Here is a 122,038-nt window from a genome sequence, read left to right on the forward strand (position 1 = left end):
GGCGGGGCTCCCCATTCTGGGCCTCGGTTTCAGAGCCTGGTTGGTCCCCAGGTTCTGGGTACCCTTCACTACTGAACGGCAGCTTCTATGGCTCCGTGATTGGCATTTAGGGGGCAGGGGCTGAGGGAGGAACGAGGGACACCGCTGAAATGAGTCCCTTTCCCCGAGGGCTTTTGGGGCCCCCAAGTCGCCAACTTTGCTTTGAGCAAGTCTGGAGCAGGCAGGGCGAGGGCCAACGCGCCTCCAACTTGGCGCTCTGGGCAGTGCCACGTCCGCCGCCCGGCTGGGGGTGGGGGCTGCGGAGGGGGCGCGGGGCTCCGGACCCCACCCTGACGCGCGGGGCCCGCGCCCCTGGGAACGCGTCCAGCCCGGAGGGAGGGCGGAGGGCGGGGCCGGGACGTGGCGCCTGCCGAGGCGTGGCCGGGGCTGGGCGGGGGCCGCTGCCCGCTGGACGCCGGGTCCCGCCGCCGCCTGGGCGACCGCCGGCTCGCAGAGCGGGAGACCTCGGGGAGCGAGCGCGGCAGGCGCCGGGGCCCCGCGTGGGCGCAGCGCGCGGGAAGGGTCGCCCTGGCAACGGGACGCCGCGCGTGCCACACCGCCGGGCCCGCCGCGCCGCCCCCGCGGCCCCACCGCGCGGCTGTCTGGCGGCGGATCCCCGGAGTCGGGGCCGCCGATTGTTCAGTCCCGAGACTGGCTGGCTCTGCTCAACTTCCAGACGCCTCTGTGGTCCTGGGGGAGGTGGAGAGGAAAAGCCCAGCACAGAACCTCGCCTCCCGGTGCCAGCAGGCAGCGGCCAGGCCCCATCTCACAGGTGGCGAAGCTGAGGGCCAGAGCAGGCGGGAGTTTGGGTACTGCCACCGGCCAGGGAATTCAGACCTTTGGGGGTGGCTAACTGGAGATTGTCCTGTCCTAGCTGCCTTCCAACTGCAATCCTCAGATCTCAGCGTCTTGAGTAGCTAAGATTACAGGCACGAGGAATCCTGATTCTTCTCTTGACTCTGGAGAAACCACCTTGACACCTGGCCCAGGGCTGGGGGGACCCTCCTTGCCTTACTCATTGCATTGGCACCTAAGTAGGGCTGGGCGCAGGCCTTAGACACAAGGATGATGGAGACACAGATCTGACAGTCTGCCTTGGAGGAATTGTCACTCCAGGAGAAGAGGCCTTGGAATATCCCCTCTAGGCATGTCTGAGAGGTGGATGGCCCATGTTGGGAGAACTCCTGCCCTGCGGGTATACTGGGCTGGTGTTTATTTCATTTGAACACCACCATCGTTGCTACTCCCTTAAAGGAAACTGACAGCTAGGGACCTGTTCTCCCTTCCCCAGCTTGGGTGCCACATCTGAGAGGTTGATTGGGCAACTCCTAAGCTACCTCTTTCGTGGGTCTCAGGATGATCTTGTGTGGCTTGGGCTAGGTGGCAGTGGATGCACTTCCCACAGGAGGCACAGCAGGTAGACTTGGGGGTGGGGTTAACCTTCCTTGAATAAGGCCTTGAACATTTCCCTCCCTCACTTTCTTCCTACCCCTCCACCCTCAGTTCCTTCTTTCCTTCCTTCCTTTCTTTTTTTCTTCCTTCCTTTCTTTTTTTCTTCCTTCCTTCCTCCCTTCTTCCTTGAGACAGGATCCACCCACTATGTAGCCCAGGCTAGTCTCCTGCCTATGCCTGTTCTTAGTGCTGGGACTACAGGTATAAACCACTACTACATATCACATTCAGCTGACTTAATGGGATGGGCTGGTATGGGGTTTAAACTCAGAGCTTCATGCTTGCTAGGCAGGTTCTTTATCATTTGAGCCATGTGTCCGCCCCTTAAATTTACTTTTGAAATTAATTCACATTTATACATTCATGTAGGCATGTGATACAAAATTCCAAAGATACACAGAATGAATGCAGTGAAACGTAAATCTTCCTCCTTCCCTCGCCCCCAGCCTCCCAAGTTCCCTCCCCAAACATAGCCACTTTTACTCATTTCTTATAAGTCTATCCAAAATCAAATATTCTCTTTCAGAGATTTTGTAATTGTTTATCAAGATGTCTATAGGGCTGAGAATGTGGCTTAGCAGTAGAGTGCTTGCCTTGCATGCATGAAGCCCTGGGTTCAATTCTGCAGCACCACAAAAACAGAAAAAGCTGGAAGTGGTGCTGTGGCTCAAGTGGTAGAGTATTGGCCTTGAGCAAAAAGAAGCCAGGGGACAGTGCTCAGGCCCTGAGTCCAAGACCCAGGACTGGCCAAAAAAGAAAAGCTGTCTATAGACCATTTCAGTCAGGACCCAGATCACAAACATTAAAGATGGAGAAACTGTTTTGAAGAATTTTCTATAGCCATGTAAGAGGGAAAGCTATTTCCAGGTGCCCTATTTCTTTTACCTTTTCTCCCCCCCCCCCACCTTTTCCTTTTTTTTTTTCGTTCCTTATTTTTTTCTTTCTTTCTTTCTTTTTTTTTTTTTTTTTTTTTTGTAAACTCAGGGTCTAGGACTTGTTCATGGCTGGCACTCTACTTTTGAGCCACATCTCCAATATGCCTTTTTGCTGCTTAATTGGACATAGCATCTTTATAGACTTTTCTACCTGGAATGGATTTAAACCATGATTGTCCAGATCTCAGCCTCCCGAAGAGCAAAGCTTACAGTGAACTACCAACGCCTGGTATCAGACATCCCCACATCCACAGGAGAAGATAGAGGCTGAACCTAGAGTGATTTGTGCTAGCTCTAGAAACCAGGGTTTCTAGAGGGTTTCTAGCATATACCAGACAGAAAGATCGAAAGTTCAAGCCAGCCTAGGCAAAAGTTAATGAATGCTGTCTCAAAAAAAAGGGCTAGGGGCATGGCTCGAGCAGTACAGTGCTTGCCTGGTATGCAAGGCCCTGGGTTCAATCTGGATTTGCAGTCTAGTCCATCTGTACAGGGTATGGTTGTCTCACCTCTGGAATGACACCAGAGCAAGCTGGCCCAGCCTCAGTCCTGAAGTAACCCAGCCATCTGACTGTGATTACACCACTGACCCAGGAGAGGCCTGGCCACAAGCTTCCTTACTCACTCCCCTGAGCAAGCTGCTCACCCAGGAATTTCCAGCCTTCTCCCCGGGCAGGGCTGTGTTGATGAGAGCAGGAAGCTGCCAGAACAGGTGTGTCTATAAACAATCCAGTGTTTAACTCCAAAAGAAGAGTTCCCCCAAAGGAAGAGTTCTTTGTATTAAAAAACACTCTGCAACTCAGATCTTCCAGATGAAGAAATGCGGCTGAGAGAGGTCCTACAGTTCAGAAGGAGATAAGCAAAGATGGAGTGCGGGTGGTCTGACAGCAGCCGATGATCTGGAGTTATGCAAGGGAGAATGTGCCAGCTAGCAAAGGTACTAAGAGTGGCATTTTTTTTTGTCTTTTCTTTTTTTGGTACTGGGGATCGAACCCAAGATATTGTATTTGCTAGGCAAGTGCTTTGCCACTGAACTATATCCCAGCCCTGGCATTTTTTTTTTTTTGGTAGTTGTTTGCTTCTTTTTTTTTTTTTCTTCTCCCATGCTAATACCAGGGCTTGAACTCAGGGTCTTGCACACTTGTTCAGCTTCCTTGCTCTGACTAGCACTCAGTCACTTGAGCCACACCTTCAGTCCAGGATGTTGCTGGTTCATTGGAAAGGGCAGCCCAAAGATTTTCCTGCCCACATGATTCTCCAGATCTCAGTCTCCTGAACAATGAGGGTTACAGGCACGAGCCACCACGCTAAGCATCAGATGTTCCTATTTCTACATGAGGAGATGCATGCAGAACCCAGTGCAATTCATGCAAGCTCTAGAACCAGGCTCTCTAACACTTTGGGCAACACTAGTATTGTGCACACCTGTGTATGTGTGTGTGTGTAAACACACGTATGCATCTGTGGATTCTAAGTCATTTTTTCCCCCCAAATGAAGCAAGACCTGGAAACATGTGAAATCAACAAAGGTATAGTGTCTATGATTGCACTGGGTTGGGGGAGGGTCCTCACGAGCCTCCTTTCTACTCCACCTATCACAATCCCTGTCATTTCCTTGGAAGCCCACCAAGGATGGGGAGACTATACTGTCATCTTAGGCCATGTCTTGGAGATGATGGGATACAATATTTGAAAGTCAAATGCAAGGCCAGAAATGAGGAATGGGAAGCTCTGGCTGGACTTGAACCCTGTGTGGCTGTCATTTGCAAGCCCAGAAATGACTCTCCTGTATGCAAGGCTGGAGCATCCACACTCCAGGTTATGGAGCCCTTAGTGTGCCCCACTGCTTGCTCCGCTCTGGCCACAAACTGGGTCCTGACTGTTCTTGGGGCACACGGGGGCGGGGGGGGGGGCGAGGAGATCATTCACAGCTGTTCCAGCAGCTGGAGGTCTCTCCCAGGTATCTGCAGGGCAGCCTCCCTCAGTTCTTCCCTCCCTGTGTCCCACACCTGACCAGTGAGGCCTTCTCCCATTGGTTCTTAATAGATAAGTAACACCCAATGCCCTTGCAGGCTTTGTGTTCTCCAAGCACTTGTGCACTTCCTGGTTTCTGGCCTCTCCCATTGGATGGGAGCTTCCTGGCACCCAGAGCATCACCAGACACCAGCGGCTTACATCAAAGTATTCACGGGACTCCTCTCTGGGAGGCAGGCAAGCCAGTTAGCCATGGTCCTGGTACAATTTTACCAAGCTGCTAGTAGTATTTGGGGTTTGTTTTGGGTGCTGGTACTAGGTACATGAAGTCAGAGACTCATGGTCTCGCTATTTGAGACACACAGCTCCACTTCCATCTTTTTGGGTGGTTAATTGGAGATAAGAATCTCAGGGACTTTGGTCCCTGGGGTGGCTCTGAAATGTGAGCCTCAGATCTCAGTCTTCTGAGTAGCTAGGATTACAGGCGTGAGCCACCGCACCTGACTGCTGCAAGCAGGTGCCAGTTTGAAACAGTTTGTCACAGTGGCTAAGGAGAAAAGTAGGGGTGGGGGTGCTACCATAGAGCTTGGGTAGTGCAGGTGGAAGGTGCGGTTCTCTGCTCCCTATGTGATGTTTAGTCACCCAGACAGGAGAGAGAAAAGAAAGAAGCCAGTATGAGTGAGGCAACCAGCCAGGTGTCCCCTCCCACCCCTGGGCTTGGTGCCCTTAACCTGTCCTTGGCTTCCCAGATGAATCAGCAAGTTCCAGTCCCAGGGGTTCATTGCAGCACGTTCCCCTGGGGAAGATTAGAGGATCAGGCATGACATTAAGTAATACACGAGGGAGGACAGGAGGCTTGGAAACCAGCAGCAGCCTGGGGTAGGAGTCACCCAGGGTCACAGCCAGTGTCTGTGTCGAGAGTGAGTAGATGCTGGCAACCCAGATGGGTCAGCACCTCCAGCCTCAGTGACCATCAGCAGCCTAGGCTCCAAGATGCTGCAAAAAGAAAAGAAAAAAGACAGAAAAGGTCGAAAATCCTCCAAGGAGTGAATGCAGATGTGCCTTGCCTAAAGCCATCCACTTAGGATAATCAAATAGCTGCCAAAAGTCAAAGGAGGATTCTTCCTGTCATTTATTTCTGTCTGCTTGTTTTGTGTTGGTACTGGGGCTTCTACACTTGGCCTTGAGTTCTCCCTTAGCTTTTTTGTTCCAGGCTGGTGTTCTACTTCTTGAGCCATACCTCTACTTCTGGCTTCTTGCTGGTTAAGTGGAGAGAAGAGTCTTGGATTTTTTACCTGGGCTGGCTGTAAGTTTTTAACCCTCAGATCTCAGCTTCTTAAGTAGCTAGAATTACAGGCTTGAACTACTCAGTCTGGGAGATTTTTCATTTTAAAGACGGCATTCTTGTTAGGCACTAGTGGCTCATACCTGAAATCCTGCCTACTCAGGAGGCTGAGATCTGAGGATCACAGTTCAAAGCCATCCCAGGGAGGAAAATCTATTAGGAAAGACTCTTATCTCCAACCAACTATTAAAAAAAAAAAAAGCTGGAAGTGGAGCTGTGGTTTAAAGTGGTAGAGTGCTAGACTTGAACAAAAGGAGCTCAGGGACAGTACCCAGGCCCTGAGTCCAGACCCCAGTCACACACCAAAGTGAGAATAAAATAAATACTAAAGGATGTTCCTTAGGACCATGAAAGCTCCCTGCAGTGAACTGGAAATGATTTCATGCATCTATCTATCTATCTATCTATCTATCTATCTATCTATCTATCTATCTATTTGCCAGTCTTGGGGCTTGAACTCAGGGCCTGGGCACTGTCCTTGAGTTCCTTTTTTGCTCAAGGCTAACACTCTACGACTTGAGCCACAGCACCACTTCTGGCTTTTCTGTTTATGTGGTACTGAGGAGATTCATGTACTGAGGGCTTCACGCATGCTAGGCAAGCACTACCACTAAGTCACATTCCCAGCCTATGATTGCCTTTATACCAAGGCAGCCTTTCTGGTACGTAAACTACCTCTGAACACACAAGTCCTGCACATGCGCAGAATCTTTTCAGACTCTGAGGGCCCACAGTGACCTCCGCTTGATCTACCAGGGGACCAGCTTGACTTGAGGAAGTCATGGAAGTTTGCCTGACCTGTAGACTCCATGATCTTCCCTTCACACCCCACAGTCCTCTGTGACTGTGACTTCAGAAGGCCAGGCTGGGGGCAAGTGACTTTGATCTCCTGTCACAGGTGGGAGACTGAAGGGAGGTGATGGGCTCCAAACACAGCCCAGGATCTGCAGTCCAGCAAAGCCAGGTTCTGGCCCTAGGCCACCATGCCCTTGCTCTACTCAGCTGGCTCCTGACCTTTGGGGCCTTAGTTTCTAAGTCAGTAAAGCAAGGATGACACCATTGTCCTGTGAGGTATGGGGGTGACTGATGGGCTGGGGGTATGAGCTTAGAGCAGCCCGGTATATGGGTGATATTAGTCTGCCCTGTCATTCTTAGAGTATCTCACACTTTCACACGCAATCTGCACAGGGATGTGAGGTGGACAGACTCTTCTTTTCTTGGCCAGTCATGGGGCTTACACTCAGCGCCTGGGCACTATCCCTGAGCTTTATTTGTTCAAGGCTAGCACTCTACCCTTTTGATCCACAGCTCCCCTTCTGGTTTTCTGGTGGCTAGTTGGAGATAAGGGTCTTATGGTCACCTGTAATACTACTGAGGAAGCTGAGATGTGAGGATCACAGTTCAAAGCCAGCCTGGGCAGGAAAGACTGTGAGACACTTATCTCCAAGTAACCACAAGAAAACCAGATTTGGCACCTTGAGCAAGAACACTCAGGAACAGCAACCAGGCTCTGAGTTCAAGTCCCACAACCAGCCAGAAAAAAAAAAATAAGTCTCATGGCCTTTTCTGCCTGACCTGGCTTCAAATCATGGTCCTCTGATCTCAGCCTCCTGAGTAGCTAGGATTACAGGTGAGTCACCAGTGCCCAGTGGACATCTCTAGGTGTAGGCCAGATATGATCTTGCCCTCACCCCCTAGCCCTTCTCTTTCCTATCATCCTCACTCCTTCTAGAAGGTCTCACTGGGCTGCTCTCTCCCTGGCCCCAGGAGACTCACTGTCACTGCCTAGCCCCACCTGGAAGCAGCCTGGCTGCCTGGCAGAGGGTGAGTGCAATCCTGCAGCTGCGCCTGTCATGTGGTCACCCTGCCTCTGCCTGTGGCAAGGCCCAGAGCCCTGACTGACGTGCCAGGCAAGCTGCCAGGGCTCCTTGGGTAGGATGCCCCGCCACACCCTGTGGGGCCCCTCTATTCTGGGAGCTGTAATTCAGATGGCTGTCCCCACCCCAGTTGCTATCTGTGACAGCAGTTACGGCTCCCAAAGGCCCCGCCACCCCACTCGGCAGCCTTTCATAAACAGACTGCCCTGTTATCTTGGGCACCGCAGCTCTGGGAGGAGGCCCTGCCACCCTGGAGATACAAATGGCCTATGCATCCCACAGAGAAGCCTGCTCGCTGTGGACAGGAGTGGGATGGAGCCCTTGCCCACAACAGTCCTGTTATAGCAGCCTCAGAACGCACCCTGAGGCCTGCTGGACTAAGTGGGGTGCAGAGAAGTGGTGTTGCCCTCAACACCTTGGCACCGAGGTCAGTTTGACTGTGTTCTTCTCAGGGGCCTGATAGGCTTACCCTCAGCCCATGAAATGTGTGTGTGTGTGTGTGTGTGTGTGTGTGTGTGTGTGTGTGTTGGAATGTTTCTAAAATGCAAATGTGACTGTCCTTCCCAACCTTCAGTGGTTCCCCATAACCCTTAAAGACGGAGTTCCAACAGACCCTCTCCTTTCTGTCTTTTCTACTTCAGGACCTTCTCTTCATCTAACTCCTAGTTCTCCTGCTGTCTCAGCTTAGAAGATGTTTCTTATGGAACCCTTTCCTGATACAGCAACATATACACCACCTCTCTGGTCCTCCTGGGGATGGGGAAGGCATCCTGCTGGGTAGCAGCGTCCAGTGCCTACTGTCTATTGCCAGCGTGGCATCTTGCTCACTACTATGTCCCTTGCACCTAGCCCAGTCCTGGATCACAATAGGTCTTCAAGAAATGTTGAAAAATTCAGGCACTGGTGGAATTACAGGCACGCTTGTAATTCTAGCTACTCAGGAGTCTGAGATCTGAAGATGGTGGTTTAAAGCCAACCCAGGCAGGAAAGCCTGTAAGACTCTCATCTACAATGTGGAGCTCAAGTGATAGAGTGCCACACAAAAAAAAAAGAGCTAAGGGACAGCACTCGGGCCTTGAGTTCAAGCCCTCGTACTGGCATATACATGTGTACACACAAAATAAATGTTGAAAGTGTACAAATGAAGACACAATGGCTCCTCAGCCCTCTAGGACTTTGGGGCCTGGGGGAGCATTTGGTGACTTTGTGCCCTCATTTTTCCAGGAAAGTCCAAGCTGCAATGTTCTGTCCCTTTGTCCTCTAAGAGCAACCACAGGCTCACAGCTTTGTCTATTCTAAGCTAGGAAAAGAGCTGGCCTGCCCCCGGCCTGCAGTGTGGGGGTGTGGAGGGGGAGCCCAGGGGCTCTGAGGACGTGCTATGGCACAAGCAGACATCTTTGGGCTGAGAGGGAGGAGGAAGGAGGGGTGACTTCTCTCAGGCTGAGTCACAGCTGTAAACCTGTTACTGGAAGGTTAGACTGAACGTGTGCCAAGCAGATAAGACAGGGTCCCATTTTGCCTCTTCTGCCATGGTAAGGAAACACACTTTGTACATTGCTTGCCTCCATAGGCCATGTGCCTGTGGGTCACTCCTATAATCCTAGCTGAGATTGGAGGATTGTGGTTCAAAGCCAGCCCAGGCAGGAAAGTCCCATGAGATTCTTATCTCCAATTAGCCAGCAAAAAAGTGAGAAGTGGGCTGGGGCTATGGCCTAGTGGCAAGAGTGCTTGCCTCGTATACATGAGGCCCTGGGTTCAATTTCCCAGCACCACATATACAGAAAATGTCCAGAAGTGGCGCTGTGGCTCAAGTGGCAGAGTGCTAGCCTTGAGCAAAAAGAAGCCAGGGACAGTGCTCAGACCCTGAGTCCAAACCCCAGGACTGGCCCAAAAAAAAAAAAAGTGAGAAGTGAAGCTCTAGCCAAAACAAAAAACAACTCAGGGAGAGTGCCTAGGTTCTGAGATGAAGCCCCCAAATGGTTACAAATTTAAAAGGGGAAATAGCAATGAACGAGGACAGGCACTAGGCCAGTGTGATTATCCTACCTGCGGTCCCCAGGGATCGTGAGAGACCCTGTGAAATTCAGTACTTCTGCTCCCAAAGTGCCTGGCCTCCAGCACTCCATTCTGCATCCTGTGGGTGCACTGACCTACTCCAGTGGTGTGCTGGGACAATGTGACCAACATACCTGCCTCCACCTCCACAGAGCTCGAGACCCACTCTCAGGAATGGAGCCCCAACACCAAGGCCTAGAGCTCAGGCCCGCTAAGGAGAAAGCACAAGAGCAGTCTAGGACTGGGGCTGGGATCACAAGTCAGCCAGGGCTACACAACCCGACCTTATCCCAGAAAATGGTGGTGCCATGCACTAGTGGCTCACGCCTATAATTCTCAAGAGGCTAAGATCTGAGGATCAAGGTTCAGAACCAGTCCAGACAGAAAATCCAGGAGACTTTTATCTCCAATTAATCAAGCAGGCGCTTTTGAGCAAAAAAGCTAATGGAGTACATGAGTTCCTGAGTTCAAGCCCCAATACCAGTGTGTGCATGTGCATGCACGCACACACACAAGAATAACATAATGAAGGCATGAGTGATTACACATAACATGTAGCCTGCTTATGTTCTCATAAGGATTTTTTTTTTTTTTTTTTTTTTTTTTTGGCCAGTCCTGGGCCTTGGACTCAGGGCCTGAGTACTGTCTCTGGCTTCTTCCCGCTCAAGGCTAGCATTCTGCCTCCTGCGCCCCTTCTGGCCATTTTCCATACATGTGGTGCTGGGGAATCGAACCGAGAGCTTCATGTGTAGGAGGCAAGCACTCTTGCCACTAGGCCATATTCCCAGCCTCTCATAAGGATTTAACAGCCATCCTCACAGCCCCTTTCCTGAAGGTTCTTAAAGCATCTAGCTCTCTTCCAGCCACTCCCACCTGCTCCAGCACAGATCCCCTACCTCTTCCCAGTTATGTGACTGCAGGTCTGTGTGAAATGTGCAGTCCTCCTGTGTGTGAAGCCAACACAGACAATGAAGCCTTCCTAATGTATCCCCTTGATCAGCACAAAACATGCTTCCGCTTCTAGATTTTCATTCATTAGTTGTTCAGGGGAGTTACACCATTGGAATCCTCCCTTGAGTATACCATACTTCAGCCCATTTGTGTCACTATATATGTATATGATGACCCAGTATACGATTTCATATATGTTTATACTTTTTAACTCCCACATATGAAGAGAAAACATGTGTCATTTGTCTAAGCAGAGAAACCTATTGGAATTTGCAGAAACTCTACTGAAAACTCAGACAGATGTCACAAGTTAGTCAGGGCCACATAGCCTCTGAGCCAGCACTGGACCAGCCTGCAGGGTCAGCTCACAGCCAAGGGGGAGAAAACAAAAATACAGCTGCAAGCTGATGGCTCACGCCTGTAGTCCTAGCTACTCAGAAGGCTGAGATATCTGAAGGAGATTGGAAGATTATGGTCTGAAGCCAGCCTGGGCAGGAAAGTCCGTGAGACTCTTATCTCCCATTAACTACCAAAAAGCCAGAAATGGAGCTGTGGCTCAAAGTGGACAAGCACTAGCCTTGAACACAAAAGCTTAGGGACAGTGCCCAGGCCTGGAGTTCAAGTCCCAGGGAAAGGAGGAGAGAAAGGAAAGAAAGAAAGAAGAAAGAGAGTAGGGGGGAGGGAAGGGAGGGAGGGAGGGAGGGAGGAAAGGAGGAAGGAAGTGAAGGAAGGAAGGAAGGAAGGAAGGAAGGAAGGAAGGAAGGAAGGCAGGAAATGAAAATATAGAAACCCCACACAAATGGGGCAGGGTAGGAGACAGACTTGAGGACCATCTCATACACAGTGGGGAAAGCTGACAGGCTTGTGCATGTTTGGGTGAGCCTAAGGATTCAGGCCAGAATATTTAAAATATGCTCTTTTTTGCTGTGCCCTCCCGGGACTGTGGACCCAGATGCCGGACAGGCTGGGGCCTGTGCAGAGGAAGCAATGGAGAGGATTCTTCGCTGGCCTCTCCTGGGCTAGCCAAGAGCCTCCAGCCCAGTCCCTGCTCTGGCTCCTGCCTTAGGACTTCCACTGCTGGAGATGTGGTTTGGGAAATGAGAGTTTTGGAGGTGCTGTGTGGCTTCTAGGAAGTTGGGAAAGAAACCCTTAAAACTCCCTCTTTGGTCTCTGTTAAATGAAAATCCTGTTAAATGAAGATCTTGGCAATTTTCTGCTCAAGTAGAAAAATGAGGCCTGAAGTCATCATGCTCAAAAATACAAGTGGTCTCATTCAGACTGTTCTAGAAACCAGAACCCCAAAGACACTGCAGGCCCCAAACTGTGATCAGTTAGGAACACAAGTCTCCTGCTACCCTCTTCCCCTCCCAGAGCGAGGGAAACCTTTTCCTCTTGCCAGAATGACACTTGCTTTTGGCTAAGAATGCCAAATGTAGTGGTCACTCCTGCAATCCCCACTCTCAAGTAGTAGAGGGAGGAAGATTAGGATCTTCAAAAAGGAGAGAGAAAGAAGGAGACAGACAGAGACAGAGATTCACTTTTGCAGACAACCAAAATTGCCTGCTTGGGTTCAAGGCTGAGTTTTTTTCCCTTCTTAGCCCTGCAACCTGGGTAAGTTACACACCATTCCGTGTGTAAATTGAGGAGCTGGTAGGGCACAGGGCTGATGTAAGGAGGAAGACTGGAGCCTTTTCAGAACAATGTTGGCCATATCGAATGTACTCTGTCAAAGCTAGCCATTGTGGTCTAGGAAGGAGAGTGGAAGAGGGGTTTGTGCAGCCTTGGCTCCAACTGTCCAGCAAATGATTTGCACCAGGTCTTGCAGAAGTGCCTGAATGAGGACACTCTTGGTGGACTCTTCCCAATAAAGGCCACTCTCATATATCTGTAGCTCACCCAGGGCCTCAGATTGGCCTTTTTAGGTCATGCCAAGAAGAGCAGACCAGCACCTGACCACCAGTTGGGACACAGCGTCCTTGGATGAAAGATTCAAGGATGCTTGCTTGCTTGCTGTGCCAGCACTGGGACTTGAACTCAAGGCTAATACTCTACGACTGGAGCCACAGCTCCACTTCTGGGTTTTTGCTGGTTAATTGGAGAAATGGCTCATGAACTTTCCTGCCTGACCTGGTTTCAAACCGTGATCCTCAGATCTCAGCCTCTTGAGTAGCTAGGATTACAGGTGTGAGCCACCAGCGCCTAACTCAGGACCCTCTTTTTTTTTTTTTTTCCTGCCAGTCCTGAGGCTTGAACTCTGGGCCTGGGCATTGTCCCTAGCTCAAGACTAGCATTCACAGCGCCACTTGTGGCTTTTTCTGAAAACTTTATTGGCCATAAGAGTCTCATGGACTTTCCTGCCCTGAGTGGCTTACTGCTATCCTTAGATCTCAGCCTCCTGATTAGCTAGGCTTACAGGAGTGAACCACTGACACCTGGCAAGGGCCCTTTCTTAACGTCCCTGGATTTCTGCCTTTTTGTTGGTAAAAATGAAAATTCTAAACTCCTCAGCCAGATAAGGCAGGGAAGTCTCCTACAGTCAGCCCCACCCACTCCCTGGGCAGGTGGAGCCTTACCACGCCCCCTCCCCTGACTCCTCCCCCGCATGCCTCCTACAGAGCTGGCAGCCACCCTTCTCAGATTGCTGGCCTCTTGGGCTCTAATGCTGGGACCTTGGAAAAGTGAGTGACTCACTCTCTTCGTGAAGATCAGTAGGAGCTGGTCGCTGGCCACCTGAGCCAGGGTTCACAGGGACTTGAGCAAGCAGAGTCACCTCAGATGACCGCCTTTCCCACAAGTCTCTGCCAGGTCAAGTGATCGGTGTCCTAACACAAAACTCACCCAGACGAGCAAGATCTGCCCCCTCTGCACAGTATGGTCTCCAGAGGCTGGAGGGGCTAGGGAGCTTCCCACTCTATTTTGGAATCCATTTTTAGGCACACGGCTGATCTTCCAACTCGCTTACCCTCTGACCAGAAGAGGGAAAAGTAAAGACAGCTGAGAGTGGCAGGACTGAGTCCTGGAATTTTCAGTCCAAGGAAAATCAGGAATTTCTATACTTATTTCACAAAGGTACTTTGCAGATGATACCTTTGAAGAAATCATCTGTGCTACACAGGAGGCTGAGATCTGAGGATGGCAGTTCAAAGCAAACTTGGACTGGAAAGTCTATGAGATTCTTTTCTCCAACTAACCACCAAAACACTGGAAGTGGAGCTATGGCTCAAGTAGTAGAGTGCCAGCCCTGAGTGAAAAAGCTGAGAGACAGCACCCAGGCCCTGAGTTCAAGCCTCAGTACCAGAACAACAAATCACCACCATCACCATCATCATCGTCATCGTCGTCATCATCTATCTGTTGCTCCCAGGCTCTGTGAATTTGGAGGCCAGGCTGAAATTGCATCAGGGACTGAGTGTTTGAATGCAGTGCCTCCTAACACTTATGTGGCCCTGGGAAAGTGGCTGTATCTTGACAATTATTTTTTGGTCAGTTGTGGGGCTTGAACTCTGGGCCTGGACGCTGTCCCTGAGCTCCTCAGCTCACAAGGCTAGTGCTCTACCACTTGAGCCACAACGCCATTTCCCTCTTTGCATCTCTATTACCTTATTGTAAGATGGAGTGAACCATAATCCTGGGGTAAACCAGCTATTGTAAAGATCAAATGAGGTATAGCAACAAAGCATTACTGTATCAGCAAACACAGCCGAGACCTGCGTTCCATTTAACAAACATCTAAGGCCTATTATGTATCATGGTCCATATACTAGGGGCTGAGGGCTATGCTACAAAATAAGCCAAATCTGACCTCTGCTCTCATGTTACCTATGAGAGAGGAAGGGAGACCCAAATGAATGGGGGCTATAATTATGGCTACCAGATTGGAATCCCAGCCCTATCACTCACCAACTGGGTGACACTGAGCAAGCTTAACTCTCTGTGCCTTGATTTCCCTTCCATAAATGAGGCTGGACAATACCAGCTTAAAGTATGGTGAAGATCACAACATATGCACAGCAATTTCCACTACCTACTAAGTGCTCAGGCAGCACACATGGGACCCATATGATGAAAGCAGCAGCAGGATGTGAGCCCAGCAGACAGCAGACATGAGGACACTGGAGGTTGATGATGCTGAGCTGCTCCCGGAGGAGGAAGGCCCCAGGAGAGGAAGAGCAGATGTGTTGGGAGCTGGATGAAGGAGTGAGGGGTGGAGGCAGGGTGCAAGCAATGAAGGAGACTGGAGACAATTTATGGAGCTATTCAGCCTCTACTCAGCTTCTTAACCTCTGGGGTTAAGTAGGGAGCCATGATCAAGCTAACTGTCTCTTCCATTCTGTACACATAGAAACATGGACCAGGAGTGTGTGTGTGTGTGTGTGTGTGTGTGTGTGTGTGTGTGTATACTGGAACTTGAACTCAGCATTTTTGCTCAAGACTGGCCCTCTCTTGCTTGAGCCACAGATCCATTTCCAGCACTTTGCTTGTTCATCAGAGATAAATTTTGTCTGACTTAAAATCTCAAACCTCAGCTCTCAGCCTCCAGAGTAGATGGGATTACAGACTTGAACCACTGGTACCAGGCTGTCCAGGTTTTGTTCAGTAATGAGCCCTCAGCACTAAAAAGAGATTTCAGCAATTCCTTTTTGACTCTCACCTTTGACTTGCAGACCCACCTGCCATCATTACATCTGGCTGTCTTCCACTAGTGACAGGATTTAGGGCTAAAGTTAGAGCCAGGCCTGGGGGCATCTATGTTCACACAACTGCTTTTTTTTTTTTTTTTTTTTTTTTATTGCCAGTCCTGAGGCATGGACTCAGGGCCTGAGCACTGTCCCTGGCTTATTTTTGCTCAAGTCACAGCTCCACTTCCGGCTTTTTTCTATATATGTGGTACTGAGGAATCGAACCCAGAGCTTCATGCATACGAGGGGAGCACTTTACCACTAGGCCATATTCCCAGCCCACCACACAACTGCTTTATGACCCAAATGGGTCAGATGGGGGTCCTGTGTTTGAACTCCTGAGCAAACTATTTCTCCTGGCATTGTGAACATTCAACCAGTAATGGAGTCATCTAGCTGAGTGCTTGGTTCATAGTATGTTCTCAGAAAACACAAATCATGGGCTGGGGATATGGCCTAGTGGCAAGAGTGCTTGCCTCGTATACATGAGGCCCTGGGTTCCATTCCCCAGCACCACATATACAGAAAATGGCCAGAAGTGGCGCTGTGGCTCAAGTGGCAGAGTGCTAGCTTTGAGCAAAAAGAAGCCAGGGACAGTGCTCAGGCCCTGAGTCCAAGCCCCAGGACTGGCCAAAAAAAGAAAAGAAAGAAAACACAAATCACCTCTTTCCTCTTTAGCTATCATCTCCCCTCCTGCAGGCGAGAAAGCTCTGCCAAGAGGGGAGCAAGTCTGTGGCTCAGCACTGACTCTCTAAGGACAAAGAGGAAAGTGCTTTCCCTTGACCTATCCCGGCTGGTATACTGGGTGGAACTAGGGGCCTTGCGTAGCTGGGTAGCGCTCTGCCACTTGAGCCCTTCCTCCCGTTGGGCTTTTTGCGGGTTAGCGGGTTAACTGGCGATGGAGTCTCCATCCAGAGACTCCGTCAGCCTCCAGAGCGTGCGGCTCTCTTGCGGGAGTTTTCTACTGACTGGCTTCAAACCTCATCCTCCAAGATCTCAGCTGGGATTACAAGTATGAGCCACCAGCGAAAGGCTAGAAAGGTTGTCGTTGTGTGTGCGCGCGCGCGCGTTGTTTTTTGTTGTTGTTGGTTTTTTTTTTGGTTTTTTTTTTTTTTAATGTACCCCATCATTTGCAAAGGGGCAAACTGTTCGGTCCCCCGGTGGGAGCGTCCCTCCCCCTCCACCCCGCCGATCCCCAGTACCCCGTAACCAGGGACCTGGGGCCGGGCTGGACGCGGTGACTCCGCCTGGAGGGCAGAGGGCACCGAGCTCGACGCACGTGGAAGCGCATTGCTTTTCCTAGCGGGTCAACTGGTGCGTCCCACCCGGCTGAGGGGACGGGACGGGCGGCCGAACGGGCGGGCCCTGGTACGGGTAAGAGTGTCAGCCAGACTTAAGTAGATAGATGTCCGCGGCCACGCCGATGACTGTGCCGCCCCCTCTCCCCAGCTCCGCGGATGGGCACCGCGTCGCTCCCCCGCCCCTACCCCACCCCATCCCCCCGGCGCCCAGTCGGTCCCACCTAGGCTCCGGCTCGCGGAGCCGCCGAGGCAATATGGAGGCGTGGCCCGCGGGAGGCCCGCCCCTTTGATGTGCACCGGCACCTCTGTGATTGGTCAGTCTCTTGTGACGTACGGAGACTGCGGTGGACCCCAGTGCTGCGGCAGCCGCAGCGCCGGCCGCGGCTCGGGCTCGGGCTCCGGCTCCCGGGCATTTAAAGGGGACGCGGCGGCGGCGGCGGCGGCGGCCCGGGGGAATGGGGGGCAGGTGGGGGAAGCCATCCAGACGCACGTCATCCACGGTCCTTCGGGACTGGAGGGACTCGTGAGCCGGAGCCCAGGAATCCGGGGGTGGATAAAACACCGCGCTCCCCCCCCCCCCAATTCCGTAAGCACCCCGTGCTCTATCTTGCGCCCTAATATAGCCAGACCCCCTTCTCCCCACTCTTTACACTCAAACTCAGCCGGGACAGACCTCTGCCACCGCCGCCCCCACGTGAGTCCTGGGTTCTGGGAAGCGGGGAAAGCTGGGGTCCCGGTGTTGGGATGGGGGGCCGTGAGGAGTTTGAGGACGCTTCTTCATGAGGGTGGCAGGCGGGGTGGGGGAGTCCCTGGAGCAGAGGTATGAACCCCCTCTTCCTCCTACCCCAGAAATGTGGTTCCCAGGTACCCTTCCATCCCTGACTGGCAAAGTCCCCCTTGATCCCGGCCACCCACAAGTCCTCCCCTCTCCCAAGCTGCGCCCCCCCCCCGCCCGCATTAGGGCGAAGCACCCGCCAGCTGGGGGTGTGCCAGTGTGCCTGCTTTCCAGTCACCTCTAAAAATATCTCCCCCCCACCCCACCCCCACCCCACCGGCAGCTGCCACCTCTCTGCCCCTACTCAGTGAGGATCCCGGTTCAACATCCACCCAGGCAAGGAAAGCCCAGAGGTGACTCCTGGTCCCAGATCCCTTGTTGGCACCAACACACAGATTCTTAACCACTCAAGACAGAGAGCTCACATCCCAAGGAATCCTCCAGGGCAACAGGGGAACTCCGGCTGGCTTTCCCCCCAGAAGTGCCAGAGACCCCAGAGTTTTAATACTGACTGATGCTGTGGGACTCTCGTGTTAACTTCACCTCTCTGAGCTGATTTTTCTGATCTGCTATTTCTTATTTGCATGGAAGGGGATGAATCCGGGGTGGGGGTTGTTATCTGCAGACTGAGAGGAAATTTGGCTTAATTGTGGGGTCTGGTTTCTAATGATTTATAGGAGACTTGTTCTCAGGCAGACAGTGCTTGTTATTGTGAAGTTCCTGAGTCCTTCCCACTCATCATTCTCATCCTCCTTGTTTCCTGTGGAAAATTGTCCCAAAACCTCTCTGGGGCCTCCATCTACCCATTCAGGGAGGATTTTCAAGCTTAGGGCCTATGCCAGAGAGGGACTTGTTTCCCTCCCCCACCCCCAGGATTTAAACTAAGAGCATTTGTGGCCAAGCTGGGAGGGATGGGCAGGAATCTGTGATTTGACCTAGGACCTGGATATAAGAACATTTGTGTCAAAGACTAGAAGGGTTTGTAGGAATCTGTGATTCCAGGTGAGACCAGGTGTAAGAACATTTGTGTCAAAGCTAGGAGGCGTGTGCAGGAATCTGTGATCCCAGGTGGCACCAAGGCCGGCAGACACTGAGGTAGATGGGACTGGAAACAGACTCCCTGCCACCTCTAGGAACTCTTTCTTCTCTCCCTGTTCTAGCCTTGAAGAGGAGATCCTGCTCCCTTTACTCAGAGGGACTGTGATCACTCAGGACAAAGCTGCTGGAGGTGAGTGACCTTCCTGTTATAGGAGCAAACTAGGGACAAGTCTCTAGTGTGCTGTGGGGGGGGGGTGTCACTGCATGGCTTTCTCAGTTGGAGGGAAGGAACCCCAGGTTGCTTGGCTTTCTGCTCTGGAAATGAAACAAGAGCAACTTGCAAACAGTAAGTGTTTAAACTGATTTCCCTAAATACCATTATGAGTTAAATGTGACTGTGTCTTTATTTTTTTGTTTTTTTTGTTTTATTGTTTGTTTGTTGTTTTTTGTTTTGTTTTGTTTTGTTTTTGCCAGTCCTGGGGCTTGGACTCAGGGCCTGAGCACTGTCCCTGGCTTCTTTTTGCTCAAGGCTAGCACTCTACCACTTGAGCCACAGCGCCACTTCTGGCCATTTTCTATATATGTGGTGCAGGGGAATCGAACCCAGGGCTTCATGCATGCTAGGCAAGCACTCTACCACTAAGCCACCTTCCCAGCCCATGTGACTGTGTCTTTTACTATGGGAAATTACAAGTTTTGAGCATAAAGACTAGTAAAATATGCAAAAAAGAAAAAATGCAAGGGGGAATCAAAGTACTGAGACCCTTTCCTATGAGATTAAAACTGGCCTCAACCTGGTCAATGCATGGTTCATGCCAGTACTCCCAGCATTTGGGCAGTGAAGGCAGGAGAAACATGAGTTCAAGACCAATCTGGGCCTTAAGAAAAGCAGGTGGTGATCCCTTTGTGTCTTTCTATCCCCTTTTGATTTCACTACCTGCTTGACACATGCCTGTCTGCATTTGCTTTTACAGTGGGAGTGGTATCTCCTGACCTTTCTCCTCTGACTGCCAGGTCCTAGAACATTCATGATATCAGCATGGATTGATTGGGATATGACCTGCCTCCTTCCCCCAATATATGTCATTCTATGGCCTCTAAATCTCCTTCATCCTTCCTTTAACCTATGTCTCCTCTCTCCGAGGCCCTCCTATTTTTTGTTCACTGCCCCCTTGAGCTTTGCCCTTCCCTCTCCCAATTCAATTCCTTGACTTAAAAGTTCTTGGGAAAAAGACTCATATCTTATCTCTAAGGAAAATTATGTGCATCCAATCATGGAAGTAGGGAGACAGGAGACATCTCTGGAGGGTTTCCAGAGCTTGTGTCCTGTTCCTAGGATGTACCACACTCTGTCCCAGCGAAACTGTCACCTTGACAAAGTCAGAGGGGTTTAAACTGTTACCCACTCTCACCACCAGAGGGCAGCAGACAACCAGACCGTTGCTCCTCCAACTCTTGCCTCTCAGTATCTCCCTGTCTTTCCCAGTGGCTTCTGATGTCTCACTCAACCCATGGATGGAGTGGTGGGAGGGTTCAGAGGGAACGAAAGCCATAGATGATGCCCTTTGTAACTGCATTGATAATGGCCCCAAGTGGTCAAACCTGATCCCCAAAGCCATATGGCAAAGTCTAGCAGATTTCAACACGAAGCTCAGTTTGGCAGGATCCTGGAAAGCGCTGGGAGGACTGGTCCTAGATCAATTGTAAACAGCATGGCTTAGGCCAAGAAGAGAGTTAACCTCGCTGAGCCCTTCTCTGCTGATCTCATAGGAGTGATGGGCAGTGAGAGAATACAAGTATAAGTAACTGGTACACAATAATGGAGCCTATACATGTCAGGATACTGATGATACTGGAGGAAAAAGCTTGGGGACTGGGCCTATCAGATCTGGTCTGAGATGACCTTTGGGAAAAAGTGTAACAGCCTGTCTCAGACTCCAGTGGTGCCATCTGTAACCTCTCCAGCATGCTTGGGGACCATATGCGAATACTTATAAGGTGCTTCCTGGTCTGTGTCAAGAACTTAATTTTGCTGAGACCCTAGTTGCAGGGTTTTTGTTGTTGTTTTGCTTTTGTGTTTGTACTGTCACTGGGGCTTGAATTCAGTGGCATGCCCTCACTTGGCTTTTTCCACTCAAGACTGGGGCTCTATCGCTTCAGTCACACCTTCACTTCTGCCTTTTTGCTGGTCATATGGAGAGAAGAGTCTCATGGATTTTTCTGCCCAGAATGGCTCAGGTCAGCCTCCTGAGTAGCTGGGATTGCCACAGACATAAGCCACCAGCCTCCAGATAACGCTGAGACCCTGTCATGGAACCTGTGGTTTAGCAGAAGAGATAAGACAAGGAGGGCCTGGATGGTGGAGGGAAAGCCACCATACTGGGCACTCTTAAATAGACTTTTATGGTTGTTAGGTGCTCTGGACAACAGCTGGAGGCCAACAGAGTCCCTAGACAAGGTGCTCAGGGTGATGTGCTGACGATGAGCGGGTGTTTTCCAGTTGCCGGCCTCCGGTGCCTGTCTAGGGTAAGTGGGTCCCTCTAGGATGAGTTCTATGCCCCCATTTTTCCAACAAGGAGTGAAAAGACCCCATCCAGACCCTTGCAGGTTTGCCCTCCCCTCCTCTGGAGCTCCATCAATCTCTGGAAGCTTCTGTCTCAGGTGGGGTCTGGATGCTTTACATCCTCAAGTCCCAGCCCCTGAGACTCCCAGCAGGATGTTGGTGAGGACACAGGATGACTCTAGAGATGAGAAGGAAGGCACAGTTCAGTTAGGGTGGCAAGCAGTCAGGTTCAAATCCCAGCAGAAAAAAATGAGGAGCTTGGACTTCCGTTTCACAGGTTGCTAGGCCTAAGAATATTAGAAAGTGTTAAGGAGGAGTCCAGGTCTAGCACCCATCTCATGAACTGGGGCATCCAGCCAGAGAAGTGGGGGGTGGGGTGGAGAAAGGCAGCAATGGATATTTCTGCATCTGCACAGATGTGTCTGCCCTCCTGTATGGCCCTTGACAAGCATAGGTGGCAGGGACATGCAGCTATGGGCTCCTGCTGTCTCCCTGTGCTTGCCTTTTTGGTCTCCTGATACTTCCCTGTTGTCCCCCATCCTCTCCCATGCTGCCACTTCCTGCGCCATTCCCTTCTGAACATGAGACCCTGACCCAGGGTCTCATTTCCTGGATACCCCCCCCTTCCTGTCTGGCAGTCTGATTCTACTCTCCCCTAGCATGGCAACTTCCCAGCATCCCCTCCTACCCCCACTCCCTGCTTCCTTCTTCCTCTGCTTTTTCAGCCACTGCTGCTGTCTCTCCTCTCCCTCACCTGTCTCCCAGGTATGCCGTGGCCTGGTGGGGGCTTCTACCTCCCCAGGCCCCACTGCTTCTCCTGCTGCCTGCTTGCTTCGGACTCTGGCAGAAACCATGGCAGAAACTCCAACTGCTGACTCGTTCCTCCCAGGGAACTGGCAAGTGATTAGTGACTAGCTGTCAGCACAGGGCTGGAAAAGTCCCTGCAGAAGTTAGCTGTGTCCTGTCCCTGGTCCTCTGCATGTACCAACCATTTTGTATGGCAACAGCTCCCCCAAAGAGGCTTCTCTGGGTTTGTGTGGTTGGCATGCCCAGAAGGCATGGCATTCACTGTCCACAAGCTTTGGATGATGCTAGGAGCCTTTAAAGGCTGGAGTCTAGCTCTGTGTTGTCCACCGCAGCCTGATAGGCCATTAGTCCAGCGAGGACCAGAAGGAGAATAAGCTAACTGGTTCCCCCGTGCTGTTAGAGGGAGTACTCAGAATGCTCCCGACACCCTTTGTGCTCACCAAGCATCCGGGCCACCCGGAGTCTCCCAATCTGTCTTAGTCCAGGAACCTCCTAGAGGCCTGGGGTCAGGCCTAGCGTGGTCCCCCATGAACATCAACCCCCAGTGTGGTTAACGGAGAGATGGCAAGAAAGGACCAGTAGGGACAGCGCGGAGTGGGAGGGGCTGGGGGGGCCAGAGACCTGCTTACTCCTCCAGCTTAACCCGCCTTGGGTCCTCCTCAGGTCTTCGACGTGCCAGCCCTCCTGGCCGCGGCCCGCTAACCAGCCTCTCCTCGGCCGGCTCCTGCCGCGCCGCCTCTCGCTTGCCCCCTCCTCCTGCTGCCTCTCTCCCCCCTGCTCCCAGGACGGCGGGATGGCGGCGCAGGGCGCGCCACGCTTCCTCCTGACCTTCGACTTCGACGAGACCATCGTGGATGAAAACAGCGACGACTCGATCGTGCGCGCTGCTCCGGGCCAGAGGCTGCCCGAGAGCCTGCGCGCCACCTACCGCGAGGGCTTCTACAACGAGTACATGCAGCGCGTGTTCAAGTACCTGGGTGAGCAGGGCGTGCGGCCCCGGGACCTGCGCGCCGTCTATGAGGCCATCCCCCTGTCGCCGGGCATGGGCGACCTGCTGCAGTTCATAGCCAAGCACGGCTCCTGCTTCGAGGTTATTCTCATCTCCGATGCCAACACCTTCGGCGTCGAGAGCGCGCTGCGCGCCGCCGGCCACCACGGCCTCTTCCGCCGCATCCTGAGCAACCCGTCGGGGCCCGACGCCAGGGGACAGCTGGTCCTGCGGCCCTTCCACACCCACAGCTGCACGCGCTGCCCGGCCAACATGTGCAAGCACAAGGTGCTCAGCGACTACCTGCGCGAGCGGGCTCGCGACGGCGTGCACTTCGAGCGCCTCTTCTACGTGGGCGACGGCGCCAACGACTTCTGCCCCATGGGGCTGCTGGCGGGCGGGGACGTGGCCTTCCCGCGCCGCGGCTACCCCATGCACCGCCTCATCCAGGAGGCGCAGAAAGCCGAGCCCAGCTCCTTCCGCGCAGGCGTGGTGCCCTGGGAAACCGCCGCCGACGTACGCCTTCATCTGCAACAGGTGCTGAAGACGTGCTAAGGACCGCCGCCGCCTGCAGGGGGCGCTCGAGGCGACGGCGCGGAGAAGGGGCCCGGGCCGCGCGCCAGGGGTGGGGGAGTGGGAAAGACAAACCTAGTTTTACCATTCCCTCTTCCCTTTCGCTTTGCTACGTCCCTCCGGGAATTTCTGGAGTTGGTTTTTTTTGTTTTGTTTTTTGGTTGTTTTTTTCCCATGGGGGGAGGGGGCTGAGAGCGGGGTTCGGGAGCCGTCCCTATCTATGCAGTTACCCCAGCTCGGCTGCCGCCTCCCCGTTTCCACTGCAATCAGTGGAGTCTGGCCCAATGGGGGTGTGGTGTGCATGCCTCTAGAAAGGTAGCAGTGTTTCCAAAATATCCTGTCTTCCCAACTGGGAAAGGACTTCCTGGAAGGTGCCAGAAGGAACATCTCCCACTGCTTTAAGTTGCCTCGGCCTGTGTAACTCCCCATCCCCAGCCTTCTCTCCAAGAGACCCAGGATCCCCCCACATTGGCAAAGCCGCACACCAGACCCCCCCCCACGGACAGATGACAGCTCCAGGCCTCCTTGATCCTGCTTCCACCACTACAGCACCACCCTCTTGCTGTACTTGTTACACCTCCTTGCCTCACCCAAGACCCCCAGCCCATCCCACCAATACCCCTGAACCAGGAGAAACCATCGCTTCCTGGTAGTGGGACGAGGGTAGCACACTGTCCACCTTGGGTTAAGGCCGACCAGGGACCTCTGAGCGTGAGATTGTGTCCGTCCCTCGCACCCCAGCCTCGTCTATGCAGCAAGAGACCAGGGACTTCACCAAAGTCGTCCTCCACGCCCCTCTCCTCCCAATATGGAACCGAAAGCCATGATGTTTTTAAGCAGAGCCAGGGAAGCCCAAGGTCCTCTTACCTCTGGTGTTTTAGACCTATAAAAGGAGGTGAAGAGGGACGAAGTGACTGAGCTCTCTCGCGCCGTATTCTGAGGGGTGAGATACTCTTTCAGACCCCCATTTAAGTGGGGGAAATATTCAGCTTAAGGAGCCAAGGCGGAATGTAAGCCAAGGGCAAAAGGAGGGTAAGGGACAGCGAGTGGCTGCTCCAGATCGGGATAGTGAAAAAGTGTGGCAATGGAGAGATTCCAACAGTCTATGGGGCTCTACTTGCTAAGAGCCTTAGAAACCATGCCATCCCTACCCTTTCGCACCTTTGAAAAGTCTTGCTGGGCAGTCACTTGAAGATTATGAGGGTTTTATTACAAGCAGACACTTGCAGGTAGAGACCCCCACTGTACATGGAGTAGAGACCTCTGGACAAGGTCACTGAAGTCCTTGGTCTCCAGTTCTTTCTCACCTGTAGCCAGGCCTCTTCTGTCTCCACCGGGAGCCCCTGCCCATGGCAATGGGAGGAGGACGTGAAGACAGCGCCAAACCCGGGAGTGGACAGGTCTAGCCCAGAGTTGACTATGGAGCTGGCTTTGGCTGGGGCTCTAGGCCCTGTGGGGAGTTCCTGAGTTCATGCTGGGAGAGCCCTGGGCGGTCAAGGCGATGAGCAGCTGGGCTCCACATAGTTCCCGGGGAAGAATCCGGCGCCCTCGGAGCTGACACCCTCACACCAGCCGTCCGAGTAGCGGCGGGTGACACAGATGGTGGTGCCAGCAGGGAAGGAGAGCTCGTTGTCCTTCTGACGGGTGTATGGGTACAGTGTCACCACTGCGGGGCAAGGGAAAAGGGTGCCTCCATGAGAGGTGCCGCCTGCCCTTCCCCAGAATCCTGAACTCGGGGAGCCCCCAGGGGTCAGACTGCAGGGAAGAACTTTCTTTCAAACCCGGGGTCTCCCCTCAGCTCAGTTCATATTCAATATTGAGTCAGCTGATCTAAGCTTAAGTCAGAACTCCATCAGAAAATGAGGGAGGGAGTCTATGTTCACCTTGGCAGAGGGAAGAGAAAACGCCTCTGGGATAGAAGAATGGGGTGGGGGCGGCAACAGAGGCTAGCAACAAGATCTGGTGCCCTTTTCGTCTCAGGGCTCCCTAGTACCTTTCTCCAAGTATTCAGCAGGGACCCAGCTGGGCTCATCGCTTCCAAAGCCGGGCGGGGGCGGGGGCAGCGGCTCCAGTTCACCGTCTCCCTCCAGGGCCGGAGGCGGCGGCAGGTCCAGCGGCGGGGGCAGCTCTGCAGGGGGGGGGGGAGGCAGGAAGGCAGCGCGTGGGCCGCTGGCCACGCCCACACGGGTCAGCACCCTGCTCTGCTTGAGGAGACCCCAGGATCTAGCGATTTCAGGCAGTGTCCCTTGGACAAGACCTCCAGCACGTGGCAGCTGCCCAGAAACCTTGGGATGACTGAACCTTGCAGGGTCGCCACACGGCTTGTTAGCTGCAAGGTCGCAGCCTCAGCTGCTTAAGTGTAAAGATCTTAAGGTTAGCCTGGCACGGGGGTGGGAGGCTCACTCCTATAATCCTAGCTACTCAGGAGGCTGAGATCTGAGGGTCACAGTTTGAAGGCAGCCCAGGGCAAGAAAGTCTAGGAGACTCTTAACCAGCAAAAAGTCAGAACTGGAGGTGAGGCTCCTGGGGTAGGAAGGAGAGCAGTAGTCTTGAGCAAGAAAGCTCAAGGGCAGAGCCCAGGCCCCGAGTTCAGGCTTCAGGACCAGAAAAAAAAAAAGGTTAGGTGTGAGATGTTTGAGAAGTTTCCAGCACGCACCCTAGTGTGGACTAAGTAGCAAGTTATTTCCTTTCTTGTAATTCGAGGGGGGGCGGGACTGGAGCCCAGCGGGAGGGGTCGAGCAGAACGAGCAGAGGGTGGGGAGGGGTGTACGGTAAGTGGGGAGGGGTGTGGCAGGTGGAAAGCCACCCGGCCTGCGCCGGGAGCCGGAGGGCGCGCCTTACCTGGCGGGGGCGCAGACTGCACTTCCAGCGGCGGAGGAGGCAGGAAGACCTCGGCAGCGACCGGCGGCGGAGGTGGGGCCGGGGGTGCTGCTGGCCCTTTGGGTTGGGGGACCCCTTCAGCGCTGCTGAAGACCAGCGCAAACCAAGGTGAGGGGCACGGCGTGTCCCCGGTGACTCCGCCCCCCCCAAATCTGGAGCCCCGCCCCCAGCGGTCTCCATGGTCGCTGGCCAGGGGGCCCCATCTCAAGCCCACCCCCCCCACCTCCGTCGCCCACCCGCTTAGACTGGCGGAGCTCACCCGGCCGAGGTCAAGGAAGAGGCGGACGAGGCGGCGGAGAGTTTGCCATCGGGCACCACGGGGAGCTGCACGGGCTCGGGGATCCGGGGTGGTCTCCTGGGGGGCGAGGGAGGAGGTGGGGGTGAGGGAGAGGATGGTTTCGGCAGGCCGAGCTCTGCGGGCGCTGGGCGGCCGGGTGGGGGGGCCAGCCCCGGGACGCGCGGCTTGGGTGACCACGAGTCCTTACCCCAGCGTGGCGGACGTAGGCGTGGCAGGCGCCTTGATGCTCTTGCGAGACAGGGTCCCAGTCCGGGACAGCTGTGTGCTCAGGTCCTGAGGGAGGGTGGGAGGGCCGGCATCTGGTATGGGGGAGGACAATCCCCCCCCTCATCCAAAGGAGGAACTGGGGGAGGGGCGAGGGAGAACTAGGAAGGAGGGCACAGCAAGTTCCCACTTCCCAGCCCGCCTTTCCGTCCTCCCCCCTCCCACCCAACCGTGTCATTGCCTGCTCGTGGGGCCTCAAGTTGCTGCGGGCAAAACCCACTCACAGTCTGGGGACCACTTCCCCTGCACGACCACAGCGTCTGGGTGAGCCCCTCCGCCCCGCCCCTCCCCCAAGCCATCTCAGAACCCCGGAGTTAGCATGGCTGGATGGGCCTCGCCCCAAGACTGAGCTGAGAGGAGTGGGGAGAAGATACGTGGCTTCCAGAAAGCCCACCTGTCATTTTCCTAGACCTCAGGGGACTGACTCCCGACCGCACCCCCGCACCCCCAGATCACGGCAGACAGAGGCAGGACCCAGGATGCTGAGGGGGGAACTGTACAAATGACAGATCCAACCCCACGTTCAAGAGGCCCTTCTGTAACTGATGTTCCACATAGGGACTTGAACTGAAGCATGAAAAATTAAGCTGGGGGCTGGGAATATGGCCTAGTGGCAAGAGTGCTCGCCTCATATACATGAAGCCCTGGGTTCGATTCCCCAGCACCACATATATAGAAAATGGCCAGAAGTGGCGCTGTGGCTCAAGTGGCAGAGTGCTAGCCTTGAGCAAAAAGAAGCCAGGGACAGTGCTCAGGTCCTGAGTCCAAGGCCCAGGACTGGCAAAAAAAAAAAAATTAAGCTGGGAGTTGTAGAGGTAGCTCAGTGGGAAACACAGCACGCTTGACAAATACAGGCTCCTCGGTTTGATCCACAACACCACACACTGGCAAAGTAAGTTGGACCAAAGAAAGAATTTACTGGTTTGGAGATCTAGTAACGAGGTAGTCTGACTGCCTGGTGGGGGGCTATGTGTTAAGAATATCAAAGAGATCGTTTAGACACTGATCTTCAAATCTGGGAGGTGCAAGTATGGAGAAGGGAACTGACATGGGTTGGGGGTGCCTATCTCCCAGGACACAGGCTGAGAAGTGCCAGAGTCACGCGCTCTACCATGTCCCTCTTGAGTGCCTGCACCCTGCCCGGCCTGCATCCTGCCCTTCCCGCCACCAGCAACTCTAGGGTAACTGCTCAGTTGTGGTGACCTCAAAACCCCAGACAGAGGAAGTTGCTGTTCTGTGGCTGGGGAACCATTCCCATACCCACCCTGACGTCCTCTCTTCCCCTTCACACATACACCCAGCACCCACAGGTGCTCAGAATCTCATTCAACACATCCTCTGAATAGAGGGTCAAGGCCAGTTATAGGGGGAGGGCCTCATAGAAGGATGAGATGGGGAAGGGTAGAGGGGAAAGAAGGGTTAAAGAGGATAGCTCTGGGAATGAGGAAGGAGGAGTTGCAGGGTAGAATGCGAATATGAAGAAGGGATCCTTTGAGTCAGGTGAGTAGGTGAATAGTGGGGAAGAGGGGCACCCCCTACCTTGATCCCATGGCCAATGTCATCCAGGCAGCCAAAGTTGAGGGGTCTCCTGTAGTAGGGTGTGAGTGGAGGGAGAGCCTCAGGGGCAATGACCTTCTGGCCAGGAGGCAGCCGCTGGACGGTGGCTAAGGTACCAATCTCCCTTCGGGCCACCTTCTCCATATGCATGTTTACCATCTGTGTGACAGGGTTTGAGATGATAGTGGGGAGGTGGTAGAGTATGTCCAACACCTTCCCTTTAAGAGAGGAAGAGGACAAAGGCTTTAGTGTGGGGATGAGGCCATAGGAGGCAAAGATGTCCTGACAGTGAGTTTTGTCCCTTTGAGTAATAGCATTTGGGAAAGGATAGCAGGGAGGATGGAACCACTTTGGAGCAACTTCCTGGTGGAAGAGAATGAAGGTTATTATTAGCTGAGCAGGAACCGGAAGAAAAAACACAATGTCCCTGGGGATGCTGGGAAAGGATTAAAGGACCTGTGGCTCAGGACCAGAGTGAGGTCACAGGGAGGTAGCACAGAATCAGAGCTGGATCAGCTCTCCCCTTCAGGGTGTAAATAAGCGAATGAACATCCTCTTGGAATGTTCGAGGGATAAGCCTACAGTGCTGTGAGGTGAGAGGGAAAAGACACCCCATACACAGGTGATGATGCATAACTAGGCCCAATGGGTAGTTGGACCTGTGTGTGTGCTTTAAGAGGCAATCCCTCGGTCAAGGATCCAGGAAGGAAGGCAGAGGGTGTGTATATGAGAAGGAAGGGACTCTTCATGGCCTGCCAAGCATGCACCCTGGGCGAAGGAAACTCATTAAGACCTTGCCTCTAGTTCTATGTAAACAGGATCCTTTTGCATCTCTTCTGTATTAGTAAGGAATAATAATTGACAGATACAGCTTTCAGATGTCCAGTGTGGCACTCAGAGAAATCAAATACACACACACACACACACACACACACACACACACACACACACACACACACACTGCCTTTAGGGACCTCTTAACAGAATGAAGAAGTAATTCCCCCATCTGAGACAGAGCTGCAGAGACAGGAAAACCCCCAAAGTTCAAGTGGAGCAGGCACTGGTGGCTCATGCTTGTAATCCTAGCTACTCAGGAGGCTGAAATCTGAGGATCACAGTTTGAAGCCAGCCCAGGCAGACAAATCTGAGGCTCTTATCTCCAATGAACCAGTAAAAAAAAAAAAAAAGCCAGAAATATTGCTCAAGTGGTACAGCACCAGCCTTGAGCAAAACTAAAAAAATCTATGAAACAGTTCTGGGTTTTGAGTTCAAGCCCCAGGGCCAGCTCACACACACACCAACACACATTCAGAGCTTAAGTGAAGTTGGGCAAGCAGGTCTGGAGAATGGCATGAAGGGGATTTTGCTGCAGAAAATTTCTGAGTGGGCCTGAAGAATTGGAGGTTCATACAGAACACCTTCCCACCACCCCTTACCTGGCCCAGAGTGCTCACGCGGGCTTCCACCTGCCTCAGGGAAGCCCCCTGCAGGTCCAACATGCGCAGAGTGTGCCCAGCCAGGTTGCCCACTTGGTAGGCCACACTGGCCAGTGCCTGGGTGGTGAAGGCCATGGTCTCCTCCAGTGCCTTCCGCTTGTCTGTGGCCTGAAATACACACGGGCCTGGATGGAGGCCAGCACATTCCACTGGGGCCTTGGCTGACCTGGGGGCAGGGGCATGGGAATGGATCTAGAAAAGGCAGGAGCTGAATTGGGAAGAAGCGGCAGCCCCTCTTGGAGGAGGTTTCTAGAAGAACAATATAGTCAGAGGACTCAGGACATTAGAAAAACAAGTTTGCGGCCTCAGAGATAAGGGTACCCCTCCTCCAATAATCCCCCTACTGCCTTCCTGAGGACTTGAGCAACGAGGATCTATTTGGGGGTTACAGAATGCATAGCAGAAAGGAAAGAGGAAGGCATTGCTGGTTGCAGACATTCTTAAGAGCTAAAAACAGGGTGACATTGTTCAAGGAGAAATGTACACATTACCTGACTTATATAACTGTAACACTGCTGTTCATCATCTTTATAATAATAAAAATTATTTTTAAGTGAAAAGGGCTGGGAATGTGGCTTAGTGGTAGAGTGCTTGCCTTGCATGCATCAAGCCCTGGGTTCGATTCCTCAGCACCACATAAACAGAAAAAGTCAGGAGTGACGCTGTGGCTCAAGTGGCAGAGTGCTAGCCTTGAGCAGAAAGAAGCCAGAGACAGTGCTCAGGCCCTGAGTTCAAGCCCCTGGACTGGCAAAAAAAAAAAAAAAGGTGAAAAAAAAAACAACCAGGTGCCAGTGGCTCACACCTGTAATCCTAGCTAATCAAGAGGCTGAGATCTGAGGGTCAAGATTAAAAGCTAGCCTGGACAGGAAAGTCTGTAAGACTCTTCAATAAACTACCAAAAAGCCAGAAATAGAGCTGTAGTGGTAGAGCACTAGACCTGAGCATAAAAGCTCAGGGACAGCGCTCAAGCCCTGAGGTCAAGCCCCTCCCCCCCACCCCCACCCCCCACGTGTTAAAAACTAATCCATCTAAGACCTTCAAATGGTGTTTCCTAGAGAAATACCAGAAATCCATTCTGGACAGTTCCCAGAAGTCTCTGTGCTTTGTTTAACCCCATCTGCAGGTTGGTGTTTGGACTCTCACCTAAGGAAACTGTGGCCCAGAATGGAGTCACTTCCCTCACTCATTCTGTCCAATTCCCAATGTGCTGAGAATAAAATCCAAACTTCTGAACATGGCAGGCTTACACACAGGCCATTCAAGTCTGCCTTCTACCTTTTCATCCTCCCCCATACTCCCCTCCCTCCCTCCTTATACCCCTTCAGCATGTTCTCTTCCTGAACAAACTAGATGGTTTCTATCTCCTAGCCTTTGCATTACAGTATTTCCCAAAATCCTTTTCCCTAGTAAGTTTCAGCTTCTCAGAGGGGTAGGTCTTCCTTTCTCTAACCTAAGCTTCCACCTGGCCTACCTCTCTATTGTTATCATATCTACCTTGCTTTCTTTTTTTAAATTTAATTTATTTATTAATTGAACACAAATGCTTTCTTTTTTCTTCACAATCTTAAGCATTATTATTTATCTATGTACTTTTTTTGGGGGGGCGGGGGAGATATTTGGGCTTGAACTTAGGGACCCATGCTAGGTTCGTATTCTAGCATTTGCCAGGCTCCTAGGCCTATTGGTTCTACTTTGTTATTTAAATAGAACTTCATACATTTGTCAAAGCTGGCCTTGGATTGGGATTTTCCTACCTCCACCTCCTGAGAAGCTAAGATTACAGATGTGAGCTACTATGTACAGCTTCTGTTTAACTTCTCTATCTCTTCTTACCCTCCAAAAAAAAAAAAAAAGGTAAATTCTATAAGAGTAGGAAGTTTGTCTGTTTCACTGCATCGAATTCCACAGTAGTGCCCCTATGTAGAAGACATCTAATAAAGAGGCGTTTGTGCATTAGTTAACAGATTGAATGGAAACTGAAATCTTTGCTGGGCACCTCGCTACCCCATTCCTGATACTGGTCAGGGTCACACTGCCAGTTAGTGAAGGAGCAGTGGGCAAGGAGCAGCTGAAGACAAAAGAGGATTTTTGTCCGTTCCAGATCAGAATGTGGGCGCTGGGGCAAAACTTCTCTGGTGTCTTTGTTCCTCAGGCCACTTCCTCCTCCCTCGTGAGCTTGCTGTACTGTAGGCTGAACCTTTCTCAGGGGCAGAGGAGAGTCAGGGCAGGCAGAGCTGGGCCAGGGTACTTACAGACAAGACTGCACCTGGACCTCCTTGCCTGCACCCTCACGTGACCCTCAGGACCTGTCAGTGGAGAGCCAACCTAAGAACCATCAGTGTCATCCTGAGTGACACGTGGAGGCCTCCACCATAGCCTGCCAGAACCTTTTAGGAAAGCCATGTTGTAGCCCTGGCTTTCCTGACTTTCTGTTTCAATAGCAAGAAAGAGATGCTCATTTGCTTGTTGGTTTATATCTCTTCTATATACCCAACCACATTTGCATATCACTAGATATGTCACCAAGAACCTTGAATGGGGGGAAAAATCAACTTAGGATGTTAAATAAGAAAAAAAAATAGGTGTTGTTCGAGTTTAAGATCTTCTTTTAGTAGTACAGTCTCATTTTCTGGACAGGAAGTGTCTACTTAGGCCCAGTCCTGGATGCCTGAATGTTCTCTGATTCTGGATTTAGTTTTGGATCAAAATTGGGGCTGGGGCTGGGAATGTGGCTTAGTGGTAGAGTGCTTGCCTAGCATGCACGAAGCCCTAGGTTCAATTCCTCAGTACCACATACACAGAAAAGGCTAGAAGGGCTCAAATGGTAGAGTGCCAGTCTTGAGCAAAAGAAGCTCAGGGACAATGCCCAGGCCTATATCAAGCAAGGACTGGCAAAACATAAAAAATGAACATTTAAATTAGGTCTGGAGGAACAAAGAATCTGGGATCCTTCATCTGGGCAGATGGCTGGTTCATCATGCAAATGACTGTCTGCAAACCCAACCAAGCCTGACTGAGAACCCTGCAGTAGACCAAGCTGCCTTCTCCTCCCTTTCCCACTCATTTCCTGACACCTGCTTGAGGTGGGAGGGAGAGGTGAGACCAGAAGACCCTCAGTCAGACCAGACTACTTAGCTGGTTATGTGGTCTGGTTGCTTCTCCTGCCTGGAAGAAGCAGAAATCCTGGATTCTGACCTGAGTGGCTTTGTCATTTGGCTAGAGTGGTGTTTTATTGCCTTTATGAGCCCTGCATCCTTCTGATGAGCAAAGTAACAATGATGCTAATTGCTGCCTTCTTAAGGACCAGGCCCCAGTCTGCTTTCTTACACTGACACATTTAACTCCTGTCTGCCCTGGAAAAAGTGTAAGAATCAGAGAGGTTGCCAGGGGCCAGTGACTCATGCCTGTAATCCTAGCTTCTCTGGAGCCTGAGATCTGAGGATTGTGGTTCTATAGATAGCCCAGGCAGGAAAGTCCATGAGACTCTAATCTCCAATTAACCAACAAAAAGCCAGAAGTGGCCAGGTGTTGGTGGCTCATATCTGCAATCCTAGCTACTCCAGAGGCTGAGATGTAAGGATGGTGGTTCAAAGCTAGCCTGGGCAGGAAAGTCCATGAGACTCTTTATTATCTCCAATTAACCACCAGAAACCAGAATTGGTGCTGTGGCTCAAAGTGGTAGAGTGTCAGCCTTGAGCAAAAAGAGTTCAGGGACAGCACCCAGGCCCCAAGTTCAAGCCCCACGACCAGCCAAAAAAAAATTGTCAGAAGTGGAGTTTTGACTCAAGTGCTAGCCTTGAGTAGAAAAGTCAAGCAAGAGAGAGAAGTCCTAAGTTCAAGCCCCAAGTACCAGCACCAAAAAATAAATAAAACAAATCCAAGGGGAAAGTTGCTTGTAGCTGGTATGTGACAGAGCTGAAAATTGAACTCAGGTCTTCATGACCACACACCTTATATAGGCCAATGAGAAGTAACCCACCCCCAAGCCCTTTGAGTCCTACAGAAACTTGAAGGAACAGAAGAGGCTGCTTCCACCCTTGTCCATAGGCGCATGCCTCTCACTGGTAAGCAAACTATGCAGGTACACCAACAGCAGGCCAGCTGCCCTACAGGCTGCTCATTCAGCATCTGCACAGACCAAAACTATACTCCATCTAGCTGCAGGTTAGGAAAGTGGGCTCTGGAGTAAGAATGTCGTGTTTGAATCGAGACTCCACCACCATGTTGGAGACCTCTGGCAAGGTGAGTTACCTTTACCAAGCATCAGCTTTATTAGGTGGTAGGAATTGCACTCACCTCCCAGGGCGGAGGCAGGGACAGAAGGAGCCATACAGGGTACAGAGCACTTTGTTGTTATTGTTGTTTTGTGGGGTTTTTTTTTTTTTGTCATTAACACTCTTTAATCTGCCATTTCTCAAAAGCACTTGCTCCTCTTTTTCTCCAATACTCTTAAGCTAGGAAGTCCCTGTGTCCCTTGAGTTTGGTTAAAATTCATTAGAAAAATGAAGTTTTAGAAAGCTGGGTGCAGTGACTCATGTCTATAATACCCACTATTTGGGAAGTAGAGGCAGAAGGATCCCACATTCAAGGCTAGCCCAGACAAAGTTAGTGAGACTTTATCTCAAAAAAAAAAAAATTAAAGTGGTTTGGCCCAAGAGTTATAGTCTCCCTCCCCCCCACCCCCCCCCCCCGTGTGTGTGTGTGCGTGCGTGTGTGTCTCTGTCTCTCTGTCTCTCTCTCTCTCTCTGGCTTTTGGAGACAGTCTAACTATGTAGCCCAATGACCTCAAATTCATTTACTTCAGCCTCCTGAGTGCTGGGATTACTAGTGTAAAGCACCCTACCCAGCATATCTTGTCACTTTTAAGAGAGCAGAGGAGAGAAAATGGAGGTGTGACTCACATGGTAGAACACACACACACACACACAAAAAAAAAAGCAAAGCAAAAGCATAAGACCCCGAGTTCAAGCTCCAGGACCAGCATGAGAGAGACAGAGGCAGAGAGAAACACAGAGAGAGAGAAAAAACAAAGAGAGAGGAAGAGGAGGAAACAAGACAAAGAGTGTCTTAAAACCACACATCTGGGACCCAGAATGGAGAGGAAAGATCTCAGGGGGTCTGAACCAGTGAGGCCAGGGCCGCTGCTTAGCTGAGTGAGCCTGGACGAGTCACTTCACCTTCTGAGCTATTGTTTTTGTATCCACAAAATAAGAACCATAATAGTTGTCCCATGAGGCAGCAGTGGGATTCATGAAAGCACAAGGGGTGTCCAGTCATTCACTTCCCTGCTCCTGGACCCTTGATTCAGGAATCTACATTCTCAGTCCTGGGACAAACACACAGCAGCAGCAGCAGCAGCAGCAGCAGCAGGAGCAGCAGCAAACTGTTCTCTTATGCCACTCTCCTTTTCTTTTCCCAGCCACCTGCTCCCAGGAATCATGTCCTAAATCCCCTGCCATTGTTCCAGGCTCTTTCTCTGTAGCCCGCCTGCAGTGACTTCCTTCTACCCATCCTCACATACCAACCAACAAACTCCTTTCCTTTGCCTGTCTTGAGTGTACAACAATGGAAAGTTCTTCTGGAATCTCCCCTAAAGTCAGCCTGAAAATGTAATGATGCCCAGGCACTTGGGGTCTCTGGAGTGAGCAGCTCTGTGAGGGATGAGCCTAGCAGAAGCTAGAGACCGGGATGGACGGAGGGCGCTGCCTGGCTGGGTCCTCTGAGGCTCCGACACACAAGGGGCTTTGCCAGCACGTGGGTAATATGGGATCTGGGCTAAGTTTGGGGGGCCAAGATGAAACCAAAGCCTAGAGTGACAGTTTTTCAGCCAAGCCCCAGATCAGCTCCTGTCAGGTGACAGGGCCCCCTAGCCCTGCCTAAGGCTCCCCTGCACAGGGGTCCTGGCCTGCACTCTCTCTACTTACCTTTGCGTAGTTGTCTTCACAGTAATCAGCCACCCTCAGCAGGGCCCTGTGGTTGCCCAGCAGAGCCTCCCGGCCCGTGGGGATCTCAAACTCTTGCAACTGCTGTAGCTCCTCCATGACCCCCCGCCTGGTCGGCTCCCAGGGGAAGCCTCTGGTTTTGAGTCTCACCCTGCCCTTGATTGGTCGCTCTGCCTCCCCTCCCTCTTACTGCTTTTGGTTTCCTCTTCGTGAGAGACCCAAACCTGCTTGCAAAGGGCAGGCATGCTCATTCCCAGACAGGAGGAAGTCAGTCCCTGCTCCGGGGGCCTGTGACTCTGTCCTCTGCCTAGAGGAAGGGGGAAGCCAGTGGCCTGTTTGGGGGCCCAGCCCCCAATCCCACCCAGCAGAGGAAGCCAAGGTCGGGGAGGCTGTGATTGCTCACTGATCCTGGAGAGGAAACTGGTTGGTGGGGGCCGGGGGTGGGGGGGAGGAGGGACTGGGGAGGAAGGGGCTGGCCTGCTATTGGGGGGGGGGTGGACTTTCCACTCATGGAAGAGGGGAGGAAAGGGCAGAGGGTGGGGGCTTCCTTGGGAAGCTCAGGGATGAGTCACCTAGAGAGGAGGGAGTGGAGGGTGGATAGGATATGGAGCTTGGTCATTCTGGTGGCACTGAGGATTAGAAAGGCAACAATGAAAACCAGCCAGCTAGTAGCAAGAGGAACCAGGGTTAGACACTAGGAAAAGTGTCCAGAGTTAGTTTCCAGAGATTCCTAGAAAGGTTCTTATCAAGCCTGTGAAGCATCAGGTGCAATGCAGGTCTCTACATAGCCTGTGTCTGGCAGAGGCAGGACAAGATGAAACTGACCCAATTAATATGAAGGACTTCAATGAGACATGAGGAAGGACTTGGCTTTGGGATGATGATACCAGGTTCATTGGCCGTTTTTAGGCAGTAGTGGGGCACAGCACACAGAACTCAGCTAAAGTGGCCTGGGCTCCAGTTCATGATTGAACAGGGTGGGTGGCATTGAGGATTTGTGGAATCTTGTCTTGATCTCCAACTCTTCAAATTCACAGCAGAGAATGGGACTTGGTCCTGAAACAAGGGATGAGCCTTAGGCTTCCTCCTGCCCCGCCACCACAGTCTTGTCAGCCCACAGGCAGAGAGCAAGAGAAGCCCACACTGGCCACAGTGGTCTCTCAGCACCGTCTCCTTGGTCATGGGGCAGGTGTCAGCCAGAGCATTTGGTTGAGAGCTTGGAGAATGAGCCAGGAGATTCTTGAAGGCAAAACTGGGATCCAGTGGCAGAGCCCAAAGACTTTCAGAAAGAGGGCAATTAGGTGCTGATCTGAAACTCCTCCTAGGAGAGGTGGGGGAAGGCAGGCGAGGGGAATGGGGGGAGGGCTACAGGGGAACCTGAGGAAATAGCAATCTGGAGGTAGGTCACTAAAGAAGAGCTGCTGGCGTGGGGTGGGGGGAGCCATTTCCTTCTTTCTGTCTGTGGGTGGAACATGGTCTGTGCTGGAGGTGGTGAGGGCTCCGAGGCTCAGGAGGTAGCTGGGCTTACAATCATGAGCCTGTGATCAGCTTAGCTTCAGAGATTGGGGTTTACAGACCATCTGCTTTATCCGAAGATTTCTAGCTGACAAGGAGCTAGGAGGCTCACACACCATCTTGCCTGGGGCCTGGGCAAGCGAGTTGGACTGCGTGCTCTTCCTTGGCAGGTGAGAGGGTTGAGGGTGTCCTGGGTGGGGATCTAGACTAGTCCTAGTATTATTGAGGTCAGCCAGGCCTTCCTGATTACCCCCCCAAAAGACAATGATAACAATATTACTCTCAGCAATAATAAGAAAAAAATGCATTGGGTTCATTATATGCTAAGGGCAGTGTTTTAAACTATTTCATAGGTATCACTTTCTTAATTCAATTAATAAGTGTGTGAGGTAGGTACTATTGTTATTCCCATGTTTCAGATGGGGAAACTAAGCCTGAAGGAGGGTGAATGACTTGCCCAATACAACACAGCCAGGAAGCAAGAGAGCTGGGGCCAGACCTAGAGTCTGGCCAGCTCCAGAGCCCCTGATCTTATACCAGATGACATTCTCCTCTGCCACACAACAAAGAAAATGTCTATCTGGGTCATTATGTGGAGTGGTCCTCCAAGAAAGAAATCCTTTCCCCTTTTTTTGTGTGTCTTCCTTCTGTTTCTTCCTTAGAGAAGTTCCTAAACCCCAGCAAAGATGGCGCCTATACCATTACACTGGGGCATTTCTTCTCCTCCTGAGCCTAGGGCAGGAGGCAGAGGAATGGAGTGAAGAAGTGTTGAATGATGAGGGGCCTGACCTGAGAGACATGGCAGGAAAGGATATAAGTGGGGACATGGCCCAGGGCTGGTGGCTCATGCTTGGAATCTGACCAACTCAGAAGGCTGAGATCTAATGATCATAGTTGAAAGCCAGCCTGGACTGAAAAATTTATGAGATTCTTATCTCCATTAACCACTAAAAAGCTGGACGCAAAGCTGTGTCTCAAGTGGCAGACTGCCAGGCTTGAGCAAAAAAGCTAAGGGACAGTGCCCAGGCCCTGTGTTAAAGCCCCAGTAGCAGCACAGAAAGAAGAAAGAGAGAGGGGAGAGGGAGAGAGTGGGGAGAGGGAGGGAGGGAGGGAGGGAATAGAGAATGGAGGAAAGAAGGAAGGGAAGGAAGGAAGGACGGGGGTGTAGAAGGAGCAAGAAGAGCTGATGGCTTGGCATCCTTCTGGGACCAGGTGTCTCCAGGGCAGAATGGCCCAGGATCTCAGCGAGAAAGAGCTACTAAAGATGGAGGTGGAGCAACTGAAGAAGGAGGTGAAGAGCCCCCGAGCTCCGGTAAGCCTCCTCTTTCTTCTGTTCTCTCCTGTCCTCCATGTCTTCCACCCTGCAAGGAGAAAGGAGGGGATGGTGGGCCCCTTCTAGAACAGCAAGCAATGCCTCTGGGAGGGGGTGGGATGGATGCAGAAGGAGGCTGTGGTCCCCTCCACTTGCCCAGAGGCAGGAGAAAGCTTTGGAGCAAGAGGGATTCCAGTGGGTTCTGCCTAGTCTCCAGGCTGGGCTGGCCAAGTATCCCACAAAGGTCAAAGTCCATGTCTGAGGGTCAGGCCCAGGGTCTCAGCTCCCATGCCCCTTTGCCTCCTGCTTCTTTAGCTTCCACCCTACCCTGCCCAGAAGCTCATTTTCCTGCATTTGGTCAAGTCATAGATTCTGAGAAATAAAGGCTGTGAACAGATTTTTGTGTTCTTACAGATTTCCAAGACAGGAAAGGAAATCAAGGATTATGTGGAGGCCCAAGCAGGGAATGACCCCCTTCTCAAAGGCGTCTCTGAGGACAAGAATCCCTTCAAGGAGAAAGGCACCTGTGGGATTAGCTGATGGCCCAGAGCCCCTCACCCTGACTACCTGTCCCTCGTCAGCCAGGATTAAATGTCCGGGGACACACAGGACCTCCTCTTATTGCAATGAGTAAAGATGCCGAATGAAAGCCTGTGTATCTATTCACAATCTCCACTTTAAGTTCTTTCCTCCATCCGTCCCCTCTATCTGCTAAATCATGGCAGATCTCACTTGGAAATACCCCAGGGGAGCTTTGAAAGTTCAGCAGGTGGATCATGGGTGGCAGGGAGTGAGGAGCCTGAAATAGGCAGAGGACAACCCTAAGAAGTATTTCCTTGGCCAGGCACTGGTGGCTCATGCCTGTAATGCTAGCTACTCAGGAGGCTGAGATCTGAGGCTCACAGTTCAACGCCAGCCCAGGCAGGAAAGTCCATGAGACTCTTATCTCCCATGAACCACCAGAAACCTGGAAGTGGTGCAGTAGCTCAAAGTGGTAGAGCACTAGTCTTCAATGAAAGAGCTTAGGGACAGCATCCAGGCTCTGAGTTCAAGCCCCATGATTGACGAAGAAGAGGAGGTGGGGGAAGAGCAGGGGGGGGGGAGGATGAGAATTCTTTTCTCCTAGACCCCCATCTTTGTTCTCCTCTCCCTTACTTGATTTTTTTTGTTTAGTTTTGCCAGTCCTGGGGCTTGAACTCAGGGCCTGAGCACTGTCCCTGGCTTCTTCCTGGCTTCTTTCTGCTCGAGGCAAGCACTCTCTAGTTGAGCCACAGTGCCCCTTCTGGCTTTTCCTATATATGTGGTGCTGAGGAATCAAACCCAGGGCTTCTTGCATGCTAGGCAAGCACTCTACCACTAGGCCATATTCCCAGCCCCTCCTCTCCCTTACTTGAAAGGAAACATTTCCAAAGCAGGGAAATTGGGCTAGAATGTTGTCTCCTCTACTTCATGTGCTAGCTCTCTTCTTCCTAGCCATTATATCACCCCAGGTGGTCTGCTGACAAAAATGAGTTTGTAAAGTCATGATTTCATATTTATTTAATATTGATGAGTGCCTATTATGTGCTTGGCACTGGAACACAAGAGTCAGCAAGACTACTTGGTGGAGAAGCTATGAGTTTATTTTCAATTAAGTCAGTAAAATGTAGCCAGGTGCTGGTGGCTCACACCTGTAGTACTAGCTATTCATGAGGCTGAGAACTGAGGATCGTAATGCTTGAAGCCAGCCTAGGCAAACAAAGCTGTGAGACTCCTATCTCCAAATGGCCAGCAAAAAGCCAGAAGTTGAGGTGTGGCTCAAATAGTAGAAGTACAACCTTGAGTTCAAACCCTGGTACAAGCACACAAAAAAAGTAGTAAGTGTTACAACAGAGACAGTCAAGGACTGTGTGTAAGCACATAGCAGACAGACGTTCATTGTGATGGACAAGGCCAAGGTGAATGGCCAATAGGGGATGAAAATAGGGAGGGGTTTGGGCTGGGGATATGGCCTAGTGGCAAGAGTGCTTGCCTCGTATACAGGAGGTCCTAGGTTCAATTCCCCAGCACCACATGTACAGAAAATGGCCAGAAGTGGCGCTGTGGCTCAAGTGGCAAGAGTGCTAGCCTTGAGCAAAAAGAAGCCAGGGACAGTGCTCAGGCCCTGAGTCCAAGGCCCAGGACTGGCCAAAAAAAGAAAAATAGGGAGGGGTAACACATGAACCTGAAGACAGACAACGGGGTCAAGTCTTGAAGCTCATTGTGGATTTGTGGGCTCAGTTAAGGCTTGACCTCATCCCTTAGGGTGGGAAGGGGAGGAAGGCTTTTGAGTAGCTCAGGGACTTCTCTACTCTATAGCAGAAGAAAGCTGATCCTCTAAGGGCTGAGATACATGGTGAGTGAGTATTGAAGGCCGTGTCAACCAGGAGTTACTGTCTGAGGAACTGCAGACAAACAGTCATAGTGTAATGTATCCCCACAATGTGAGAGGTGAGGGGCTTAGCAGGAACCCCTGGAGGAGCTTTCCCATCCAGCCTCCTGAAGGAAGGCTGAGTGCTAAAGGGTTATGTTGTAAATGGAGAGATGGCTAGCACTCCTGCTTGACAGGGCAGTATAAACTGGGCCATAGTTAGGAGAAAAAACAAAAACAGCAAAAACGTGGATGTCAAGTTTTGGAGTCAGGTGTAGAGGCGCATGCCTGGAATCCCAACACAGGCAGGATTTTCAACAGGTGTGATCAGGTGAGACCCAATCTCAAAAAACAAACCATGGCTTGACAGGGGACATCTATCAGGTTGGAGATGGGCAGGCCAGAAGGAGGCCTAGATCCTTAGGCTATGATGCCAGGAGGCAATCAGAGAAGTCATGCTTGCTATCTGAACAGCCTTACCTGTGGAGTGTGAGAAGGAAATTGCTCTTGACAAGATGGAAAGGGGAAAGACAGGTCAGGAAGAGGGGCAGGTAGAGAGGTGATGGTGCCTTCAGGGAAGAAGGGAAAAGGCTTGAATTAAGTAGCAAGTGATAGCCATGGGCTGGCCTGGTGGCTCATGCCTGTGATCTCAGCACTTTATGAGGTTAGGGTTAGAAGATGGTGGGGCCAAGGGCTGGGAATATGGCCTCGTGGTAAAGTGTTCGCCCTGTATACATGAAGCCCTGGGTTCGATTCCCCAGCACCACATATATAGAAAATGGCCAGAAGTGGCACTGTGGCTCAAGTGACAGAGTGCTAGCCTTGAGCAAAAAGAAGCCAGGGACAGTGCTCAGGCCCTGAGTCCAAGGCCCAGGACTGGCAAAAAAAAAAAGATGGTGGGCCAAGTCTAGTCTGTTGAAAAATATGAGACCCTTCTGAAAAATGCATGTGAAGGACTAGAGAATGGTAGAGCACTTGCTCAGTAACCTCAAAACTCTAGGCTCAAAATATCAGTACTACCAAGAAAAAAAAAAAGGGAAGGAAAGAGAGGGGAAGGAAAAGGAGGGAAGGGGGAGGGGAGGGAAGGGAAGGATTGGCTGGGTCAAGGAAGAAATTGATTAAAGAGCTCTTTGGGGATTAAAACATCCAAGTTGTTTTTTCTTTTTCCTCAGGGGCTTTGAACTCATAGACTCAACTTGCTTGTTTGGCTCTACGATCTTCATTTTGGAGATGAAGTCTTGTGAACTTTTATGCTTAGACTGGCTTCAAACCAGATCTTTCAGATTACTGCTTCCTTTTTTTTTTTTTGGCCAGTCCTGGGCCTTGGACTCAGGGCCTGAGCACTGTCCCTGGTCTTTTTGCTCAAGGCTAGCACTCTGCCACCTGAGCCACAGCGCCCCTTCTGGCCGTTTTCCATATATGTGGTGCTGGGGAATCGAACCGAGAGCTTCATGTGTAGGAGGCAAGCACTCTTGCCACTAGGCCATATTCCCAGCCCCAGATTACTGCTTCCTGAGTAGCTAGTATCACAGGCATGAGCTACCAGTGCCTAGCAGTGTTCAGATCTTGACATTTCACTGAGGGATGGGGAGGGAGGGTTTTCAAAGATGACATCCAAGTTTATGGTTGGAAGACTTAGTAGATGAGATTTAAGGCAAATATTTGGGGGAAAAAAAGAACCCTAACGTTTACCATCATCTTACATATAGCTACAAACTCGGCCTCCCTTTCCCACAAGGCCACAGCCCAAAGGAACATTAAGAGAAAGGTTAGGTGAGGTCATTGGTCAGAATCCAGGATCTTCAATTCCCCATCTCATCCTGGCCTCATCTCATCATTCTGTAACGTGGAGTAAATTCAGCCACAATCAATATACTACACTCAAGAGAAGGAAAAAAGGACTGAGAAGATAAAATATTCAATACAGCAGTTCTTATTTCAAAAATGAGGAACAGTAAATACACAACATGTTCCTTCAATAAGAAAGAGAAGCTGGGGTGCTGGGTATATGGCCTAGTGGTAGAGTGCTTGCCTTGTATACATGAAACCCTGAGTTTGATTCCTCAGCACCACATACATAGAAAAGGCCAGAAGTGGCACTGTGGCTCAAGTAACAGAATGCTAGCCTTGAGCAAAAAGAAGCCAGGGACAGTGCTCAGGCCCTGAGTTCAAGCCCCAGGACTGGCAAAAATAAAAAAAAAGAAGAAAAGAAAGAGAAGCTGGGCACTGCTGGCTCATCCCAGTAATCCTAACTACTCAGGAGGCTGATATCTGAGGATCGAAGTTCAAAGCCAACCCAGGCAGGAAAGCCTGTGAAACTCTTACTTCAATTAACCACCAGAAAACCAGTAGTGGAGCTATGGCACCCAAGCCCTGAATTCAAGCCCTATAACCAACAAAAACAAAGAGAAAGAGAGATGGAGCCACAGACATGAGGCTAGAGCCATGTAGCCAAGCTTCCTTCAGCCTACCTGGCCCCACCTTTGTTCTGCCTGTAGGGAGAATCTCACCACTGGGGCTCTTGATCCAGGCAGGTGACTAACCTTTCTTCCTGAGGAGGCTGAGCCTTGGCTGGGACTCTGCATAAAGGAGTGCTTTCTCCAGCTCACCTTTCCCTTTCCTGGTCACAGCCAGCTATGGGTAATTACCACAGGAGTCCCTGAGCCTCAGGGTTTGTCTGTCTGAACCCCCTTCAGAATGTTCTTCTAACACACTACTTTCACTTAAAGGAACAAGCACATTGTGTCCTGACAGCGTTCATGGTTCCTTCCCCACACATGCAAACCTCACACTAACAGTGACAAGAGGAAAGACACATTCTGATGGGGAGTCATCAACAGATCCAACCCATCCCATCACAGAGGTCCTTGAGATTTTAGCCACGAGAGAAAAGCCCAGTGTGCTGTCTCTGGTTCAATTCAGAGCACACCTGGCAGCCTTTTGAAGCCAGCTCACCTGCGCTCAGAAGTGTCTCCCAGCAGGGCTAGTGGCACCACACAAGGCCTTTACTAGGACAGGCCATCTGTCTCTCTCACACACGTACACACACACACACACACGAGTGACACAGGTGATGCCAGCGAACCCTGCCAACATTAGCCCCTACCCTTACTTCTTTTACTTCAGTAGTTATATTTTGAAATAATTTCAGATTTACTGGAACATTACAGAGTTACCAAGAAACAGAGTTCCCCTCTACCCTTCACCTAGCTTTCCTCCTTTTTTTTTTTTTTTTGCCAGTCCTGGGGCTTGAACTCAGGGCCTGAGCACTGTCCCTAGCTTCCTTTTGCTCAAGGCTAGCACTCTGCCACTTCAGCCACAGCACCACTTCTGGCCGTTTTCTATATATGTGGTGCTGGGGAATCGAACCCAGGGCTTCATGTATACAAGGCAAGCTCTCTTGCCACTAGGCCATATTCCCAGCCCTAGCTTTCCTCTTATATAACCATCACACCTTTTTTTTTTTTTTATCAGCACCAAAGCTTCAAATCAAGGCCTTGAGCTCTTGCTTGGCTTTTTCTGCTAATGGCTGACACTATGATTTGAGCCATGCCTTTACTTCCAGCTTTTTTCTGGTTAAAGATCAGAATCTCTCAGATTTGTGTGTCTAGACTGGCTTCGAATCTCCATCCTCGGATCTCAGCCTCCTGAGTAGCTGGGATTACAAGCACAAGCCACCAGCGTCTGACTAACCATCACATCTTTCTTAAAGTGGGGAGATTGGTACAATGCTATGAACTAAAGAGTAGACTTTACTTAAGATTTCCTCAGCTGTGTTCACTAATGTCATTTTTCTGTTCACAGACTCACATTCATCTAATACATTCCTTCATTTTGGGGGGTAGGGAGGAGAGGAGGAACAGCCTTTGAGTGTAGCAGGGTCTAAGGTATCATGGCTGTCTACAAATGTCTGTGAAACATTCCACAAGCCCACAGATGCCCGTGTTGACCAGGACACAACAGATTATGCCAACCAAGTTCCTGAATTAGAACTTAGTCCAGTGAGCTGCCATCAGAGACCTAGCTAGCTGGTGCCATTGGGCTGGCACTCTACAAGGGACTCCAGGCTGTTACTGGCTCACTGGGCAGTGGTGGAAGTCAGCTGGCCACGAGGAAGGGAAGTTAGTGCTGTTCCACCCAGGCATGCTCTCTATCCTGCTTCTCTAGCTCCTCAGTTTCATGAAGCTTAGTCAGCTTCAAGGTCATCCTATGTTGAGCCTCTTCCACATGTGGCCAGCTGGGAAACCCATGGCATTATTACCATCTCTGGGCTCCTTCCCAAAGGGTCCAGCCATAACAGCTTTCTCAGAGCCCACTTGGTCCACTATGTTCCAAGACCTTGACCATCTGGCCTGAACTTCTGTGGCTTCCCAACAATCAGAGAAATGGGAATTCCCCCCCACACCCCACACCCCACACCCCCATCCTGGAGCTTAAACTCAGGGCCTGGACACTGTTCCTGAGCCTCTTTGTACGCAAGGCTAGTGTTCTACCACTTGAGCCACAGCACCACTTCTAAGTTTTTCTGAGTAGTTTATTGGAGGTAAGAGTCTTACCGACCTTTCTGCCCAGGCTGGCTTCAAACTTCGATCCTCTGATCTCAGCCTCCTGGGTACCTAGGATAACAGGGGTGAGCCATTAACATCTGGCTAAGGGAATTCTTTTATCTGTTGACTTTGAACTGCCATCCTGAGATCAAGAATTCCCAGAGACTGGGTAAGTATAGGATCCAGCCACCTAGAAAAGATCGGAAGCTGGACAAGGGAGGGGGAGTGAGGATGAAGAGGAGGTAAAGAACTGGAAAGACAACAAGGTAGTAAGTTTTCTAGAGATTGGATAATTTCACAGAGAGCAAATTACCAAGGGTGTCTCCTTCTAGTTATCAATCAAGTCTCTTCCTTGGATGAGTGGGAGAATGGTGGTCATACTGTTGTATTCTGGGAGTGAGAATAATCCATCGAGGCACAGCTTAAGGTGGGAAGGGGCTTTATGTACTAAGGAATTTTATTTACAACCTGAAACCCAGAACCAAAACAGACTTAACCTCCAAATACTGGCCTGAGAGTACCTTCTCCTGGGCCAAATACCCAGAACCCAGACCAGACCTGAACTCTGAACCTCCATTCCTTAACCTTCAACCACCTCAACCTCCAAACTCCCAAACCTCCAGAGGAGCAAGCTTCCTTCCTGCAGGCCTCGCCTCTCCTCAAACTCCAAGCCGCCCCACAGGCCTTAAGCTTCAAACCTCTCCACAAGCCTCAGGCTCCATTCTCCTCACAGGCTTCAGGCTCCAGACTCCTCTGAAGGCCTCTGGATACCAAGCCCGGGGTCTCCGGCCTCTCCTGTCCGCAGGCCTGACTTTGGGCCTTTCCGCACCACAGGCCTTGGGCTCGGGCCTCTTCTAGGCTCCCTTCGGGCCTGAGGGGAACCCAGGTACTGCTCAGCTCCACGAGGCACCTCCTGGTGCCTTGCTTTCTCCTCGTCTCTCCTACTCCTTTTCCGGAAATCCCACCCTCTTAGATCCCCCCGCTGTCTACAGGGCCACTACAGTCAGGGGAATGGCAGTTCCAGCCCCCTCAACGTGGGGCGGAATCTCCTTTGACGCTCTGCAGTGGGGTGTGGCAATGATGACAACGTGGGCCCCCCCCCACCTGCTTATTACAATACCAGATGGAAAGCACCCCTCCAGGTGATTCTATGCGACTCCCCTTTGTCCGTTTCCCCTTGTGCCACATAGAGAGGTGATTGATATTACAACTGGCCAAGATTACATAAGGGGGCTGTGTGTGACTGAGAGATGGACATCAAGAACTTGAAGGAACACTGGCAGCTCAGACTGGGGCGAAGGAAGAAAGGCCTTGAAGAAGATGGAGTGCAGAGGGTCAGAGGCATGAAGGTGCAAAGCAGAAACCAAGTCAGGTGATTCTTCAATAATAAAAGAGAGGGAGAGGATGCTCTTGAATTTGATTTCCTGCTGAAGTAATAGAGAGCCAAATCCTTCTCATGTTTCACATTCAATTCATCTTATCACCTTGTTTCCATGGTCCTTCCAGAGACTCCAGGGATTGAGATCTCTAGGCCTCAGGAAGGAACGGGACAGCTGATGGGTTAACATGGCTCTCAGCTTCTGTGGATAGTAGCTCACAATCTTTCTTATTGGATGAGGTAGCTGGGAACCTCCCACCCTTTGAGCTTTCTGGATTTCCTCAGAAGCCTGAGTGTGGGAGAGAGAGGGACTCAAGATCTTGTCTCCTGGCATACTTTAGAGTTTGGGGAAGAGTATGCTCAACTTACTCCACTTCCCAATTCCTCTACCTAAGCTTGACTCCTGAGTATATGCCCCAAGGACAGGACATTCCACTCGCTCTGTCACCCAGGCCTGGCATTTAGAGGGGTTCACACTGGGTTTACTACTCTGGTATTAGTGCCATCTTGAAATCTTTCATAGTTTGGTTTTGTTTTAAAACAAAGCCTCTGTATGGTATGTGGCTGGTCCTATAAGGAGACAAATACAGCAGTCTGATGGAGGAAGTGATATGCTTACCCAAATGCAATGTGTAAGGTGGGTTCAAACTAGCACCAAAAGGATCCTGGCTCCTTTCTAGCATTTCTGATCATTAGAGACTAGGTGGAGAAAACTAGGTGGTGACACCTTGCTGGCCCATCTAATTTCTTATTGTCTAGCAGACCAAGGAAATAGGACTAGCAAATGACTCAGCACCCACAGCATCAAGCCAGGGCTGAGGAAGCAGAAACCAGAACAGAAAGTTACAGAGAAGAGTCCAGCTCCCATCTTCCCCCATCTTAGAAAAGGGTAAACCCTTCTAATCATGCTAATTCCTAAGCATGCTAATTCCTCACCTTCTAATGCTCTCCTGCATTATCTCCTGCATCTATCCCTTTATTCCTTCTGCTACACCCTTAAAGACACAACACACACACACACACACACACACACACACACACACACACACACACACACACACGCCTAGTCCTCAGCTTCCTACATAGCTTCTTGCCCAGCTCCAGGCATTCTGTACTCTGCTTGTTTTAGTGGGTTGTTTTTTGTTGTTGTTGTTACTCTAGCACTTGCTTAGAATCCTCCTTATTCTCCACTCCCTAGAAGACCCAAGTCAAGTCCTCTGGATACCAAGACACCAAAGTCTTTCCTCATGGGGACCCTGATCATCCCACCTCCTAATCCCTCACTATTAATGAGGAACTTCTTTTAATTTCTTGAGCAACTCATGTGGGGCTTGAAACCTCCTTATCCACCCCCACCCCTCTGCCAGTCCTGGGGCTTGAACTCTGGGCCTCAGCACTGTCTTTGAGCTCCTTTTGCTCAAGGCTAGCACTCTGCCACTTGAGCCACAGCACTTCCTACTTTTTCTGTGATTAATCGAAGACAATGAGTGTTACAGACTTTCCTGCCCAGGCTGGCTTCCAACCACAATCCTCAGATTCCAGCCCCCTGAGTAGCTAGGATTACAGGCATGAGCTATGGGCCCAGCTTCTTTTTCTGTTTTAAAAATTAGTCTTGCTGTGTAGCTCAGGTGCTGGGATTACAGGAGAATACCACCATGCAGGTTCTTTGTCTAGCTAATTTGTATAATAAATCATTGCTAGGTAAGTATCACCAAGTAATATTTCTCCAGCTCCAGGAGCCCCTGCAGCTTTGTGACTTAGTGAATAGATACTAAAAAATTAGGTTGTCCTAAATTCAAGAGGGGCAAAGGGAAATGTGATAAGCAGTCCTTCCTCCTCTCTTTACATCCTCATAGAAAGCAAAGTTTCCAGTTTCTGCTATAACCTTCCAAAGATACTTTATGCATGTACAAGTAAATGCATTTGTATGTACTATTTCCAGGTGTTATTCTCTCCTTTCTCCACAAATGGTCCACATCCATGTTATTCTGAGCTTTTGTCAAGAGCTCTTTCACCTAGTTGGATTTCACTCATGTTAGCATCCATACATATTCCTTTTTTTTTGGCCAGTCCTGGGGCTTGGACTCAGGGCCTGAGCACTGTCCCTGGCTTCTTTTTGCTCAAGGCTAGCACTCTGCCACTTGAGCCACAGCGCCACTTCTGGCCATTTTCTGTATATGTGGTGCTGGGGAATCGAACCCAGGGCCGCATGTATATGAGGCAGGCACTCTTGCCACTAGGCCATATCCCCAGCCCCATCCATACATATTTCTGAATCTACTACTTTCTGTCTTCATTTTATTTTTTTCGGTCACGGGGCTTGAACTCAGGGCCTGGGCACTGTCCCTGAGCTTTTTCACTCAAGGCCTAGCTGCTCTACCACTTTGAGCCCAGCACCACTTCCAGATTTCTGGTAGTTAACAGCAGAGAAGAATCTCACAGACTTTCCTACCCAGGGGCTGGCTTCAAACCACAATCTCAGATCTCAGCCTCTTGAGTATTGAGTAGCTAGGATTATACGAGTGAGCCACTGGCACCCAGCTGTCTTTATTTAGCCTTTAATTTTTTTTCAGTCAAGATTACAAACTCAGGCTGGGAATGTGGCCTAGTGGTAGATTGCTTGCCTAGCATGCATGAAGCCCTGGGTTTGATTCCTCAGCACCACATACACAGAAAAAGCCAGAAGTGGCACTGTGGCTCAAGTGGAAGAGTGCTAGCCTTGAGCAAAAAGAAGCCAGGGACAGTGCTCAGTCTCTGAGTTTCAAGCTCCAGGACTGGCAAATAAATAAATAAATAAATATTACAAGCTCATTGAGGGCAAGGTTCAAGGCTTGCTTTTATTTTGTACTTCTGGTACCTTAACCATGGTGGATGTCAGGCCAACAGGTATCAGTTGAGCATGTTTTGTAATTTGTGGGCTTACTATATGCTAGACAATATTGTGCATATATTATCTCATGTACAAATGAAAAGCCAAAATAATCAACAGCCCGCGTTGGGAAGGGAAAGCACAAATGGGGCTGCATTGGTGTCAGTATGCTGCCCTCTGCTGGTGACTGTTCAGAGACACTATGCTTCAAAATGTAGCATTTTGGTTCTGCCTTCCAGGAAAAGCCACCCTCCTCCTTCCCTGGTCTGTTCCAGAGAATGAAACCACTGGAAGAGAATCCTCAGACTATTATGAACACAGAGAGGTTTTCCTCAAGCTGCTGGGAATAGGGAGAGAAGCGAAGGTCAGAGAAGCTAGAGCCAAGAGTTTGGTATTTACAGGTTATAAAATCAAGTTGGGCTAGGTGCCGGTGCCTCAGTCCTATAATCCTAGCTACTCAAGAGATTGAGATCTGAGGATCGTGGTGGTTCGAAATCTCTGATCTCCAATTAACCACTAAAAAGCTGGAATTAGAGATGTGGCTCAAGTGGTAGAGCACTAACTTTGAGCCAAAAAGCTCAGGGACAGTGCCCAGGACCTGAGTTCAATCCCCAGGATTGGCACAAAAACATAATTATATCAATAATAATATAATTACAACCAGTTCTTGTTCTAAAACGATGTATAGAGTGTTGAACCAGATGAGGTTCAGAGTGCTGTGTGTGTGTGTGTGTGTGTGTGTGTGTGTGTGTGTGTGTCAGTATAGAGCTCAAACTCAGGGCCTGGATGATGTCCTTTAGCATTTTCAGTCAAAGCTAGCCCTCTACTACTTGAATCCACAGTTCTACTTCCTTTTTCTTGGGGGGGAGGGTGACATTCCTAGGGCTTGACATCAGAGTTTTGGCACTGTCCCAAGCATTTTTGCTCAAAGTTAGTGCTCAAGTCCATTTTCAGCTTTTTAGTGATTAACTGAAGATAGAAGTCTCACAGGCTTTCCTGATCCTTCTGCTCTTTGAACTTCAATCCTCAGGTCTCAGCTTCCTGAGTAGCTACAATTACAGGCATGAGCCATGGGCACCCAGCCCCTTTGTATTTTCTTACTAGGGTATTTTGATTTAAAAACAAAAACAATGTGGTGTAGCCAGGTGCTGGTGTCTCACACCTGTAATCCTAGCTACTTGGGAGGCTGAGAACTGAGGCTCACAATTCAAAGCCATCTGGGGCAGGAAAGTGAGTGAGACTCTCTTCTCCAATTAAGCACCAGAAAACTGGAAGTGGCTCAAAGTGGTAGATTGATAGACTTGAGCTAAAGAACTCAGAGATAGCACTCAAGCTGTAAGTTCAAGCCCCATGACTGACAAGAAGAAAAAAGCATAGTGCCATGCTAATATGGTAAAGCCTATTAAGCTTTCAGAACCTTGGATTTTTTCTCCTAAAACTTTTCTCTGATCATGGGGCTTGAACTCAGGGCCTGGGCACTGTCTCTTAGCTCTTTTGCTCGAGGCCAGTACTCTACCACTTTGAGCCACAGCTCCACTTATAGCTTTTGTGTGGTTAATTGAAGAGAGTCTCACAGGGACTTTTCTGCCTGGGTTGGCTTCCAACCATTATCCTCAGGTGGTGGAATGTGGCTTCATGGTAGAGTGCTTGCCTAACATGCACGAAGCCCTTGGTTGGCTTCCTCAGTACCACATAAACAGAAAAAGCTGGAAGTGGCACTGTGGTACAAGTGGTAGCATGCTAGCCTTGAGCAAAAAAAGGTCAAGGACAGTGCTCAAGCCCTAAGTTCATGCCTCAGGACTGGAGAAAAAAAAAATCTCAGCCTCCCAAGTAGCTAGAATTACAGGCAATGAGCCTCCCATGCCTGGCTTCTCCTAAAACTTTCTTTATTCTGAGATTATGAAGATTTTCTCCTATATTAATTTTCCAGCAGCTTTATGGCTTTTCCTTCACCTTGAGGTCTATATGTCACGTGGAATTTATTGCTGCTTAATATAAGTTAGGGTGGAATCCAATTCCATTTGTTTCCATGGGACACGCTCAATTTGTTATCAATCAACTGGCCCAAGGGATCGCTTTTCCATTCGGCTCCACTGGTTTGTCTTTGAACCCATACCCGCACTATCTTAATTCCTGCAGTGTGCAAAGGATGAGACGCCTTGGCCCCTCCCACCCTCACTCCCCTTCACGCCTGGATATATTTAAGGCTGGGATGGTTCACACAGGCCGATCCATTCAAACATTTACGGAGGATGGCTGGAAGAAGATCCTGTTTCCATGGCAACACCCCCCCCCGGGGGGGGGAAACACAGAACCACTGTGCCAATCACCCCGTTGGGAGAAAACAAATGCGTCACAGAACTCCCTCGTCATTTACCTCACAGGGGTGGATGGACACTTGGAATCCAACTCTCCCTGCACGTCAGTCCCATCCGATCTTGGAGGTACGCCTGCCCCCCGCAAATTGTGCGCGGCTGGTCAGCACCCCGAACTCGGATCCTCCGCGGGTCACCCAAGAGACGAGCCGGGCATTACAGGGGAACACCTGAGAGATTGTGAAAACAGCCCGCGGAGGCAACCCTGACCAGGGCGATGTCTGAGGAGGGGGGGGGGGGGTTGGGGGGGAAGAGGAGGCGTTTTGTTTTTGTTGTTTGAATTCCGAGATCCAGACTGGAACACGTGATCGGACGCTTTCTCTCATTGGCTGTCGCTCTACGGATGGGTGTTTTCTAACTGAAAGATACAAGCATCCTCTCCGGCTGGACCCCGGCCAACCAACACCCTGAAACTGAGGTCTCGGACCCGCAAACGCACCTTGACGGAACCCCAGCCGGTATTGCTTGTGACCAATTGGAGGCCCGCAGGTGTAGTTTCCCCGCCCTTTGGCTCAATCTCGGCACCTTATTCGCCGCTGCACAGAGCAATCACGTAGCAAATTCCAAACAGTACCCAATAGAACAAAGAATCCCGCAGCCATCGGGGAAGAAGTGGGCGGGCCTTCCTCAGCGCCCCACCCGGAGCACCCGCCTCGGAATACTTCGGGTTATTTCGGCTGCTTCCCCGCAGGGTAAAGTCACGTTCAGTCTCGCAGCAACACATTTATTTTTCCGCCCTGCTCTAGCGCGTGCGCACTGCGGTCCCCTAGATGTCCCTGAAATGTGAGCTTGTTGAGGGAGAGGAAGGGACCCTAAGCCGTGGTCAGTCAGGTCAGTGGTAACCCGGCAGAGCCTGAAATGATTGTCGCCTCCAGCGGGTCCCCAAAACAGGAATTGCAAGACCAAAACGTTCATTGAGGTCCCACCGAGATTTGAACTCGGATCGCTGGATTCAAAGTCCAGAGTGCTAACCATTACACCATGGGACCTGCTGGCTGCTTTAGGCGACCGGGAGGCTTCTCAAGCCACATAGCGCGCTAGGCTCCACAGGGCGCACCGGGCAGCTTTGCAAAAGCTCGGAAGCATTCCCGGTTCACCTGGCTGGCCGGAGACCTGGGCCGAGAACCGCCTGGGTGCGCGGAAGCCCCGCAGCAAAGACTCCCGCGTGCCGCGCCTTCGAGACGCTCTTGGCCTCTTGGGTGTCGTCTCTTCCCGCTTCTCTTCCTGTGCGTCTCCAGGGGTCGATGCCCGCGCCCCAGAAGTCTGGAGGGTGTGGGGTTGGCGGGGTGCCGGCGGTGCCGGCGGTGCGAAGCCGGGCAGGGGTTCGGAGAAAGCCCGCTGCAGCTCGGGACCCGGGGCTTGGCACACGCAGCCCGGGCTTCCTCCTTGTTTATTTATTTGCATTGCCCCGCCCCGTGTGCTAGAGGCGCTTTGGCCAAGCGGGGAGGGAAGCGGACCGACACGTGTTGGGACAGCGGTTCAAGCCCCCGGAGTCTTCCGGGATGCGTGAACGGAGATTTGAAGGTGCGCCACGCCTGGCTGCCTCGGCCATTTCCATGTTAGATTTGTTAGATTGTTACAAGTTAGGTTTGTTCACTTCCTTTGGAGCTGCTGAACTGGGCTGAACCACAGACTCTGCCTGTGAGACCGTCCAAACTGAAGAACTATACACCTGTGTAACAAACGCTGTGTGACATCATGCATTGACATCTGACATTGGTCTGGGGGACAGGCTGGGCTATCAAGATCAAGTCCAGCACAGGCAAAATTCAAAGTACAAATAAAAGGGCTAATTAGGTAACTGCCTGCAGTCCTTTGGTATGTGGAAACCACCACACACACACACACACACACACACACACACACACACACACACACACCCCTTGATCCTGCCTTGGTAAAAGAGGAGAAGGTGACTGCATTGTGGTGCTCGCCTCTACAAAAGATGACCCATCCTCTCCTTTTCCTGTCCGTTTCCAGCAGTGTGCACACGCATGTGTGCATGCTTGCACACCAGTCCTAGTGCTTGAACTCTGGCCCTGGGCACTCTCTGTGAGCTTTCGTGCCCAAGATTAGAGCCCACTACTCTGAGCCACAGCGCCCTATTCCACATTTTGGTGGTTAATTGGAGATAAGGTTCTCGTGGTCTTTCTTGCCCTGCCTGGCTTCAAGCCTTGATCCTCAGATCTCAGCCTCCTGAGTAGCTAGGATTCCAGGCATGAAGCACCCAGCATCCAGTTTCTCCCAGCTTGTTTTTGTTGCTGAGATGGAGTCCTATGTAGCACAGTCTGTCCATCCTTCTGCCTTAGCCTACTGAGGGCTGGTATTACAGGTGTGTATCACAACACCTGGCTTTCATGAAAACATTCTTAATGAAGGGAGATGGATAGCTAGATAGATAAGCATCCAGATATGCTTCTCATGATCAGTACTGAGCAGTAACTGTCTAAAGAAGTACAATGTGCTGAATGCTGGTGATTCACACCTGTAATCCTAGCTACACAGTAGGCTGAAATCTGAGGACTATGGTTCAAAGCCAGCCCAGGCAAGATAATCCATGGAGACTCTTATCTCCAATTAACCACTGGCAAACTGGAAATGGAGCTGTGGCTCAAAGTGGGAGAATGCTAGCTTTGAGCAAAAGAGCCCAGGGACAGTGCCCCAAGTTCAAGCCCCCTGACCAACAATAACAAAAAAGTAAAATGTAACTGTACTCAAAAGTGTCCAGGGGTTAATTACAGCAATTATTTTTAGAAGTTATTTTTCTTCTTAAATATTTTAGTTATCTTTTAAAATTAAAAGACAAAATTATAATGAACAAATAACACATTGTAAAGTCCATTTTTAAAAACATAAAAGCAGGGGTTGGGGATATGGCCTAGTGGCAAGAGAGCTTGCCTCGTATACAGGAGGCCCTGGGTTCGATTCCCCAGCACCACATATACAGAAAATGGCCAGAAGTGGCGCTGTGGCTCAAGTGGCAGAGTGCTAGCCTTGAGCAAAAAGAAGCCAGGGACAGTGCTCAGGCCCTGAGTCCAAGGCCCAGGACTGGCAAAAAAAAAAAAATATATATATATATATATATATATATATACATGCAAAGATTATGTGGCCAAAACACTGAAAATCTATAAAAAAAAAGTCAGAAACAATTTTTATAAAAGACAACAGCAGTCTTAGCATAGTGAAAGAACACTATGATGCACAATAAAAAAAAATTTTAAAGTTTATTTCAGGAAGGAGCAATTCCCATAATGTAATGGCTTCTTACAATTAGATGAGATTCTTTATAACAGAAGAATTAAACAAAAGTGATCCAAGGTAAATTTTGTTTGTAATGGAAGCAAGATTATGGTTATCTTTAAGACCTTTGTTTTATTTGTTGAGAAATATTTCAGGCTCAGTATCCATTTTAATTATGACTCAATAGCATCCAACATCTGACAATGGTCAGACTAAAGAGCTGCTCCCATGGTTCCTTCACCATGTACTCAGGGCCTCTCTCGCCGGTTGCCTTGTCTGTGTTCATTTTATTAAGGGGCCAAGTTTTGCAGCAAGACCACACAATTCCATGCAGTCTGAAGCAGGCACATCTCAAGGCAAACACCTGGACATTCATTGTTGGTTGAGCCCAAGAGATAGAACCAAATAAAACACAAATGGCTTGGGCTCTACTGGGTAAGGCCAATAATCTCAGGAGGCTGATCTGAGGTTCACAGTTCAAAGCCAGCCCAAACAGAAAAGTCCATCAGACTTATCTCCAATTTACCAGCAAAAAGCCAGAAGTGAAGGGAATGGCTCATGCAGTAGTACACCAGCCTTGGGCTGGGGATATGGCCTAGTGGCAAGAGTGCTTGCCTTGCACACCAGCCTTGAGTGACAGAGCTAAGGGAAAACACACAGTCCCTGAGTTCAAGCTCCCATACAAGCACAAGAACAAACCACAGGGTGGATGATGGAGATGCTGAGAACAATGCAGCAAATTATATCCACCAATACTCTTCATGCACACAGCATCCTTTCTTTTGTCTGAGGATACAACCAGTTTATTCATCTCCAGGAGGTCAGATCAGATGAGGCCAGATATCCATGTGCACATGCTTCACAAATAAGTAGGAATTTGTTATTGATATGTTCTCCACCACCCTGATGAATGATTGGTCCATTTCTAATGTTCCTAAACATTTGATTGGTCCTTCCATTGGCAGCCATTTCCACTTGTACTGTCCACTGGTGGATGTGGTTGGTGTTTATGTTGTTGCTTTTAGTTGCCCAGACTGCACGTTCCACAGTTCCAGATACCCACAGGCAGCCAAATAGGCACTTTTCTTGGGTCATGTGGCTTTAGGTACTACACCACAAGTGGTTTTTGAAGTAATGCAGAGCCAGCTTGTACTGGATCTGGGCTTGGGTGTTGGCCCGGTATTTGCTGTAGTTCCTCTCCAGGGAAGCCAGCTCTGAGTCTGTGGATGGATGTCGGGACTGGTGACTTACAACCACCTGTGGGCAGGAGCCTACCAGCAGGCTCCCCAGCCCATCAATGAAGAACTCTGCAAAGAAGAGAGGGAGCAGCAATAAGAAGCCAGCTGAATCACAGCTCCAGTGCCTCCTCCAGCTCTGGGAGAACCATCACAGGAAGTTCAGCCCCATGAGAAACCACCCCCTTTAGACCCAGGATCCTGTCCATATGGATCGGGTAAGAGGAAACAAGCAAGCTCATTTCTCAGATAGGGCAGAGAGGCAAAGATCCAGCAGGAGGAAAAGAGGGGCAGAGGAGAGGCACTGGCCAGTTGCAGCATCTGGGGAAAAAAAAAAAAAGAATGAATATGCTGCAGGTGGGAAGAGGGATGGGACAGAGTTATAAGGAAAGGACATGTGAGGGGTTTCTCAGTAAAAAGCCAAGGGGAGTCTCAGAAGAGGAAGAGAAATGATCAGGGAAGCAAAGACCAAGAGGGCCTTAATCTGAGGGGAAGAGGGAACAATGAAAGCCACTGGGGTGGGTCTTTGTAAGGCCAAGCTTCCAGGGTCGACCCCCATCCCCATCCCAGCTTGTGACCCCATCCCTACCTAAATGAGCCACTCGTTGCAGACGGGGATCAAAACCAACTCTTTGGAGTCGCTCTGTGTGGGCCAGGAAGAAGTTGACAACACCCCCAGTCACCACGCAGCTGGGGAAGCCATTAAGGCGCTGGAAAGGTCCTGGCCGTCGGTGAATACAGTCCCCATTCTCACCCTGCTCCAGCAACAGCTTGAACTGGTACACGTTTCCCTGCACACTGCCGCCCACCTAGCCAGGGAGCAAGAATGAAGACACCGTTAATCCATCCTGCCTTGTCCAGGAAGCTTTCATGGATTGCACCTCAGTGACAAGAATCGCACCTCTCCTTGGATCTCTTTTTCTGCTTCCAACCATCCTGCCCTGACTCTCTTTCTGCAATTTTTTTTTTTTTTTTTGCGCCAGTCCTGGGCTCGGACTCAGGGCCTGAGCACTGTCCCTGGCTTCCCTTGCTCAAGGCTAGCACTCTGCCACTTGAGCCACAGCGCCACTTCTGGTCGTTTTCTATATATGTGGTGCTGGGGAATTGCGCCCAGGGCTTCATGTATACAAGGCAAGCACTCTTGCCACTAGGCCATATTCCCAGCCCCTCTTTCTGCTTTTTGACTACAACTCTTCTCACACAGGGGTTGAGTCCTTTGGATCCCTGCTCACCCCAGAGAATCCGCTTGCTGTTTACAGCACTTAGCCCAAGTTCAAAACCAGGAAACTGGGCTGGGGATATGGCCTAGTGGCAAGAGTGCCTGCCTCATATACATGAGGCCTTGGGTTCAATTCCCCAGCACCACATATACAGAAAATGGCCAGAAGTGGCGCTGTGGCTCATGTGGCAGAGTGCTACCCTTGAGCAAAAGGAAGCCAGGGACAGTGCTCAGGCCCCGAGTCCAAGCCCCAGGACTGGCCAAAACAAAAAACAAAAAAACAGAAAACTATTGGCCAAAAAAAAAAACCCCAAAAAAAAACAGAAAACTATTGCCCATCATGTGCTCCCCCTATAGCCAATCTTCCATCCGGATCTGCAAGGAGCTCACTGCACTCTCCCTTCCATGAGGAAAGAGTACTGAGTTCAGGCAAGAGGCATCTATGCAACCAGGCCGTTAATTATATTTTTTAAAGAAAATGTTGACAGAACCAAAGTATTGCTGTCTTTTAATTTTTTTTCTTTTGGTTGGTTGTGGGGCTTGAACATTAGGCCTGGGCACTGTCGCTGAGCTCTACACTCGACCACTTGAGCCATAGCACCACTTCTGGTTTTCTGGTGGTTAACTGGAAATAAGAGTCTCATGGACTTTGCTTCACCGGGCAGGCTTTGAACTGCAATACACAGAGCTCAGCCTCCTAAGTAGCTAGGATTACAGGCATGAGCCATCGGTGCTTGCCTAAAGTATTGCTGTTTTTCTTTTCTTTCCTTTTCGCACTCTGCCACTTGAGCCACAGCACCACTTCCAACCTTTTCTGTGTATGTGATCCTGAGGAATCGATTCCAGGGCTTCATACATGCTCATCAAGAACTCTAGGGGCGGGCTGGGGATATAGCCTAGTGGCAAGAGTGCCTGCCTCGGATACACGAGGCCCTAGGTTCGATTCCCCAGCACCACATATACAGAAAACGGCCAGAAGCGGCGCTGTGGCTCAAGTGGCAGAGTGCTAGCCTTGAGCAAAAAGAAGCCAGGGACAGTGCTCAGGCCCTGAGTCCAAGGCCCACGACTGGCCAAAAAAAAAAAAAAAAAAGAACTCTAGGGGCTGGGAATATGGCCTAGTTGTAGAGTGCCTGTCTCTCTCGTATACATGAAGCCCTGGGTTTGATTCCTCAGCACCATATATATATATAGAAAAAGGCCAGAAGTGGCACTGTGGCTCAAGTGGCAGAGTGCTAGCCTTGAGCAAAAAGAAGCCATGGACAGTGCTCAGGCCCTGAGTTCAAGCCCCAGGACTGGCAGAAAAAAAAGAAAAAAAAGAACTCTACCACCAGCCCACATTCCCAGCCCCAGTATTGCTATTTTTAATCTCACATTTGTTCAGGAAGGGAGTAAAAAATGATATACAAAGACATAATCTTAATGGCAGAACAACTGCGAGTATGTGTGGTTATAGTTTACTCAAAGAAAGGAAATATAGAGGCAAAAGCAGAATTTCTTCATCTTCTGATTCCTGGTCCCTGCTCTCTACCTTGGAGTTTGTTGACTCCTGCATCAATCTCTCCCCCTTCCTGCTACCCCTCCCTCTTGTTTTCTCCACTCCTTTCCTCTCCTCTGCCACCCTTCCCAATCACTGCAGACTGACAACTGTCCTTACCACATCCAGTTCGGTTTTCTCCAGGACATCCACCAGCACCTCAATCTTGGTCTTGCTGGTAAAGAGAAAGTCATCATCCACCCAGAGGACATATTTGGTTGTAACTTGAGAGATGGCCAGGTTCCTCCCAGCAAACCAACCCTGTAAAGGAGCATAAGGTTGATCAGAGGTTCAGGTCTCTGAATGCAAAGTAGGTCCACGTAGGGAGCTTCCTGAATTTCCATTGGCTCCTCAGATGGAATAAGTCATTCCCACATAAGTCACAATCTATGCGGAGGAGGGTAGTGAGGCCACAGGACAACCAAAGTTGAAAACCAATGGAATCTAAGAGAGCCCATGCCTCTAAGAAACACAGATCAAGACTGAGACAAAATCTATAAAGTCTTCTTTTTAGTTCAGGGTCCTCTGTGGCCTGACTGAGCTCTTTCTTTACCTAACAGAGTTTTCTGTCTGCTGGGAGATGTCAAATCTGAGGGACATGAGGTATGTACAATATCTATTTTCTCCTCTGTCCTCGCAGGAAAGTGGTAGGGGAAGAAAGCAAGGAGAGACATTGGGCACTGATGGCGGATGCCTGTAATCCTTAGGAGGCTGAGATCTGAGGATTGGAGTTTGAAGTCAGACTGGGCAGAAAAGCCTATGAGACTTTCATCTCAAATTAACCATCAAAAAGCCCAAAGTGGAGGTGTGGCTCAAGTGCTAGAGCATCAGCCTTGAGTGAGAAAGCCAAGTGAGAACAGGCCTTGCATTGAGTCCCATGCGTGTGTGTGTGTGTGTGTGTGTGTGCATGAGCGCACACGTGCATGCACACACACAAAAAGAAAAGAAAAAAGGCCAGGTACTGGTGGTTCACACCTGTAATCCTAGCTACTCTGGATCTGAGAATCGCAGTTCAAAACCAGGCAGGGCAGGAAAGTCCATTAGACTCTTATCTCTGATTAAGTATATAAAGCTGGAAGTGGAGTTGTAGTTCAAATGGTAGAGAGCACAAAACTGTAGGGTCAGTGCCAGGGCCCTGAGTTCAAGCCCAGGATGAAAAGAAAAAGGAAAGAAAGACAAAAAGGAGGAAAGAGACAGAGCTTTTGTAGAGCTATGGGATGAGAAATTTGTCTGCTGTTAGATGTGTGTGGCAAGAATCCTGGGATATCACACACCTTCAGTCACTTACTAGGCCCTCTTATCAATTTCCATGTCATATATGAGGGAAGAGGGAATGACCACTCACTTTGTGAAGGAAAGTGGAGGTGACTCATGTCTCTTTGGATCTGGAAGTAATCAAGGGCCTCAAAAGACAGGCCCTGCCCCCTCCTAGGCGAGGACTCTGCTTCCTCAAGAAGACCACAGGAACAGCCTCATCCAAGGTGAAGTCTGACTCTGGGGCCCTCCTGTCCTGGGAATCAGGTATCCCCACAATCTGAGAGGAACATACCTTCCCAAAGGGCATGGTGTAATACTCCACGTAGTCATCTTTAATTTCCATGGGCTTTTTGCTGTCATCAGCCACGATTACTGTCAAGTCCGGGTAATATTCTCGAATACTCTGGAGCAGGGCCAGAAGCTTGTGGGGACGGAGGAAAGTCTTGGTGGCAATGGTCACCAAGTTTCTGAGCTTTCTCTCTGGACAAAAATAAGGGAGGTAGGGGGCGGTGGATGCCTGAGCTGTGTCACAGAAACCTCTCTCCCTTGGTTAGTTTCATTCTGGTGTAGGTTTGGTTGGCTAGTTGGTTATAGGTTTGGTTTTTCATTTTACTCACCATTTATTTTTTATTTATAGTTGCAGAACTGGGAATTGAACTTGGGAGTTTATGCTTATAGGGCAATCACTCTATTACTTGAGCCACACCTCCAGTCTTGTTTGCTTTTTGGAGTGCTGGGGATCAAACCCACAACCTCATGCATGCTAGGCAGGTATTCCCACTAAGTTCTATCCCAGCTGCCAAGAGGGTTATTTAATTCTTTTATTTTGTTCCAGTACTGGGGTTCAAACTCAGTACTTTGGCTTTTTCTGCTCATGGTTGGCACCGTACCTCTTTTTTTTTTTTTGCCAGTCCTGAGGCTTGGCATTGGGGCCTGAGCACTGTCCCTGGCTTCCTTTTGCTCAAGGCTAGCACTCTACCACTTGAGCCACAGTGCCACTTCCAGCCTTTTCTGTTTATGTGGTCCTGAGGAATTGAACCCAGGGCTTCATGCATGCTAGGCAAGCACTCTACCACTAAGCCACATTCCAAATTTTCATTGGTTAGTAAGAGATAAGAGTCTCACAACTTTTCTGTGTGGGATGGCTTTCAACCATGATCTGCAGATCTCAGCTTCCTGAGTAGCTAGGATTAAAACACTAGTGCCCAGCAGTGTCATGCCCTATCCTCTTCATATCATCATCTCCCTCCTTGATGATGTTTTCAGCGTCATCTCAACCTGACCCCATCAATGGATTGAAACCTCTGAAATCGGGAGCTCAAATAAATCTTCTCTCCTTCAGATTGTCCCTCCCAAGTATTGGTCACAGATATGAAAAAGTAACTAATGCACACATAATAAGTTAAATGTAATGATCAATATTAGGGGAATAGAGCTTAGATTTCTTTTTTTTTTTTTTTTGGCCAGAAATCAGATCAGTCCTGGTGTTTTGACCAATTTTTCTCCATCTCAAAGATTATCCCTCTTTGATGTTCACCAATAGCTCTGCAGGATGCCATTGTGAAGCCCCAAGGACAGCAAGCAGACTTACCTGGTCCCGGGTCATATAACTTGGGGATGACAGGATAGCGGATGGTCACAGGAAACTTGGCTACTGAGGACTTGGACTCCAAGCTCACTGGAAGGAGGATAGAGGTCAGAGACAGGTAGCATTACATTTGGATTAGAGTCCATGCTGGCCCTAGGTAGCTGATGTGATGGCGATGAGAGAGGACTACTGGGATGAGATTTAAGGACCTCCACCATCCCTCTCCCACCTTAAGGCTCCTGGTGTGTGTCCTCAGGACAACATGCTGTTTACCGCTTAAACCCTCATCTCCTCTCCTGTCAGATTGTGCTGGTCAGGGGAGTAGGATTGGGGTCATAAGAGTTTGGTTATGTATGGGCAAGAATCCCTTCAACAAATCACTACTTCATCTTCTCCAGCTACAAACCAGAATGAGAACACCACCCTATTTTATCGCACAGGGTCATTTTCTAAAGGGAGAGTTTAAAATCTGAACCTGGGGAGAATGATCTTTTTATAACTAGTAGGCATAGGTCCCAAGCCACACTTATTCTCTGCTGGTATCCTGGTAATGCATTCTGGGTAGCTAGCTACTCAAAAGGTGTATTTTGTTTGTTTGTTTTGCCAGTCCTGGGGCTTGAACTCAGGGCCTGAGCACTGTCCCTGGCTTCTTTTTGCTCAAGGATAGAACTCTACCACTTGAGCCACAGTGCCCTTCTGGCTTTTTCTATATATGTGGTGCTGAGAAATTGATCCCAGGGCTTCAAGTATATGAGGCAAGCACTCTACCACTAGGTCATATTCCCAGCCCCTCAAAGGGTGTTTTTGTATTTGCCTTTTTGTGTGTGTTCCAGCAATGGAGCCTAAACTCAATATCTTGGTGCTGCCCCTTAGGTTTTTTCACTCAAGGCTAGTGCTCTACTGCTTGAGCTCCACCTCCAACTTTTTAGTAATTAATTGGAGATAGGGGGTTCAGACTCTCCTACCCAGGCTGGTTTTAACATTTGGTCCTCAGATCTCAACCTCCTGAGTATCTAGGATTACAACTATGAGCCACTGGTGCCCAGCAAGAAAGGGTACTTTTTTTTTAACCAACTCAGAAAGAAGGTAGCAGGAGTTTATGCCAGGAATTACTGGAATGAGAAGAAAGAAGTAGAGAAAAATCATGCCCTGGAATTGGGAGTCTCTCCTACTCTCCTCTCAGCTGAGGACTTCAGCTTTGCAATCTGAATAGAATGACTAACAGAACCAGATGATATTATGGTTTGAAGTGTGCCCCAAAGGTCCCTGTAGTAAAGATTTGGTTGCCAGCATGATGTTATTGGGAGGTAGAGCCTAGTGGGAGGTCTTTCAGTTATTGTGGGTGTGTCTCCAGTAAAGGGGACCATGAGACCTAACCCCTTCCTCTTCTGTTCTTTTGCTTCCTGATCATGTAGTTTTGCTCTATCTTCTGCAAAATCAAAGAGCCAACCCATTATGGAATGCAATCTCCAAGGCTGCAGGCCCAAATAAATCTGGTCTCTAGTATTTGATATAGTGAGCCAAGCAAGACCTCTACCACCAAGCTGTATCTTCAGGCCTTGACTAACACAGTTGGTTTCTGGTGAGCAATGAAAAGCATCTGCTTCCTCCTGGAGTGATTCTGTGAGACTCTTGGCAATGTGGGGATGGTATTGGGATAATTGGGTAATTGGGAAGTTAAGATCTGGGGTTCAAAACAGATGCAAGGGAAGAGAGCAGGTAGGCTTCCCAGAAGATTTCAATTGGGCTCAGTGGTGTTTTCTAACTCCCTAAGCATTGCGCAATCAAAGGCTCTCACCCATGTCCACTCTGTTGTGCTGGTAGTCTGTGCTGGTGTATGTCATGTGCTGGAGGATGAAATTCAAAATCTTGCGATCGCTGGTCAAAATAGTCAGCTGTTTCTGGCCTCTGCCCTGCACCACGTTGTCTGGGATGTCAGCAAGGGTGTTTAATTTCCCCAGAGAAGCTCTCAAGGTGACCTAGGGTGACATTAAGTGTAGTCACATTATTGTCAGCCACCAGTGGCTCATGCCTGTAATCCTAGCTACTTAGAAGGCTGAGATGTGAGGATCGAGGCTGGAATTCAGCATGGACAGACAGATCTTCAAGACTCTTACTCTCAATTAATCACCCAAAAGCCAGAAGTAGAGCTGTGGCTCAAGTAGTAGAGCACCATCCTTAAGTGAAAAATCCAAGGAAGCGTGCTAGTCCCTGAGATCAAGCCCCAGTACCAGCCCCCCCCCCAAAAAAAACTATACTACGAATCACCACCAGCCATCCCTGGAACTTCTTTATTATTCCCAAGTGACACTTTATATTTTATTTATTTATTTTTGCTAGACATGGGGCTTGAACTCTTGGCTTGGGCACTGTCCCAGAGCTTCTTTTGCTTAAGGCCAGCACTACCACTTGAACCCCAGCACCAGTTCCAGCTTTTTCTGTTTTATGGTACTGAGGAATTGAGTCCAGCTAGGCAAGCACTCTACCACTAAGCCACATTCCCAGCCCCTCTACAGCTTCCTTTGCTCAAGGAGAGCACTCTACCACTTGAGCCACATCACTACCTCCAGCTTTTTTTGACTAGTTCATTGGAGATAAGAGTCTCACAAGTTTCCTGCCCGGGATGGCTTTGAACCATAATCCTCAGATCTCAGGCTCCTGAGTAGCTATGAGCCACAGGCACCCCGCCCAAGTGACACTTAATATACAGGCAATTGCTGAATAGTAGGGTTTGGGAAAATACCTGCTCTCAGGAAATACAAGTTCCCAGTATGGCCAGCAGGGGGCAAAGGATACAAGCATCAGAAGCACCCCAGAGAATGTAAGAACTGGCTCCGCAGGAGCTTGCACAGCCAGGCTCTTCGATGATTTGGGGGCCCTGTAAGGTGGTTGTTGTTGTTGTTTTGCCAGTCCTGGGCCTTGAACTCAGGGCCTGAGCACTGTCCCTGGCTTCTCTTTGCTCAAGGCTAGCACTCTGCCACTTGAGCCACAGCGTCACTTCTGACCATTTTCTATATATGTGGTGCTTGGGAATCGAACCCAGGGCTTCATGTATACGAGGCAAGCACTCTTGCCACTAGGCCATATTCCCAGCCCGGCCCTGTAAGTTTAAGGACTCCATTCCTGCAAATGTTTGGCTTGTAGACACCATTTTGTTAGGTTTCTTCTTAATCCAGCCATTGGTTGGGGATCCATTCCCATTATGTTTCTTTCCCAGGATAGTCTTGATCTCCTGGGCTTGAGGCTCCCTCCTGCCTCAGCTTTCCAAGCGGCTACCTGTACTGCTGCTTTTGACTTCTGCTTGTCAACCTTCCCTCCTCCTCACTCCAACTTCCAAAGGAGTTTTCCAGAAGATGCTTCTCTACCCTTTTGTCCTTGTATTGTAGCATACATCCTTGCTAGAGTATCCCATCCATTCTCTCCACTTTAAAGGTCATCCCTTGCAAGTTTCCAGTTTATCACTTTCTTCTTTTCTTCTCCTTTGTCAGTCATGGGGCATGATCTCAGGGCCTGGGTGCTGTCCCTCAGCTCTTTCACTCAAGGCTAGTGCGCTACCTCTTTGAGCCACAGCTCCATTTTCAGTTTTCTGGTGGTTAATTGGAGATGAGAGTCTCACAGACTTTCCTTCCCTGACTGGCTTTGAAAAGCACTCCTCAGATCTCAGCCTCCAAGAAGCTAGGACTATAAGCATGAGCCACCCTCACCTGGCTCCGTTTATTTCTCTCTAAGATCCAGCTGCTTGACTAGTCACCTTGCTAGAAGTAACTCAAACTTGGTATCTTCAATACTAAACTACTGGTTGTTTTGATACTGCTTCCCTGCATTGCTGGAATGACAAGTGTGAACTACCATGCCCAGCCACTGGATGAAATGGAGTCTTGCAGGTATTTTGGGGGTGGGGGTAGTGGGGGGTGGACTGAAACTACTATCCTGTCTCCACCTCCCAAAGAGTGAGCCAGTGCTTCACACGGTCTTTGAAGTCCTCCCTCCAGCCACCTCCATGACTGAAAAACTCAGGCCCTGCATCCTGCCCAGGTGCACCTTGAACTCACATGATATTTCATCTAGACAAGGATATGGGTTCAGTCAAGCACTATGAGCATGGGCTGGGAATGTGGCTTAGCGGTAGAGTGCTTGCCTAGCATGCACGAAGCTCTGGGTTTGGTTCCTCACATAAAGAGAAAAGGCTGGAAGGGGCGCTGTGGCTCAAGATTTAGAGTGATAGCTAGCCTTGAGCAAAAGAGCTCAGGGACAGTACCCAGGGCTTGAGTTTAAGACCCATAACCAACAAAACAAAAACTGTGAGCAGGCTGAGATATAAGGATTCCAATTCAAACCCAGAAAGTTGTGAGACTACTAATCTCCAATAAATTACAAAAGAAGTTAGAAGTGGAGTTGTGGCTCAAATGGTAGAATGCATAAGGCTACAAGCCTTATGCAAAAGACAAAAGACACTCAGGGACAGTGCCCACCCAGGCCCTGAGTTCAAGCCCCAGGGCTGGAAAAATAATAATAACCCTGGGAACAGCTACAGTCGGGGGGGGGGGGGTAGGACAGGACTCAGGAAGTGGAGGGGCTCTTACCTCATACATTGGGGCATCAGGCCCCTCATACTGGAGACCTGGAGGACACAAGGAAAAGAACAAACAGTTCCATCTGAGAGGACACCCAGGTTCCTGAAGGCTCTCCCTTACTATTCTCCTGAACATCCTTGAGTCCCTCCAAGCCAGGAGCTGGGAGCACAGTGTAATCCTAGCTACTCAGGAGGCTGAGCTCTGAGAATCACAGTTTGAAGCCAGATCAGGCAGGAAGTTCATGAGACTCTTATCACCAATTAACCACCAAAAAGCTAAAAGTGGAGCTGTGGCTTAAGTGGTAGAGCACTAACCTTGAACAGTAAAAAAGGTAAGGGACAGCACACAGGCCCTGCATTCAAGCCCTAGTGCCTGTACCCACACCCGCACCCACACAAAGTCTCTTCAAGTTTCACTCCTGTCCAGAGTGGTGGTCTACGTTTGCCTGCTCTCAGTAGCTCCATGGCCATTCTCTGCAGATATGCAATAATGTCTGTTCTCCCTTCTTTTGCCTAAAAGGAATCAGGCCTGTCAGGATGCAGCTGGACCTACCTGGGATGGGAACTGTGTGCAAGGGCATCACTTCCACTCCATGCACAGGGTACCCAAAGGGGAGGTTGGGCTGAGCCAGCAGAGGCGGTGGGCGCGGCAGCCCTTCTCTGTGGGAGAATGCAAAGGTGAGCCTCTGTCCCAGTGTACAGACCCTGGCCTTGACCACATTGAAAAGTCAAAAGTACAATGTTGATGTCTCTCCTTCTCCAGCTCTGTGATGTAACCCCTTCTCCAAACCCTAGTCCACAAAGGTATGAGGCAGCATACAATAAAACACAGAAGAAAAAATACAAATCACAATCAATAAGAAAAAAATAATAAATTAAGCTGGGCATCGGTGGCTCATGCCTATAATCATAGGAGGCTGACATCTGAGGATCACAATTCAAAGTCAGCCTGGGCAGGAAAGTCTGTGAGACTCTTAGCTCCAATAAACTACTCAGAAAAAGTGGGGAGTAGTGTTGTGGTTCAAGTGGTAGAGCCCTACACTTGAACACAAAGAGCACCCCCCCGCCCCCGCCCATTGAAGCCCCAGTACCGGCAGAAAAAGAAGTTTCAATTCAACACATCAGTTTGTGAATACAATCTATCTTGTTACCACTCCCATCATTCCCCCCGCCATTTCTCCTTACCCCACTCATCCCCTCAAGTTATGTGGAGTCGTTTTTCATTTTTCTGGCTTGTCCAGTTTACTGGCTTGACAGTTTCCTTTTTTTTTTTTTTTTTTTTTGGCCAGTCCTGGGGCTTGGACTCAGGGCCTGAGCACTGTCCCTGGCTTCTTTTTGCTCAAGGCTAGCACTCTGCCACTTGAGCCACAGTGCCACTTCTGGCCATTTTCTGTATATGTGGTTCTGGGGAATTGAACCCAGGGCCTCAGCACTCTTGCCACTAGGCCATATCCCCAGCCCTCCATTTTTTTTAATGGTGTTACTATCCTACAATTTCGGGGGTGGGGTGGGGCTTTCCTATGATTAGTAAAAAGTTAGAACTAGACTTATAGCAATTCTCCAAAAACAGCCAATGAAGGAGGCGGAGATGGGGGATGGACAAGCTCTGTTTAGGCATCCCCTAAACATATATCCCAGTTAGTATCATTAGCACAATTTCAGTGGCCTTCCCTTATGTAACCAGTGACAAATTCTCCCCCAGGGTCCTCTCAAGAGGGGAAAGTCTAGCCTTTATTCCCTCAGGCTCCCTCACTTCCTCAGCATGCAGTGGTATGCATTCCGCATTTACTCTCCTGAGGCCGCATTACCTCCTCTGAAAGTGCTCAAACTCAGCCTGTCTCCTCGCATTCACCTCCGGGAGTTCCTTCTCATCATAGGCTCTCTCAAAGTTATAACCCTGTTGTTTTCGAGAGGCTCCACATTGGCACTGGTTTTGAGGGAAGAGCCTAAAACAAGCAAGAGAACTGTGACCAAGGGCTGGGTGGGGCGGGCAGGCATTCACCTGAAAAACCTCTTCTTCACATCCCCAGCTATCTTAATTGAGTTGCGACCTGAAGTGGCCCCTTATAGAAACAATGAAAGGGAGGGAGGAAGGGGAAGAAGGGAAGGAATGGTGGAAGGAAGGAGGCATAGTGGCCCTCTCTTAAATAATCCTCTGTACCCAGCTCCTTTAAACCTGAAAGCCATGAGCTTGTGGCTCACGCCAGTCATCCTAACTACTCAGGAGGCTGAGGTGTGAGGATCACAGTTCCAAACCAGCCCAGCTTCCCCACTTTCCAGAAAAAGTCTACAAGACTCTTATCTCTTAGTTAACCAGCAAAAAGCTGGTAGTGGAGGTGTGCCTTAAGTGAGTACAGCCACCATTCTTGAGTGAAAAAGCTAAGTGACAGCACCCAAGGCCAGAGTTAAACCCCCACCCACCCCCCTACACACACACACAAACACACACACACACACACACACACACACGTGCCCATGTGCAGCCCCCTCCTTCCACAGAACAGTGTTTTCCCTCTGGTCTTGGCCACACAGCTCTCCAAAGCTTTTAAGAGATTTTTCTGAGTACTACAAACAACAGAGACTGTTTACAGGAACCAGGCCCCTTCTGGTTTGTACAACAGGAAACTGGCCCAGATCAAGAAGGAGGAAAGTATGGGGGAAGGGCAGGGAAGAGCCTAGTATACCCCAAGGGGAGCAAGGAAGAGAAGGCAAGGAGGACCATGGTGACAGAGAGAGAGAGACAGACAGAGAGAGAGAGAGAGAGAGAGAGAGAGAGAGAGAGAGAGAGCTCCCTCACCAGATCCCCTCGTAGCTGAAGAGCCTCCTAAGGTGCTCCTCAGGTAGAAATTTCATAACCTGGCCACTGGAAGCAGGCTGAGGCAGCTCTGGCTTGAAGCTGTTGAAGTCTGCTTGGAGGAACATACTTCGGGATGTAAATAGAACAAGTCCAACTCCTAAGGCTATAACTAGTATCTTGAGGAGCCATCGGAAACTGAACCTGGTGGGACACAAACAAGCAAAGCACATTAAATCCTTCTCCTTGCTGGGCTCCAATGACTCATTCCTGGAATCCCAGCCTCTCGAGAGGCAGAGATCTAATGATCACAGTGCCAAGTGTTGTATGGTAGATGCGAGAACAGGGAAGCAACCACTTAAAAGGCTGAATTTGGAGTCGTAATTGGAGCACTAGCTGGCAGCAGGGGAACTCTAGTCACAAAGCCCTAAAGAATACAACACCCGGCTTAAATACCCAAAACCCACACAAGGTACATGAAATTAATCTTAACAAAGTAGAAAGCAATTCAGATGTGAACACAATCAAAGTGGATCAAAAACCAGTGAACACTCAAGTCTAACAAAGATGTTAAATATAAGCCAAAACAATCAAATGTGGACACAGTCAAGGGAAATCAAGAGCCAATCTTCTAAGGAGTGTAAGACATTTCTGGAACTTACCAACTCCTTATTTCACAAGTCAGCCTAAACAGACAAATCCAAGAGACTCTTACCTCCCATTAACTACCAAAAAGCCAGAAGTGGACTTGTGGCTCCAGTGGTAGAACACTAACCTTGAGCAAAATAGCCAAAGCAAGAGCTCTAGGCCCTGAGTTCAAGCCTCAGTCTAGGCACAAAAATATTTTTTTCGGGACTGGGGATATGGCCTAGTGGCAAGAGTGCCTGCCTCATATACATGAGGCCCTGGGTTCGATTCCCCAGCACCACATATACAGAAAATGGTCAGAAGTGGCACTGTGACTCAAGTGGCAGTGTGCTAGCCTTGAGCAAAAAGAAGCCAGGGACAGTGCTCAGGCCCAGAGTCCAAACCCCAGGACTGGCAAAAAAAAAAAAAAAATATATATATATATATATTATTATATACAGGCATGTGCCACCAGTGCCCAGTTAAAACCACTTAAAATTATTACAGACTTGGGCACCAGGGGCTTATAATCCTAGCTACTCAGGAGGCTGAGATCTGAGGATCTCTGTTCAAAGCCACGACAGGCAGAAAAGTCTGTGAGACTCATATCTCCAATTAATCACTGAAAAAGCCAGAAGTGGTGCTGTGGCTTGAGTGGTAAAGTGCTAGCTTTGAGCAAAAGAAGCTCAGGAATGGTGTCCAGGTCCTGAGCTCAAGCCCAGGACTGGCAGGAAACAAAAATATTCCTGAATAGGAGTGTAGAGAGGCAGAACACTTGCCTAGTATGCTCAATATCCTGGACTCTAATCTTAGTACCATGAGAAGGAAAACAAAGAAAATACATGAACTATTCCGTGTGTGTATAAGTGAAATAGTAATATGAGATGGTTGCCTCCTCATGCCAGAAGTGGCACTGTGGCTCAAGTGGCAAAATGCCAACCTTAGGGACAGTGCCCAGGCTCTGAGTTCAAGCTCTTCTACCAACATTAAAAAAAATCAGTATTGGGCTGGGAATATGGCCTAGTGGCAAGAGTGCTTGCCTCGTATACATGAAGCCCTGGGTTTGATTCCCCAGTACCACATGTATAGAAAACAGCCAGAAGTGGCGCTGTGGCTCAAGTGGTAGAGTGCTAGCCTTGAGCAAAAAGAAGCCAGGGACAGTGCTCAGGCCCTGAGTTCAAGGCCAAGGACTGGCAAAAAAAAAAAAAAAGACCTCACAACTGGGAAACAGCTAGTGTCATACACCAAGGTGGAAACAAAATTTAAAAAATCAGTATTAAAAAATATCAACATTAAAAAACTCAATATTCGGGGCTGGGGAGATGGCCTAGTGGCAAGAGTGCCTGCCTCATATACATGAGGCCCTGGGTTCGATTCCCCAGCACCACATATACAGAAAATGGCCAGAAGTGGCGCTGTGGCTCAAGTGGCAGAGTGCTAGCCTTGAGCAAAAATAAGCCAGGGACAGTGCTCAGGTCCTGAGTCCAAGCCCCAGGACTGGCCAAAAAAAAAAACCTCAATATTCTAGCAAACACATTGGAATGATAATACAGTAGTTTTGCACTCAGTTTAACTGAATTGGAACCATGCTTCCAGGAATTCTCACAGTATGAGCCACCTGAAGAATGATCAGAGAAATTTGCATGAGATTTGCAAAAGCACAGTAGAAGCCCTTCCAACTCTGAAGATGCCCCCTGTTCCAGTAGTGAGTGGTGAGTGGCAGAGGTTTGGTAGTTCTGTCCACTTTGTCCTGATATCCTCTGCCCCTACACATCTGTCCATTCTGCATCCACCAGTCCTTCCTGACAACTGGTCTTCCTAACCAAAAAACACCCCAGGCTCACTACCAGAACATTCTGTCTTTACACCTACACCCATATTAGAATCTTATTAACATATAAGAAATTCAGGGGCTGGGGATATGGCCTAGTGGCAAGAGTGCTTGCCTTGTATACATGAGGCCCTGGGTTCGATTCCCAGCACCACATATACAGAAGATGGCCAGAAGTGGCGCTGTGGCTCAAGTGGCAGAGTGCTAGCCTTGAGCAAAAAGAAGCCAGGGACAGTGCTCAGGCCCTGAGTTCAAGGCCCAGGACTGGCCAAAAAAATAAAAATTAAAAAAAAAAAGAAATTCAGCCAGGCACCAGTGGCTCACAACTGTGATTCCAGTTCCTCAGGGGACTGAGATCTGAAGATTGTGCTTCAAAGCAAGCCCTGGCCCATGAGACTCTGATCTCCCATTAACCACCAAAAAAACAAGTGGAACTGTAGCTCAAAGTGGAAGAGCACTGGCCTTGAACAATGAAAAACCATCTCAGAGGCAGTGCCTAGGCCCTGAGTGTGAGCCCAATGACTAATTTTTAAATAAAGAAATTCAAGTCAGGTACAAGTGGTCACATCTGTAATATTAACTTCTCAGGAGGCTGAGGTCTGCAAGAATTTCTTTCCTTGGGCTGGGGATATGGCCTAGTGGCAAGAGTGCTTGTCTCACATCCATGAGGCCCTGGGTTCGATTCCCCAGCACCACATATATAGAAAATGGCCAGAAGTGGCGCTGTGGCTCAAGTGGCAGAGTGCTAGCCTTGAGCAAAAAGAAGCCAGGGACAGTGCTCAGGCCCTGAGTCTAAGCCTCGGGACTGGCCAAGAAAAAAAAAAAAAAAAAGAATTTCTTTCCTTGTGTGTGTGGGGGGGGGGGGGGGGAGGGTGTACGTGTGTATGTTGGTCCTAGGACAATACTGGTGGTGTGAACCACCAGGGCCTTGCACAAATCTCACAAACTTTCTACCCAAGCTGGTTTCAACTCTCCATCCTCGGATCTCAGCTTCCTAAAGAGTTAGGATTACAGGTGTCAGCCACCAGCCCCTGGCTAATAATACCTTGCTTCTTTCCAACCACTCTTGGAGAATAAAAGGTAGAGGTTTTCTGGTAATGAACTGAATAGATATTCGAATATAGTATATACAGTGAGCTATATTCTTTACTATTTGAACACTCCAACACTTTGAGACAGAGACCACCACAAGAGGACAGAAAAGCAAACTCCTAGACCCTTAACTTACTACCCTTAAGTTAAAAGCATGGTCCCTGGTTGGTCGGTTTTTCTATCCCACGCTGGTGCTTTTTCAACCGCAGCTTCAACATCTCAAGTCCTTCAGCTTTGACCCAAGGCAGGTATTTTTCCTCTAACCCAACACCCTCTTCCTTTTTTCCCACCGCAGGCCAATAGGAACTCAGAATTTCCCTGGACAGGATATTCCTCCCAAGCCCCGCCCTCCAGCAGACCAATCAGAGCTCGCCTCTCCCTTCATTCTAGGGCAGCCTGCTTTCCTCTTTGGTTGGTGCATTCATTAAAGCCTTGCCCATCTACCACACTTTTGGCTCAGTCTCTGTCATCTCTGCGCCAAAGACTCCACCTCCAGGAATATTTTGTTTTACTATGTAATTGATCAAGTTGTGATGTGTATTGATGTTAGCTCAACCATATATTCAAACTGTCTGGGAAGGTGTGGGACCAGAGTGCTCTTTTGCTCAAGGCTAGAGCTCTATGACTTTGAGCCACAGCCCCACTGGAGGTCTTCTGGTGGTTAATAGGAGATTAGAGTCTTTCTGACTTTCCTGCCTGGGCTGGCTTTGAATCCTAATTGTGAAAGCCCAAAAAGTGGAGCTGTGAGACACGAAAAAATTGGGAGTTTGGAATGCCTTTCTCCCAACACACTCTCAGAGTACTGTTTACTGGAAAGGTTAATCAGTCCTGGCTTAACAAGAATTCAGATTTCTATCCTGGGTGTGGGATTTCCACCCTAAACTGCTTTGGAACCTGGAGATAGACTAAGGTTTAGGCAAATTGTAAGTAAGCTGTTTACTGTTTAGCTCTAGTTCCCAAGATGAAGTCATCTACCAATTGTACACAAAATATTGTCACTTGTTCATGCTTATACCTTTCTGCACATCCTTCCCTATACAAAACCAATAAAAAAAATGTTGGTGAATGGTACCTTGGGATCTGAAGCTACTGGAAGGCTATAGGTCCCCCGGTACCCCAATCTCAGTTCTCCAGTCTGGTCTCCATTACTGCCTTGCTCCCAGTCTGGGAGAGTTAAAGAGCAAGTCGCAGGTTGCCACACACAATCCTCAGATCTCAGTCTCCTAAGTAGTTAGGACTACAGGCATGAGCCACCAGCATCTGGAAAAAGCTACTTACTTTAAAGGAATTTCTGAATATACTACATATAGTGTATATATATGCATATATAGCATATACATACATATATTTTGTGTATACGCTATATATGGTATGTATATATATGTGTGTGTGTTTGTGTATATATACACATCTACACATACATATATACACCTGTAATCCTAGCTACTCAGGAGGCTGAGATCTGAGAATTGAGATTCAAAGCCAGCCCAGGCAGGTAAGTCCATGAGATTCTTATCTCCAGTTAAACCACCAGAAAAACTGATAGTAGCACTGTGGCTCAAAGTGATAGAATGCTAATCTTAAGCTGAAGAGCTCAGGGATAGTGCTTAGGCCCAGAGTTCAAGCCCCACAACCAACAAATACAAAAACAAAAACAAAATGAGGGGCTGGGGATATGGCCTAGTGGCAAGAGCACTTGCCTTGTATACTTGAAGCCCTGGGTTCGATTCCCCAGCACCACATATACAGAAAATGGCCAGAAGTGGCGCTGTGACTCAAGTGGCAGAGTGCTAGCCTTGAGCAAAAAGAAGCCAGGGACCGTGCTCAGGCCCAAAAAAATGATCCTTTCTTGAATTCTATACTTACATACACACTATATATGTGTGTGTGTGTGAGAGAGAGTGTGTGTGTGTATGTGTGTGTGTGAAAGAGAGAGAGAGATGTATGTGTTGTTACTGTTGTGCAAAGTCGCAAGACCACCCCCAAGAAGACCACCGAGATTCAGACACTCCAAAATGCAAAAGCAAGGCAAGGCTTTATTTAAGGAGCTGCCAACTCGGGCCTCGTCCTACCCACCGACACAGCGGAGGTTAGGAGGAAGCCCCGAGCTGTGATTACACAGGGCTTATAAAGGCAAAGAACAAGGTTACAACAATCAGCTGTGCAAGCAAGATTAGAACACAGGTACAAATCTGATTGGCTCAGGGTTCAATTCTAAAATGGGGTTCACGTGGTGGGGCCTGACTTCAAAGTCTGGCACCTCATTACTGGGGCTTAGACTCAGAGCCTTGAAGTCTTGCTTGGCTTTTTTGCTTAAGACTGGCACTGTACCATTTGAACCACATCTCCATTTCTGGCTTTTTTTTTTTCTGGGTTGTGGGGCTTGAACTCTTCTTGAGCCACAGATATGGGTGTAAGTCACTGATACCTAGTCACTTCCTGGATTAACAATTCACCAAATCTGGCTCTAGCTGGGCAGCATTTTGTAATGTAGTTATTAACTGAATCTGTTATGGGTAGGAGAATACTAATAAATGTTCAGTTCTTATCATATAATTCTAGATGTCCTACACTGCTACAACTGCCCTATTTATATACTTCAGTCTGGCTAAAGTAATGTCATGATTTTTGCCATTCGAGTTGGACTATAATGAAGAAACAGGCAGAAAAGGTCCACAATGCCATTTATAAAGCCAATGTCAAAAAAAGGAAATGAAGCAGTCACCCCTATCATGTGATCACCATGTCCCTTTCAGGTCACTGCACCAGAGAGTCCTCATGCTCCATGAACTCAGTTTGTCTTGGGACTGACAGAGCCTAGAAGACAGCTAGAGCTACAGCCGGGGGGTGTTGGGCCCACAGCTTCCCTGCCCAAGGCAGCAAAGTTCATGTCAACTTCTCTAGGCTCAACAGAAACCAGTTAGCCAAGATTTTCCTTCTGTTTTAGAAAGTAACTTTTTTATTTCTGAATATTTGATCACTATTTTTTGGTATGTAAACTAAGGTAGTTTGACATCAAAGAAGCACAGACTTAGCTGTTTATACATGCATTAAAATTTTTAAAAGCATTTTACAGGGGGCTGGGAATGTGGCTTAGTGGTAGAGTGCTTCCCTTGCATACATGAAGACATGGGTTCGATTCCTTAGAACCACATAAGCAGAAAAGGCCAGAAGTGGCGCTGTGGCCCAAGTGATAAAGTGCTAGCCTTGAGCAAAAAGAAGCCAGAGATAGTGCTCAGGCCCTGAGTTCAAGCCCCAGGACTGGCAAAAAAAAAAAAAAAGATAGATATACACCATTTCTGGATAACTTAGTCAAGAATTTTCAGTTGCAACTAATAGAAGCCAATTCAAATTTTACACATAATTACTATGAATTTTAAAAAATGGTGCCAGTCCTGGGCTTGAACTCAGGGCCTGGACACTGTTCCTGAGCCTCTTTTGCTCAAGGCTAGCATTCTACCACTTGGACCACAGCACCATTTCTGGCTTTTTCTATATATGTGGTACTGAGGAATCGAACCCAGGGTTTCATGCATGTTAGGCAAGCACTCTACCACTAAGCCACATTCCCAGCCCCAACTATGAATTTTTAATATAGTTATATAATAACTACTCATTTTTTTCCACAATACTAGTAGCACAAGTATATCACTTTATTTTCTTCAACTAACTTAAAATTGGTCATTGCCCATCTTCACAGTGATGGCTGGAAATTTCAAAAGTTGTCTCTTGGAATTTTCAACTTATCTGTGGCTCCTCTAAGACCCTGAGAGGCAAAAAGAAAATCTTCCAATTACAGTAATTCAGCTGGGAATATGGCCTAGTGGTAAAGTGCTTGCCTCGTATATGTGAAGCCCTTGGTTCAATTCCTCAGCGCCACATATACAGAAAAAGGCCGGAAGTGGCGCTGTGGCTCAAGTGTCAGAGTGCTAGCCTTGAGCAAAAAGAAGCCAGGGACAGTGTTCAGGCCCTGAGTCCATGCCCCAGGACTGGCAACAAAAACAGAATAAACCAATTCCAGTAATTCTAGACAATGCAGGCCCATCTTCCCATGTGTACACATGTACATGCACAGTCTATAGTAGCCAGTTTCTAAACTTGTTCCCACATAGCTCTGCCTCCAGATATTCATACAATTGTGTAGTCTGTTCTTTCACTGGGTGTGGCCAGATCATACATAATGTGTTATTTCTGAGACTAGTTAATAAAAGACATCGTAAGTTTAATCTTGGTAGCATGTTGAGATGATTTGCTCTGTGGAAGTGAACTGGCAGGTCATGAATTACCCATTGAGACCCAGCTGAGCAGGATCCACAGCCTCCAGCTAACAGGAAGTAGATCTTAGTGCCTAAATCAAGCCTTTCACTGATTATGATTATTTTCATTAAAATGTAGTTACTGGGCTAACACGTAGCTCAGTGGCAACGCACTTGCCTAGCAAGTGCAATGTCCTAGGTTTGATCCCCAGTACGAAGGGAAAAAAGCCTGTAATTCTAACTACTCAGGGGGCTAAAATCTGAAGATAGTAGTTCAAAGCCAGCCCATGTAGAAAAGTCCATGAGACTCCTATCTCCAATTTTCAGGGCCTCATACTTGCTAGGCTAGTATTTTTACCACTGAGCCATACCTCCAGCCCTTAAAATACAATTATCTTTACTAAAATCAGTAGTTTGTGTTAGTACCTAGGAAGCTTATCATTGTTGTTTTATTTATTATGGTGCAGGAGAGTGAACTCAAGACTCTCCTCATGGGAGACAAGCACTCTACCATTGCCATACACCCAGTCCGTTATTTTTAAGTAACCTAATAAATATTATTAGGAATGGGGTTGTAGACCAATGGTACAATCTCCTTATCATGCACAAGACCCTAGGGTCCATTCCTAGCACCACAAAAAATACATTGTTTAGGAAGTATAATAATTTGGGGCTGAGGGCTGGGAATATGGCCTAGTGGCAAGAGTGCTTGCCTCCTACACATGAAGCTCTCCGTTCAATTCCCCAGCACCACATATATGGAAAATGGCCAGAAGTGGCGCTGTGGCTCAGGTGGCAGAGTGCTAGCCTTGAGCGGGAAGAAGCCAGGGACAGTGCTCAGGCCCTGAGTCTAAGGCCCAGGACTGGCCAAAAAATAAAATAAAATAAATAATAATAATTTGGGGCTGAGAATGTGGCTTTGTGTTAGAGTGTTTGCCTAGCATGCATGAGCACTAGGTTTGTTTCCTCAGTACCACATAAACAGAAAAAGCCAGAAGTGGTGCTGTGGCCCAAGTAGTGGAGTGTTAGCCTTGAGCAAAAGCAGCTCAGAGACAGTGCCCAGACCCTGGGTTTGCAAGCCTTAAGACTGGCAAAAAAAAAAAAGAAAAAAAAGGATGATAATTTGCTGGGGGGCTGGGAATATGGCCTAGTGGCAAGAGTGCTTGCTTCGTATACCTGAAGCCCTGGGTTTGATTCCTCAGCACCACATATATACAAAATGGCCAAAAGTGGCGCTATGGCTCAAGTGGCCCAATGCTAGCCTTGAGCAAAAAGAAGCCAGAGACAGTGCTCAGGCCCTGAGTTCAAGGCCCAGGACTGGCAAAATAATAATAATAATAATAATAATTTGCTGGTTGACTATGAACTAATTGCTTTAGCTCACCTTCCTTCTTTCTTTAATTCTTTCCTTCCTTCCTCAATTCCCTTCCCTTTCCTTTCTTCTTTCCTCTCTCCTTCCCACCCTCCCTTTCTTTCTATCAGGCTCAAACCCATGGGCTCATACATGTAAGGCAGGCACTCTACAACTTAGCTAAGCAATACCTCCCTCATTTATTATTTAATCCATACACAAAATAGTTTACCCCATTTGAAATGTTTAAGAAGTGTGATTTTTAAGCCCGGTGCCTGTGGCTCATGCTTATAATCTATTCAGGAGGCTGAGATCTGAGGATGACAGCTCAAAGCCTACTCTGGCAAGAAAGTTTGTCAAACTCTATCTCTACTAAAACAAAACAAAACAACAAATTAAAAAAAAAAAACTACCAAAAAAGCCATGAGTAGAGTTGGGGCTCAAGTAGTAAAGCACTAGCCTTGAGCAAAAATCAGGAACAGTGCTCACACCCTGAGTTCAAGGCCCAGGACGGACACTAAAAAAAGAAAAAAAATATGATTTATTTTCTGTTGTTAATTATCTTTAAAGGATGGTGACAATAATAATTATTACTAAACATAATTCTGTCCATGAGAGGAAAGACATATTAAAACTTCAGGTAAAACAATATTTAGAAATGGATGGCTACCTATACATGACTAAAATTGAGGGGGGAGAAGGGAAGGAAAGATTTAACCAGGGACATCTCATCTGCTGCTGATGTCAACCCTTCTCCCAGAGGTCAGGACAATTGTATTCCCAATATGTAGAACAGTATCTGGCACCTAGTAGGAATAATCCAATATTTGTTCTAAACAAGGAAAAGAGCTGGACAGGTGGCTCATGCCTGTAGGCTGAGTTCTGAGTACTGTGGTGGGAAATCAGCTCCAGCAGGAAAATCCTCGGGACTATTTTTGTCATTCCTGGGACTCAAATTCAGAACCTGATTGCTGTATTTGAGCTCTTTTGCTCAAGGCTACCACCACTCTAGCTCTTTGAGCCACAGCTCCGCTTCTGCTTTTCTGGTAGTTAGTTGGATATAAGAGTCCCATAGATATTCCTGCCCAAGCTGCTATTAAACCAAGATGCTCAGATCAGCCTCATAAGTAGCTAGGATTATAGGGTGAGTCACTAGTGCCCAGCCCCTGAGACTCTTACCTCCAATTAAGCCCCAAAAAGGAGGGAAATAGAGCTATGACTCAAATTGTACAAAACTGACTCTGAGAAAAAAAAAATAGCTGAGAATGTGGCTTAGTGGCAGAGTGCTTGCTTAGTGTATATAAAGTGCCACATAAGCAAAAAAGGCCAGAAGTGATGCTGTGGCTCCAAGTGTTACAGCACTAGCCTTGAGCAAAAGAAGTGAAGGAACAGTACCCAGGCCCTGAGTTCAAGCCCCATGGCAAAAAATAAAATAAAAATAAATTTAAAACCCTCAGAGTTAGCAAGGTGCCAGTGACTCTTACCTAGCCCTAGCTACTCAGGTGGCTGAGATCTGAGGATCACAGTTTGTTTCTTTCTTTTTCTTTTTGCCAGTGCTGGGCTTTGGACTCAGGGCCTGAGCACTGTCCTGGCTTCTTTTTGCTCGAGACTAGTGCCCTACCACTTGAGCCACAGCCCTACTTCTGCCTTCTTGATGGTTAATTGGAGATAAAAGCCTTATGGACTTTCCTGCTCAGGCTGGCTTCAAACTAAGATCTTCAGATCTCAGCCTCCTGAGTAGTTAGGATTACAGGCATGAATGACCAGTTCCCAGCTCTCCATGAGACTCTATCTCCAGCTAACCACCAAATGCCACAAGTAGAGTCTTGGCTCACGTAGTAGTGTGGTATCCTTTTTTTTTTTTTTTTTTTTTGCCAGTCCTAGGCCTTGGACTCAGGGCCTGAGCATTGTCCCTGGCTTCTTTTTGCTCAAGGCTAGCACTCTGCCACTTGAGCCACAGCGCCACTTCTGGCCATTTTCTGTATATGTGGTGCTGGGGAATTGAACCCAGGGCCTTATGTATACGAGGCAAGCACTCTTGCCACTAGGCCATATCCCCGGCCCGTGTGTGGTATCCTTGAACACAAAAAAACTCAAGTACCCAAGCCTGAGTTCAAACTCACACACACACACACACACACACTCAGATTTTTTTGGTACAAAAATAAATAATAAAAAAGCATAGACATTGGGCTGCGGATATGGCTTAGTGGTAGAGTCCTTGCCTAGCACGTATTAAGCCCTGGGTTCAATTCCACAGTACCATATAAACAGAAAAGGCTGGAGGTGGTGCTGTGGCACAAGTGGTAGAGTGCTAGCCTTGAGCAAAGGAAGCTCAGAGACAGTGCTCAGCCCTGAGTCTAAGCCCCAGGACTGGCAAAAAAAAAAAAAAATAGACATTAACCTGAATACTAGGCTGCAGTCCAACCTGGTTTTTTTTTTGTTTTTGTTTTGTTTTGTTTTTGGGTTTTTTTTTTTTTTGCCAGTCCTGAGGCTTGGAGTCAGGGCTTGAGCACTGTCCCTGGCTTCTTTTTGCTTAAGGCTAGCACTATGCCACTTGAGCCACAGCGCCACTTCTGGCCATTTTCTGTATATGTGGTGCTGGGGAATTGAACCCAGGGCCTCATGTATACAAGGTAAGCACTCTTGCCACTAGGCCATATCCCTAGCCCCTCCAACCTGTTTTTTTAAGAGTGGTCCTTGGGCAATCTCCTCACTTGATTTCCCCAACTGTAAATGGAAATAACAGCAGTACATTCTTGAAAGGATACGCTAGGAACAACACTGGAAAAATCTCGAACGGATCTTATGTATGCATGAGTACACCTCGGAGAATGAGATGAAATGGATTTCACAATCAATTTGGAATCAATGATGCTAGTGATCACTTCCAGGGTTGTTAAGGTCTGTTGTACCTTGTTAACACTCTTTCTCTCTGGAAGACAATTATCCTTACAAAGTCAGAAGCAGAAAGAAATATTGGCTTCCCAGAGGTTACACTGGACAGCAGCCAGTGGAAGAAACAGAAATGTAGATTAAAACCACGAATCATAAAGTCTGATTCTTGCTGTTCATAAGAAAGGAAAAGTCAAGTTTGCCAAGAGTGTGACAGATTTCAGTTTATTAATACAGTGTAAATGCACTGAATCTGATAACACGAATCCCAGCTTCCTCATACCCAGTCAACCAAGGAGGACTGGGACATTAGAAAGGGAATGTTGGGAAAAAAGCCCTTAGCCTGTGACAAGGAACATTCAAGGTCAGCCTGACTTTCCTCATTGCCTACATCCTCTGCTGTGTGTGTGTGTGTGTGTGTGTGTGTGTGTGTGTGTGTGAACATGTGCGTATGTGTGTGCTGGTCGTGGGGCTTGAACTCAGGGCTCCAGTGCTATTCTGAGCTTCTTTGCTCAGGCTAGCACACTCCCACTTGAGCCAGGGCTCCACTTTAGATTTTCTGATGGATCATGAGAGATAAGAGTCTCACAGACTTTCCTGCCAGAGCAAGGCTTTGAACTGTGATCCTCAGATCTCGGCCTCCTGAGTAGATAGAATTGCAGGCATGAGCCACTGGCACTCGGCTCTGTGCTGTTTTTTTGTTTTGTTTTGTTTTTTGCTAGTCTTGGAGCTTGAACTCAGAGCCTGAGCACTGCCCCTGGCTTTTTTTTTTCCTCAAGGCTAGCACTCTACCACTTGAGACACAGCACCACTTCTGGCTTTTTCGGTGTATGTGGTACTGAGGAATTGAACCCAGTGTTTCATGCATGCTAGGCAAGCATTCTACTGCTAAGCCACATTCCCAACTTAACTTTTTTCCCCTTCCATTTCCTGGTCCTTGTTTTGATAGGGATTAACTCTTGCTGGGCAGTAGGTGCCCTACTACTTGAGCCACTCCCTGTCCATTCTTTGGCATTTTTTAAATATTCATTTTTCAGGTAGGTTTTGGGTCCACCTTTGCCCTGACTAGCCTTAAAATAGCAATCTTCAGCTGGGTGCTGGTGGCTCACACCTGTAATCCTAGCTACTCAGGTGGCTGACATCTGAGGATCACAGTCAAACCCAGGGCTTCATGTATACGTGGCAAGCACTCTTGCCACTAGGCTATATTCCCCCATGAAATTGTTTATCTCCAACTATCACCAGGAAACCAGAAGTGGTGCTGTGGCTGAAAATTGTAGAGCAGAAGCCTTGAGCAAAAGAGCTCAGGGATAGCACCCAGACCCTGAATTCCAGCCCCTGGACAAGTCCATCCTCTCCCCCCACCAAAGAAAAGAAGAAATGTAATCTTCTCTCCACCCCCAAGCCTTTAGAAAAAAAAATTTATTTTCAAAGTCTTATTAAATTGCCCAAGCTGCTCTTGACCTTATACCAAATAGCTAGGCTTACAGGAGTAATCACCCCCATACCCAGCTGTTTCACAGTTTGTTGTTGTTTTCCTGTTGTCAGTTGTGGAACTTGAACTCATGGCCTGGGTGCTGTCTCTGAGCTCTTTTGGTCAAGGCTAAGGCTCTACCACTTTGAGCCACAGTGCCATTTCCGGGATTTTTTGAGTAGTTAATTGATGAGTCTCACAGTGACTTTTCTGCCCAGACTGGCTTCAAACTGAACTGTGATCCTCAGATCTCCTGTTCCAGAATTTTGAAAGATACCAGAGAGAGACAGAGACAGAAAGAGAGAGAGACAGAGACATAGAGACAGAGAGAGGGAGAGAAAGGAGGAGAGAGAAAAAGAGAAGTTGCTGGATATGGGTGATTTGTACCTGTCATCTTGCTACTTCAGAGGTTGAGATTTGAGAATCTCAGTTGGATGCCAGCCAGCGCAGGAAAGCCTGTGAGTTCTTATCTCCAATTAACCACCAAAGAGCTGGAAGTGGAGCTGTATGTAGTTCAAATGGTAGAGCAATAGCCTTGAGCACAACGTTCCAGGACCAGGCTGGGAATGTGGCTTAGAGGTAGAGTGCTTGCCTAACATGCATGAGGCTCTGGGTTTGACTCCTCAGTACCACAAAAACAGGAAAAGAGGGAAGTGGTCCAGGTGGTGGAGCGCTAGCCTTGATCTAAAGATAGTCAGAGACAGTGCCCAGGCTCTGAGTTCAAACCCTAGGACTGGCACCAAAAACTAAAAATAAACTCTAAGGATTAAAAATATATTTCTGACCCTTTTTCCTAGTTTATAAAAACATTAGTTGTGTCCTTTAAGTCCTTTCCCCCTGTTGATTATGCAGGTGAGCCCAGGGGAATGTGGGAGACAGGAGAGAGGGGAACCTAGAGGTGGAGCTACGGAGCAGCTGGGTGTGAAGGGCAAGTTTCCAAACTCCCAGGCTCTGCGCTCCGGTTGCTTTGGAGTGGCCCCCAAACCTGGTCAGCGCCAGCTCTGTGCTCCCTAGGCCAAATCACACACACACACACACACACACACACACACACACACACACACACACACACACACAGTTTAGGCAAACTAAATTTTCCCATGGAAATCTCAGCTCCCTACTCCTGCATTTACAACCCCGCAGTGGGGTGTCATCGAGTCCCCACGAGTGTCACCAGCAGCCTCTGCCACCTATGCGCAGGGGCGCAGGACGGACGCAACTCCACGGAGACACTGGCCCCCTCCCTCAGCCTTGGGGTCTGCCCACAAGCACCGCCCACTTCCTCTGCTCTGGGGACACCGGGGACACTCACTCATTGGAAATCATTGCGAATTCCACCGCCTGCGATGGCCGGGGCTCTAGGGGCCAGGCAGCCACCCCGCAGACAGCCCAGCGCTGGTGCCACTTGGATAAGTTGTCCCGAGTCCCACAGTGGAGGAAGCTGCCCAAGCTTGGGGCGACGCCTGCCTTTATGTCCTCCCCTCCCCACCCCACTTCCCACCCCCGCCCAAGACCTTAGCCAGCCTGGCCCTGCATCTCTGGCCCATTGGACTTTACGCGCCCGCCGACCCGCGGGTGCCCCAGGCACCCCCAGAAGGCGACTGGGTGACCACGGACCTTGAGTACGGTACTTACGAGGTAAGTAGCGAGCTCAGACCCAAACGCTTTATTTACGTGGGGCCATTATTTCCCAGTCCCAAGTGTTAGCCCCACATTGCCGATCAGGAAGCAAGGCGCGGGGATCCAGACTGCCCTGGGATTCAAATCAGATACAGATGATCGAGTGGGGCGTGACCTCCCCTCCTCCTCCTAGGCCTCAGCTCAGAATCAAACCCCCTCGCTCCCAGGCTGACCCGGCTCGGTCGCCTGGTTGCCTCCAGGGGACTGCCCAGCCCACGGTCTCCATCGCTGGAGATCACGTGGATTCTGGATTCGGCTGATGGAATGGGAGTGGGGCAAGGCAGAGAGGAAGGTCAGATCCCTCTCCTTCCCACCAGAAAAAGAAAACCGCAGCAGGAGCACCCCTCTCTTCTCCCTTGCCCTCTGTCCCATCCAGCGCTCGCAGCCACCGCGTCCCTCACCCCACCCTCTGCTCGGTCCTGCGCTCGCAGCCGCTGCGCTGCGAGGTTGACTGTGCGCACACTGCGCCCGCGCCCTCAGCTGGGCTCCCGGGCTTTTCTCCCGACCCACCTGCGTCTCTGGCGCCGCCCCTTCCCTCACTGGGACCTCGATCCCCTCCTCAGACGTCTTTAAAGAAATTCAATTCCGAAGCCCATTCCTAGTTCCCAGTCACCCAGTCACCGCGTTCTTACCTTCTTCCCGCTAAACTAAGTCTAATCATTCACTCATCACTCTGCCTCTCCCACAGCGGGACCTGCTGAGAACGGATAGATAGATGATGGGTAGATAGGTGATAGTTAGATATAGATTAGATAGACAGACAGACTGGAAAGTTGTATTCATTTTAACAAAAAAATCCAGAAATAAACGACAAAAGCAGTACTCTCCCCTTTAGTTTTTGGTAGTGTGTACAGACATTTTGTTTTGTCAGTTGTGGGCCTTGAAATCAGGGCCTGGACACTGTCCCCGAGCTTTCTTGCTCAAGGCTAGCACCTGGGCTAGCTGGAGCTGGCATTGACTCTTGATCCTCAGATCTCAGCCTCCTGAGCATCTAGGATTACAGGTGTGAGTCACCAGTGGCCAGCAGCAAATACAGATTTTTTGTGGCCAGTGAAGGGGTCAGTGCTTACACCAAAAAGTTCTGTCTCTAAAACCAGTGATACCCTTCTTTCCCCATCAGTCCTATCTAAATAGGAAAGCTCTTGGCCCTATCAGCTCTTCCTGTGACTTGGAGGGGTTAACTCATGATTCCTTCCTCAGTGCAAAGCTGTAATCTGTATCTGGTTCCCAGGAAAAGTAACTGATAACTCCCCTACTTGCCTGATAGATGATAAGATTCACTTTGCAGGTAAGTCTTGTTTCCTACCGAGGAGGGAAAAGGCCCAGAAAGGTAAAGAAGAATGAGAGCTGTGCACTAGTGACTCACTCCTATAGTCCTAGCTACTGGGGAGGCTGAGATCTGAGGATCTTGTTTCAAATCCAGCCCAGAAGGAAAGTCTGTGAGACTTAGCTCCAATTAACCACCAGAAAACTGGAAGTGGTGCTGTGACTCCAAGTGGTAGAAATGTAGCCACGGGTTTGGAGGTTGTGCCAGGGGGTGAGTTTGGGACCAGGTTTACATGGGGTCTGAGCAAGGAGGCAGATAATTGAAAGTGCCACTAGGTCTAGGAAGTTGGGGCTTTTCCCGTTGGCCCTCATAGGGTTGTTTACAGCTGGGCCTGGGTGAGATGTCCTGCCTGAATACCAAAGCAGGTTCCCATATTGAGGTTCCATCTGGTGTCTGTATGGGCCTGAGGCAATAGGATGGGGGTCAATCTTCAGACCCGCCAGACCTGGCACTGTGGCTCAAGTGATAGAGAACTAGCCTTGAGCAAAAAGAAGCTAGGGACAGTGCTCAGGTCCTGAGTTCAAGTCCTAGGACTGGCAAAAAAAAAATCTAAGGCCCAGATCTGGGTTAAAGCCCCAGTCCCCTCCAAAAAAAGAAAAGAAAGAGGAAATAAAAGAGAGAGGGAAAGAGAAAAGAGGTGAAGCACTAGTTATCTGTAATAATTAAATGAAAGGAAGAGTTTTGGACTGGGGGTGGGGGGTCCTAAGCTCAGGCATTGTCTCCACTCAGGACAAATCACCACCACCTAAAAGCCTTCAGGACGAGGTAACCAGGCGGGTCCGTGGCGGAGGTGCCCCGACACGGGCCTGGGGACTCCAGGAGTCCCCCACCTTCCTGCAGGGTCCCCAGAGACTCCAGGAGTCTTATCCATTCCTGACCCCCTGACACCCTTTAATGAGGTCCTTTGGGGACGCCCTCTCCTAATTATTGGGATCCTTCCGTTCCCCTTCCCAAAGCCTGGGGACGCCCGAAGTGGCGGGACAGGCTCCATAGTCTTACCAAATTTTCCAAATCATCTCCCAGAGACATCTCATTGGGCATGCCTGCATTCTAACCTTAAGACTCTCGGCTGACGGTTTACAGTAAAACAACAACCACAAAAACTGACCTGTTTGCCTACCACGCGATCTGGCCTCAGTTAACCATGGCTACCATTGGTCTGAGTTCCAAACCTTCGATTTTACTCTTACCCATTTAAACACTTCTCCAACAAAACGGCCAGGGGTCCAAAGTCCCCAACACCCAAGCCCTTCTCTGCCTCCACTCCAGAGACCCCTTCTGCTCTCCTGCCTTGCTCACTAAGTCCTTCTGGGCTGTAAGCCTTCCAGCTCTCTCCTCTAGAAAAGGAATTTTCCTTGCCTTGTATTAATCTCCATCTCCTCCCTCCTTTCTGTCTGTCTGTCTGTCTGTCTGTCTCTCTCTCTCTCTCTTTCTCTACCCCTCACCAACCTCCAGACTCAAGATCATTTACCATTACATCACCTCCATTCCCGCTGACAGCACTTGTACCCTTGTACCCTTGAGAGTGAGAGGCAGGCAGGGTCCCAGGGACCCCCTCTAGGCTCCCTCTTAAAGGCTAGTCATCCTAGAATAGCAGTTCCATAAACTCAAGTCTATTCTCCTTCGTGGCTCCTGTAACTACATTCCTCTTCTCTTTAGCTGGTCTGGTTTCTCTAAGTAAAATCTGTCTGCTCCAAGCAAACTTCTTCTGTTGACCTTTGCCCTCTCTTAGTTCTTTTGTTTTTCCTTCACCCCCAAAATCCCATAGCATACCCAAAACAAATCTATCCCTTTTGCCCTTGGGACTCAGACACTAAACCATTACTTTTCTCTTTCCTGAGCCTACTTACTTCAAAATCTGGATTCTTAATTTCTCTCTTAAGGCAAGCTGCAGAGTAAAATCTCTCTCTCTCACCTCCACCCTGACAACTCTATTCAATAGCCTCCCCTCATTAGAAACCTGTTCAGCCACCCCTCCCCCAGTTCTCTTTACAGGCCTTGGAGACTGACACCTCAGAAGAGACAAAGGCCACATGGGGAGTTTCTGCAACCCCTCTACTCTTCCGCCAAGCTTACTCTTCTTCTCTGCTGTAGGTGTTTAAATATCCAATTCATATACTAATGCCTCAGCATCAAAGCTGTTTTAAAGGTTTTCCAGTCTTGTTATCAATGTTTAAGCATGGAGATTTTGTTAAATTCTGTTTGTTGTTTGCTAAATCTTAAGCTTTGTCTTGTATTTTGTTTAGTATTGCCAGTTTATCTAAAGCTGACCATATGGTTCCATCCTATTGAGCAAAATAATAATTTTGTCGCTAGGATTCCAGAAAACTTAACTCCCAGCCATTCCTTTCTAATTATGCCTCAATGTTCCCTACCTTTAGAGACTTGCTTTAGACTTATATATACCTTATATATCTTATATATACCTCCTTATATATACCTTCTTATATACCTTATGTATACCTCCTTATTATATATACCTCCTTATATATACCTTATGTATACCTCCTTATATATACTACCACTAAAATCCACCATTATTCTCCTCATCCAGATAAAACCAGACCAGGGTGAGCTCCCTCCCCAAACCCAGTCCTCAGCCTTTCCTTCCCGGCTCTCCAACCACCAAAAGGTCCTTATCTTTCTTAAAGACGCCACTACTTTTGTAACCCCAAACCATTATCTGCTTTCTCTCACTACCTTCCTAGAGCTAAAGCCTATTATTCTCCACCTTCTCTCAGCCTCTCTCCTAACTCCTATCCATTCTCCTCTTAACACCCCAATCCTGGGAGTCAAAAAGCCAAGTGAGGGGGCTGGGAATATGGCCTAGTGGCAAGAGTGCTTGACTCATATTCATGAAGCTCTGGGTTCGATTCCCTAGCACCACATATATAGAAAATAGAGGTGGCGCTGTGGCTCAAGTGGCAGAGTGCTAGCCTTGAGCAAAAAGAAGCCAGGGACAGTGCTCAGGCCCTGAGTTCAAAGCCCAGGACTGGCAAAAAAAAAAAAAAAAAAGCTAAGTGACTCCTAACTTGGTTCAAGACCTCCAAAAACTTAACCAGGCAATTGTTCCAATGTGCTGTATTGTGTCCAATCCCTACAGCCTACTCTCCCATATCCCCCTGATTGCACATTCTTTTCAGTCTTTGACCTAATCGCCATACACCCCACCTCTAGGCCCCTTTTTGCCTTTACCTGGGATGACCCAGACACCCTCCGGGCCTAGCAGCTAACCTGGATCGTGCTTCCCCAAGGGTTCCATGACAGCCCCCATTATTGGGCCAATCCCCGCAAAAGGATTTAGCCTCATTAGATCTCTCCCCCAGCCTCCTCCTTCTATATGTAGATGACCTTCTCTGCAACCCTCCAGCGGACCTAAACCTCAAACACTCTACTCTCCTTGCTTCCTGGGATTATAGGCCTCCAAAGACAAAGCCCAGATAAGCCAAAGATTAGTTATATATTTGGGACTAACCATTTCGCAAGAGAGACAAGCCATACCTCCCCACAAGGTCCAGGAGCTCCTCAACTATCCCCCGCCTCAATCCAAGTGAGACCTCTTGGCCCTCTTGGATGTCTTTAACTTCCATATCTGGATCCCCAGCTTTTCTCTTTAGCCCAACTTCTGTACTCAGCCAGTAAAGGGCTCCTCGACAAGCCCCTCCTGTTCCCCCAATCTTCCTCAGTTCCTATCCTCCTCAGCTCCTCCACAGCTCCTATCTACCTACTTAAGCTCTCTCTGTCTCTAACCTCTAACCTCTCCCTCCCAGACATTAACAACCCCTTTTTCCTTTTCTATTCTCTGTCAAAGGGGAGAAGACACCTTTCACCCCCTAGAGTGTTAGTATTTCCCCTACCTCAGCCCCTCCCACTAGCCCCCAGCTCTACCCATACCTGAACTCCCTGTCCTAGAGGTATAATTGGCCACTCCCACTCGCCACTCTGACCTGCCTACTTCCCCTCTAGCCCCAGCATTAAGGTGGATTAAGGTGCAGACGCTATGGGAGATTTGGTCCCACTACTAAACCTCCTTATAAACCTTCTCCTGTCTGTGACTATCTCCTGACTATCTCTGCATGGTCCCCTGGGGTGGTTGGGGCAGATTCTTTCATAGGGTACCTATCCAAACAACTGGATAAGGTCACACAGGGGTGGCCCCATTGTCTCCAGGTTCCAGCAGCTGTGGCACTCATAGACCGCCCAGAAAGTTTCCCTCCACAGCCCACTCCACATTCTAACCTCTCACTCCCTTAAGGATCTCCTCAGCCACAAAGCCTTTTCTATCCTTAGCTCCCTCCCAAATACAGACTCTTCATGCCTTTCTCCTTGACCCTACTCTATTTGAACAAACTCCCCCTTTAAACTCTGCTACCCTCTTGCCTACCTCAGCCCAAGAACCAGAACCTCTCATACATTCCTTTTGATACCCTAGATCTCTCTCTAAACCCATTCTCCCACATCTCAGACTTGCCTATCCCTGCCCCCCCCCCAACTGGTTTGTTGATGGCAGCTGTCTTAGATGCTCCTCCTACATGGCAGGATATGCCATTATTCAAGGAAACCCCGAGGAACCCAGTTATCTTGTACACATAGAAGTAAAATCTTTGTCCCCATACCACCTCACAACAGGCAGAGCTGGCTGCTCTAACACCTCCACCATGCTGCTGGCTGATCTGAAAGTTAACATCTATACCAACTCAAAATATGCATATAACATCATTCACTCCAACATCCTGATTTGGATGGAGAGAGGATTTTTTTTTTTTTTTTTTTGGGCCGTCCTGGGCCTTGGACTCAGGGCCTGAGCACTGTCCCTGGCTTCTTCCCGCTCAAGGCTAGCACTCTGCCACCTGAGCCACAACGCCCCTTCTGGACGTTTTCCATATATGTGGTGCTGGGGAATCGAACCGAGAGCTTCATGTGTAGGAAGCAAGCACTCTTGCCACTAGGCCATATTCCCAGCCCTGGAGAGAGGATTTTTAACTCTAAAAGGATCCCCCTATTGTTAATGCTGCTACTCTTATCCAGGACCTCCTGGATTCTGCACTGCTCCTGGAGCAGGCAGCCATCATGCACACTCACTCGCCGCTGCCCCGCAGCAGGATGAGGCCCAGCTCCTCTTCCAGACAGCAGTGATGTAAAGATCCAGTAAGGAGAAATGTAAATTAAAAAAAAAACAACTTAAAAACTTAGTAAAGAAAGCCTTGGAAAGGGAAATTGAAGAAACAAGAAATGGTTTCCTCTGGATAAGAAAGGATTTGGAAAGTAACAATTGTCTTAAAGGTATGTTCCATGGAAATTATGACAAACTCCAAAAAGTTTCAGTATGTAGCAGATGGTATGAGTATGTCTTAAAAGATAGAACTTGAGAAAAGCTGGTATGTAATTAAGTTGACTATGATTTACAATAAAAACTACCATCTCATTCTTTTTTTTTTTTTTTTTTTTTTTTTTTTTTTTGGCCAGTCCTGGGCCTTGGACTCAGGGCCTGAGCACTGTCCCTGGCTTCTTCCCGCTCAAGGCTAGCACTCTGCCACCTGAGCCACAGCGCCACTTCTGGCCGTTTTCTATATATGTGGTGCTGGGGAATTGAACCCAGGGCTTCATGTGTAGGAGGCAAGCACTCTTGCCACTAGGCCATATTCCCAGCCCTCATTTTTTTTTTTTTGGCCAGTCCTAGGCCTTGGACTCAGGGCCTGAGCACTGTCCCTGACTTCCTTTTTGCTCAAGACTAGCACTCTGCCACTTGAGCCACAGCGCCACTTCTGGCCGTTTTCTATATATGTGGTGCTGGGGAATTGAACCCAGGGCTTCATGTATACGATGCAAGCACTCTTGCCACTAGGCCATATCCCCAGCTCCTCATTCTTTTTTTTATACTCTTTATATATGTATTTTTTTTATTATCAAACTGAATTACAGAGAGGTTACAGTTTCATACATTAGGCATTGGATACATTTCTTGTACTGTTTGTTACCTCGTCCCTCCCATCTCATTCTTTATGTTCTTTCTATGGAAGTAATTGTTTGTGTAAACCAAAGTTCACTTAAATGTTTGTTTATGTCAAGGTCCTTCAAATGAACACCTTTTAACTCAAATGCCACTTTTCTTGTTTAATCTGTAAGATACCTTAAATACAGACCTAAAAGGACACCAGCTTCTGCATTCTTTGTTATAATCACAAAGGTTTAGTGACACCTACAATGTCTTAACCTCAAAGTATCCTAAAAGTATCATATGCAATTAAGAATAACTGTATCTCTATTTGATCTCCTTGTTGCTTTAATTGGGAATGAAAAAGGGTTTTTGTGACAAAGACTGCAGTTCAAAGCCAGCCTAGGCAGAAAAATCCCCTGAGAGCTCCATCTCCCAACTAACCAGCAAAGGGCCAGGCTAGAAGCTTGGCTCAAGAGAATTAACCAACCAAACGTTGGAAGTGGCATTGTGGCTCAAAGTGGTACAGTATAGCCTTGAGCAGAAGTGCTCAGGTTCAGTGCCCAGGCCTTCAGTTCAAACCCTGAGATTGAAAAAAATGCCTACTGAGCCATCCCAAGAACAAGCACCTGGACCTTCAGGTCAGTCCAGATAACCAGGAACTATGGCACGCGTGCCATCAGCAGCCGCTGCCACCTATGCGCAGGGGTGCAGGATGGATGCAACTCCATGGAGACACTGGCCCCCTCCCTCAGCCTTGGGGTCTGCCCACAAGCACCTGCCCACTTCCTCTGCTCTGGGGACACCGGGGACACTCATTCATTGGAAATCATTGCAAATTCCACCGCCTGCGATGGCCGGGGCTCTAGGGGCCAGGCAGCCACCCCGCAGACAGCCCAGCACTGGTGCCACTTGGATAAGTTGTCCTGAGTCCCCCAGTGGAGGAAGCTGCCCAAGCTTGGGGCGATGCCTGCCTTTGTGTCCTCCCTTCCCCACCCCACTTCCCACCCACCCCCCCAACCCCCCCCCCGCCCAAAACCTGGGCTGGCCTGGCTAGAACTTATAGGCACAGGAAGGAACTTCCTGAATAGAGTCCCAGGGGCACAACAGTTAGGGGAGAGACTCAACAAATGGGACTACTACAAAATAAAAAGTTTCTGCACAGCTAAGGACATAGCCACCAAACTAGAAAGACAGCCAACCATATGGGAAAGGATCTTCACCAGCACAGCAACAGACAAAGGCCTAATATCTATCATCTACAGAGAACTCAAAAAACTAAGCCCCCCCAAGCCCAGTAAACCAATTAGGAAATGGGCAAAGGAGCTAAAGAGAGACTTCACAAGAGAAGAGATAAAAATGGCAAAGAAACATATGAGGAAATGTTCAACATCCCTGGCAGTAAAGGAAATGCAAATAAAAGACCACGACGTCCCTCAACTTTTCATACTCTTTCAGGGTTTCAAATGATGGGAATCAGCCTTGTTCTCCTTGTTGCTCCCCTCACAGCACATTTTTTTAAAATTTATTTATTAATTAAACAAAAATTTTTGACAAGGTGTTGTGCACAAGGGGTACAGTTACATAGCAGGGCAGTGTGTACATTTCTTGTGATATCTTATACCCTGTTTTTCTTTCCCTTCCCTAGGTCAGGTAGACATATATACTATACACAGTGTACCAAGAACATCTACAGTAGCCATGTGCCCTACGCCTAGGGCATTAAATGTGATGTCGACAGTAGACAATATGTCAACAATAGTCTTATATGAATGTACATACACAGCTTTTGAGCTATTGTGATCCACTGAGAGGTCTATTTTTGACCTTTATATGTTGAGTAGTTGTTTGGTTTTAGTTACATAATGTAGGGTCGCTGACCCAAACCTGTGGGAAATACCATTTGACAAGAAGTTTTTGGTTTTGCAGACCTGGTCTCTACTGTCTCCCCCTCCCCCCTCCTTAACAGTCATATATCAGGGAGATCATGCCCCTTTGTTTTCTGTGTTCTAGGCTTGTCTCGCTCAACATTATTTGTTGAAGTTCTGATCATTTCCCTGTGAATACCAATATTTGACCATTTCTAATTGCTATGTAGTATTCCATTGTGTATAGGTACCATATTTTTTGGATCCATTCATCTGTGGAGGGGCATCTGGTTGTTTCCATATTTTGGCTATTGTGAATTGTGCAGCGATAAACATGGAAGTGCAGATGTCTTTTTGATATCTTGGGACCTGCTGTTCAGGATAGATGCCTAGAAGTGGTATGGTTGGGTCATAGGGTAGGTCTATGTTGAGCTTTTTGAGAAACCTCCATACTGTTCTCCAAAGTGGTTGTACTAATTTGCACTCCCACCAACAATGGAGAAGGGAGTAATTTCAAGGATTCAGGTCTGATGTTGAGGTCCTTGATCCATTTTGAGTTGATCTTGGTGCATGGTGATAGGCTAGGGTCCACTTTGAGTTTTCTGCATATGGCTGCCCAGTTTTCCCAGCACCAGTAGTTGAAGAGGCTCTGTTTATTCCATTGTATGTCTTTAGCTCCTTTGTCAAATATCAGCTGACTGTAAGAGTGAGGTTTTATTTCTGGATCTTCAATTCTAATCCATTGGTCTTCAGGTCTGTTTTTATGCCAATACCAGGCTCACAGCACATTCTTTTTATGTATCCAAAGACACTATATGAGGGACTTGCCTCTCCCCTCTAGGCCCATTCTTTCTACTATCCAAAGATGAAATATGGAGGATTGACTCCCATCCTATTGCCTCAGGCCCATACAGACACCAGGCAAATGCAATATGCAAACCTGCTTTGACATGCAGGCAGCAAGCAAAACCTCAATATGGGAACCTGCTTTGATATGCAGGCAGGACATCTCAGGCCACAGAAAGCCCCAACTTCCTAGACCTAGTGGCACTTTCAATAACCTGCCTCCTTGCTCAGACCCCATATAAGCCTGGTCCCAAATTCACTCCCTCACACAACTTCCAAACCTACAAGAAGATCTGTGCCCCTCACTCTTCCTCAATAAACAGTCCTTGCCTGTTGATGATCGAGTCTGGCCTATTCCTTTTCCGTTCTCCTCCATTTCCCCAACAATGTCTTTTTCTTTTATTTTCTTGTCAGTCATGGGGCTGGAACTCACAGCCTGGGAGCTGTCCCTGAGCTGTTTGCTCAAGGTTAGTGCTCTACCACTTTGAGCCACAGTGCCACTGGTTTTCTGGTGGTTAATTGGAGATAAGAATCTCAGGGACTTTCCTGCCTGGGCTGGCTTTGAGCTGTGATCCTCAGATGTCAGCCTCCTGAGTAGCTAGGATTTCAGGCATGAGATGCCAGCTCCTAGCTGTAATTCATTTTGATAAACATTATTTTATCTGATCAGAGGCACAGAGGCATTATATCTTTGGGTTCCACTCCTAAGAATAGTCTCGCTTGATCTTTCTGTGTGTGAATGGCTAGAGTCCTGTATAATTTATCATGTCTCAGTATATTTTAGAGACTTCCGTTTTTGGGTTTGTTTTCTTTTTCTAGTTAGGTGGAGATGTGTCTCATGGATGTTTCCTGCCTTGGTTGGCTTTGGCTCAAAAATCTTCAGATCTTAAACCTCCTGAGTAGCTAGAATTACAGGCATGAGCCACTAATGCCTGGTGGATCTTTGATTTTGAGTGCTGCAATAAAGAATAGTGTGTTTGTGGAACTTTTACTAAAGTCAGGATAACATGCCCAGTTCTAGGAGGGTCACCACAAATTAGGCTCAGCCACTTTACCCTAAAAATCAAGAGAAGTAATGATAGAAAGTCAAGAAATGACTTTTCATTGGTGTGGCCTTACTGAGAAGACAAAGACCAGCATGCCCATTTGTCTTCGAGCACCCAGATGACAGAGAAAGCACAGAAGCTGGCTGGAAACAAGCAAAATGTATCAGCCCTAGTCAGACTACAATCTGGTTGATTATTAGCTCATGATTGGTCAGGTAGGGCTTCCTCAGGATTAAAAAAAAAAAAAAAAGCCACCCTGACTGGGGGTGAATTGGACTGTGGTTACAAGATGTTTATCCTCAGACCTAGTGTTCCTGGAATTCTAAGAGACTCAGAGCAAAGAAGCTATTTGAATAATGGAGACAGAAGTGCCAAGGTTTTCCTGTGCTTTTGTTACCTGTCAGACATTTGCAAGCCCAAATGAAGAATGAGTGCTTGCTGCTAGAACAGTGGTGAGAGCCAAGCAATGGTCTTCCCCAAGGGAGTCACTCACCTGGAAGCCTGGGTGAAAGCCACTGAGATCCAACTCCTCTAAAAATCACCCAGCTCCCCTAGGAATGCCAAGTGGGATACCCCAGAAGCAGGCATGGGACTGGCTTCACAGTGCCTCCACAGTACCTACACATCACTCCTTACTCCAGTTACAGGAAATGCCGAGGTTAAAGGACCTTCTTCAGCACTGGACTCCCATGTAATGCCCTGCTGCAAGTCCAGCTACATCAGAGCTGACATATCAAAATTCCCATATCGGGCTGGGAATGTGGCTTAATGGTAGATGACTTGCCTAGCATGCATGAACCTGGGTTTGATTCCTCAGTACCACATTAACAGAAAAAGTCAGAAGTAGTGCTGTGGCTCAAATGGTAGAGTGCTCAACTTGAATAAAAGACACTCAGAGACAATGCCCATGCATTGTCAAACCCCAGAACTGGCAAAAACAAAAAATTGCCATATCAACCTCTCATCATAGGTTCTACTGGTGCTTATAAAAACCATTAGGCTAGCCAGGTGCCGGTGGCTCACATTTGTAATTCTAGCTACTTAGAAGCCTGAGATCTAAATATAAGAAGACTAAGTCATGACAGTATCAGAATAAAGGAAGGGCAGAAAGCTAACTCAACATGTGAGCAGACTTTTATTTGGGATAAGAGTTTCCTTACTGGGCTGGGGATATGGCCTAGTGGCAAGAGTGCTTGCCTCGTATACATGAGGCCCTGGGTTCGATTCCTCAGCACCACATACACAGAAAATGGCCAGAAGTGGGGCTGTGGCTCAAGCGGCAGAGTGCTAGCCTTGAGCAAAAAAGAAGCCAGGGACAGTGCTCAGGCCCTGAGTTCACGGCCTAGCCTAGGACTGGCAAAAAAAAAAAAAGAGTTTCCTTACACTAAGAATCTTGGTTTGAAGCCAGCCTGGGCAAACAAATCTGAGAGATTTTTATCTCCAATTAATCACCTAGAAGTCAGTAGTAAAGGTGTGGCTCAAGTGATAGAGCACAGAGCCTAGATAGAAAATCACACACACACACACACACACACACACACACACACACACACGGTAAAAACAGAGGAAATTATTACTAGGTTTTTTGTTTTGCCTATAAACTGAATCCATTTTTCCTCTTGGAATTATGGAACCATTAACAACTGTCATGAATGAGTTATGTCAAAAACAGAGACATCCACATCCTGTATCTTTGCCAAGTACTACCGATTTTGTTTAATAGCCCCTGAGCCATTGGCAAACACAAGTTCTTTTTTTTTCTTTCCTTTTTTTTTTTAGTTTAGTGGAGATAAGACTCTCAGACCTTCCTGATTAGACTGGCATTGAACCATAATGAACAGTGATCCTCAGATCTCAGCTTTAGTAGCTAGCATTACAGGTGGGAGCCATTAGCGCCTGGCAAATACGAGTTTTTTTTACCCTGATCTTAATTACTAAGGATAACTCTGAGATCACACATTACACTTCACACACCAGATAAAGTCCACAAAAAGCTGAAAAAGGGTTAATATGGTGGTCACACGATTCAAAAGACAAGAGTGGATGGCTGACAAAGGTAAACAGGTGAAGGGACTCACTGCCAGTGGTTAGGGAAGGTACCCGTAAACCCACAGCTGACCTGTGGATACCCCCGCGGTGTGAGAAGACAGAGCAGGTTCAAGGCACAGAGCTGGTTCCAGCTGGATCCACATGGACAGAGGGCTATGCGGGGTCATTGCAAGCACAGGGATCTGACTGAGCTGAAACCCCGTGGGCAGAGAGTCATTGGCCTGGCATTTTTAGGGGGGCTTGGACTCAGGACCTATTGCTCTCAAGCTTACAACAGAGCTTGGGACTGGAGCTACACCTCCACATTGGGCTTTCTCTTTAGTTGGAGACTCAAGTTTCTCTGATTTGTCAGGATACTCAAGATTTCAGCCTCCTAACTACAGACATGAGCTACCAGTGCCAGTTTCTTTTCTGTATTTCTTTGGTTTTCTTTGTATCTTTCCTTCCTTCTTTCTTAAAAAAACACACACACAACCCCCTCCCCCCCCAAAAAAAAACTGGCTTGCATTAGGTTAGGCAGAGGGGAGGTTTCATTGTTACATTTCTACACATAAAACAAAGATTTGAACACAGCACTATTTTGAAGCTTAAGTGAACCAAAAGTTAACTGGTCCTCTAACCTTAGAGGTCTCTAAATTCCAATATTCTAAGTTTAATTAAGGAGGGCTAGGAGTGGGGCAGGCTGAAGGTAGGAAAGCTGGCAAGTAGGAAACTAAACAGTAACAATGTATACACTGAAAAAGAAAGAAAGAAAGACCATTTTACATTCCTGATTGGAGATTAAAACCTCCACTTAAATCCTGCCAGGATCACTAATTAATCTAGAGGCTACTATTGATCCTTGTGATTGGTAACCCCTACCCCATGAGCTCATTATGCTCATGCTATGCAAAAGGTCTACAATAAGAAATTCTTGCAGGCCTCTAGTTCTCCCCCTCACCATTGTAGAGCTTGAACTCTGGGCCTATGTCCAGCCTCTGAGCTTTTATGTATTTATTTGTTTTTGTCAGTCCTGGTGCTTGACCTCTGCTTGGGCACTATCTCTGAGCTTCTTTTGCTATAGGTTAGAAATCTACCACTTGAGCCACAGCACCACTTCTGGCTTTTTCTGTTTATGTGGTACTGAGGAATCAAACCCAGGGCTTCACACACAATAGACAAGCACTCGATTACTAAGCCACATTCCCAGGCAGCTTTTATTTTATTTTATTTTATTTATTATTGTTGTTATTGTCAGCCAAAGATCTTGTACTCAGGGCCTGGGCACTGTCCCTGGGCTCTTTTGCTCAAGGCTAGCACTCTATCACTTGAGCCACAGCACCACTTCTGGTTTCCTGGTAGTTAATTGGAGATAAGACTCTCATGAACCTGCCTGCCTGAGCTGGCATTAAACTTCCATCCTCAGATCTCAGTCTGGAGTAGCTAGAATTACAGGCATGGGCCACGGGTCTTGAACTCTTGCCTGAATACTCTCCCTGGACACCAGGTCTGAGGTCCATAGCTGAGATGAATAAACAATTCCTGTTTACTGTTTGTTCTCCAGTCCCAAATGCCAGTGGAAAGTCAATGTAATAACAAGACTTCTTCCCCACATTTTCATTGTAATACTTGGGTTTTGTTCCTGTAACCTGACCAAGGAGCCATAAACAGAGAATAAGACACGGGACAGGGAAGTTCTAAGGGATGGCCCACATCCAGGACCCAACTGATATGGCTTCACATGACAACCCACACCCTGGGCCATTAAGACATTAAGACAGGAGATTAAGATAAGGGCCTACCACCTCCTCAAAGAGCCCATTCCTCATATCTAAGTTAAACAGGAAGGGCAAAGAGTAGCAATTCTCTTTCACAATTTACTTGTCTAACCAGACAACTAAAACTTCACTCAATACTTCAACCACTCAGGAAAACCTAATTAAATGGATAAAAATACAATAAACCTCAACTTCTTTTAAAACTTTCCATCAATATGTAAATTAAAGTGGGAAGTAGAGGCATGGCCCTAGTAGAGCACCAGCCTTGAGTAAAAAGCCCAAACAGAAGGAAGTCCAGAGTTAAAGCCTCAGTACTGTTGAGGGACTGACTCCATCTCAGATTAGTTAAAAAGAGCAGAAGCTGACTCCATCTTCACTAAGATCTTCCCTGCTCCTGAGCTATAGGGTCATGCCCTGTCTGCTTGGAATCAAGGGAAGTTCCCCCTCCCTGTGATAAGGAACTGCTTAACTACCTACCTTGTTCAAGGTTAACAATAGCACCCTGACCCCATGAGTAAGCTTATCTTCCTGAATTGTGTGGCCTGCCTTTATTTATTTTTTGGCCAGTCCTGGGGCTTGGACTCAGGGCCTGAGCACTGTCCCTGGCTTCTTCCCGCTCAAGGCTAGCACTCTGCCACCTGAGCCACAGCGCCACTTCTGGCTGTTTTCTATATATGTGGTGCTGGGGAATCAAACCCAGGGCTTCATGTATGTGAGGCAAGCACTCTTACCACTAGGCCATATTCCTGGCCCCGGTCCGCCTGCTTTTTCCTGTCCTGAGTCTGTGTTGTGTTGCTGGCTGGTCAGTTCACTTTTTACTTCCCCAATAAATCCATCTTTTTTCATCTTTTTGTTTAAAACTGTCTTGGAGTGGTGAACTCTTGGATGGACGGGGAATCCCCTCCCTCAAACCCCATAACATTTCTGGTGCATTGGCTGGGAAGAGTCCTTAACCACCTTTTTTTGGGGGGTGGTGGGGGGGGAAGATGCCTGGATGAAGAAAAGAAACCTCTGGAGGTGTGTCTGAGCTTAGTAGACCAATCTGTTTCTGTTTCTGTGTCTGTGAGCCCGACTGGGTGGGCCAGTCTGTAAAGGTGCACTGTGAAGAGCACTGTCTGTGGACCCATCTGGGTGAGTCCATCTGTACTGGAAAAGTACACTGTCTTTAGGCTTGAGACAGAGAGAAGCTGAATGCGGCAGAGCTCTCTAAGGCCGGGGGTGGTCATCTCCACTTGTAGCTCTTGCCTCCCCCCTCAGCCCCCATCATAGGCTTAGGTGCTGTCCCTGAGCTTTTCAGCTCAAGGCTAGCACACTACTACTTGAGCCACAGTGCCACTTCTGGCTTTTTTTGAATAGTTTATTGAAGATAAGAGTATCATTAACTTCCCTGCTTGAACTGGCTTCAAACTGTGATCCTTAGATCTCAGCCTCCTAAGTAGCTAGGATTACAGATGTGAGCCATCAGCACCCAGCTACAAGTCTAATCCTTGATGTGTTTGCTTTGGCTAAGTCTTTAATTAGCTCTTCTCATATGTGGAAGCTAAACCCAAAAGAAGTGTATATCATGGAATATATATATATATGTGTGTGTGTGTGTGTATACATACACATATCCACAAACATAATAGTATAATATACTTAAACAGAGAACATGAAAATAAGGGACTTCATTGGAGGAGCTGGGAAAGGGAAAAACAAAGACGGTGAATTATTTTGAAATACATTATAAGTATATATAAAAACAGCATAAAAAAAAACCTCAGTGAGGGGTTTGGATTGTGGCTTAGAGGTAGAGTGCTTGCCTAGCATGCGTGAAGTCCTGAGTTCAATTCCTCAACATCACATAAACAGAAAAAGCCAGAAGTGGCACAGTGGCACAAGTGGTAGAATGCTAGCCTTGAGCAAAAAGAAGCCAGGGACAGTATAAGGTCAGGAGGCAGCTGAGAAAGAAAAACAGGCTCTGAGAGGGGGTGGGTATTAGTGGGAGGCTAACAAGGAAAGTGAAAGAGGAAGAAAATGTCCAAGTAGAATATTTGCAACTATGAAAATAGAACAATAAAACATGTTGTAATTGGTTTGAGAAAGGAGGAGGAGAGTAATAAAATACAATAGAGGGGGTAATATTGTATGGAATATATTGTAATATATGTGTAAAATTTCACAATGAAGTCCTTCCTTAATTTTTTAAAGTTTTTATTATAAAACTGATGTACAGAGAGGTTACAGTTTCATACATTAGGCATTGGATACATTTCTTGTACTGTTTGTTACCTTGTCTCTCATACCCCCCTCCCCCCTTCCTTAATTTTTTAAAAAAGAAGCTAGGTCCTGGTGGTTCACCCCTGTAATCCCAGCTACTCCAGAGGTTGAGATCTGAGGATCATGGTTCAAAGACAGCCCAGGTAATCCGTGAGACTTATCTCCAATTAACCACCAGAAAACCAGAGGTAGTGCTGTGGCTTGAAGCAGTAGAGAGCTAGCCTTGAGTGAAAAAGCTCAGCAACAGCACCCAGACCCTGAGTTCAAGCTCCACAACCAACCAACAACAACAAAAAAATTGTCCTGGGGGCTGGAAATGTAGCCTAGTGGTAGAGTGCTTGCCTAGCATGCATGACGCCCTGGGTTTACTTCCTTAGCACCACATAAACAGAAAAAGCCGGCAGTGGCACTGTGGCTCAAGTGGCAGAGTGCTAGCCTTGTGCAAAAAGAACCTAGGGACAGTGCTCAGGCCCTGAGTTCAAGCCTCAGGACTGCCAAAAAAAATTGTCCAACCACTACTTTTTGTGTGTTTGCTGACTCTGGCACTTGAATTCAGGGCCTGGGTGCTGTCTGAGCTTTTTTGCTCGAGACTAGCACTCTACCAGTTTAGCCTCAACTCCACTTCTGGCTTTTTTTTTTTTTTTTTTTTTTTGTAGTTAATTGGAGATTTCCAGGAGGTAAGCTACTCAGGAGGCTGAGATCTGCGAATCATGATTCAAGTCACTCCTGGCACAAAAAGTCCATGCCCCCCCCCCTTTCTTTCTCTCTCTCTCCCGTGGGGCTTTAATTCAGGGCTTGAGCACTGTCCCTGGCTTCTTTTTGCTCAAAGCTAGTAGCACTGTAGCTCTTAAGCCACAGAGCCACTTCTGGCTTTTTCTATATATGATGCTGTGGAATTGAACCCAGGACTTCATGTATATGAGGCAAGCACTCTACCACTAGGCCATATTTCCAGCCCCTCCATGCCACTTTTATCTCCAATTAACCACCAAAAAGCTGTGGTTCACGTAGTAGAATACTAGCCTTGAACAAAAAAGCTCAGGGATAGCACTCAGACCCTGATTCCAAGTCCCAGGACTGCTTCCCTGCCCCCACCCCAATCTTTTGAGGTAAGTTACTTAACTGCCTCCTCATACATTAGCTATTTCTTTTTTTTTTTTTTTAACTTCAGTCACATTTGCTTTTTGTTCAATGGTTCTGGAAAAAACCTTGGTTCCTGGATCTCCACCCAGAGCAAACTGAATAGAGACTACTTTCCCACACACATCCTTCCTCTTGAAGGTCTTTTTGCAGCTAGTTCCATACAGAGCCAAATTTGTTACCCATGTCACCATAGTACTTCATGGGTTCTGCCATCCCCCCCACACAATAAACAAGGAAGCCCACTCGTAGTCAAGATGTTCTTTTATTGAAATAGTTCTTCTTGTGCTTCTTAACTAGCAGGGCATTCCATGGCACCACTGTTGATGTCATCTATGATGTCATGAGGATGGCGGGCATCAACATTACACCCCACAGACTGGGCTGTGCCCAGGATCTCCTTAATGGTTCCAGAAAGTTCTCTGGCTAAAGATCGGTGCCGCATCTGCCGGGCAATGCTGACAATCTCATCAAAAGAGATGTTTCCACTGTGTTTAATGTTTTTCTGTTTCTTTCTGTCTCTTGGTGGCTCCTTTAGGGCTTTGATGATCAGGGCAGAGGCAGAAGGTACCACCTCTATCTGGGCCTGTCTGTTCTGAATGGTCAGCTTCACCGTAATCCTCAGACCCTTCCAGTCACCCGTTGCTTTGGCAATGTCATCACCAACTTTTTTTGGAGACAGACCCAGGGGGCTGATCTTGGGGGCCAGGGCGGACGTGGCGCCGATCTCGCCACCGGTGCACCTCAGGTACACAACTTTGATCTCGTTGGGATCGAACTTAGGCGGCATGGTGGAGGTGGCTGGTGTCGGATGAACCCGGATTCCGGACGACCGAAGAAAGTTGCACCTTTGCCTCCTCCGAGCCGAAAGATGGAAAGCTATTTCTTAAGTATGGCAAAAATATACTGAGACAACTCTAAGCTTGACTGAATAGTTCAGGGGTTGAATCAACATAACTACTAAGAAAACCATTTTACCCAGCAATAGATAGGATTAATATCTCTTAGCAGGATAAATTATTCATCATCTGGGAATGTTTGACTAGGACATAAAAAACATCATTCTCCTAGAAGGGTGCAAGTCTTTTAAAAATAAGCCATCAGTCAGAATAACAAACTTGTGTCCTATAATCAGGGAGTTCTCCTAGGACCCATCTCTTTTCATTTAGACTACATTATCTAATTTATGAAGCCTGAGTATACTGAAGCCCTGAGCTATGCAGCTAGGTAGGTTTGATGAACAGTAACATCATTCTAAATCCTCCTCAGGAGGCTCAGTCCCTGTACGAAGGTCTGGACATGCCCTTTGAGAGTGTAAAGCCTGTTCTACAACTTTATACTGGTGGCCTTAAGTTTGGAATGGCAAACAGGAGCAGGTGCATCTGCATAGGCCTTCTTGTAATTGGGCTGGGCAGCCACTGGATAGTGGAAGCATCATTTAAGGAAGCATACAAGGAATGGGCACTATAACCCCACCCTACCTGATTATAGAAACCTCAGATCCCTAGGTCTTGATTTTATGTGTGTTTGCCATTTGTAAGGATTGAAGTCAGGCTTAAACTTGCAGGCAGGAACCACAGGCACCCAGCTTGTCCCTGCTCTTGATTTATGAGATGCTTCAAGCCCGGCATTGGTGGCTCACGCCTGTAATCCTAACTACTCAGGAAGCTGAGCTCCAAGAATCATGGTTTGAAGCCAGCGTAGGCAGACAATCCCAAGAGACTCATTTTTAATTAATCCACAAAAAGCTTGAAGTGGAAGTGTGGCTCAAGTGATAGAATACTAGCCTTGAGCATAAAAGCTCAGGGACAGCACGAAACCCTGAGTTCAAGTCCCAGAACCAGTACAAACCAGTCATGGGGCTAGAACTCAGGGCCTGGTCATTGCCCCTATTATTTTACTAAAGGCTAGTGCTCTACCACTGTGAGCCACAGTCCTACTTCTGGTTTTCTGGTGGTTCATTGGAGAGAAGAGTCTCATGGACTTTCCTGCCCAGGCTGGCTTTGAACTGCGATCCTCAGATCCCTGTCTCCTGAGTAGCTAGGATTACAGGTGTGAGCCACCAGCACTTGGTAAAAAACACACTTTTAAAACATTACACCTCGGGCTGGGGATATAGCCTAGCGGCAAGAGTGCCTGCCTCGGATACACGAGGCCCTAGGTTCGATTCCCCAGCACCACATATACAGAAAACGGCCAGAAGCGGCGCTGTGGCTCAAGTGGCAGAGTGCTAGCCTTGAGCGGGAAGAAGCCAGGGACAGTGCTCAGGCCCTGAGTCCAAGGCCCAGGACTGGCAAAAAAAAAAAAAAAAAAAAAAAAAATTACACCTCAATAAAGGTGTTGGGAGATGCAGCAAAGAAAATTAAAACACAGGGACTCAGGGTTCCAAATAGTCTGGCTGTGTATTACAACCTGGTCTCTTTGGTGAACAAGTCATCATCCACTGTCAAGTATATTTAATAACGACTTGAGAGATGGCCAAGGTTCCTGTCTGCCACTTCAGGCATGAATAAAATCACAAGGAAAAGAACTCAATTTTTAATACAGGCCATCCTAGAAAACCAATCAACTGATTTGCCATAGGAGACTAAATGGCAACCAGGAGCGCCCAAGGATCAAACCTGGAGAAGAGGAAGTCCCATGATTCTCATCCTGTGTCCCATAAAGTTCGTTTATAGGGAGTGAATGTGCAAGCAATTTTGTGACCTGTTTTCTCTTAGAACCCAGTACCTCAGACCATGTAATTTCTGAGCCTTAAGCATTTAGGAAACTTTGATAGGACCACCATACCTATTCCACATAACCTTTATATAAAGTCCTATATGAAGCACCACTGAAAAATTCTAAGTTTAGCTTCAAATCAACTGATCTTAGTGAAGAGGACACTAACACTAGTCAGAGTCGTGTCACATACCTGTATAGTCCCATCAGCTCAGAAATGGGAAGATGATTTGGGCCCAGGAAGCCAGCCTGAACAACAAAGCTAGACAAAAAAAAAAAAAAAAAAAAAAAAAAAGCAAGCTAGTGCACCTGAGAATCTTGGTTTGGTGCTAGCCTGAGCAAACAAATCTTCTATACTTTTATCTACAATTAACTAGCAAAAAAAAAAAAAGCTGGAAACAGAAGCATAGTTCAATTTGCACCGCACCAATTGGGAGTGAGAGGGGGTACACAGAATTAGAGAGACAAGAAGTGAACACTATGCTGAGAATGAACTGTGCAACTTGAAAGCAGGGATGGGAGGGAGGGACAGTGGGGGAGAGCAAGGCAAGGGGTGGTGTTGTCCAGAGAGAAATGCAACTCAATCATCTGACTTATGGGACATTGGCCCCTCTGTACATCACCTTTATTTGTTTTTTTAAAGCCAAAAACTGAAGGTCCTGAGATCAAGCCCCAGTACCAGCTCAAACAGATAGATGGATAGACAGATAGATGATAGCATAAGGTCCACCTCGGGAGGGCTCTGTGCAGATAGATGCCCCTGCCTGTCTAAAGTCTCCATCTAGTACCTGCATTACCTAGGTAACTCACATACCTAGAGGCAGCCACCTCCCCTCACCTGGCCACACCTCCTTGCCCTTGCCCTAGATAAGGCAGGGCAGGAGAGGAGGGGATGTCCACCCCTCCTCTTAGGCCATGCATCATCTTGGCCATAGGCCAGCAGCAAGGCACCAAACATATAACATTTATTAAAGTAGGTAGCTGATAAAGAAGAATGCCACGTGGTATTCAAACAGGACAGAAAAGTTTATTCCTGAACTACAGGCCTATGTCCAAGATAATGCATGGCCTAAGAGAAGGGGGTGGCCCCTGCCCTCCCCTGCCTTCTCTAGGGCAAGGTCAAGGAGGTGTGGCCAGGTGAGGGGAGGTGGCTGCCTCTGGGTATGCCAGTTACCTAGGTAATTCAGGTACTGGGTGGAAACATTAGACAGGCAGGGGTATCTGCATGGAGCCCTCCCAGGGTGGACCTTACAGATAGATAGATAGATAGATAGATAGATAGATAGATAGATAGATAGATAGATAGGCAGATGACTGGACAGACGGACAGACAGATAGATGGATAGATATGATCCATCAGGAAATGTGAGCTATGCTACACAAGAGGAAAAGGTAGGCGGATCATGGATGGAGGTCAGCCTAAGCAATGTGAACAAGACCCTATCAAGTGGCTCATGTCTATAATCCTAGCCACTTAGGAGGCTGAGATCTGAGGATCACAGTTCGAAGCCAGTCAGGACAGGAAAGTGGGTGAGACTCGTCTCCAATTAACCACTAAGAGCTGGAAGCGGGAGCTGTGACTCTGTGATAAGAACGCTAGCCTTGAGCAAACGAAGCTCAGGAATAGCGCCAAGTTCCTGAGTTCAAACGCCAGTAAGGAAAATAAAAACAACAATCAAAACCCGGGGCTTGGAATATGGCCTAGTGGCAAGAGTGCTTGCCTCCTACACAGAAGCTCTTGGTTCGATTCCCCAGCACCACGTATATGGAAAATGGCCAGAAGTGGCGCTGTGGCTCAGGTGGCAGAGTGCTAGCCTTGAGCAAAAAGAAGCCAGGGACAGTGCTCAGGCCCTGAGTCCAAGGCCCAGGACTGGCCAAAAAAAAAAAAAAAAAAAAAAATCAAAACCCCCACAAAAGCTTTACCTGGAACTGCTGGTTTCTGTCTCAGATCTTTCATTTTCCAGCACCTCCACAAAGCTCAAAGGGTCCTGAGATCATCCAGAAAGGCTATTTCCCCATTCCTCACCCCACACCCCCAACTTAGTGCTGGGATGGAACCTGGGGCCTCCAACACTCCCACAGGCTAGGGCAGCACTCAGCCACTGGGATGCATTCCCCTACCCCTGACATTTCCCTTCCTAGTCTCCGCTTTACTCTCTTAGGTAAAGTACCTCAAACAGCTGGCTAAGCCTAGATTCAAAGCCTGAGAAACAGAATCCAACTCTTATTATGAGGATTATCACAATGCAGAGGGCTGTGCCTAGAGCAACTGGAAGTAGTGGTTAACCTCCTGGCCTTGGGACCAAGACTAAATAAAAAAGTGTGGTTACCACACCCATTTTAAGAGGAGTTTGGAAGGATTAAAGTGGTGCCTGTAGATCTATTCAGCAGGACAAAAGGGTTCTGATCCCTAGGGAAGCCAGACAGGACTGATTTTTTGGGGGGGTGGGGGGAAGAGAGAGGAGGTACTTAGTGGGGATTGGTACAGGGCTTGTGATACAGAGCTCCAGCACTTGAGCCAAGCCACTGTGATATCTTTTTTGTTAAGTCCTCTATCTGATACTAAATCTAGACAGAAACACCAAAGAATTATGGGCATGGCTTTTGGCCCGAGAATTAGTCGAAAAGCGAATACACAGAAAATGCTCCATTTTGAGGGATTGAGCTATTTTGGCAACATGCCCCAACCTAGAGTGAAAAGATAACCCCCCCAAAAACTAGTAGTGTACAATAAACTCCATGCTCCAACTCTTCATAGTTAGGCATATCTGGAACAAAGAGTTGAATGGACATGGACACACACACACACACACACACACACACACACACACGTAAAGTGGCTTATGAAACCGTAACCCCTCTGTACAACACCTTTATAATAACAATATAAATATTTAATAATAGAAAATGAAATTAGCCAGGTACTGGTAGCTCATGTCTGTAACCTATTCAGGAGGCTGAGATCTGAGGATCATGGTTTGAAGGCAACCCAGGCAGAAAAGTCCATGAGACTCTTATCTCCAATTAACCACCAGAAAACTAGAAGTGGCACTGTGGCTGTAAGTGGTAGAGTGCTAGCCTTGGGGCTGGGGATATGGCCTAGTGGCAAGAGTGCTTGCCTCGTATACATGAGGCCCTGGGTTCAATTCCCCAGCACCACATATACAGAAAATGGCCAAAAGTGGCGCTGTGGCTCAAGTGTCAGAGTGCTAGCCTTGAGCAAAAAGAAGCCAGGGACAGTGCTCAGGCCCTGAGTCCAAGCCCCAGGACTGGCAAAAAAAAAAAAAATAGAGTGCTAGCCTTGAGCAAAAAAGATCAGAGACAGCACCCAGGCCCTGAGTTCAAGCCCTATGTCCAGGAAACAAAAAAAAAAAACTAAAAAATAAAAGTAATTAAAATATGTCAAAAGTAAAGTGGCAAAGCAAGGAGTTTGAGGAACAAGTACATGGTTAAAAAAATCCAGCTTTCTATGGTTAGAAGTATATGGGAAGAATTCATAGTAGACAATGGGTCAATCTTAGAGAAATAAGGGATCGTGACTTGGCAAGTTTTTGGAAGGGATCTGCCCATCTACTACTATTGTCATAATATTAGGTATATATATTAGGTATATATTAGGTATATATGTGAGATATTAGGTATATTATAATATTAGGTATATATGTGAGATGCAACCTTAAGCAGAAGTTTGCTGCTAAGCACACATTTCCTCTGCACAAGTATCTTCATTTGGTTAGAACTGGGCTACAGGACCAGGCGCTGGTGGCTCATGCCTGTAATCCTAGCTACTCAGGAGGATGAGATCCGAGGATTATGGTTCAAAGCCATCCCAGGCCGGAAAGTCTATGAGATTCTTATCTCCAGTTAACCACCAGAAAACTGGAAGTGGTCCTGTGGCTCAAGTGGTAGAGCACTAGCCTTGAGCTGAAAAGCTCAGGGATAGCACCCAGGCCCAGAATTCAAGCCCCACAACCAACCAAAAAAAAAGAACTGGGCCAAGTTTCTGGTTTCTGACCCCTGGGGAGAAATTTTAATTGCCAACTGACCATTGATTGTCTACAAGCAGGAGTGGCTCAGGAGGTACTGAGGAAGCTTCCTAGCCAACCCACTGCCTCTATTCCTCTGTGCCTTCTTCCAAAAATGCCCAAGGAGGAGGAAGAAATGGAGGGATCGCGTGAAGATTGTGTAGGACTACAGAAAGGACAGGTGGGTAGAGATTCCACTGAGATCCTCATGTTGTAAACACAATTGTCACTTCTCTGTGCTTGTGCTATTTGTCTTGCTAAGGATAGAACCCAGGGCTTTGAGTATGGTAGGCAAGTGCTCTTCCACTGGGCTACATTGTCAGACTTTGGTTTTTTGTTTTGTTTTGTTTTGCCAGTTCTGGGGCTTGGGACTCAGTGCCTGAGCACTGTCTTTGGCTTCTTTTGCTCAAAGCTAGCACTCTACCTCTTGAGCCACAGCGCCACTTCCGCCACTTCCGGCTTTTTCTGTGTATGTGGTGCTGAGGAATCGAACCCATGGCTATATGGATGCTAGGCTAGCCCTCTACCACTAAGCCACATTCCCAGCTGAGACCTTGTTTTTTTGTGGCAAGGTCTTCCTATGTAATTCAGGCTGGCCTCCAACTCTTAGCCACGGGTAGTCTAAATTCCCCATCATCTTGCCTCAACCTCCATAATGCTGTGATTACAGGCATGTACCACCATGCCTAGCAGAACTTCATTTCTTACTGAATTTAATTGGTATGGCATAGACAGATAGAGAGGAAATAAGAACCAACACAAAGGAGCCAGGGAACAGCTTGGAACTGTATCCTATCCTCGTATATTTTGTCAAACATCCTGCTTCCCCATTGTCCTGAAGTAACAGTTGGCTATGACTGAGGTTACTTCTTGGTACAATAGCCAAAGGTCTTGGATAATGACCCCAGTTGGAATTTTTCCAATCCTAAAAGTACATTATGCCATTGAGCTAAATTTTCTTTTTTTCTTTTTTTGTGCCAGTCCTGGTCCTTGGACTCAGGGCCTGAGCACTGTCCCTGGCTTCTTTTTGCTCAAGGCTAGCACTCTGCCACTTGTGTCACAGTGCCACTTCTGGCCATTTTCTGTATATGTGGTGCTGGGGAATCGAACCCAGGGCTTCATGTATGTGAGGCAAGCGCTCTTGCCACTAGGCTATATCCCCAGCGATTGAGCTGAATTTTCAACCTCAATATCATTTCTCTTTTTTTCCATGTTTATATTAGCAATGAACTAGTTGTACAAGGGAGTGGGTTCATCTGGACATGTCCAAATATGCATACAATATGCCATGATAATATTTATCCCTTTATCCAATCTTTTTTCTTTTTCTTTTTTTGGTTGGTCATGGGGCTTGAGCTTGGGACCTGGGTGCTATCCCTGAGCTCTTTCATTCAAAGAGCTAGTGCCCTACCACTTCCAGCCACCCTGGTTTTTCTGGTTATTAATTGGAGATATGTCTCATGGACTTTCCTACTTGGGTTGGCTTTGAACCACCATCATCAAATCTCAGCCACCTGAGTAACTAGGGTTACAGGTGTGACCCACTAGCACCTGGCTCATTTTTTTTTCTATGTACGCTGATCCTGGGGCTTGAATTCAGGGCCTGGGTACTTTCTCTGAGCTTCATTTGCTCAAAGCTAATGCTCTACCACTTTGAGCCACAACTCTACTTCTGGATATTTGGTGGTTAATTGGCGACATCATGAGTGTTCTTGCCTGGGCTGGCTTTGAACCACAACCCTCAGATCTCAGCCTCTTGAGTAGCTAGGTATGAGCCACCAGCACCCCATACCACTATCATTTCTCAAATCTTCCTAAACATCTCTGCTCATCAGCTCCTTGATAGGTATAGTGGCCTCCTCCCACTTCCCCCACTTCCCAGCTTCCTGTGTGTTGACGTACAGTCAAGCCTGGTGGGCTCCTCTAACAGTCTGCCTCCTCTGCTCCCACCATCCCAAGTATGGTATTTCTCCCCTGGGAAGATCCCTTCCCATCAGAAGTGGTATCCATAACCAGTTGAATGAACTGGCCCATGGATTGCTGGTAGAGCTGTCAGTCCATTGTCCAATCTGAGAGTTACTTCCAAATCAGTTGAAGTTAATTTTCCTATCATGCTCAGGACTGTTTCCTGGTCCAAAGTGACTTGCATCTCAATATCCAATAGGACTGAAAAGTTTAGCAAACTTGTTTGCCATCAAGTTCCCACCTTGACCAACATCAAGTCCTGATCCCTAAGAAGGAAGGAAGGGAGCTCAGCTTCTGCTCTAGTCCTGCTTATCCCTGAAGGGGTGATGTCTGGATAGAGAGGACCATGAAGCCTTCAGGGGCCATCCCCATCCAAACAGCACAGGGTCAGGTCTATTTCCTTTTGCTGCTTCTGTTTATCCAAAGGATACGCTAAAACTGACCATGCATAGTATCCTGTTATGGCCCAGATGTTTTTCTTTTTTGGTTGGTCATGGGTCTTGAACTTGGGGCTTGGGCATGATCCCTGAGCTCTTTTGCTCAAAGATTACTGCTCTATTACTTCGGCCACAGCACCACTCTGGCTTTTTCTGAGTGGTTTATTGGTGAAAAGTCTCATGGGGACTTTTCTGGCCAGGTTGGAGATAGGAGTAGCATGAATGTTCTTGTCTGGTTTGGCTTTGAACCATGATCCTCAGATCTCAGCCTCCTGCATAGCTAGGATTACAGGTTTGAGCCACTGGTGCCTGGCATGGCCCAGATCATTAAATGTGTGCTCCTATATATTCTGATGTTTTCCCATGTGGGAATCTTTCTTTCCTACTGTCTATCTTTTTGGGAACCCCTTGCAGGCAGTTGTCAGGTTCATATTCCCATATGATCTGGCCTTTGTTTCTTTCTTTATCCCCCTATAAGCTGGGAAACACTTACCTTGGCTTCAGTGGCTACCATTTATCCAGGCTTCTATCCCAGTTTGTTGCTCACAACCTGAAATGTTTCCTGAATTTACTTTTCCACAACAGTCTAGTAGTGTCAATTGGACAACCCGCTCACTCTGTGTGACTGCCTCATCATCACACGTTCCAGAAACCCAGGTCAGGGCCTGGGGCGGTGGCTCAGTGGTAGATACTTACTTAGCATGCACAGTCCTAAGTTCCATCACCATCTCCACAAGAGATGTGCTGTAGGAATCCAGCATTGAGGTATTCTGTGACATGGAATCAATGACCCACAGATTAATTCTGAGCAGTAAAGGAGGAAATGCATGAAAGTTCCTGAGAACTCATGGCACTTAAAAAAAAAAACAAAACATTAATGTACCCAGGAACTCCCAGTTCCCACTGTATCATAAATTTCTTCATCTGTGTTCAAAATTGAAGCCTCTCCCAGAAACTGGTAGTACATCTATTTCCTGAAGGTATAAACCCTCCTGGCCTCAACATTCCTGCCCCATTGGCAGAGGCAACTGAGGCTTCCTGGGTTCATCTTCCCCACCCCATTAGCTCTCCAGACTCAAGAGGCTCCTCTTTCCCATACTCCAGCTGGTTCAGTGGTCTCTGGGGGTAACATCATGGCAGTCTTTCTTTGCCACAGCCTCTCCCTTTCCAACCACAACCAACCTCTTCCTCACCTACATCTACCTTCCGTTCAACAGTTGTGGTACATGGGCTCCACCTGCCAGCCTCTGCTCATTCTGACTTGCTCCCTTCTACCTCCCAGCTCTCCAACCCACCTGTCTTGTCTCGTGCACAGCTCTGCACTGGTACACTGGAGACGCCAAGCTTCCCAGCTGTCTGTCCTTAAGGCCAGAGACCATCACCTTTGGAATGACATAAACTAACACATTAGATGTTACAGCGAGTTCCAGATGTTCTGCAAATGTTTGGGAGAAGGTAGGAACTGTGTGGTTAAACTACTGGCAGGAAGTGGGAGAATGGAGGGTGTCATCAGCTTCTTCTGGACCCTTGATGACTTCCTGGGTGTAGCAGCCAGTGGTACTGCCAACTTCCTCAGCCCACACTGCAGTGTGCCGGTTAGTTCCAGTAGAGAAGCAGGGAAGGGGTAGCTGGGTATTGGCTGTCAGTTAGTGCTAAGGGTTTGTGATTGTAGACTCATACGCTGTCTCTTTTTTAGTAGCCAGCCCATTTATTTATTTATTTATTTTGCCAGTCCTGGGGCTTCGACTCAGAGCCTGGGCACTGTCCCTGAGCTTCTTCTGCTCATGCCACAGCGCCACTTCTGGCCTTTTCTGTGTATGTGGTACTTAGGCATCGAAACCAGGGCTTCATGCATGCTAGGCAAGCACTCTACCGCTAAGCTACATTCCCAGCATAGGCTGTCTCTTCTTCACAAGCAGAGGCATTCTCAGGTGCCTTTCCCAAGAAATATTTGTCCAATTTGCTGACCTTCCCTATAGTACTCTGATGCAGTCAGTCACCCCATCTGTTTGGGCGTAGCTTAGGGTCTTCCTTTCCTTCTGGTCTCTGTTCAGCCCTTCTCTTGCCAACACTCAAGGATAAAGTCTTGCGGGGCACCAGTGGTTCATCTTGTAATCCTAGCTACTCAGGAAGCTGAGATCTGAAGATAGCTGTTCGAAGCCAGCCCTGGCACCAATGTCCACGAGTCTTATTTCTTTTTTAAAAAAATATTTTATTTGGGCTGGGGATATGGCCTAGTGGCAAGAGTGCTTGCCTCGTATACATGAGGCCCTGGGTTCGATTCCCCAGCACCACATATACAGAAAATGGCCAGAAGTGGCGCTGTGGCTCAAGTGGCAGAGTGCTAGCCTTGAGCAAGAAGAAGCCAGGGACAGTGCTCAGGCCCTGAGTCCAAGCCCCAGGATTGGCCAAAAAAAACAAAAACAAAAAAATATTTTTTTAATTTATTTTTTACCAGTCCTGGGGCGTGGACTCAGGGCCTGAGCACTGTCACTGGCTTCTTCTTGCTCAAGGCTAGCACTCTGCCACTTGAGCCACAGCACCACTTCTGGTCGTTTTCTATATATGTGGTGCTGGGGAATCGAACCCAGGACTTCATGTATACGAGTCAAGCACTCTTGCCACTAGGCCATATCCCCAGCCCCACCAGTCTTATTTCTAACTAAGCACCAAAGAGCCAGAAGTGGAGCTATAGCTCAAGTAGCAAAGCACCAGCCTAGAACAAGCTCAGTAACAGCAACCAGACACTAAGTTCAAGTCCCAGAACAGGCACATGTGAAAAAGACCTTCAGAACTAGGTTTATCTAGCTTAGGATCTACTCAAGTCATTTTATTTATTGCTCGTGGGGCTTGAGTTCAGGGACATGGCACTGTCCATGAGCTCTTGCCCAAGGTTAGTATTCTACCACTTTGAGCCACAGCTGTACTTCCAGTTTTTAGGTTAGCTGGTGGTTAATCTGAGACAAGGACCTCAGACTTTGCTGCCCAAGTTGGCTTCGGAAAAGTGATCCTCAGATCCTAGCCTTTTGAGTAGTTAGGTTAGTGAGCTACCAGTGCCCAGCATCTCAAGTAATTTAAAGATGGCTGATGAGACCTTTGAAGACAAATGACAGCCTGCCAACTGCATCACCTTCCAAGGTGAAAGTAGATGATCCAACTGAGGTCCTAGAGATAGATCCTGAACAGGAAATGGTGGAAAGCTCTGCCATGCCCATCTCCAGCACTACCAGAACAGGTTGAAGCTGATTCCACTTCAATGGCCTCACGACTCAGCCACAGGTGGAGGGCTGGAAACCATGGAATGGACTAATGGTTGATGAGCCCCAGGAACTAGTCCAGTGAGTAGAAACATGGAATGGTGCGCGTGCACGTGCGTGCGCACGCGCGCGCGCACACACACGGCAGTTTGGGAAATAAATCAAAGGCTTATGTGGCAATTACAATGGCATAGTTAAGAGGGAGAATCAAAATCACTGATGGGTAGATTCAGTCCTGAATCGGGACCTTAGCCAGGTGCTGGTAATCCACACCTGTAATTCTAGCTACTCAAGGATCATGAATGAGTATAGAAGTCAGTCCAGGCAGAAAAGTCTGAGATGCTGACCTTCAATTACCCAACAAAGAGCTACAAGTGGAGCTGTGGCATCACTGGAAGCCCCAAATGGCAGAGCAAAAGCAAGAGTGCAAAGTTCTGAGTTCAAGCCCCAGTACTGATGCTGCAAAGGGGGAAGGGCATGAAAGAGGGCTACACTTACTATATACAATACTATTTTTGTCACTGTGACACAGTCTGACAAGGCAACTTAAAAAGAGCTAGGGGGCTGGAAATGTGGCTTCATGGCAGAGTGCTTACCTAGCATGCATGTAACTCTGGGTTCGATTCCTCAGTACCACATAAACAGAAAAGGCCAGAAGTGGCACTGTGGCTCAAGGGGTTAGAGTAGTAGCCGTGAGCAAAAGAAGCCCAGGGACAGTGCCCAGGCCAGGTTCAAGCCCTAGGATTGGCAGGAGAAAAAAAAAAAAAAAGCTAGGTGACCAGTGACTCACACCTGTAATCCTAGCAATTTAGGAAGCGGAGATCTGATTATCAAGGTTCTAAGCCAGCCAGGGTAGGAAAGTCTGTGAGAACCTTATCTCCAACTAACCACTAAAAGTCCAAGTGGAGCTCAAGTGGGAGAGCTAGAGCTAGCCTTGAACAAAAAAGTTTAGGGATAGTATCCTGGCAGAGTTTAAGCCCCACATATACACCCAAACTTAAGAGGAAGGATTTATTTTGGCTCGTGGTTTCAGATGTCAGTCCATCAAGGCTCAGAAGGAAATGTCTGCACTTGATCAGTCTTCGTCTTTTTCCTCAATGCACCTTCTCTGAAAATGCCTGAACAAATAGACCCACCAGATGTGTGCTTTGCTAATCGCTTCACTAATCACTGTTCTACCTAACAAAGTTGACCATCAAGGCTGGGGATATGGCCTAGTGGCAAGAGTGTTTGCCTCGTATACATGAAGCCCTGGATTCGATTCCCCAGCACCACATACATAAAAAAAAAAACAAAAAAAAAAAAACAGCCAGAAGTGGTGCCGTGGCTCAAGAGGTAGAGTGCTAGCCTTGAGCAAAAAGGAAGCCAGGGATAGTGCTCAGGCCCTGAGTCCAAGGCCCAGGACTGGCAAAAAAAAAAAAAAAGTTGACCATCAAGGTCAAACCATCCCATTAAAAACTGTGGAACATGGGGGCTGGGAACGTGGCCTAGTGGTAGAGTGCTTGCCTAGCATACATGAAGCCCTGGGTTCAATTCCTCAGCACCACATAAACAGAAAAAGCTGGAAGTGGTGCTGTGCCGCAAGAGGTATAGTGCTAGCCTTGAATAAAAGGAAGCCAGGGGCAGTGCTTAGGCCCTCAGTTCAAGCCCCAGGACTGACGTGGGAGGGGGGGGGGGAGGTGGACTGATCCCACTTTTAGTGACAGATCAAGGGAGACCTTCTTCAACAGGTTTAGGTGTAGACAGTGGGAAGAATGGAGTCAGGATCTCAGCTTCAGACACCAAACTTAGTCTTTCATAAGAGGACCTCTAAGATCCTTGTGGCAGCACATACCCGTGATCATAACAGACTGAAGCACAAAGATGAAGAGTTTGAAGACCGCTGGGACTGCAGAGTAAAATACTTGTTTCAAAGAAAAAGACAAAAAGAACGAACCCCTTACCCACTCCCCTGTTGTTGTCTTGTAAACATTAAGAAGCCTCTTGGCATCTGGCCTATCCAGGTCTCTGGGAACCAGAGTCCTTAGGCATGGGTTGCCCCTGAAGCATCTAGGCATCTAAACTTGATGCCAGAAAACCCCCCGAAGACACAGACACAGCAGCTTTCAATATAAGTTTTCTTTAATTTTGACAATGAAACAGCAGAATGAATTGGTTTGTGGCTGAAACATCCTTTTTTTCCCCCACGGGGTAGAAACCTGGAGCACTCATCTATCAAAAGAACAAACTCAGTCTGAGCCAGCTGTCCCCCCCGCCCCCGGACAAAGCCAAGGACTGGCATAAGGGCAGGAGGAAGGACACAATCAAACACGGGCTGGTGATGACGGGCACATTTCCAGTAAAGTACAATTCTCAAAGTTGCTGTAGTTACAGAAAGTGGTAGCACTCACGTTTGTTTAAAAAAAAAAAAGTCACAAACAGTAGCTCTCCAGCTCCTCCTCTGATGCGAATTCATAAAAATCCATTTGTCACTCTGAGTGATGGCTCAGAACTGTCTCAGGGGAATGGACTCTTTTCACGTAGTCTGGTTTCAGGAACCAGGATAGCCTGATGGTGGTAGAGGTATTTATTCACTCTGCTAACACATCATTTGCTAAAAATTCATTTCCAACATCTTTACCAGCAGTGGCTTACATAAAATCTGCACAGAAATGTCTCAAGTGACACCCCCCCCCCCGCAAGGGGGAAAATGGTGTATCAAGATTTAAACACTCCCAACACACAGGGTATCGGTATTGTCCCCGTTTTGGGGGGTGACTGTGAGAGGCACAGACAGGTCTCATTGGCAGGAATGGGGCAAGCCATGGAAAATTGATGATACCTGTCCACAGCTAGCACATGAACTTTAGGGAAGACCCCTACAGTGAAACTTATTTGTAGTGGGGGAAAAAAAAAAAAAAAGAGAGAGAAAAGTTCAGGAAATTGAAACAATCCAGTGGTCACTGGAAAATATCTCCCTCTTTAAAAAAAAATTTTTTTTGGTTTTTAATTTTTTAATTTTTTGGAGAGTATTTTTAAGGTATCTTTTTTTTCCTTTGGAAAAAGAAATCATTTTCCCCCCCTAACCTAAGCAAGTGGAGTTTTTGCCACTACCTAATTTCTCTCTATTTGTTTTGCTAAGAGGTAGATAAATCAAAAGTGAAATGGGGTTTCTATGAGGGCCATTAGAGGGGTTGTAGGAGGGGCTGGGGTAGCCAGTGGAGCTTACTACAAAGATGGTCTTGGGGGAGTCCAGGGGGCTGGACTCGCCCTCAGGCACCCCCAGAGCCAAGGATGCTGCTCCACCTGTTCTCCTGGAACCATTGGTACCCTTGAAGACAAAAGGGGTCCTGCGGAGGTAGAGAATCTCCAAGAAACCCTGTAGAAGAGGCCTTGGCTCTGGCTTCTCCTGACTTCCTGACTCGGGAGTGAGTGGCAGATTCCAGGCCAAGCCCCTAGCACTCACAGCCAGCCAGCTCTCCAAGGGAGAGATCAGTTCCTCCCCATCTGGTCCAAGAAAGCTAAAGCAGGTGACAGGGTGGACAAGCTGGAGGGAAAAGGGGTGAATGAAACATGGTGAGGAAGGCAGAAAAGGTGGACCTAACAGCCAGCCCTGCCAACCTGACCAGCGAATGGGGGAGATCCTGGCAGGCCTGCCAGATCCCCAAGACAAACTTTTTTTTTTTGTGGCACAAGCCTCAATTAACTCTCTTCTTCTGGCTGAGATTCATACCCTCAGGCATGTTTCCCTGCGTTCACTTCCAATCTTATTGTAAGGATTGAGGTAGTTAATCCATTTATACTCATAGCATTCAAAACCTGTGGTTTGCTTAAAACACTTGCTCCAGGGGAGCTTCCTGCTATTCCATTTAAGAAAGAAAAAAAAAAATTCTCTTCTGTCTTGTCAATCCGGATTCAACCATATTACGGCGTCAGTAATGGCGCCATCAGACCATACCCAAGGAGGCCTAGAGGGTTGAAGAACAAGCTGGGGCTCTTGACCCTTCTGCTCAGCCCCCTTCAGTCATGAGGCCTCTCCCCATGGAGAAATGTCCAAAAGAAAGAAACGGAAGTTTCAGCTGGTGGCACTCTACATCTGAATACAAGTTCTGCATCTAAACCATCGAGGATCTGAAAGGAAAATGGCTTCTATGCCCCCTGGCATGAGATGAGGATTTTTTTTTTCTTCTATCTTTTTGCAGTTACATTTATCAGGCTGTGCTGTTTTCCTTTGTCTGGTTTTCAACAAACAGAATAGGCAAAACAGTCTTGTGGTTTGAATGGCAGCCATTAGGATCTCCCCACAAACATGTCAGGGGATAGGAAGGAGGAGACCTCACCTGAGGAGGTGGAGGAAGGCAAGGGTTGCCTAGAGGGGGCCAGCTCCTCTGGGGACTCAAAGGCTAGGCACCCTCTGGGGCTCTGAGGTAGTTAGTAGCACTGCTGGTTCCCAATTTGGCAGGGGGGGGGGGTATGTCTGGGGTAGGAGGAGGGGAAGGCACCCTTGAGAGCTAACTGAGGCCCCTCCTCACTGCCAGTCTGCCAGGCCTGAAGGGAACTCCACCGTGCTCTCTCTGCAGTGGGGACTGGGGACAAGAGCACTCCCACAGGGAGGAGGCTAGGAACAATGTCCCCTCCCTCCCCAAAGTGCAATCAGAAGCCAAAGGACCCCCTTGCTCAGCTCTCTACCCCTTGGCAAGCACCACTCCCAAGTCCCCCAGGAGCCTCAGAGGGGAAGGGACCTGTCTCTTTCACTCACAAGGTCTCTGGGCTCCTCCCCCTCATGGAAAGCCCAGGGAGATGTTGAAAGATGGCCACTACTTTGACTCAGAAACAGCCTCTCTCTCGCTCTCTGTCTGTCTTTGGCACAGAGGAAAACGGACACAGAACCAACTGGAGTGTCTTCCTCCAGTGTCATCTAGGTTTTTACGTGGGGTCATTTTTCTTTTCTTTTGGCCAATAGTGAGGCTTTTTTTTTTTTTTGCCAACAGTGAGGCATTTTATAAATAAGAGAATAGTTCCCAACTCCCCCCACCCCCCGGGAGTGGAGAAGCTGAGGAAAAAGGAAAGATTGAGGACTAAGAGCAAAGAGTAGACTGGTGGTACAACTCCCTGTCCTGAAAAATGGCTCTCTCCTTCCCAGATGCTTCCCCAAGAACTGAGTCAACAACCCTACCTGCAAAAGGCAACGGAACCCCAGAGGGGATTTAAAGCCATTGGGGTGTAACTGGCATGGCAGATGCAGCTTCAAAGTAAGTCAGTGAACCAAACTATTTTGGTTTTCTTTTTTTAAATGTATTTCAAGAATTTAAAAATAGATCCTAAAGAAAGAGATGGTCCTTTCATAAAAATATATATGTTGCACACACACATACATACATATATATAAAATCTTGGAGCACAGGTTTTTTTAAGTTGTTTTTCTTAAACCGTCAAATCTCCCAAGTGCTTTTCACAACAGCTTGTTAGCCTCACTAAGGACTGGGAAAGGAGGTGGAGGTGTTGACTCGGCCTTCGGGTCACAGGAGGTCCAACCAAGAAAGGTCTTTCCCCACTAACCCTTAACCCAAACCACGCCCCTCTGTTTCCTGGTAGCCTTACTTCTATACTCTTCCTGCTAAGCAGCAAGTATCACTGATGACTAGTGCCTCGACTAAGCCAAGTTAAGTTTTCCAGTCCCTTGCCACACTTCCTGATCTCTTCTGGGAGCTAAATCAGCCAAAGGAAAAGGACTCAGGTTTAAGGTATGAAGGGAGCAGACCCCCAAGGAACTGAACACTGCAACAATCACATTTCAGGTACTGTGGGATTTTTTTTCCTTTTTTCTTTCCTAATGATCATTTGAACCAGAGATATCGAAGCATGCTTGCTGCTGGAAATCCACTTTAAAAAAAAAAAATCACTACATGGCTGATGTCTGAATGTTGCCTGCTTTGGAACAAAGCATATAGAGCCAGAGATGGAAAGGTGGGAGACCCTTTTTTTTGTGGTTGGCACAGATGGGAGGATTCATTCCAATTGGCCTGAAAATTATCCCTAAATGCTTTCTTGCTTTTCCTTTCTTTGGGCTAGACAGTTCTGGGGGCTATTGGTGGGGTGTCATGGGGACAAAGTGGTAAGACCAAGGCAGGAAATTGTCCCTAAACACATCACTATTTCCCCTGCTTCTCCCTGGCTGCCCACTCAACCTAAACAAACAAACAAACAAACAAAAAGCCTAACCATGAATCCACTTTTAGAATCAATCAGATGAATCAACCTAAAGAAGATAGGGAGGTAGGAAAGGGGGCAGTTCTCCCCCTTGGTCTATGCATATAGACTAAGAGGAATAGCAAGAGGGCACGGAAACAAGACAATTACCAAAAAAAAATAAAAACAAAAGGGCATTCCAATGACAAACCAGGTGGGTCTCTCTGAGGGAGAGAGGGGTGGCCTTGTCTTTCTGCCATGAATGGAATCTTGGCTCCCATAGTTTTAGACAAAGGAATATAGATATTCTTAAAAAGGGTATATTCTTTTTTAGTTATTATTTCTCTCCTCGATAAAACGGAGGCAATATTTTAAAACATCACAACAGCACCACTGGTGGGAACAGCTGGCTGGGCTG

The 122,038-nt window shown here is 48.3% G+C and overlaps 5 protein-coding genes and 1 non-coding gene across 21 annotated transcripts; 2 read left to right on the forward strand and 4 right to left on the reverse strand.

Moving 5' to 3' along the window:
- Positions 1 to 12,793: 12,793 nt before the first annotated feature.
- On the forward strand, positions 12,794 to 24,255 carry Phospho1 (phosphoethanolamine/phosphocholine phosphatase 1). Of its 11 annotated transcripts, none has more exons than XM_048365555.1 (5): positions 16,266 to 16,316; positions 18,541 to 18,608; positions 19,393 to 19,957; positions 20,833 to 20,944; positions 22,573 to 24,255. In XM_048365555.1, exons 3-5 carry the CDS (start codon positions 19,914 to 19,916, stop codon positions 23,329 to 23,331), a joined length of 915 nt encoding a protein of 304 aa, XP_048221512.1. In that variant the 5' UTR covers positions 16,266 to 16,316; positions 18,541 to 18,608; positions 19,393 to 19,913; the 3' UTR covers positions 23,332 to 24,255. The 11 variants fall into 11 exon arrangements, with proteins under 11 accessions (XP_048221516.1, XP_048221515.1, XP_048221512.1 ...); XM_048365553.1 differs by lacking the exon at positions 16,266 to 16,316 and adding an exon at positions 16,983 to 17,299; XM_048365554.1 differs by lacking the exon at positions 16,266 to 16,316 and adding an exon at positions 16,983 to 17,191.
- A 282-nt stretch (positions 24,256 to 24,537) lies between these two features.
- Abi3 (ABI family member 3) lies at positions 24,538 to 35,901 on the reverse strand. 5 transcript variants are annotated; one of them, XM_048365548.1, is made up of 8 exons: positions 35,769 to 35,901; positions 29,785 to 29,952; positions 28,331 to 28,507; positions 26,715 to 26,800; positions 26,489 to 26,584; positions 26,191 to 26,312; positions 25,343 to 25,477; positions 24,538 to 25,015 (listed from the first exon to the last, which is right to left on the reverse strand). In XM_048365548.1, exons 1-8 carry the CDS (start codon positions 35,883 to 35,885, stop codon positions 24,843 to 24,845), a joined length of 1,074 nt encoding a protein of 357 aa, XP_048221505.1. In that variant the 5' UTR covers positions 35,886 to 35,901; the 3' UTR covers positions 24,538 to 24,842. The 5 variants fall into 5 exon arrangements, with proteins under 5 accessions (XP_048221505.1, XP_048221506.1, XP_048221504.1 ...); XM_048365549.1 differs by having other exon boundaries at positions 24,538 to 24,986; positions 26,191 to 26,315; XM_048365547.1 differs by having other exon boundaries at positions 26,191 to 26,315.
- Positions 35,902 to 36,021: 120 nt separating this feature from the next.
- On the forward strand, positions 36,022 to 39,262 carry Gngt2 (G protein subunit gamma transducin 2). 2 transcript variants are annotated; one of them, XM_048365566.1, is made up of 4 exons: positions 36,022 to 36,165; positions 37,382 to 37,471; positions 38,514 to 38,613; positions 39,028 to 39,262. In XM_048365566.1, exons 3-4 carry the CDS (start codon positions 38,530 to 38,532, stop codon positions 39,151 to 39,153), a joined length of 210 nt encoding a protein of 69 aa, XP_048221523.1. In that variant the 5' UTR covers positions 36,022 to 36,165; positions 37,382 to 37,471; positions 38,514 to 38,529; the 3' UTR covers positions 39,154 to 39,262. The 2 variants fall into 2 exon arrangements, with proteins under 2 accessions (XP_048221523.1, XP_048221522.1); XM_048365565.1 differs by having other exon boundaries at positions 36,099 to 36,209.
- A 13,826-nt stretch (positions 39,263 to 53,088) lies between these two features.
- Positions 53,089 to 53,160, reverse strand: Trnaq-uug. Its single transcript has one exon. It is a non-coding gene; the product is annotated as a tRNA-Gln (tRNA).
- A 2,936-nt stretch (positions 53,161 to 56,096) lies between these two features.
- Positions 56,097 to 84,593, reverse strand: B4galnt2 (beta-1,4-N-acetyl-galactosaminyltransferase 2). The gene is made up of 11 exons (XM_048366392.1): positions 84,453 to 84,593; positions 69,618 to 69,818; positions 68,629 to 68,766; positions 67,374 to 67,480; positions 66,831 to 66,868; positions 64,046 to 64,226; positions 62,251 to 62,337; positions 60,952 to 61,139; positions 59,523 to 59,663; positions 57,239 to 57,458; positions 56,097 to 56,721 (listed from the first exon to the last, which is right to left on the reverse strand). Exons 1-11 carry the CDS (start codon positions 84,464 to 84,466, stop codon positions 56,516 to 56,518), a joined length of 1,521 nt encoding a protein of 506 aa, XP_048222349.1. The 5' UTR covers positions 84,467 to 84,593; the 3' UTR covers positions 56,097 to 56,515.
- An 18,645-nt stretch (positions 84,594 to 103,238) lies between these two features.
- On the reverse strand, positions 103,239 to 103,914 carry LOC125365527 (60S ribosomal protein L12-like). Its single transcript, XM_048365657.1, has one exon. The coding sequence runs from the start codon at positions 103,835 to 103,837 to the stop codon at positions 103,340 to 103,342; it is 498 nt and encodes a 165-aa protein (XP_048221614.1). The 5' UTR covers positions 103,838 to 103,914; the 3' UTR covers positions 103,239 to 103,339.
- Positions 103,915 to 122,038: the final 18,124 nt, after the last annotated feature.

The sequence above is a fragment of the Perognathus longimembris genome, chromosome 17, assembly GCF_023159225.1.
Source record: "Perognathus longimembris pacificus isolate PPM17 chromosome 17, ASM2315922v1, whole genome shotgun sequence".
In the NCBI taxonomy this organism is placed as follows: domain Eukaryota; kingdom Metazoa; phylum Chordata; class Mammalia; order Rodentia; family Heteromyidae; genus Perognathus; species Perognathus longimembris.

Excerpts from the sequence above, each read along its gene's own strand:
- LOC125365527 (XM_048365657.1), bottom strand. The coding sequence starts at position 103,837 with ATGCCGCCTAAGTTCGATCCCAACGAGATCAAAGTTGTGTACCTGAGG.
- Abi3 (XM_048365547.1), bottom strand. The coding sequence starts at position 35,885 with ATGGAGGAGCTACAGCAGTTGCAAGAGTTTGAGATCCCCACGGGCCGG. Across the intron at positions 28,508-29,784 it reads GCGTGAGCACTCTGGGCCAG|ATGGTAAACATGCATATGGA; the intron begins GTAAGGGGTGGT and ends CCTGTCACACAG. Across the intron at positions 25,478-26,190 it reads GCAGTCTGCGCCCCCGCCAG|AGCTGCCCCCGCCGCTGGAC; the intron begins GTAAGGCGCGCC and ends CCCCCCCTGCAG.
- Gngt2 (XM_048365566.1), top strand. The coding sequence starts at position 38,530 with ATGGCCCAGGATCTCAGCGAGAAAGAGCTACTAAAGATGGAGGTGGAG. Across the intron at positions 38,614-39,027 it reads TGAAGAGCCCCCGAGCTCCG|ATTTCCAAGACAGGAAAGGA; the intron begins GTAAGCCTCCTC and ends GTGTTCTTACAG.
- Phospho1 (XM_048365555.1), top strand. The coding sequence starts at position 19,914 with ATGTCTCACTCAACCCATGGATGGAGTGGTGGGAGGGTTCAGAG. Across the intron at positions 19,958-20,832 it reads AGTGGTGGGAGGGTTCAGAG|GTGCTCTGGACAACAGCTGG; the intron begins GGAACGAAAGCC and ends TATGGTTGTTAG. Across the intron at positions 20,945-22,572 it reads GCCTCCGGTGCCTGTCTAGG|GACGGCGGGATGGCGGCGCA; the intron begins GTAAGTGGGTCC and ends CCCTGCTCCCAG.
- B4galnt2 (XM_048366392.1), bottom strand. Across the intron at positions 66,869-67,373 it reads GCACACAGTTCCCATCCCAG|GTCTCCAGTATGAGGGGCCT; the intron begins GTAGGTCCAGCT and ends TGTGTCCTCCAG. Across the intron at positions 62,338-64,045 it reads GCACAACAGAGTGGACATGG|TGAGCTTGGAGTCCAAGTCC; the intron begins GTGAGAGCCTTT and ends TCCTCCTTCCAG.